A 114,934-nucleotide genomic window follows, 5' to 3' on the forward strand; every position below is an offset into this window, starting at 1 on the left:
CTGAAAGCAAGTTCACCAAATATCCTTTATAGCAGTGCAAATCTGCCAGTCATGGGTGAAATTGGATGGCTTAAATATATCTTTTGTACAATCCTAAGAACTCAGAGCAGTTTCTCATGGGCAGGAATGGTTGCTGGATGTTCCAGGGTTTAGAATATTTAAAAAGAATAGGGAGGGGGGAAAAAGAGGAGGGGGTGTAGCACTACTAATCAGAGAGGGTATCACAGCTACAGAAGCTTCCATTGTTGAGGAAGATCTGCCTACTGAGTCAGTATGGGTGGAAATTAGGAACAGCAAGGGAGTAGTCACCTCTTTAGGGGTTTACTACAGGCCCCCCAATAGCAGCAGGGAGATTGAAGAAAGCATAGGTCGACAGATTTTGGAAAAGTGTGGACGTAGTAGGGTTGTTGTAATGGGTGACTTTAACTTTCCTAATATTGATTGGAACCTCCTTCGAGCAGAAGATTTGAATGGAGCTGTTTTTGTAAGGTGTGTTCAGGAGGGTTTCCTAACGCAGTACGTTGACAGGCCGACGAGGGGAGAGGCCATTCTAGACTTGGTGCTCGGAAACGAGCCGGGGCAGGTATCAGATCTTGTGGTGGGAGAGCATTTTGGTGATAGTGACCATAACTGCCTCACATTCTACATAGCTATGGAGAAGGAGAGGATTAGGCAAAATGGGAGGATATTTAATTGGGGAAGAGGAAACTATGACGCGATTAGACATGAGTTAGTAAGCATGGACTGGGAGCAATTGTTCCATGGTAAAGGCACTATAGACATGTGGAGACTGTTTAAGGAACAGTTGTTGCGAGTGATGAGTAAATATGTCCCTCTGAGACAGGCAAGAAGGGGTAAGATAAAGGAACCTTGGATGACAGAAGCGGTGGCGCTTCTTGTGAAAAGGAAGAAGGCAGCTTACATAAGGTGGAGGAAGCTAGGGTCAAGTTCAGCTAGAGAGGATTACACGCAGGCAAGGAACGAGCTCAAAAATGGTCTGAGGAAGGGCAGGAGGGGGCACGAGAAAGGCTTGGCAGAATGAATTAGGGAAAACACAAAGGCATTTTACACTTACGTGAGGAATAAGAGAATGGTCAAAGAAAGAGTAGGGCCGATCAGGGATAGCATAGGGAACTTGTGTGTGGAGTCTGAGGAGGTAGGGGAAGCCCTAAATGAGTTTTTTGCTTCTGTCTTTACGAAAGAAACGACCTTTGTAGTGAATGAAACCTTTGAAGAGCGGGTGTGCCTGCTGGAATGGATAGAGATAGAGGAAGCTGATGTGCTGAAAATTTTGTCAAACATTAAGATTGACTAGTCGCCATGCCCGGACCAGATTTGTCCTCGGCTGCTTTGGGAAGCGAGAAATGCAATTGCTTCGCCACTTGCGAGGATCTTTGCATCCTTGCTCTCCACTGGAGTCGTACCTGAGGACTGGAGAGAGGCAAATGTAATTCCTCTCTTCAAGAAAGGAAATAGGGAAATCCCCGGCAATTACAGACCAGTAAGTCTCACGTCTGTCATCTGCAAGGTGTTAGAAAGGATTCTGAGGGATAGGATTTATGACCATTTGGAAGAGCATGGCTTGATTAAATGCAGGTAACACGGCTTTGTGAGGGGCAGGTCATGCCTCACAAACCTTATCGAGTTCTTTGAGGATGTGACTAGAAAAGTTGATGAGGGTCGAGCTGTGGATGTGGTGTATATGGACTTCAGTAAGGCATTTGATAAAGTTCCCCATGGTAGGCTCATTCAGAAGGTCAGGAGGAATAGGATACAGGGGAACTTAGCTGTCAGGATACAGAATTGGCTGGCCAACAGAAGGCAGCGAGTGGTAGTAGAAGGAAAATATTCTGCCTGGAAGTCAGTGGTGAGTGGTGTTCCACAGGGCTCTGTCCTTGGGCCTCTACTGTTTGTAATTTTTATTAATGACTTGGATGAGGGGATTGAAGGATGGGTCAGTAAGTTTGCAGACGACACAAAGGTTGGAGGTGTCGTTGACAGTATAGAGGGCTGTTGTAGGCTGCAGCGGGACATTGACAGGATGCAGAGATGGGCTGAGAGGTGGCAGATGGAGTTCAACCTGGATAAATGCGAGGTGATGCATTTTGGAAGGTCGAATTTGAAAGCTGAGTACAGGGTTAAGGATAGGATTCTTGGCAGTGTGGAGGAACAGAGGGATCTTGGTGTGCAGATACATAGATCCCTTAAAATGGCCACCCAAGTGGACAGGGTTGTTAAGAAAGCTTATGGTGTTTTGGCTTTCATTCACAGGGGGATTGAGTTTAGAGTCGTGAGATCTTGTTGCAGCTGTATAAAACTTTGGTTAGACCGCACTTGGAATACTGTGTCCAGTTCTGGTCGCCCTATTATAGGAAAGATGTGGATGCTTTGGAGAGGGTTCAGAGGAGCTTTACCAGGATGCTGCCTGGACTGGAGGGCTTATCTTATGAAGAGAGGTTGACTGAGCTTGGACTTTTTTCATTGGAGAAAAGGAGGAGGAGAGGGGACCTAATTGAGGTATACAAGATAATGAGAGGCATAGATAGAGTTGATAGCCAGAGACTATTTCCCAGGGCAGAAATGGCTAACACGAGGGGTCATAGTTTTAAGCTGGTTGGAGGAAAGTATAGAGGGGATGTCAGAGGCGGGTTCTTTACACAGAGAGTTGTGAGAGCATGGAATGCGTTGCCAGCAGCAGTTGTGGAAGCAAGGTCATTTAAGAGACTGCTGGACATGCATATGGTCACAGAAATTTGAGGGTGCATACATGAGGATCAATGGTCGGCACAACATCGTGGGCTGAAGGGCCTGTTCTGTGCTGTACTGTTCTATGTTCTTGTTTCTAAGTAGATCATTCCAGACCTTGCTTAACCCTGATCTGCCATTTAATACCATTTGATGTTCAGCTTCAAGTCCACTTCCCCTCTAACTCTGAAAGTCCTTTGATTCCACTTGAGATTACAAATTTACCTGTAGTATTTTCCCTTTCTCCAGCACTGCATCCATCTGTCTGCCTGTCAATTGTTTATGGATGAACGTGACTGTAACATCTGTTCACATTTCTGCACAATTATTGACATTTTATTTCCGCTTCTTTAGCAGCATTGTGGGAGAAACTGCATAGGTTTTCAGACAGACAGCTCAGGACCATCTTTTCAAGGTTTTTTTTTATAAATGACCTGGATGAGGGCGTAGGTATCAAGGAAAATCAATATTTATTGGACTGTACTGTTGTACTTTGATTATTCCCACCCAGACTCACCCCACACCTGTATTTTTCATGACTAATTCACCTAACTTACACATTGCTGGACATCATGGGCAAGTGAACACAGCCAGTCAACCTAAACTGTACCTCTTTGGACTGTGGAAGGAAACGCAAGCAGACACAGTGAAAATGCGCAAACCACACACAGACAGTCACTGAAGGCTAGTTTCTAGTGCTGAGAGGCAGCAGTGCTCTGGGCCACTGTGCCACAGCAGTAAATTATCTGAAATGTCTAAGTAAACCATCTCAAAGTTATATGAGCTAACTAGTTCTGACTTTCGCTTCCAAGGATTTGCTATACCCTCTCCACAGATCCTTACTGCTGTATTTGAACTGTTTGTTTGAAAGGACTGCAATACCCATTGAATAAGGCTGGGATCTGCAATAATCGATCCTGGTCTTCAGTTTGTCTCACAGACGTAGTGTCTCTGCGTCTGGTCCGCTTGCCATAAGGTACAAGGAGCTGGAGATGCTGTGCATCTTGGCTGTGAGTTGAAAGTACTCTCTGGTGATGCCATTGAAGAAGGTGCAAAAATCAGAATGAGCAGGGGCTCTGGGTTCCCCTTTTATCCCCCTCAATGCACCCTTCTCAAAGCTTCTGGGCCTATGTCCAATACCAGCATTTGGTAGGGCAGGAAGTTCCAATGAGGTGACTACTTTCCATAGTTGGAGGTTACAGAACATGGTGTTGAACCTTGAACTGTCAAGTGCTGTCCTTGTCACACTCTGCCTTTGGCCCCCTAGTGAGCGCCAATTCTGTGTAACATTCTTCTAACAAGGCAAGTTCACTGGAGGTGTAAACAGTGGTTCATTTTGAAACAATGTGGCTGTTGGCACCTGGCCAGGCAGTTCCAGACCTCTTTCATCTGGAATTGGAAAGGTTTATTGAGTTCGCTTCCCATTTCCACCCCAATCTCACTTTCATCTCTGTTTCTATTTCTATGGATAGGCTGGCCACCAATATCCACTCTAAACCTACTGACTCCGACAGTCACCTTGACTATTCATCCTCCCACCCTGATTCCTGTAAAGATTTTATTCAATTCTCCAAGTTCCTCCGTTTCCATTGCATCTGTTCCGATACTGAAAATTGACAAGGTGGCCTCTGAAATGTCCACGTTCTTCCTCAACTGAGGGTACCCCAGCACCGTAGTTGACAGGGCCCTCAGCCATGTCCGACCCATCTCCTGCTCTTCGGTCCTTACTCCCTCTCAACCCTCCTGTAACAGCAATAGGGTCCCCCTTGTCCTCACATACCATCCCACCAGCATCCACACCCAGAAGACCATTAGCCACATTTGCGCCACTTCCAGAAAGATGCCACCACTAGATGCATATTCCTCCCCCTTCCCTTGTCAGCTTTCTGCAGGGTCCATTCCCTTTGGGACATCCTTGTCTGCCCTTCCTTCACTCCCACAGCCTCACCACCATCGGAGAGAGCAAGAATTGCACATGCTGGAGTCAGAGTCAATACAGTGTGGAGCTGGAGGAACACAGCATGGCAGGCAGCATCAGAGGAGCAGGAAAGTCAACGTTTCAGGTCCTGCTCAAGGGTGTAAAGCTGAAACATTGACCTTCCTGCTCCTCTGATGCTGCCTGACCAGCTGAGTTCTTCCAGCTCCACATGGTATTGCCTTGCAACAGCAGAAGATGTAACACCTGTCTGTTTACTTCCTCCCTCCTGAATTTCCAAGGGTCCAACTACACCTTCCAGGTGAAGCAGCACTTTACCTGCACATAACACAATCTGGTCCATGGCATTCGCTGCTTACAGTGTGGTCTCCTCTACATTGGGGAAATGAAGCATAGGCTGGGTGACAGCTTCATGGAATACCTACATTCTGTCTGCAAAGATGACTCTGAGCTTCAAGTTTCCTGCCACTTTAACTCACCACCCTGTTCCCTGGCCAACATCTCTGTCTCAGGCTTGCTGCAGTGCTCCAGCAAAGCTCAGCACCTCATTTTCTGCTTAGGGATTCTGACAGCCTTCTGGACTGTAGTCCTATTAGACCATTGGGCTGCTCTCTCACTTTAGAGAGATGACTGGCAGTGGTTTAACCTGAGGATCACCACTCCTCCGATGAGGGGAAAGGTTGAGAAACAGAGATCTTCAGACAGTGTGGAAATTGAACCGAGAATGTTGTCTTTACAATGCAAACTAGCCACTCAGCCAACTGAGCTAACGAACCCTCTGACCCACAACAACAACAAATAAATTGCTGGAAACATTCAACAGATCTGACAACATGTGTGAAAAGAAAGCAGACTTAATGGTTTAGGTCCAACTACCCTTCTACAGAACCCCTTAACCTAGTCAAGAGGAGGAATTGCAGAATGGTTGCCCAAAGCAAGAAAATAAGTAAGCAACATTAAAAACAATTCAGGCATGCGCGAACAAAATAAAACTGGTGGTAGTATTGGGGGAAGCTGAAATTGTTGAATTTGGTGTTGCAACCAGTAGGCTTCATCACGTTTCACGAGACACTTGCCCATGAGAGTACATTGGTAGAACTACAGCTCCCGATGAGCTTTGCGATGAGATTCTGGCTGGTTCTCGCGATATCTTCGGGAGGCCGGCCACCATTTTGTTGTCTGTCAGCGGGTGAGTTTGATTGAAAAGGAAATAAGCGAACAAAAGGAAATGTTCGGGGTGGATGGAAATCGTTGCAGCATTGCATTCTTGTCAGCTTGAAGCGAGAAGATGAGGGAATGTTTTGATTTCAAATTGTCGGGGAATAGAGGGCGGAATTGTTGTCTTTTTTTTCTTGAACGTTGCCCAGGGGGATCAGTCTGGGCCAAGTTGATCCGCAGAAGCTGAGCTCCAGGGAGGAAAGAGCAGGGGACGGATAGGTTGTGGATGAGAAACAAACCCTTCTAGTAATCTGTAGTTTTGCCTTTGGCTCCTTAACGTATCTAATATGAATGCACAACTCACTGCCTCCGAAAATCTGATTTCAAAGCCGTGATTCAAAATGACAGCAACTCCAAATATTCTACCTTTGGGTTCTTGTGACAAGCCACCAGCTTAGAAAACGTAAAACTTCCTCACACGTTGCTAATGCCACCGTGAAAAATGCTTGCTTTGCAAGGAAGCTTTTTATTTTTCGCACTTAGTTTCATTGTTTATGTTAAATTGCCTATATGCGTTCACGTAGACCGAGCAGCTTGCTATGTTTTGTGTTGTGGAACGCGTGTTTTTTTTCTTGAAAGTATGTATTTGGATGTTTACTGTTTAATTTCAGTTTCCATGCTATTTACAACCTTACACACACACCTAATTATCTGAACATCTGCTTGATGTGGAAAGTCATCTTGGTGCCTGGGATGGGGGTGAGGGAGGAGGTGTCGGGGCAAGTGTAGTACTTCCTGCGGTTGCATGGGGAAGGTGCCGGGTGTGGTGGAGTTGGAGGGGAGTGTGGAGCGGACAAGGGAGTCACGGAGAGAGTGGTCTCTCCGGAAGGCAGACAAGGGTGGGGTGGAAAAATGTCTTTAGTGGTGGGGTCGGATTGTAGATGGTGGAAGTGTCGGAGGATGCTGCATTGTATCTGGAGGTTGGTGGGGTGCGCCCCCCCCCCCTTCCCAGGCCCCAAGATGACTTTGCACATCAAGCAGATGTTCACCTGCACATCTGCCAATGTAGTATACTGCATCCGCTGTACTCGTTGTGGCTCCCTCTACATTGGCGAAACCAAGTGGAGGCTTAAGGACCGCTTTGCAGAACACCTATGCTTGGTTTGCAATAAACAATTGCATCCCCAAGTCGCGAACCATTTCAACTCCCCCTCCCATTCCTTAGACAACATGTCCATCCTGGGCCTCCTGCAGTGCCATAATGATAGCACCCGGAGGTTGCAGGAACAGCAACTCATATTCCACTTGGGAACCCTGCAGCCCAATGGTATCAATGTGGATTTCACCAGCTTCAAAATCTCCCCTTTCCCCACTGCATTCCAAAACCAGCCCAGTTCATCCCCGCCTCCCTAACCTGTTGTTTCTCTCACCTATCCCTCAAGCCGCACCTCCATTTCCTACCTACTAACCTCATCCTGCCCCCTTGACCTGCCCTTCCTCCCTGGGCTGACCTATCGCCTCCCTACCTCCCCACCTATACTCTCCACTCAACCTATCTTCTCCTCCATCCATCTCCCGTCCGCCTCCCCCCCCTCTCTATTTATTTCAGAATCCTCTCCCCATCCCCCTTTTCTGATGAAGGGTCAAGGCCCGAAATGTCAGCTTTTGTGCTCCTCAGATGCTCCTTGGCCTGCTGTGTTCATTCAGCTCCACACTTTGTTATCACACACCCAATTATGTTCATTTTGGGGATGCGTTGCTATTTTAACCTTGCATCCTTCGGTCTGAATGCACATTCCCAGTTGAGCATTTATACTTTATCGTGTTGCACAATTTAAGGCCAGTGCTGTAAAGAAATTAAAAACAGTGCTGGATGAACTCAACAGGCCTGGTAACATCTTTGGAGAGAGAAACTGAATTAACATTTCAAGTACTCTTCTCCAGAGCTCCATGTTGGACTCAATGTTATATCTTTTTTTCCCCACAGATGCTGTCAGATTTGCATTTCTCTCATGCTTTCTGTTTTTTTTTTCCAGTCTCCAGGATCTGTAGTATTTTACCTTTAGTGTCATAAGTGGGTTGCTTGTATGACATTTAATAATGTAGCTGAAGTTCTGATCAACTTTTTATTTCGTTTGGACAGGCGGGAATTGGTTGACAGAAGGTGCTGGAAATCATTATATATGTCTACTGTTTAGTATTATTGTCATTCTTAGAATAAAGTTATGGAACCTGAGATTTGGGATAGTGATGGATGTACTACATCTGATTCAAGTGACCTGCCAGATATAGTTTCCTCTGATGAGGTAAGTCTCTGCAAGGAAGTAACTTACTAGTTTTGTCATAAGTGTTTTTGGCATGTGGATTAAATTTATGTTCTGTCACAGCCATTTTAGCATTGTTTTTTAAAGTGTGAGCTGTTTAAATAAGAATTACAAAGGTATCAATGCACAATAATAAGTTTCCTGTTATCCATCAACATCAGAAAAACATAGTTTGTTCTTAATAAATATAGACTGTGTGGTTCAGATGACCAAGACATCAGCTTGTAAAATGCACTTTCCATCATCATCTCCTCCAGTCATTAAAATACTTGACATTTTAAAATATCTTTTTATATGATCAGTGTATGAATGTAAGTTTATATTCTTATAGCAACAACAATGGGAAGTTTATAAAAGATTCTTGATTCAGTCAGACATTCTTGAAAATGTTAATAAAGGCCAAACGAAGAATATTGATTAAGACTTACATGTGAACGAATGAATTAGGTTTATTGTCACATGTACTCAAGCACAGTGAAAACCTCATAAGTTGCTATTTATAGGGCCATCTTAGATACAAAGGTACCTCGGAATAGCTACTGCAATTACTGATTAGTTACAGTGTAATAATGTCACCAACGCAACATCTAAGTTACAGAGTGCCTAGGTACATTCCTTAGTTACAGATTAGAGAAATGAAGGAAACAAAAGTTACGTTACAGCTATACACAGTATGACCATAGGTCAAAAAAACAAGAAGCAAGTTAAAAAGACTAACATCACGGTCTTTCCAAGGGCTCCGTGCAGCAGACCAGTGCAGGGGACCTCCACATGGCCTGACTGTCAGCTGCTGGCTCTGCAGTGGGCCACCATGCTTCATGCCAGGTTGCTGCCTTCCCTGCTTTGGGCTGTTGATGGCTAACCCCACTTTGGGCGCTAGCCCTGCTTCAGAGGCTGGGAGTTGGAGGCTGGGGCCAGGTGTCCGAGGCTGAGAGAAGTGAGAAAAAGAGGTAGAAGTAAAGTAAAAGAATGGGTGGAGTGGACAGTCTCCAGCTGGAGTGTGATCAGAGATAATGGGAACTGCAGATGCTGGAGAATCCAAGATAACAAAGTGTCAAGCTGGATGAACACAGCAGGCCAAGCAGCATCTCAGGAGCACAAAAGCTGACGCTTCGGGCCTAGACCCTTCATCAGAGAGCCTCTCTGATGAAGGATCTAGGCCCGAAACATGAGCTTTTGTGCTCCTGAGATGCTGCTTGGCCTGCTGTGTTCATCCAGCTTGACACTTTGTTATCTAGCTGATGTGTCCTCTCTGTCGCCGTTGTACTGAAAATGTTGTGTTTTGATAGTGACTCATCCAGTGGATGAATGAAATCTCATTGCTATTATTTGGATATATAGATTGTCTATACACTCTGAACTGCCACTGGTTTCAAGCTACTTTCCTGTTTAGTACAGATTTGTAGTTTCTTTGAGCATGATTTTAATGGAAAACTGAAGAATTGAAGTTTAAAAATAAGCTATTACTGTTTTTAAAGAAGATATTAAAACTTGTTAACACAGAACAGTACAGCACAGTACAGGCCCTTTCGCCCACGATGTTGTGCCGAATTTTTACCCTAAACCTAAGCTCTATCTATCCTCCACCCCTATCTTTTACTATCACCCATGTGCCTATCTAATAGCCGCTTAAATGCCCCTAATGAGGCCGACCCTACTAACCTCTCCGGCAATGCATTTCACGCTCCTACTTCTGAAGTCGCCCCTATATCTACCTCCACTCACTTTAAAACTATGCCCCCTCAGAATAGCCACCTCCACCCTAGAAAAAAGTCTCTAGCTGTCCACTCTATCTGTACCCTTGATCATTTTGTACACCTGTATCAAGGCACCTCTCATCCTTCGTTGTTGTAAAGAGAAAAGCCCTGGTGCGCTCAATCTTTCCTCGTAAGACCTTCCCTCCATTTCAGGCAACATCCTGTTAAATCTGCCCAGCATTTTTTCCAAGGCTTCCACATCTTTCCTGTAATGAGGCGACCAGAACTGGACACAATACTCAGATGTGGCCGAATCAGGGTTTTGTACACCTGGAGCATAACTTCACGGCTCTTGAACTCAATTCCTCTATCGATGAAAGCTAACACACCATATGTCTTCTTAACAACTCTCTCCACCTGGGTGGCAGCTTTCAGGGAGCGGTGGACATGAACCCCAAGATCCCTCTCCTCCTCCACTCTGCCAAGAATCTTTCTGTTAACCCTGTATTCTGCTTTCAAGTTTGTCCTTCCAAAATAAATCACCTCTCACTTTGCAGGGTTAAACTCCACCTGCCACTTCTCAGCCCACCTCTGCATTCTATCAATGGCTCTTTGTAACCGAGAACAGCCCACCGCACAACTCGACCCACCTTTGTATCGTCTGCATACTTACTAATTCACCTTCTCTCTCCTACGTCCAAATCATTTATAAAAGTCACAAATCTTAGAGGACCCAGAAAAGATCCTAGTGGCACACCACTCATAACTGAGCACCATGTTGAATATTTTCCATCCACTACCACCCTTTGTCTTCTAAGGGTCATCCAATTCTGAATCCAGTCTGCCACATTTCCCCCTTTCCCATGTCTCCTTACTTTCTGCATGAGCCTGCAGTGGGGAACCTTATCAAACACTTTACTTAAATCCATGTATACCACACCACTGCTGTATTTCATCCATATGTTTGGTCACCTCTGCAAAGAGTTCAGTAAGGTTTGTGAGGCATGATCTACAAATCCGTGCTGACTATCACAAATCAAACTGTGCCTGTCCAAGTGATCATAACCCCTATCTCTCAGAACTCTGCCCACCATTGAAGTGAGACTAACTGGCTTGTAATTTCTGGGGTTATTCCTATTCCCTTTATTAAACAAGGGAATGGCGTTTGCCAGTCTCAAATCTTCTGGCACTATACCCGTGAACAGTGAGAACGAAAAGATCATTGCCAAAACCTTTGTGACCTCTTCCCTCACTTCCCATAGAATCCTTAGAAAACTCCCATCAGGCCCCAGGGAACTTATCTATCTTCAAGTTCCTCAAAATTCCTAGCTCATTTTCCTTACTAACATCCACCTACTCCAGCCTGCTAGCCTGTTTCACACTGTCCTCCACTACAGCTAGGTCCCTCTCAGTTGTGAATACCGAAGAAAAGGACCTCTCCTATCTCTTTAGGTTCCGTGCACAAATTCCCTGTATAATCTTTGATCGGCCCTACCCTTACTCTAGTCATTCTCTGATTCCTCATGTTTGTGTAAAAAGCCTTGGAGTTTTTCTTGATCCTGTCATGCCCCTTAGCTCTCCCAAACCCTTCCTTCAGCCACTTCCTGGCTAACTTGAATCCCTCTGGAGCTTTTTCCAATCCTTGTTTCCTAAACCTCACCTAAGCATCCTTCTTCCCCTTAACCAGTCATTCGACCTCTCTTGAACCAAGACTCCCTCACTCCACCGCATCCTCCCTGCCTGTTAGGGACAAACGTACCGATCACACGCAGTATGCATTCCTTAAACAATCTCCACATTTCTATTGTGCTCTTCCCGGACAGCATCTGTTCCCATTTTATGTTACCCAGTTCTTGCCTAACAGAATTATAATTACCCTTCCCCTAATTATAAACCTTACCCTGCTGAATGTACCTATCCTTTTCCACAACTGTTGTAAAAGTAACAGAATTATGGTTACTGCCACCAAAATACTCTCCCTGTATAATCCCTGTATAATCTTTGATCGGCCCTACCCTTACTCTAGTCATTCTCTGATTCCTCATGTTTGTATAAAAAGCCTTGGAGTTTTTCTTGATCCTGTCATGCCCCTTATAGCTCTCCCAAACCCTTCCTTCAGCCACTTCCTGGCTAACTTGAATCCCTCTGGAGCTTTTGGGCATGACAGCAACGCTGTTGTGAGATTTCATGACATTGAAAAAAGATAGCCTTGAATGGACGAATGTCCTCACCCTTTTACATTAGATGTCCATAGAGTCATACAATGCAGAGTTTCTGACTTACTGGACTTTGAGGGAAGTAATGTGACATAGACACAGTTCAGCAGATCTCAATGCATGTTTGTAGATTAAAGTATGCAAATCATTGAACTGAAATTAAATTAAAATAATCAGATGGGTAGAATAAAACCATGCTGCAAAAGTTGTTTTGCATTAATTGTTGCATGTAAGTTTTTCTCATGCTTTGAAATTGGGCACATGTTGGGGTATTTTATTTTCCTTCTTATTAAAAACCATGCATATGTTTAGAATGGCGTAAGTTATATGTAAAACATTTATCCACAAATACAGAACATGGGATTTATTTGCCTCTTCACTTGATGACTTAAAGGTATATCAGATGGGAGCTGCAAGTTACAAAAAAAAATTTCATTAAACAGACAGAATTGTGGCAGATGGAATTCAGTTGGAAAGGGTAATTCAGTTTGTATCCAAGAAAGATGCCAGAATATTTTAACAGCAAGGGACTAGGAACTATATAGGAACAAGTGTTTGCTGCCCAAGTGTACACATCTGTAAAAGCTATTGCACAAGTAGACTAAGTATTCAAAAAGGCAAACGGCATGTTGCCTTTAACGGGACTGAAATACAAAGAGGCAAAAACAGTGTTTGATTGCGAGTTGAGTTTTGGGTATTGCCCCATGAATGATTTTATAAACTCAGAAAGGGAGTACAGTGTTGATTGTTTCCTGCCGATACTGTCCTGGATGCGCACATTGACAGTAGGCAGGTTGTTGAGGATGTTTCTTCCTCTTGTCTGTCTCCTCACTACTTGTTGCAGACCCAGTCTAGTCCTTTAGGACTGGACCGACTTAGCTAGTAGTCATACTGCTGAGTCACTCTTGGTGACGGATATTAAAGTCCCTCATGCCACATGTATGTGCCTTTGCCCCCCTCAATATTTCCTGTAAGTGGTGCTCAAATCAGTTGAGAGAGGACCTATCCTAATTCTACCTGCAGCAGTTTAAGAAGGCAGCTCAATGCCACCTTCTCAAGGACAGCTAGTTACAGCCAATAAATGATAATCCAAACAGCAGTCTCATAAGTGAATTAAGAAAAAAAAATCAGTAAGGCGGTACCTTGGATATAGTTGATGGTTAAGTTTTCTCATTGTTTCTGGTGCTTAGGTCAGTGCCAGGTGGTCTGTCTGGGTTTCATTCAAAATTTATTATAACCCTATACTGCTTGCATGCAGCTCTTTTTAAGGAAAATATAATAAAACTGTGACCACTGTTCATTTTTGATAATTCTGAACAGAATATCATCGAAAATTGGATTCTATTGTTTGGATTTTTACTTAAGCATAAAGCTGATGTATAATCAATAAAGCTGCATCAATAAAGTTTGCCAATTTAGAATGCAGGCTGCCTCTAAAACTTGTACATGGTTCGTAATCAGTATAAAAACATTACATTTGGAAGGTTAAATACAGATGCTTTTTTTAGAAGTCTACAGATCTTTGGGATCCTTCTATTTTTAGCCTCCATAATGTTCTGTGCACCTTTGTAAGTTCAAGCCGATCTTGTCATCCATTATTTTAAATTATTGTAAGTAAACAAGTAAGCAGAGAAAAGCATTCTTCCATTTGATGCAATGGTATCAGCAGACAATATTGCAACCTGTGTAAAAATGTATGAAATAGCAGAATCAGGCAATCCAACTTCTTGACTGTGCTTGAACATTCAATGAGGTAATCTGTCTTATCTACATTTTACTTATCTTTTGCCATTTCCTTGATTCCTTTGGTGTCCAAATATCTATTACCTGCAGTTTTATGTATGTTGAATGAGTGTGCATCCACAGTTCTAGGACAATGATTTCCAAAGATTCTCAACACCCTGAATGAAGACTGTTTTCCTCATTTCCTTTACTAATGATGAGCCTTTATCCCAAGACTGTGACCTCTCATTCCAGACTCTCTCGCCAGGGAAACAGTATCAATTTACTGCAAATAAAATGTAAAGGGTATCTTATATTTCTGTCAACTTAATTCATTTTGATAGTGTGAACATCAACTTTTGCTTAATCATAATTGCAGGATTTTAAATCGTGGTTTCCTCCAATCGAACCACCACAGCTAAGCTATGAAGGTAAGAAACCTGTGTAATATACAGCCAAGTTCAACATAAAAGTTAAGTTCTAATTTTTAAGAGATAGCAAGAAATGCAGAAGCTGGAGTCAGAGACAACAAGCTATGGAGCTGGAGGAACACAGCAGGCCAGGTAGCATCAGAGGAGCAGGAAAGTTGACGTTTTCGGTTGGGACCCCTCTTCAGAAATGGTGAGGGCGAAGGGAGCTGGGAAATAAATAGAGGGAGGAGGGGTTGGGGAAAGGTAGGTGAACGCAGGTAGGGAGTGGTGGGGATTGGTCAGTGGGATGGGTGGGGTGGATAGTTGGGAGAGAAGATGGACAGGTTATGTCGGGTCATGGAGGTGGGAGGGAGGATGGTAGGTTCTATCCTCCTGGGCTGCCTCCAGTGTCACAGTGACACCACTTGCAAACTGGAGGAACAACACCTCATATTCTGTCTCAGGAGCCTACAGCTTGATGGCCTAAACATGGAATTCACCAGTGTTAAAATCCACCCCCCTCCTCGGCCTCGTCCCATGTCCAAGCCCCCCCCGTCATCCTTGCCTTCTTGACCTGACACAACCCGTCCATCTTCTCTCCCACGTATCTTCCCCACCAGCCCACTTAGCAATCCCCAGTACCTGCACTCACCTATAACCGTCTGCTTCTCTGATGCTGCATTCCTCCAGCTCTATACTGTGTTGTCTCTAATTTTTAAGGTGGATTTTGGTAAGTGATTTAATTAAGGATTGCAGAAGAAGCAGGTAGTGCATTGAAGTAACTGTGGCATTTTAGATTGTGAATCGGTGCTTTTAATACTCCAGTGGTGAAATTGCAGATAGTTGTCTTGTTGGAAGTTCTAATTTTTTTCTACTCATTTTTGTGGGATGTGGGCAATGCTGGCTGGCCAGCATTTCTAGCCCAATCCTATTTGCCCTTGAGAAGGTGGTGATGAGCTGCCTTCTTGAATTGCTGCAACCCATCTACTGTAGGTTGATCCACAATGCTATTAGGGAGGGAATTCCAGGATTTTGATCCAGCAACAGAAAAAGAACAGAGAGATATTTTCAAGCCAGCATGGTGAGTGGCTTGGAGGAGAGCTTGGAGGTGGTAGTGTTACCTTATGTCTGCTGCCTTTGTCCTTCTAGATGGAAGTGGCTGTGAGTTTGAAAGGTGCTGTCTGAGGATCTTTGAATTTCTGCAGTGCATGTTGTAAATAGTACACGCTGCTGCTACTGAGCATTGGTGGTGTAGGGAGTGAATGCTTGTGGATGTAGTGCCAGTCAAATGGAGTGCTTTGCCCTGGATGGTGGCAAGCTTCTTGAGTGTTGTTGGGGCTGCACTCATCCAGGCAAGTGGGGAATATTCCATGACACTTCTGACTTGTGCCTTGTAGATGGTGGACAGATTTTGAAGAGTCAGGAGGTGAGTTACTCGCTGCAGTATTCCTAGCTTCTAGCCTGCCCCTGTAGCCAATATGTTAATGTGGTGAGTCCAGCTGAGTACCTGGTCAGTAATAACTCCCAGGGATGTTGGTAGTGGGCGATTCAGTGATGGTAACACCACTGAATGTCAAGGGATGGTAGTTAGATTGTCTCTTAAGGAATCCCTACAGTGCGGAAACAGGCCCGTCGGCCCATCAAGTCCACATTGATCCTTGGAGCATTCCACCTAATCGATGCATCCTGAACACTATGGGTAACTTAGCATGGCTGATCAATCTAGTCTGCACGTCTAGGACTGTGGGAGGAAACTGGAGCGCCCGGAGGAAACCTACACAGACATTGTGTGAATCGTGATGGTCATTGCCTGGCAATTGTGTGGCACGAATGTCACTTGCCAGTTGTCAGCCCAAGTTTGGATATTGTCCAGATTTTGTTGCATTTAAACACTTACTGCTTCAGTATATGATGAGTCATTGGTGTTGAACATTGTGCAGTCATCAGCGAACATCCCCACTTCTGACCTTATGGTGGAAGGAAGGTCATTGATGAAGCAGCTGAAGATGGTTGGACTGAGGACACTACCCTGAGGAACTCCTGCAAAAACGTCCTGGAGCTGAGATGATTGACTTCCAACAACCACGACTACCTTTCTATGTGTCAGGTATGACTGTAATCTCTGGAGAGTTTGCTCCTTGCTACTCATTGATTCCAGGTTTGCTAGGGCTCCTTGATGCTCCACAGAGTTGAATGCAGCCTTGATGTCAAGGGCTGTCACTCTCTCCTCACCTCTGGAATTTAGCTGTTTTGCCCATGTTTGAACTAAGGCTCAATGTCAGGAGCTGAGTGGCCCTGGCAGAACCCAAACTGGGCATCGTTGAGCAGCTTATTGCTGAGCAGGTGCTGCTTGTTGGTACTGTTGATGATACTTTCCATCACATTACTGATGATTGAGAGTAGGCTGATGGAGCAGTAAATGGCTGGGTTGGCTTTGTCCCGCTTTTTGTGTACAGGACCTACTTGGGCAATTTTCCACGTTGCCTGGTAGATACCAGTATTGTAACTGTGCTGAAACAGCTTGACTACGGGAGTGGGAAGTTCTGGAACAGAAGTCTTGTATATTATTGACGGGATGTTGTCAGGGCCCATAGTCTTGGCAGTATCCAGTGTCTCCAACCTTTTCTTGATATCACGTGGAGTGAATCAAATTGGCTGAAGACAGCTATCTTTAATGCTGGGGACCACTGGAGGAAGCTGAGATGAATCATCTTGGCACTTCTGTTTGGAGATTACTGTGAATGCTTCGGCCTTGTCTTTTGCACAGATGTACTGGCTGTTCCATCATTGAAGATTGGGATATTTGTGCAGCCTGTCCAGTGAGTTGTTTCATTGTCCACCATCATTCACGACTGGAAGTGGCAGGACTGCAGAGCTTAGATCTGATCTATTGCTAATGAGATTGCTTGGTTCTGTCAGTCACCTGCTTTCGCTGGCGCGCACGTCATCGTGTTTGGTGGCTTCAGCAGGTGGATACCTCATCTTCGGGTATGCCTAGTGCTTCTCCTGGCATGCTCTCCTGCACTCTCCATTTGAACCAGGGTTGATCCCCTGGCTTTATGGTAATGGTTGACTGTGGGATATGCCAGGCCGTGAGATTACAGATTGTGCTGGAGTACAGTTTTGCTGCTGTTGATTGCCCACAGTGCCTCATGAATGCCCAGTCTTGAGTTGTTAGATCTGTGCGAAGTCTATCTTATTTAGCATGGTGATGGTGACACACAACACGGTGCAAGTTATTCTCAATGTGAAGGCAGGATTTTGTCACCATAGGACTGTGCTATAATCACTGTTACTGATACTGTCATGGACTGATGCAATTGCAGCCAGCAGATTGGTAAAGATGAGGTCAAGTATGTTTTATTCTCTTGATTCTCTCATCACCTGCTTCAGACCCAGTCTAGCAACTCTGTCTTTTAGAAATCAACCAGCCCAGTCAGTAGTACTGCTGCTAAGCTGCTCTTGGTGGTGGATATTGTAATCCCTCACCAGAATACATTTTGTGCCATTGTCAACTCCAGTGCTTCCTCCAAGTGTTGTTCAACATGGAGGACTACCGATTCATCAGCTGAGGCAGGATGGTTTTCGGTAATATCAAGAGGTTTCCTTTTCCATGTTTAACCTGAAGTCAGGAGACTTCTTGGGGCACAGAGTCAATGTTGAGTAGCACCACTACTTTTTTTAAATAGTTTGTTGTGAAACCTGACAGCATGGTTTCTAGGATAATAAAGTGTGAAGCTGGATGTACACAGCAGGCCAAGCAGCATCTCAGGAGCACAAAAGCTGACGTTTCGGGCCTAGACCCTTCATGGTTTCTAGGCTTTTTTAAGTTGCTGCTATCTAATGTGCAAATACTTTTCCGCCTATGTGATTTCTCCCTATTTTCCATTCAGTTAATGGAAGCAACTGAGCTGTGCTTGTCATTTTTCTGATAGATTGAGTTCAAAATGTACTTACATGAAGTAATGCTATTGTAATTTTATAGCACAAAATGCCGTCCACCAGAAATTGTACCAAGGAAGCATTCTGAGCCCATAAGGAGGGATGGCATTCAGAAAGACGTAATGGACGTGGGCTAAATACATGATTTTACATTTAGTTCTATTAATTTTGAATAATTCTCTACATTTTTCCAATTGTGCTTTAACATTATTTTTCATGCACAGTAATTTATTAGAAGAAGAACGGGTGTGATTTGATAGCTACAATTAGCATTAAGACCTTAAAATGTTATCTGAATAGTAATGGGGGGGGCGGCGATTGACTGTTCAGATTTGAATTGTATTATTTCTGTTTTTGCTTAGCCTGAATCTTTTTTCCTTGCTCAAAGATTTCCATTTGTTTATTGAATCTAATCAATTTATTTTCCCAAAATAATGCATGTTTTCATTTTTAGTGTTGATTCCCAGGAGATGGTGTTATCTGAGGATGTCTGTATTGAAGCGGTACTGTCACATTGTGAAAGTTCAGCTCCTGGGCCCAATTCTTTTTGGCAGACCTCACCTGGATGAACGCTATAGGAACTGGGCAACTGAAGCAGAGCTTGTCCAATACGAATGGTAAGTTTTTGCAGTGATAGCTTCAGATGATGAGAAAGAAATGCATATTATCAAGCCATAATAAAATGAAATTCTGAACTAGAAATAAGGCACTTGTTTTGCAAGCGAATTTTAATTAAAGATTTTCACTTACGAAATACCATGTGAAGATATATATACATGCCATATGCTTCACTGATTAACATTTACTGATTTTTAAACCTGAACCGTTGTGTTTTACCATTCCCTCCAATGTATTGTAAGTTTCCACTTTATTTTTGGCTTGTTTACAAATTTTCACCGCAACTGTTTGAGCTACATGTAGAAGTGGTGGTTTTGTTGTCCCCAACATTTTCTCATCTCTTTCCATTACTTTATCAAAAGATTGTGATTGAGGCAAAATTGGGAAAAAATGCAGAATATAAAACTGTATGTGCTAGAGGTGCTTGAAGACGTTGAAACAAACTGTTATTTTTGGCTTGACAGTGTGTGTGAACAATTCACATTATGGGATGCTGTTTCCCATTATAATCACTGTACCACACTCGACCAACTAACACCCCTTATGGGGAATATTTTGTCAAGTTGGTCTAGCTTTATTTTCTGCATTTTTTCCAACTTTCCTCAATTATGTAATTTTCATTTGATAAAGTAGTAAAGAGATGAGAAAAAGTTAGTAACAGCAGCAACCACTTTTCTGCAAACATCTAAAGCAGAAGAAAAATCAAAATTTGCAATGCTAACAAACCAGAAATAAACTTGAATTTTGCAAGAAGTTGGACAGAATGGCATTTGAGGTTTAAAAGATGGATGCAGATTGCGAAGTGGTTTCCAATTTCAGGCCACTTTACAAGAGCTGTTGTGATTTTTACAAGTTTAGTTTTAGAAACACATACGTTAGCAAATTGCCTGCAACTGAGCCAATTAGGAAGTACATTTTTTATAAACTGCACCTGAAGTTCAACTGGCTCTATAAGTAGTAAAAGCTAGCCGTTTCTGTAACATCACATTCTTCCAGAACCGCAATTTCCAAAGACAGGATCAGGTTCAAAATAATAACCTACCAGAACTGACTAAATAACTGCAATATTCCCATCCTCCATCATTTTAATTCCTGAGGTTTTAAGAAGCTGTCAACTACTTGGTCCATAAATAGGTCCAGTAACTGTTATGTTAGAAGACGTAATAGCAGTTTCGTGGCAGCAGCATACCAAAGTGTTGCTGCGGGGAGAAAAGTCCTTAATTGTCTTTAAGTAGTGCAGTAAAATTGATATGTGGTTAAAATGAATTATTAGAAATAGGGTGCATTCAAAAGAATGGTATCAGTATCTGCATACAGTGCTTGAGCTATGACATAGGAATGTGTCACTACTTAACTTGGGAAAATATGCCAGTAACCATGCCTCACTATTCAACAAATCATCACAAAATGTATAATGTGTATGTAAACCATCAAAGATACAAATTTGTCTGGCTACTATTCAGGACAAAAATAGTTTGCACTAGTTTTTCCAGCAAAGGTAAAAATAACTATTTATTGTAACACACAAACTTACCAGAACAGTGAAAAGAGGTCTTCTGACATTTGATTTTTAAGACAAACCCTTTCAAAAGTCCGAAACACAGAATCCGGTCGCAATTAAGACAGACAAAAGACAAACATTTTAACACCGATGCAATGGGAGGAAAAATAATGTAGTCAGAAATTTCAAGATCAAAAATCCAGGCTACAAGGGAGAGAGTTCTATCTTTCCACAATTCTTTTGATTATTGCAATGATGAGATCTGTTGTTTGTACAGTGACCGCTGACCTTTGATTCAGTGGTTGATCACATAAAATTGGGTCCTATCGCATATAAATGTTTTGTTTAAGCTTTCTTCCAATTTTTTCTCCATAGTTGGAGAGAGATGGCGCTGTCTGTCTGCAGTTCTGGTGTTTTCCTCTCTGCCTTTCTTGACATTTAGCTTTTTTAACGCTCTGCAGGGCAATCCATCACAGACCTGTTGTAAGGCAGAGTTTCCTTAACTTAGAAGATTCGTGGTGTCTTTAAGTTTCATTCTCTGTCTTCTTCCAAAAGAAAACATTGCGTTACACAACTCAGTATGCAACTCGCGAATTTCAAGTTGCAAAACTCCTGGTTTTTCAGTTGTAGCACTGTAATTTCTATTTTGAAAAGGAAGAAACGTATGGTCTGTTACAGAATATCACTTTACACCAGATGTGCAAATCAGCCAATTTTCAGGTGCATTGTAGCCTTTTAAGCCTCAAGTAAGGCAGATAGGAAATTTGTGATAATTACAAACTTTGTGGGTAATGACCAAAAAAATTTGGGCTGCAGTGTTTCGCTTCACTTTCTGTACAGTCCTGCATGTTGAGGCTAGTATTCTCTATGAATAGCACTACATAAAGCAAATGCTTTGTAAAATAAAGTATGAATTAGTCATGGAATGCCTACCTGAATTTTTGGAATCTGATAAAAACAAAAATGGTAAACTTGCATAGGTTGTAAACATGATTCCATCAATCGGATATTGATTTCTTGGCATAAAGCCAGTAAACTTTCCAGATATTTTCACTATTCTTTAAATCAGGTTCCATGACTACATTTTCACACACACTTTTATATCTTTTAGTGTAGCTGCATGACTTTTAGATGAGCTAGAAAAGAGAAGAAACAAACCATTTTGTTTATAGTAACAAGGGAATAGATCTTCTTAGAAAAGTTAGTTTAATTTTCAAATTGTTGAAAATTTATGCTGAAAATTTGCAGATTACTAAATTAGTTGAATACAGCCTTTAGCTGAGAATCTTTACCAATTTAAACAGTGAGTATTAAGTGTGAATGAAGAAACTCGGACCAAAGTGCCTCAGGATCTATAGACTTAATGCAAAGTGCCTTGTTTACTAGGAAGAAAATGAGGCACAAAATTTAATTCTCTTTATTGGCATTTTCTCTTCATTTTGTCCTTGTTCACCTATATTGAAGTCTAACAGTGTTTCTATTCTAAACAGCTACAAAGTGTAATATCCTTTATAGTACTCTTCGATTTAGTGTTTCTTGTTTCTGATAATGATCAAACACTGAGTTCAAATTATGTAGTTAGAAAGATTTGGTTTAAAAAAAACAAGCTGTCATCATTAATTTTCTTGTTGCAAAGCCTGCTTTTTCGTCTGGAAGATAAATGAGCCCTAGTCGTCATCATTGGTATGACCTATCATAGCATGGATTAACCATGCAAAAGGCCAAGTCTTAGTACTAAACTGGTATCTGACTGGTTGGCTGACATTTGGGGTGGGTGGATGAAGATTTAAATTTTGAACTTTTCCTACAATGGAAAACAATTCACGAAGCATTTTTTCCTTGTAGTTGTGATGAACTATGTGACCTTGATCTCAAAGCACTGGAGATAATCGATCTTCTGGAATCTGCGCACAGGGCTCTACTTGTGTATGCTGTAAGTGCTTTAAGCATGTCTAAGTGTCCTGATTCTTTCTCCATGCTCCTGAATGCTAGATTTTTGTCTAATTTTAAATTGTTTTTTAGTTGAAACGACCACTGCTGAAACAGTTTGTTCGTGTTGGTGAAAACCTTGACCAGGTGAGAGCATAATTTTCTTCCATTGGTGCAAAGCTGCCTTTTTAAAAAATACTCAGAACAAAGCATTAGGTGTGAATATTTAAAAGAAATGAATGAAATAATATTAAATGGAAATGTCAAGGACTGTACAGGACCTTTTACTCATCATCAGGCCAGTCTCAAAATCAAGAAAATATAACCCATTATTCTGTCACAAAAAGACTGGTTCATATAAAAGACTAAATTGATCAAGGAATGATTGTGTCTATACTGTGCTTTTGACATGATCTTGCTTTTATTGTTTAAATTTCCTGCTTGTAATAAAAGTTAAAATGATGCATCACCCTCTGAAATGGAGAAAAAAGGGTGTTTTGGAGTAGTTACTCAAAAGATACTTTAGTTCACAGATTAGCATAGCTAAAAATGCTTTCTTGCTGAAGTATTTTTTGCATACTGACAGAACACTATCTCTTGCAGAATGTTGAAACTGTGTAGATTTATTGTGTTTAAATAATAGTTATTTCCCTTTTGTGTTTAATAATATCTTGGAGATGAAATGTGTATTTGAATTCAGACATGAAAGATCAATTTATTTTCAGTGTTCCACTTTGGAAGAGGCAATACAAGTGGTAAAGCAGCAAACAATTTTTCGGGATGCCTGGAAGATGTTGGCCTTTGGGAATAAAATGCAAGCAGCTACAGTCCTTGCTCTTACTGCTCTTCATTGTGAGTACCATGTCATTTTTTATGTTAATCCGTCAAAAGCTCTGTGTCCGTTGTTGCTAGTTTATGCATTACCTAATCTGAGATTGTTGTCTTCAAACTGGTAAGGTTTAACAGCAGTTGACTTTTGTTAAATGATCAATATTTTAAGTTAGTTGTACTTGTAATTAAATGTGTGTTAGCGAAAATAAAGAAGGGAAACATTGGCACAAAGGAAGTTCTTTTGGCAGTATGCTGATGCTAAACTTGTGCTTTGGGAATGCGTCATTTGAAGGCGCATATAGTTTACAAACATGTTTGCCCATGACCTGCTTTTCAAAATGATTTTCTACTTGATGTTATCGTGTTTGGTTTAGTGCGTACGGGAGTTGAGGGCCAATTTTAGAGTGCGTTTATCCTGTTGGAAATTATCCAGTGGTTTAGCTGCATGTAGGAAATCAAGAAGGAAGGGAGGACAGCAGAGTGGAGAATGCTGAAGAGATATACGATAATTTACAGTTTGTAACATCTTGGCAAATATCCTCCAGTACTGTATGTTTAAATGAAATGTTGTTTAACTTACAAAAATGTGTAAGACATTATAATTTGGGTTTCATTGTGGCTAGTTTATAAGACAGAAGGGAAAGTGATCTTGCAACCGCGCAATTATGAAGTCAACATGTATATTTGTGTAAAAAGTTCAGTTCCCTGCTTTTTGGTCCAACTCGTTGTGCTGAGCATGCATCCTAAACTGATCTAGTCCCATTTGCCATCATCTGTCTCATATTCCTCTAAAGACTTCCTATTCATGTGCCCATCCAGATGCCTTTTAAATGTTATAATTGTACCCACCACCTCTGGCAGCTTGTTCTATACATGGACTACCCTCTGCATGAAGTAGTCGCCCATCAGGTCCCTTTCAAATATTTTCCCCTTTCACGTTAAACCTATACCGCCTAATTTTGCACTCTGTCTCCCTGGGGGAAAGACTTTGGTTATTCATCCTAAACATACCCTTCATTATTTTATGAACCTCAATAAGGCCACCCCCTTAGCCTTCGACGCTCCAGGGTGCCTATTCAGCCTCTCCATATAGCTCAAACCCTCTGGTCCGGATGGTAATGAACTTGAATGATAGTGGGTAAATGCTTAAAGCTTTTCAGTGTCTTAGGATTTTTTATTAAAATTATTTTTGTGATCAGATTAAGAATGATAATTCAAATGATTTTTGCTTTCTGCCACGTGATGGCCCTTTTTAGACCCAAATCAGGTGTGCGTATGAACTCTTCAAAAATTATTCATATAAAAATTGGTCCCATGACATTATAAAGGTACTCTAAAGAAATGGCTTTTACATAACTGTATACAGTAATTGCACCCGCTTCAAATTGTGACTTAATATTTTGATTTTCCATTTCAAAATTTGCTGTGTTTCTAACGATTGTCAATTCTTCAACAACTGAACTTTGACTGCAAAATTGAACTGTACAGTGTCAGTCCTGTTGGTGGAACAGGTTCGGTATAGGAATGAAAATAGTTCCCGTAACGTGCACACACACTTTGTTGTGATCTGTACTGAATGTCAACTTGTTGCAGGGACTGAGCGTGTTGATTGTGAAGTTAACCTATGCTGTATGACTCGGTGTGAACTGATTTGACAGCAGGACTCCTAGGTTTGCTCTTGCCACTATATTTTGCACTCTCTTTTTCATCACAATGTAATATGCATTCAGCAGCAGAAAGATTTTCCTCCAACAGGCCAAGATTAAACAGTGCACATTGCAAATTAGAATATTCTGAGGCTTCACTCATTATTTCTGGAAGGGTGCGCCATGCGAAACTTTATTCTACTTTTCAAAACATTGAATTGAGTCATTGAGAAAAAACCGATACTTGTATATTTCTGGCTTTTGATATCGGGGCTTCCATCTGAGCTACAGTTTATCAATTCAAGATTTAACTTCATCCTTGTTCCATACCACAGTTCAGGTGCATCACCATTGTTTATTTCTTTATTGTAGATTTCCGTCAAATAAAGCAATATTCTATTGATCATGATGATCTGTTTGAGCAATTTGAAGATCAGTGCTTTGAGGAAGAGGAGGTAAGAGATCCAGCTGACTCCTTTCTTGAAAGTCAGTAATTAGTAAATTTTGTACAAATAAGGGTAGCAAAATGCAATAAGGTCAGGGTTAGGGTTTCAAAATGTTTTTGTTAATTATTTTAAATGGTATGATTCAGAATTTATAGAAGCATTATTTTGGGACGAGGAATACATTTTTAGAAACATTTCCTTGAAACAGGAAGTACATTGATCAGTGTACTAAGTTTAGAGGGGCATTGCAATTAAATTACTACTTGTTAGTGTCCTCATGTGCAGTCAGTACAATAGCACAGATAACAAGGTGTAGAGCTGGATGAACACAGCAGGCTAGGCAGCATCTTAGGAGCAGAAAAGCTGACATTTTGGGCCTAGACCCTTCAACAGTACAGTAGCACATATCACTGAAACATGTACCAATAGTCCTGTATCATCGTCTGTTTCTTCGCAGTTAATAAAACAACTCCTGCTTGAGTTAAAATAATATAATTTGTAAATGTTTACTGAAGCATTGAAATGAAGGGTTTTGCTGGAGAATGAAGTAATTATTCAGCCTTGGAATCCTTTGTTAATATCTTGTACTGTTTCAATTTTGATGGTACAAAATTGATGTATAGTTAAGCTTCCTCAGTTGTTTGTTTCATCGGTCGCTCCTTGATTTTTTTTTTCTTGCGAATCCAGCATCCTCATCTGTAATATTTAGAAAAATGCTACCAAATAAGAAAGATATTTAGAACCCATTTTCTCTTACTTTCCAATGTGTTAAAAAACAAGGGCTAGTATCTTTAATTTTTTCCCTCTCTCTTTATGATCAGCGAACAAAAGTATTTCAGGAGCATTGGGAATTGGACATGAAGAAGCAACATTATGAAGCAGCAGTAAAGTCTTTGAATGAGGCAATACTAGTATGGTAAGTTTCAATATTAAGGATTCACAAACAAAGTAGAGAATCTTTGAATTTTGGTAAATGACATTGATGGGTTGTTCTAGTATTGTAGGCCTTTTAGTACCCTGGCTTAGTCCACAAATCAATTTCATGTTATCTGTCTGGGAATCCTTCAGTTGTTGCCTTCTGTATGGCAGTTATTGTTACACTGAAGATGAGAAGGCCTAAAGTCATAAAGGTGTCTGTTGATGTTTTTGTTTTTGCTTTTTCTTTTCAAGTGGAGACTTTGTGATCTCATTGAAAGCTTTGAGGCTATGGCAGGCAACCCCAGGCTGCTTTTTCAGCAATATATTGCCTGAATATCTGTTTTTCTTGGACTAATGAAGGAGATGAAAAGCTAGATACCCTTGGAACTTTTTCTCTCTCATTTGCTTTTTCTCCCTTTTTATTTGTAAATTTTGTGACTCAACTTTCAAAGGTGCCTTGATCATCCAATGAAACATTAAGTAGATGTTCAAAATTATGGTTTTTATCTGCAACCTACAATCCACTCAAATGTTCTGTTTGTTTGTTCATGTATGCATAATTTGTGATAGCAATGAGATTATTTTTGTTGCATCTGTAACATGTTACTGTATGGAGAACTGATTTGTGTCAATTTTGTTGTAGTGCATTTAATCATTTGCTGTATGAGAAGAGATCTTATTGCTATTTCCAGTTGTGTCAATACAAGTAAGTTTGCGCCTGTTCACTAAATCTTACTTAATTTAAGATAATCCATCATACTTGAAAAGTTTAAATTTGGATATAACTTTATCATAGAATTGAAATCGTAGAATCCCTACATTGTGGAAACAGACCCTTCGGCCCAACAAGTCCACACTGACACACGGAGCATCCCACTCAAACCCATCCCCCTAATCTACACATCCCTGAACACTATGGGCAATTTAACATGGCCAATCCACTTAGCCTGCACATCTTTGGAATGTAGGAGGAAACCGGAGCACCCGGAGGAAACCCACATAGACATGGGGAGAATGCACAAACTCCACACAGACAGTCGCCCAAGAGTGGAATTGAACCCGAGTCTCTGGCGCTGTGAGGCAGCAGTGCTAACCACTGAGCCACCGCGATGTTATGTGTAAGGATGTAGTGGTCTGAAGTATTTGAGGAATTTTTCCCTGATCTCCATCAGATTTGATTATTAAGCAGCACCAGCCAAGATATCTCTGCAGCACACTTGCTGTCTAGTGTTTTCACATAAACCTGTTGGACGATAACCTGGCATCATGTGATTTCTGACCAAATTAAGTTTTTAGAACCAGTGTTCTAGAATATCAGAAGCTTCTGATTGTTCTTATTTTCGTAAATAATGTTACACAGAAATGCTGTGAATCAGCTTGCACGACGATCACCCAGTAGACATGAATTTGAATGAGAAGTTAGGTTTAAACAATTTTCACTATACTTTCATTGAATTTGCAAACATGGAAATTAAAAACCCTCTTTCATTTAGCCAGTAACTGATCAATAACTCACTGACTGCTGACTGCTCAAAGCCTGTCTGCCATCTACAAGGCACAAGTCAGGAGTGTGATAGAATACTCCCCACTTGCCTTGATGAGTTCAGCCCCAACAACACTCAAGAAGCTTGCCACCATCCAGGACAAAGCAGTCCACTTGATTGGCATTGTATCCACAAGCATTCACTCCCTCCACCACTGATGCTCAGTAGCAGCAATGTGTACTATCTCCAAGATACACCACTGAAATTCTCCTCAGACAGCATCTTCCAAACCCACAAGCGCTTCCATCTTGAAGACGAAGGGCAGCAGACATAAGGGAACACCACCACATCCAAGATCCCTTCCAAGACACTGACCATCCTGACTTGGAAACATATCGCTGATCCTTCACTGTCGGTGGATCAAAATCCTGGAATTCCCTCCCTAACAGCATTGTGGGTCAACCCACAGCAGGAAGACTGCAGCGGTTTAAAAAGGCAGCTCACCACCGCCTTCTCAAGGGCAGTAGGGATGGGCAGCAACTAGGGATGATCAGCCAGCAAAGCCCACAGCCCATAAATGAATAGAAAAAAAAACTATAACATCAATTTTGACTGCTTGGCATAACCCTCAGAGGAATTGCTAATGTTATTGCTCTTCTCCATCTTCATCCTCCAGCAAGCAGACATATTCTGATTCATTTTATGATGGATTGACTCCAGTACAACCCCTAATTTTGCTTAGTGGGAAGATGTTATGACTACATTGCCACTGTGCTAACCACTTCAATCTAAGCACCAATGCGTGAAGTCTTATATCTGCCTGCAATTAAATACTGAATCGTGACTGTGGCATCTTACTACAATGGGTATATCATAAGGGAATGCTTAGATTTAGGACCACAGTTATTACAGTTAAAGGAGGTTGATGAGAGACAAGTAGAAAAGTGAGTTGTGAAGAGGGCATAAGCATGTTGCAGTGGGATATGGACAGGTTGTGAGTGGCAGAGGTCTGGAAACTGGTGTACTGTGTAGGAAAATCTGAAATGATCCATTTTGGCAAGAAGAATAAAAATAGGACATAGTATTTAAATAATGTGAGGTTGCAGAAGGGTCTTAGTGCATGAATTGCAAAAGGTTAATGTACAGATACAGCAAGTAATTAGAATGATATTGTCCATTGAGAGGGGAATTGAATGCAAAAGTAGCAAGGTAATATTTCAGTTACACACAGCACTAATGAGACCGCATCTGGAGAATTGTACATGGTAAAGTTGCACCCAAACCACCAGGCTCGGTGAGCAGGTCTACGACCTCATCCACAACACGAGCTACAAATCTACGAGAAAACTTTAAATTGTATGCAGCAGTGGATATTTTATTTAAAGAAGAATGTAAGTGTGTTGGAAGCAGTTCTGGGAATGTTTACCCAACTAGTATCTGGAATGAGTGGGATTTCTAATGAGGACGATTTAGTTAGACTAGGCTGGCACCTGCTGGCGTCTAGAAGCATAAGAGGAGACTTTATTGGAACATACAAGACCCTGACGGGTTTTGATAGGATAGATATGGAGAATGTGCTTCCTGTTATGGGTGAATCTGGATACAGAGGTCATTGCTTAAAAATTACCAATGCCCATTTAAAACTCAGGTAAGGCAGTATCTTGTATTGAAGGTTTTGAGCATTTAGAACTCTTCCTGAAAAAGTAGTAGATGCAGAGACCTTGAATATCTTTCAGTCAGAGGTAGATGTATTCTTGTTAAGGAATGCCCTGATGTATTATCCCTGAACTGTTAATCCAGAGATTTAGATAATGTTTTAGGGCGACATGTTCGAATCCCGCCATGGCAGATGGTGGAATTTGAGTTCACTAAATATCTGGAGTTGTTCGCTGGGTTGACTGGTTTTCGTGCAAACATTTCGTCTCCCTTCTAGGTGGCGTTGTCGGTCCTGTATAACTTCCGTTGAAGCATTGTTGTTCTGTCCTGCTCTGAATTGCTATGGTCCGGTCTGTTGTGGTAGGCACTCTTATTTCCAGTTTTGTACTGTAGTGGTATGTTGATGGGGTCTATTTCAACGTGTTTGTTAATTGCATCAGTAGTTGAAAACCAGACCTCCAGGAATTCTTGTGCTTGCATTTGTCTTGCTTATCCTAGTACTGTAACTTTGTTCCAGTCAAATTGATGTCCTTCTATGTTGAAGTGTATTGAAACGAGGGAGAATTGGTCATGCCTTTTTAGCTGTGAGTTGGTGTTCACGTGTCCTGGTGGCGGGTTTCCTGACCATTTGTCGTATATAGTGTTTCTCGCAGTTGCTGCATGGTATTTTATATATCACATTTTTCTGCTCAATGTGGGCATGGACTCCTTCATCTTTGAGAGTAACTGGCAAAGTGTGGCTGTTAGTTTGTGTGCTACCCTTACTTTAAGAGGCTGTAGGAGTTTTGTAGTCAGTTCTGATGTGTTTCTGACGTAGGGTAGGATGGCCAGTGTGTTAGGGCTTAGTGTCGTCTTGGCATTGTTTGTTTGCCAGGCATCAGTGGACAAAGCTGTTAGAATAACCATTGTTTTTAAAGATACTATATATGTGTTTGTCTTTGTGCGACACCCTGGAGCTGCGCAAAAACAGAGTTTTCAGAGTCTTTGCAAACAATGAATATTCTTGACAGACTGGACCACACACATTCAGAGCAGGACAGAACAACAGCGCTTCAACGGAGGCTGCATTCTGACTATGTCACCCAGAAGGGAGATGAAACATTTGCGTGAAAACCAGTTGGCTCGGCAAACCAACCAACACCTCGAACGGCAACCGGAGTTAGAGATCTTCTTTAAAACATGAATAATTATCTGGAGATATAAGAATCTAAATCTTTCTGGTTCACTAATGTCCTTTAGGGAAGGAAATTGCTGTCCTTACCTGGTCTGACCTACATGTGACTCCAGAACTACAGCATTGTGGCTCACTCTTAACTGCTCTCTGGGCAATTGGTGATGGGCAGTAAATGCTGCCTGGTCAGCAACGCCCTAAACCCTTGAGTTAATAAAAAGAAACGGTGAAAGGTTGTTGGGGTGGGCTGAAATTGGCTATGAGGTTACAGTCGGTCATCCATGACCTTATTGAATGGCAGAACAGACTGAAAGCCGAATGATCTACTCCTGCTCCTTGATCATATCTTCGTATAATTAACGTATAGATTGTTATGTGTAATGTTACACTTTAATGCTCATTGCTCAACTAAATCCTAATTTGCCATTACCACAAGTTTTGCTTTTAAAAATACAGAATTATATCTAACACCATGACTCATTAGTGAAAGGCCTTGTATTCTTCCTGTTTACTTCTCACGATTTAAATGACAAATATTGCTATCTCTGGATTTTGGAAAATGACCAGACTGGGCCTTTGCCAGTTCCTTGGACAGTTTCTTACCTGGAGAGGTAATGAAAATGTTCAATGTTGAAAGTAGAATTTTTAAGTCAGTTTTGATGAGTGACCATGACAAAAGCCTAGTTTATTTGAATGCATTAATCATTGAACCCAGCATAATAGTTTCAGTCTTTATTAAACTGTTGTATTTTCACATAACATTTTGTTCATATTGTGTCACTTCGTATTTTTGACAGAAAAGCATGGAGTGATGCCAAAAGGTGCATTGTTCTGAGGCCTCATTCCATAGAGGTATGTTTAACTTGGGCATTCAGTTGATAATTAGATATTGTTGGGAGTTCCAATCAATAAAACATCAGCAAAAAAACTTGAGTCAATCTGAACTCTTTTTATGATAATTGCTGAGAAATTGCATCCTATTTTTTTAAGTGATTGGGTTGGGAAGACAGTTTTTGTCTCCTTTGGTAAGACTTAATGGAAAATGTTATGATTCTTTCTGTTGTTGCATGCTAACGTTCTCGCTGAAGCCTGATGATTGCACTTAAGTGATGTTTCAGTTAAGCACAATACGAATTAGTTTGTTAAAGCTCACTTATATGAAAATAAAAAAAACTGTTTAAATTGTACAGATGCCCTCCTTCTCATTACTATGTGTAAGCGCACAAACTCTCAAAGCACGCAAAGAAGAAAAATGGAGAGACCATTCAGCCCGTTATGTCCACAGTTATAAGTATCAGCGCTGTCAGATGCATATCATTATCTCCTGCTAATTTTCTCCATTTTCCCCATATCCATTTTGCTTTATTTTTATGGAGCTAATCATCCAAAAACCTCTGGAATGTTAATTGAACCTGTCCACCATACTTCCAGACAGTGCATCCCAAAACCTAATTAATGGGAAGGTTATGGCTTAGTGGTATTATCACTGGACTGTTAACCCAGAGACCAGGTAAGGTTCTGGGGTCCCGGGTGCAAATCCTGCCATGGCAGACGGTGGAATTTGAATTCAATGAATATCTGCACTTAGAGTCTAATAATAGTAGTGAATACATTACCAATTGTTGGGAAAAACCATCTGGTTCATTAATTTCCTTTAGGGAAGGAAACTGCCATGCTTACCTGGTCTGGCCTGCATGTGACTCCAGACCCACAGCAATGTAAAGGGCGGCATGGTGGCTCAGTGGTTAGCACTGCTGCCGAATAGTGCCAGGGGCCAGGATTTGATTCCAGCCTCGCCTGACGGTCTCTGTGGAGTTTGCACATTCTCCCTGTGTCTGCTTGGGTTCCCTCCGGGTGCTTTGGTTTCCTCCCAGAGTCTAAAGATGTGCAGGAAAGATTGATTGGGCATGCTAAATTCCCCATAGTATTCAGTGATGTGTAGATTAGCTGTGTTAGTTATTGAAAATGCAGGGTTACAGGGAGAAGATGGGGGATGGGTCTGGGTGGGATGCTTTTTGGAGGGTTGGCATGGACTTGTTGAGCCGAACGGCCTGTTTCTGTAATGTGGGGATTCTATGATCTACTTGATGTGTGAAAACATTTTTTATTACATTCACATTTGTTCCTTCCACAGATCACTTTAAATCTAGCTATTGATTCTTCTGCAAGCAGGAGCTTTTTGTCCCTATTTACTTTATCAAGCCCACCTGTGACAATTCAAAGAGTGTCAGATCTCCTCTGAGTCTCTTCAAGGAGTGCTGTCTTAATTTCTGTGTTCTGTCGACATGAACGGAAATGTCCTTATTCTTGGAGCATTCTTGTGAATTGCTTTTAATCTCTCTAATGCATTCACATTCTTCCTGTAATGTGATGCCCAGAAGTGTACGCAGTGCTCCAGATGAGGCCTAACAAGTGTCTGAAATAAGTTTAGCATCGCCACTTTATTCTTGCCCGCTATGTCGTTATTAATAAAACCAAAGGTATTGTAGATATTTTTAATCAGGCTATTCAGACATGTTACATACACCTGGACCAAGTGGAACGCAAATCCAGACCTTCTAGCCCCAAAAAAGGGACACTACCCCGCACCACTAGATCTCAAACAGAGAATACTATACTGCAGTATCAACTTGTCCAGCTATATTCATTGTTCCTGCACCCCCGTTAGAATTGTAACCCCTTGTTCTATATATTGCTTTTGATGTTTCTCCCACCAAATTACACCACTGCACTTCTGTGCATTAAACTCATCTGCCACTTATCTGTCCACTCCTCCAACTTGCTGGTGCCCTTTTGGAGTGTACACTGTCCCCTGTCAATTTGCAGTTCTTCCAGATTTTGTCATCTGAAAACTGAAATCGTTCCCTCCGTACCAAGATCTAGGTCATTAATGTACATCAGGAAAGCATGGATCCCAGTACCAAGCCCTGCTGAACTCCACTGACCACTTCTCTCTGTTTCCTATCACTCAGCCAATTTGCAACAATCACATACCATGATATAAACAGTACTCAGATCGTATGTGTGGCACTGTATTGAATGTCTTCTAGAAATCACTGTTGCTTTCATTGACCCTGTCTGTTATCTCTTCCAAAACCCTTGCAAAGCTGTTACAAATCCATGTTAATTCTCACAAATTGATTCACTTTTTTTTCCTGTGATGATTAATTCTGCCTGATACAATCATTTCTAAAAGCTTCCCCACCACTGAAGTTAAACTGATCTTCAATTGTTAGGCTTAGTTATATGATGTTTCTTTAACAAAGCTGTAGTTATTTATAATTTTCCAGTATTCTAATACTGCTCCTAAGTCTAGAGAAGACTGAGAGATTATGGCCAGTGTGTTTGCAGTCTTCACTCCCCCTTCAAAATCCTTTTCAAACTTTCCAAAGTATCAGGAACACATGAGAGCTTTGGAGTAGCATTTAATTCAATATCATCATTATTTGTAAATTGTAAAACAATTGCTTGTACCTTTGTTGGGAGGGCCACTATTTATTGGCCTATCATCATTCATAAGCATTTTCTTTCCTCTCATTTGACAGTGTTGTCTCATTGTAAACTGCCTGGTTTTGCATTATGTGTACAATGGGCCGTCAGCCATTATCTTATTGAATGGCAGAGCAGACTTAAAGGACTGAGTGGTCTACTATTCTTCCTAGGTCTGTATAATAGTTTGGGATAATGTTTTGTGCCTTTGTTAACTATGTATGACTGAAATAATCTCTCAGAAAATATAAGTAGTATGTTTAGAGCCGATTTTCATGCATTTGTTTAGTAATAGATTTTAAAAGTACTTTTGCTTACCTAAATTCCACTTTTTAATATTTTCTTTCTACCATAGGGTCATTATCTATTTGCAGGAGCACTATGTGGAAAAGGCTGGTATACTCGTGCATTGAAGGCTAATTCTTTGGCAATTCAAGTATGTCAGTGGAAAGGGCTGAATGTGAAGGGCTTGATGGAACAACGAGAATTGATCCAGTTTGAACAATTACTTTCATCAGAAGGTTGGTGCAAACCTTCTTTTTCTTGATGAATCTATTTTGTTAAGACAATTTCATTGAATTGGTAATAATTCATCCAGTGCCAAAATCTTGTTGGAGCTGTTAATAAATCCACGTCAGTATTTTGAAATTTAGTTGACGTAATTTTGTGAGTCAAATTTTTTAATCGGTGTAAAATCTTAGGGATTTACAATTTTCTTTGTTTGAAAACATTTATTACTTGTACTTTTACATAGAATTAATGAAAACTCACTTAATACTCCACATTCATTGTTCCTTTGACAAGATCAAATAGCAGTGGCGCAATTTAGAAAAAATTAATGCATGAAATTATCTCAAATTTTTCACCCAGTAGTGTGAGCCTTGAGGCTGACTTTAATACTGTTGTAATTGCTATAAAGAGCAATAGCAATTTAAAAAAAAGCAATGTTCTCATGTTTTGCACTGGTATAAAAGATTATGACATACAGTCAACAGGACAAAACTAATGTAACCAATTACTGCTTGCATTCACCTTCACACATCTTCAGGAAGATGGACAAGTTCATCATTGTCGCTATAAAATGAACTCAACAATGTGTAACTCACAGGTGTCCTATTTCAGTTCTTCCAGAAATTCTTGGCTCCAGATGCTATGGTCCTGAAATGTATAGTTATTTTAAGAAGAAATTAATAGACAGCAGAAGGTCTGTCTCTCCAGTAAAAATTCTAACCCTGATAGAGGGACTGTTATTTAATTTGCAGTTTATAGGTATTGTCTAATCAGCCTGTTTAGAGATGTTGCTGAACACGTCAGAGCAGTTAGGACTTGAACCCAGGAATCTTGGCTCAGATATAGGAATGCTATCGCTGGATCTAAAGTTGAATATTAAGGAATAAATAAAGCTACTTGTTTATGCCATTAATTTGCTGTGTCTAGAGATTGAAATTTTAAAAGTTAGTACTTAGATCTGTGTTATTTAAAATTATTTGTTTCTTTCATTTATTTTCAGAACAAGCAATTGAAAAGTGGGAGAAAGATGACCCCAGGTAAAACAAATTTTAATTTGCTGAATAAACAAATTTAACAAATTTAATCCTGTTGCCATCCCACCTACCCCAGCCCCACCCCTCCTTTATTTATTTCAGAGCTCCCTTCCCCCATTTCTGAAGAAGTGTCCAGGCCCAAAACGTCAACTTGCCAGCTCTTCTGATGCTGCCTGGCTTGCTGTGTTCCTCCAGCTGCTCACTGTGTTATTTCTGACTCCAGAATAGGCAGTTCTTACTATCTCTGATAAATTTAAACTGTTAGTTTTCCTCTAAGTTAGTGCTGAATAATTTTTCAGAAAAAAATTTTTATATTCTGTATGAATGTTGGACTTAAATTTGAACTGTTGTAAGTCTAATTTGGGGAAAAAAAATGTCTCTGTAAAGTTTGAAAGAGCAAAGCCGTGATTCTGAGAGTTCAACAGCTGAAGATGTGGATGAGGAAGATGACAACGATGTGATTCCTACAGTAGAATCTTTGGATACTTGGGTCAAAATTGCGAAGGATAACATGTACCCTGAAAAGGAACAGAATCAGCAAGCTGTACATTTCGATGTAAGTACGCAACATATTCCTAAATACTGTTTAATTCTTTTTCTGTTTAATTCCTCAAAAATCTATAAAATTCTGTTCTACACAATCCTAAATTAGGCTAAGCAGTAACGCCTGTTGATTAAAATTTTAACTTTTTATTGTAAGGCTGTTATTGTTAAACAAATTGGTCATTTTTCTCATTAAATAAAATATACTGTACTTTGATAAATCAAGATGTTTAAAAGTTGATACACTTGTAATTATTCTGTATTGTGGACGGAAGAGTGAATTAGAATTATTTCTGTGGTAGTCCACTGCCTCCATTTAAAAGTTGACTTTTTATTTGTGGGTTTATGCAAGCCTATGTTCAAGTCCCATCTGGTCCAGAGGTGTGTCACACCATCTCTGAACAGGTTGCTTTGGAAATATGCAGAAAATAGGAAGGGTTTTGAATCTTTTGCAGGGATATAAAAGATAATGCCATACACTTAACAGGATAAGTTTAATGTAACCACTTACTGCTCATAATCACCTTCATCCATCAGGAAGCTGAGAAAAGTTGTTCTTTGTCTATAAGAATGTAGTTTAATTGGAAAAGAATTTTCTATATCCACATCACACATGTTCAGGTTAGTAATTCCCAGGTTATTCCCACAAATCTCCCCATATAACTGTAATAACACTTTCAGGTCATTTTGATTTTCCTGTGGAAGGTAGCTCAATAATTTTTCCGAACCTATGAGAACTTCCCCTTTGTCTAATTTATTTTGAGGAATGTTCAATTCAGAATTGCCTGAACGTGTTTCTTCACTCGTGTTATAACCAGTAACTTTTTGTATCAAAATGCCTTTTGAGTATATTCATATGACATATTCTGAGTATTTTCTTTCTATGTGGTGTTCTTAATAAATAACTTGCATCTATCAACTTCCATTCGATTTGATATGGCCCACCAAACATTACCTGTAAAGGCTCACCTACCACTGGGAATAACTCTTAACACTGTATCTCCCTGAGCAAAGTAAGAAATTTTTCCTTTCTTGTCTGCTTCCTGATTCATCATATTCTGTGTTACTTTCAAATGCTGTCCAGCCAAATCACCTGCTCTGTTTAATCTCTCCCTAAGATTTGACACATTGTCCAAATATGTGGTCTCTGAACTCTGCCTCACCAATTTTTTGTTAATTAATTTCTGTGGTCCTCTCACTTCAGGCTGAAAAACTATTAAATTGGACTGAATTTGGTGGATTCATTGGATGTATTCCTAATTGCAAAAAGCATAAATGGAATTCCTTTATTCCAATCCTCTGGGTAGCCTTGATGATAAACTGTCAACATAGTCTTTAAAGTTTGATGCCACTGTTCTGATGCTGTCTACGATTCTGGATGGTACACAGTGGGTTTGAAATGTGTTACTATCTATAACTTCCTCGACTAACTTTGTAAAAATTTTACCGTTTGTTTGATGTATTTCTGTGGGCTTTCTGTATATAGTGGAAAAAAATGTGTAACTATTCTACAGTCCTTTTAGCCATGATACAGTGTAATGGAATAGCCTCTAGAAATCTAGTAGACAATCTAGTATGGTCAACAAATACTGAAACCCACTTTCTGTTTTACGTAGCTGTCCTACACAAGCAGTTGAGACGCTTGTAAAAGTTTCCGCAAATTTGGGAATGAATATTAAGATTACTGGTTTTATCATTACCTGAGGTTTTCCAATTATCTGTCGTAGTTATGACCAATCTAGCAAAAGTCAACCAAATCCTTGTGCATTACAGGCCAATAATTTTTTTTTGTATTTTAACTTGCGTTTACTTTATTCCCAAATGATAATTGAGTAACTTATGTGCTACCCACAACCCCATCTTTCTGTAGTTCACTGGTAATACAGCTTGATGAACTTCTGCCCGTTTTTCATTTGCCTGAATATGTGATAGTCTCCGTTTTCCTCATCATTACTTCATTTTTAAGATAGAAGCGTTCTGGGATGTGTGGATTCTTCTTCTGTGTATGCTTTTTGATATGACTGCTTTAGTCTTTCATCTTTTTCACCTGTTCTTGCCCCAGTGATGGTCCAAAAATTAGTATTTCTTGATGTTGGAGAACGTGGTGCCATTTTGATCATCTCTGCTTCTTACAGCCTAATTTTAAGGAGAACAAGATGAAAAGCTTCAACTTCGCATCTCCTTTTAGCAATGTTTAGGTTCTGTACAACCAAGCAATTATTAATATTGATAATGAGTAAATCAGATCAAATTTGTTCTGTTTGACAGAAGTTTCAATTTGCATCTTAGCTTAATTTGAAAAGGTTTCTCCGAGTTGATGAGCTAGTATGTCAGCATTGAGACTTTTCCATATAACCAGAAGAATTTGAATAAAGATTCAACTTGTATATTGTTCTTAGCTTTTAAGTGAAGTTCCTAATGATATTGAGGGAGACCTCAGATTGAGACTTAGTTTCAGGTACGCGGGATAAATACTATACTAAGTGCTGTAGCTTAACATTAGAAGCAAATTCAGTTTTCTCCAATTGGGGACCAGGGAAGCTCTGGGATAAAAGTAGGTTATCTGTAGATTGGTCATGCCCTCACTATTTAGGAAGACAAAGCTGAATAAAGCCTCTAGTCCCTTTTTAATTAATCCTTTCAAGGACATATTGAATTCTTCTTTACCTCCTCACCACCCTTTCAGCATTCAAGTATCTCAGAAATGCTTGTTGGGTTTTCACTTTTACTACCTTACCTAGAACTCCTTAAGATGACCTTTTTTTGTGAAGAACTTCCTGACTTCCATTACATATTTGATTTTTTTACTGTTATCTCTGTGTTCTATCGGCAGTTCGGTATGAATCAGTTCATAATGTTAACCAATTGAATAGATTTAGAAGATCATTCACTTGTCATTTTCACCAATACCAGAATAGAGTTTTCCTGAAACTCCAGTCATTTCCCAATAATGAGACAAACACCATTTTAGAGCCAGCTTTGAGCCTCTTGAGGGCAGTAATATTGACAAAATAACAGTTGATAATCCTATTTGTATTTGTGTATTTTGTATACAAGGGAATTATACGAAGGTTCGTTTTTATATTGTAGCGCTGGAGTAGCACAGCAGGCTTGGCAGCCTCTGATGCTGCCTGGCCTGCTGTGTTCCTCCAGCTCCACACTGTGTTATCTCTGACTCCAGCATCAGCAGCTCTTACTATTTCTTAATTTTTATGTTTATTGCTTTTTATTATTTATTAACTCATGGGATGTGGATGTCACTGGTTGGCCAGCATTTATTGCCAGTTCCTAGCTTCCCTTGAGAAGGTTGTGGTGAGCTGCCTTTTTGAACCACTTCTGCCCACAAGCAGAGACGGTGACAGAGAGACTGCCTTGTTAGGACTGCATTACAGTTGTTTTCACAAACATCACGGGTAGAAACACAAGCAGGCCATTTGGCCCCTTGAGCTATCAGTAAAACTGTAGCAGATCTTTTTGTGCTTCAAATTCCACGTTCCCATCTACCCCTGATAATTTCTGAGTCCCTTGCTCAGCAAGAATCTAACTGCTTTAATTGTGTATGTGTGTGCTTCATTTATTCATCATTTAATTCAAATAATTCGAAAAACACGTGCTGCATTACCTAAACTTGCGAAACCTGCTTCGGCCATGTGAATAAAAACTGAAAGAACTGCAGATGCTGTGAATCAGAAGGAAAAACAGAAGTTGCTGGAAAAGCTCAGCAGGCCTGGAAGCATCGGTGAAGAGAAATCAGAGTTTACGTTTCAGGTCCAGTAATCCTTCCTCAGAGAAGTTTGTGAGGAAGGGTCACCAGACCCGAAACGTTAACTCTGACTTGTTTTTCCCACAGATGCTGCCAGATTTGCTGAGCTTTTCCAGTGACTTCTGTTTTTGTTTCAGTCATGTGAAGCTGCCTCCTGGAGTGCAAGGTTAGAAAATTTCTCTATTCCAGTGCAAGGCTACCATTTCTAAGAAATTTAATTTACCTAAGCATGTAATTACTGTGGCTGCAAGACTGTGTCCAAAGCTGGGAGTTCTTTGGCAAATACACTGCCACCTGACTACCCAAAGCCTTTCCACTGTCTACAACATTAGCAATCTGCAGGTTCTCCAGCTAGTTGTACCCCATCCTGATTTGGAACAATATTGCAGTTCCTTCATTTTTCACTGAATAAAATCCTGGAACTCTTCTCAAATTCCCACTGCATGTAGCTACACCACATGAATTGCAGTCGTTCAAGAAGGTTGCTCAACACCACCACCTTGTCGAGGAAAATTGGACATGGACAGTAATTGTTGAGATCGCCAGTAGCGAGATGTACCATGACCAAATAAGAAAAGTAAAAGAAAAATACAAATTTGAAGTAAACTAAACTGCTTCACGGTTGGTGCTTTGCTGTACCATAATGTGTTGCTTTATGTAAGAGACATTTCTGAAATCTGATATCTGGCTCCATCTTCTGTATTTAGTTTGTCATTACAAGAAATTTCGCTGAAGGGCCACTGCATGCAACTGAAGTAGTACTTAGAGTTTTCCTCTTTCTTCCTTCTCATTATTAGATCATTAAGTTAAGTCAAACTATGTATTTCTGAGCGATACTCACTGGAGGGATCACAGATTTGTTCCCAACTCTGTGCTGATTTAGTCTTTGTTAGCCTTTGGCCAATAATACTTATTGTTGTATTACAGTGACCTTTTGCAAATTAACCTTTAATCCATGTTGCGTAAAATACCCTGTAAAGTGTTGCCAAATTTAGATCCATGTGTACAAAAAGGACCCAGAAATGACAGCATTTATTTTCCGAAGATTGACCACTATATTCAACCTATTTTTGTTAGATCTTCACCAATATTATTGCTGATTTTTCACATCGTGGTCCATGCCTGTTATGATAATCACCAATGAGTGCACATGCTGCTGTGATAATAGCAATTTCATTGCATAAAACTCCTATCACTGTAGCATTCACGCCCATGGGCAACGTTTCAAGTAGTTAGCTTTATTCAGCCAGTTGTTGATCTGGAAGGTGCTGTTTGAGATTGTGGTGCAAGCAGATCCAATTCCTGCCTTCAAAAGGGAATGAGATCATTATTTGAAGAGGAAAGGTTTCCAGGGTCTCAGGGTAAAGGGATACAGCAAATTGCTTGGGCATCGTGGGACAAATAGATTCCTTCTGTGTCATAACTGGCAAGATGATAATATCACTGGATGATTAATGCAAAAGTTTAGGTTATTGCTCTGGGGACATGGGTTCAAATTCCATCATGGCAGCTGGTGGAATTTAAAAGCTAGTCTCAGTAATGGTGCCATGGAGTCAGCATCAAGTGTTGTAAAATCTCACTTCATTCATTAATATCCTTCTAGGAAGGAAGTATGCTGTCCTTGCTTTGTGTGACCAACATGTGATTCTGGACCCACAGCAATGTGGGTGGTTCTTTGCTGCCTTGTCAGAGGATCTTGCAAGCCTGACAATTCAAGGGATATTAGAGATGGGCAATAAATGCTGGCCTGATCAGTAGTATCCATATTCCAAGAAAGAATAAAGACAAAACTCAATTCTGTAATTCTCATTGTACTTTCCAATAAAATGCTGACACTGAATACCTCATATTTCCAGTTTGTTTCATAAACTAATCTTTGCAAATGTGGAAAATATAGTTTTTCCAGAAGTAAAATCTGTGCAGTTGGTCCCTCTGGTTGGTATGTACTGCAAAGCCCGAGAGATCTCAACCATCAAATTTGAGCATATTTAGAAGCTACAGCTGTTTTTTCAGTTGCCCAAGGCCAAGAAGTAGATATTTTTCTGTGTATTTCTGCTGAACCCTGTGAAAAGTGCACTGATATCCCTAGGTGTTGGGTTAAGTCATAGAAGTTGACTCCCCAGAAGGACAGGTGCAACTGATACAAAGGAACACTGTTATCTCTTAAGTTTCCTCATTTGGCCATTTTAAAAAAAAAGTTCCACCATTGCCAGTGGTCATTTTCTGGAACTGCCCCTCTCATTTTTGAAGTAGGATAGGACAAAGAGATCCATGAAGACCACCACAGGCAAGCACGAATGGACTATATATATTGGCCTTGTCAGCAATGCCTTTAACTCTGTCATATCAAAAATAAAATTGTGATGTTATTTACAGTGCAGGCTCATTGTTTAAATTGTTTTAAAATGGCATGTTTATGCTATTAAATCTATATAACAGCTTGAATAATTGTCTTTTCGACAGAGCAGTAAAGGAAAATGATGATTTGATTTTGGTAGAAAAAGTATTTTCACTATTTTTGTTCTAGCAAAGAACCACATGGTACGGTAAGCCAAATGGCCTCCCCTTGGAAACCTTCTTTAATTCTATTTCACATGTAGATTAGGTGAAGGTAGTTAACTTGTTACCTTATCTTTGATTTGAATTCATGTGTTAGATTACATAATTAAAAGCAGCTTTCTAAATTGCATTTTCACTTTTTTTTAAAAATTGCTTTTAACTACTTTTTTTAAAAACAGATTCCTTTTTTGTCACTGGACTTCAAAGCTAGCAGTTCTGACTCTGAAGATGATAGTATATACAAGTTACACCAAAAGCATGAGTCAAAGATGTCATCTGAGTGTGATCATTCTGATTCCGAGTCAAACTCCTCCTTGAAACAAAGTCAATGCAATTCTTTGGAATCTGGCAGGCTGGAAAAAGCAGCAGATGTATTTGTAACCAAAACTCTACCCGTTCCTTCTGAGCATCTTGGAGAAGTGACATTCCTACTTCCTGTAAAAGGTGCATGCTGTTCCTGCGTGGATCATGAGACAGTTGTGGCATCACCACCAATGAATTCTAAAAAGGACATGTCCCCACTCTCGTTATCCTCAGTAGCACACCGACCGTCTTATGAAAGGTAAGGTGTTCAGTTTGACTGTTTTGTAAAAATCATGTAAGTTGCCATGTGCTCAGTTGTATGAAGCTCCTTTTCCTTTTCAGAAAACTGCTGCCAAAAGACTTTGAGTGCTTTACTAAATTTTCAACAGTCTTTGTATGGAGTCCTCCATAAAATGCAGAGGTGGTTAAACTAACTTAAGGCCTTAAGGTTCATGTCCCATGCCACACAGCCAAACCCTGAGAGAATATAGAGATTGGAGGGATCAATCTCCTTTGGGCCTTGTCATCAACATCTAGGTTATTTGTGGGCACTAGTTTGGTTTGCTGACGTAGATCCTGCTTGCTTGTCTTGTCAGCTTCAGAGTACATGGAGAGGAGTATTCTGGAAATGGTGGTCAGACAGTGGTTGTACTTATTTCATAGAGCCAGAAGGTGCTGTCTAACTCAGAAGAAAGGAAAACATTTCTGGCATTTTGGAACCTTTCTTGAATGGCAAACAGAACCACCGGTGAGGCAGTTCAAGACCAGCATGTATGAGTTGATGTTTCATATCACACATGACAGCTACATGTAATCAGTGTAGTAGATTGTGTCTGAAGTTGGCACAGGAATGTGCCCCAACTCAACTTAGCAGTGGCTTGTGAAGATGCTGCCACTGCATTATGGATTAACTGTAGCAGCTATTATTAACTTCACATTGCTGTGTACCTAACAGTAATGGAAACAAATATCACTCAACTTCACAAAATGTTTTGGAGATTTTCACTTATTGTGATCATTTCCACAGTCTTCTGATTTACTTCTGTAAATGGTGCCATTGGAAACTATGTAGAATAAACCGTGCATCTCTCAATAATCTATATTTTGACGTTGCTTGCCATTCTAAAAGCTTTAATTACTATTAGATAGTTACTGCGAACTTCTTTTGACCAGCACCTGTGGGACCAAGATTGCACTGGTTGATCAAATATTCTGCTTGATCAAGAAGTCCACATATCAATGTAAAAACATGCAGCAATACAAATGGAATGCATGAGATATACTCATCACTGTTTTAGTTTATTTGCAGCATAAATCACTTAAATAATAATGGAACTTTGCCTTATATAAATCTTACTGGCAGATAGCCTTCTCATTCACAGCCTGAACTGACTAATCAGACATCGCGGAAATCATGATAATACAGTGAACTTCTGGTATTTGGGATATTAATTTTTACTGGTTTATGGAGTGTGCTGTTTTATAAGGAGCCAGTTAAAACAAAGTTTTCAGTATTTAAATGCTTTATTATTATTACTTGTAACTGCAAGTTTTCCTGCACATATTTGTTTGGTGATAAGTAATTTTTTGACCTCATCTTCATTGTGTTTTAATTGAAACAAATTAGTTTTTCTATCCTCCTTTCTATGCAAAGCATAGTTTCAAGAATTGTATTTAAATTCACATGCTCACAAATTTAACGTCTGGCATTTGGTAGAGTAGAAGTTGAGTATTGCCGGAGAATGACAAAATTGTCAGTGTATTTTATTTTCTAATCAGGGCAGTTCACAAGAATGTGAATGTTAAGTTATGATACCATTTGTATTATGAGAAAAGAGTGTGTTTAGTAATTGATAAATGGACTCTGATTAATAGACATGCTGCCATGGGGCATGCACCAGTTAGTTATTGATTGACTGCTCAGCTTCATTTAAATTTTATATCCAGCAGGTTGACTTACTGTTCAAGATATTGCCCTGAGAAATGAACCAAAGAATGGCTGTCACCTATTTCATTGAGCAGGAAAATGCATAGTGTGTGTACTTGCTTTAGGATAAATTACTTCTCTTAAGGGGCCTTGAATCTGTGGAATTCATGACCTCTGACTGTAAGACCCATGAGTGTGGTGGATGCTGGGAAATTGAGTAAATTTGAGGAGATAGATTTTCAATTTGTAAAAGGTTGAAGGGGGCAGGCGAAAGTGGAGTTAAGATAGAGATGAGATCAGCCATGATTGTACCAGATGGTGGATTAGGTTCAATGGGCTGAAATGTCTACTGCTGCTCCTAGTTCTAATGTTTTTGTATAAAACAAAGAACTGTGGATGCTGGAAATCTGAACTGAAAACAGAAATTATAGGAGAAACTCAGCAGGTCTGGTAGCATCTGTGGAGAGGAAGCAAAGTTCATGTTAAAAAAACTTTGCTTTCTTTCCACAGATGCTGTGTTTCTTCAGCGGCTTTCATTCTTTGTTCTTTCTTTGAGAAGAATAAGGCCATGTACGTGACATTTAAAATGGTTGCAATTTAAAAAATGAATGCTAGAAATTTATGTACTTAAGTTCAGTAATTTTGATTTTTCCATGGCAGACAAAGACCATATGTTCATTTCATTTCCATATATATATTTAAAATTAACATTTGGAAACAAGATCACGTTGCTGTGATGTTTTGAAAATGTTTCTTTCTGACAAGTTGTAAGTCTGTCATTCGTAATGTAAGAATAATTTATTTTGGCTTGAAACAGAAATGCTTGTTACATTCTTTGTTTTGCAGTGATTTAGTGTCAGAAGAAATGGAAGAAACTAGCAGCGAGAACAAGCAGCATATGTTGTGTGTTCCGAAGGAAGTGCAGCAGGAACAGCAGAGCAAATTGGAAATGAGCTCTGAGGTAAGAACAGTTTTTTAAAAAAAATGTTGTTGCACAAGAGTGAGAGAAATCCTGCTGTCTGTGTCCTGTCTTAATCATCATGCCTGTCCTCAATAGCATTAGCTCTTCGCCCCCCAGCACTTTGCATAAAACCTTCATCCTCATGTTTAAAGCACTTAATGTTTTATTCTCATGTCTGTTTCAACTTTCTTGTCTAAATGTATGAATTGAGCTAAAATGCTAAAAAGAAACAAAGTATTTGATAGGTTGTAAACTGGAGAATGTCATGATGATAAGGGAAAAATAAAGCAATCAAAAGGATTTAAAGATGAAGATGATAACTTAAAATGTGAGGTGTTGTGGGGACTGATAGCTGATGTGGGACTGTGGGAACAGGCAGGTGAGTAAGCAGGGTATAATACTTGTGACAAGTTCTTAACTGGAGAACCAGATTCACCAAAACTAACCAGGGAATGTGTAGAATGCAAGGCTGTGCAATCCATCTGATCCTGTTTTTCTGTCTCTCCCCTTTGGATTTTTAAACCCAAGCTTGATCACAAGAGCCATTCAGCCAGCAATCAGTAACCAAACTTTCCTGCTTGTAGCTGCGGCACTGGCCTCCATTTACTGTCCATGTCTCTCACTCAATTTCATGTTGAAGAAAACTATATATATTTAATTGCATAAATAATTATTGTACAGAGCAGAAGCTTAATTTGAATTATAATGGATTGAAGTTAATATTGTAACAGGAGAGTGAGTCTCAGAAGCCAAACAAGGTTGAGAATTACTGAATTAGCAGAATTTTTTGCTCCTGGTTTATGGCCCAACAAATCTTACATCGGTCTGAATATAGGGAATGGAATAGAATCCTACTTGGCTTTGAGAATCTCACTGCCAAGTCATTTCCAAGCCTTGGCACTTGGAGTACAGTGCTGGAAGACTGCTAACCATTTAGTAATAGTGCAGAGTAAGTATGTGTCTTTTGCATTGAAAAGTGAATGCAAAAATCACAAATTGAAGAAAAAAATATAACTGCGCAGTCCTGTACAAGTTTTTTTTTCTTGAATGATGGAGCAGGCTCAATGGCCTACTCCTGCTCCTGTTTCTTATGTTCTTAATCCTCTTTGTTACTTGCTAAAAAAAATTCAGTCAAGTTTGTGAGACATATTTCTCTCACACAAAGCCATACGGATTATCCCTAATCATTCCATGCCTTTCTAAATGTATGTAAATCCTACCCACCACTGATGTCAGATTCTCAAACTCACTGAATTTGCCTTTACCGAGAGTGTGGTTATGGAATTTTACTGTCTTGGAACTATTCATAGAGTCCCTTCAGTGAGGAAACAGGGCATTTGGCTCAATAAATCCAGTCCCGCCTCTCTGAACACCTTGCCACCCAGACCCACTCCTTTATCATATCCCAGTAACCCTGCATTTCCCTTGGCTAATCCACCTGGGCAATTTACCAAGCCAAATCCACTTAATCTGCACATTTTTGGACAGTTGGAGGAAACCCACTCAAACGCAGGGAGAATGTGCAAACTCCACAGTCAGTTCACCTGAGGCTGGAATCAAACCCAGGTTTCTGGCGCTGTGAGGAGCAGTGTTAACCATTGCACCATTGTGCTGCATTCATTAGTTAAGTTAATTAGTAGTAGTTAATACATATTTTGTTAAGAACTTTGATAGTTAAGCCTAATCTTTTATTTTTATTTTGTCTGTATTTTAATTAAAGTGTGTGAATAAGTGTGTTTTGTTTTAAGCCTGACAGTTTGACCAATTGAATTGCACCCGGAACACAACTTAAACTTGGCCTCAATCTTAGTTTTTCCTAATTTAAAGCTATCTTCTTAATGTACTTTTGGGGGGGGTTCAGTGTGGTCTGTTACAAATGGTACTAATGCCTTTATATTAGTAGTTTTTAAATTGTATTAGCATGGTCCACTATGAAAACTGATAAAAGGATGCATTCAACTGCTCTACCATTCCCTGGTTCTCCATTATTATTTCTCCACTCTCCATCTGTTGGGAGCCCATGACCACTCTGGCCTCTTTCTTGTCCTTTTTATATGTCTAAAGCTAAAGAATGGTCCTGACCCGAAACATCAGCTGTCCTGCTCCTGTGATGTTGCCTGGCCTGCTGTGTTCTTCCAGCTCCATACTGCGTTGTCTCTAAAGATCTTCCTGACTGTTTTGTTACTTGCTAGTTTATTTTCTTTTGATCATCATTTGTTGGCTTTTAAAACTTTCCCAGTCCTCTAGGTTACTAATGATTTTTGCTGCATTTTTTTCTTTTTATCTGATACTACCCTTGACTTCTTTGCCTAAGCACCATTTGGCTCATCCCTTTCCTAGGATCCTTTGTTCCTTACTGGAATATGTCTTTGTTGTGAGTCATGAACTTTTCTCTTAAACATTTGAAATTGTTCCTGAACCACATTTACTTCGAAACTACTTTCCAGTTCATTCCAACCAACTCTGCACTCATGCCTTTGTAACAACCCTTATTTAAGTTAAGCACAGTTATTTCCAACCCAAGAATCTCACTCTTAAATTGAATGCTGAATTCTACTGTGTTATGGTCATTATTTTCTCATTTCTTAAACCTGCCTCATTGCACATTACCTGATGCAAAATAGTCTGATCCCTGGTTGAATCTGCAGTATGATTTAGGAAACCTGTCCAAATACATTGACTTTTCTTGTGGCTGCTTCTGTGCATATGATTTTCCCAATCAGTGTGAAGATTAAAGTTACCCATGATCAGTGTACTGCCTTTCTTTACATGCTCTCGTTATCTCCTGAGTTATTCTCTGTATTACAAAACTGCTACTTTTGGATGGCCGATACAATATTTCCACTGTTGTCGCCTTCCCTTTGTTATTTCTTACCTCGACCAATGTGGATTCTACATTTTGCAATCCAAGATCATTTTTTGCTATTGTACGTTTTTTCATTCAATTAACAAAGCAATCCACCCCACCAACCACCTTGACTGTGCCTTTCAAAATGTCAACACCTTGAATATTTAGTTCCCAGCTTTGATCTCCTTGTGACCATGTCTCCCTAATCGCTATGAAATTCTTCCCAATCATCTATTTTGGACCATTAGTTTATTTATTTTGTTCCAAATATTTCAGGCACTTAACTAAAGAGCCATTTTTTTCTTTTGCCATTTTTCTTTCCCCTCTTTTACTTGCTGCTTTTTAAAAATATGTTTGCACACTCTGACCCTTGCCCCTCCTCCTCTAGGTGTCCTTACAGAAACAGCTGCCTTTGCAATGCTGCCATGTCCAGCATTCTCTCTGCTCCTTTGAGATCTGTGCATGGCAGCGATTTTGTAACTGAAGTACGTGCCACGATCGCACTAACACTGATTGCCATGTGTGAAACCTTGAAACCGCTGTGCACATGCACAGCTTAGAGGAAACACTGGCCATATATTTGTGCTGTGTTAGCTTGTATGTCCCCCCTCTAGAATCCTGCCAATCCCTGTTGCCCTTGATGAACTAGTTATTCGATTTTGCCAGGACACGAGTCACAGCATGGTACAAGAGAAGCCAGTCACATGGGAGCATTTCCATCCTGACCCCAATACTGATCCCAGTGCCCTGTGACTTGAAATCTTTCCACTTTGAGATATGCATTCAATGAACAGAACTGCTGGGTCTTTTGTAGGAATAATTAACGTGTATGGAAAGTAATTATCCATGGCAAGTATTTGAGATTATTCCAGTAAGAGAATATGTTTAAATTTGTACAAGTATTTAATTGATTTCAAATGCAATAAGAAAGCATAGTTTACTTACCACTGAGAATTTTAATCAGATGTATAAGCTTCACAATTTATCTGTGTAATGTATTCCGTTCCATGAGAATCTTTATTGGGATGGAAGTTACATTTATAAATGGATCTCCACCTGCACACTTGACATTATTCCTTGAAGTAGACACGCAAGTTCTCAAAAATGGTAATTGGAAAGATTTCTAGATGAAGTTTGCAATGTTGCCAGTTATTTTTCCCTTCTTTCTGCAGGGAAATTGATATTCTGACATAGCCATTGAAAAATTTCCAATAACAGCTGTATGCAGTTAGCTTCCCAGAAAATAAGCTTACAGTGAACTTACATCTTTAAGTGCATTTTATGACTGATATACATGTAATTATTTGTTTAAAAATGGGAAAATTGTGAGTTCCTCACAAACTTTGGGGAAAACACTGCTGACCTGATTGACAACTGTTTGAGTCTAATCTGTAAGGAGTTCCTTGATTGCAGATGGAAGCATTGTTGGCAGGCATGCAAGAAACGTGATCTAAAGCTGTAACCCAATCTGTATGCAACTGCAGTCCCTGAGAGAGAGGTGGTTACGCTAGTCATTCCAGTAGTGCGATGAATGGAAAACCTCTAAATACCCCTTATCTGCTTCATCTAGTAGATGTACCTCAGAGTGGGCTTCCTAACTTTAAACACTTAAGAAATTATCTTGGAAAATCACTTCTGTGAAAGCCTCTTAAATTAATCATTATTTTTCCTGTTGTGGATCTAACTTTGATTCTATGAAGTGATTTAAATACAGTATTTTACATCAATTTGGCTTTTTCAGTAAAATCACATTTCACTTTCAATGCAAAAATTATGTGAAAAATTACAAGTTTACTGAAAATGGTCTCTTATAAAAGTCAGACATAACTTTATTTACAGTGTGTAATGCTATGGAGTTAAATGCATTCAAAATTCATCTCTTTCAATGTATTTGTCATTAAAAAAAAATTTTCTTTTGCCTTCACTTATGATCTGATGACAGTATTCGTAAAATAAAATAACTTACATGAAGGCAAAATGAGAAATAATTAGATTCATTATGAGGGCCAATCAGTTTGTTATTGATCAGTTGATTTTTGTGTTGCAGGTGGAAGAAAGATTGCTAAAATGCAAACTTAAAGAAGCTTCTCAGGCACTGATGGCATCTAATTTTAGAAATGCCCAGGAGAACTATTTGAATGCCCTGAAACTCATAAAAGAAAAGAAGGTAAGCTTGAGAACTTAAAATGCTACAAACTTTAATGTTATGAAATATTTCTTGTTTGGTCATTGCAGTCCTGCAGCCTGGAATATTTGCTACATCGCTCTTGTTTGCAGTTTGACTTTTAACTTTCATCAACTGATGAGGGGGGAAAAAAGATCTGGTGAAAAATATTAACTTTATTTAAAGCATTTGTCTTCCATTCTGTCCCATGCAAGTAATGTATGGCCAACACATGGCTGATGCAGTATAAGATAGATAAATGTAAGTTACACATTGCTCTGGGAAAAACAGAAAGACAGTATTATTTAAGTGGTGATGTGTTGGGAATGTGGATGTATAAAGGGATCTGGATGTTGTTGTGCAACAGTCTATGAAAGTAAACAGGCGCAACAAGCAAATGTGCAAAGTTGTAATGGTGCTGAACAGACTAGATGCAGGTAGTTGGTTGAGGAGTCTAGACCTAAGGTTCACAGTCTCAGGAAATGGGGTAAGCCATGTCGGACTGAGATGAGGAAACATTTCTCAAATGAACGTAAAGATGATTAACCACAGGATGTGGAGGCTGGGTCACCACGTGTGTATATATAAGACAGAGATTGATGTTTTTGATGCTAAAGGCATCAAGGGGTATGGAGAGAAAGCAGGAATGAAATGTTGTCATGGAGGATCAGTCATGATGATTGGGCCAAATGCCCTAATCTTGCTCGTAGTTTCTGTGTTTCTATTTTAAAAAAATGCCAGACGCTGTTTTCGTAAGAGAGAAGAAGGTTAAGAGGCGACTTAATAGAGTCATACAAAATGATCAGATAGGGTGGACATTGAGAGCCTTTTCCCTTGGATGGTGATGGCTAGCGCAAGGGGACAAAGCTTTAAATTGAGGGGTGATAGATATGGGACAGATGTCAGAGATAGGTTACTAGTAGTAAGGGTGTGGAATGCCCTGCCTGCAACAGCAGTAGACTCGCCAACTTTAAGGGTATTTAAATGGTCATTGGATAAACATATGGATGATAATGGAATAGTATAGGTTAGATGGGCTTCAGATTGGTTTCACATGACGGCATAACATCGAGGGCGGATGGGCCTGTACTGCACTGTAATGTTCTATGTTTTAACCTATAAAATCGCACATTTCTTGAGAAACAAAACCAAAATTAGTAAATAGATAGCAACTCTTTACATAATCTTGAGATGGTAAACAAACATTTATCACCTTTCAACTGCTAAAACAAAGGTCCTAGACTAAATAGGAAGTCTTCATGTGTATAAAATTTATTAAGAAGTACCGTGTAATTTCTCTGACCAAGTTCACTTCGCTACTGAATGTAAACTTTTCTTGCGTTTATTCAGTTTTTGTTGTTTTAGAGCAACTGTATCCTTGTTATTAAAATATTAAACTCACTTGACCTATCATTTGTTCATTAATTTATGGTTTGAGATTTCAAAAGTTATAACATCCTTTCATGTCGGTGATCTGTTTTCAAACCCAGCTAAAGTTTAATCCCACTATGTATCCAGTTGTTTGACTTGTACTTTAGGTCGGTGTGCATGTTTCTAATATTTATGTTTTTGAAACTGGCCCTAACTTTTGTGGTTTTTAAAAATAATCCATTTACGTGTAAAATCTAGTTTTCAGTCTAGTCTAGCACTTCAACCAGGAAATTGTTTTCATTCAATTATTTTCAAATTCCTCTGTGAATACTTGCTAGGAAGCAGCCTCTGCTAAACATAAGTCTGAAACCTTAACATTTGTAAGAGTTTTTCCCCAGCAGAATCTTAAATTGAAGAGGACTTAATTGTGAAATGTGTCGTAAAATTATATTCAAATATTTTCTAACTTTATTGCACCAGGACTGTGTGTGTCTGTGTGTGTCTGTGTGTGCGCGCGCACGCGTGCGATTATATGCTTGTGTTAATTCCGATAGTTAAAATTTGATCATCAAGGGTTATTGGATGGGAGCAGCAGAGCTTTTGTTGGGAAAATGCAGTGATAAACACCATAGAAATAGGCTATTGAGTGCGGAGCCGAAATATTCATATAGCAGCGTTAAAATCCACACCTCCCCCTGAGCTTCTCGGGGACCAACGGAATCGTAAGCACTGACAATCATTAACATGCTAACTGAATAAGTATGTATTTTCTGAGGATGGTACTCTTTCATACATTGCCAGTCCCATTTCCCATGATGAAAGATTCCAGTCAACACTCCTTTTTAGAAATGTGCAGTGGCACTTTTATTCTGCGACGTCCCTCATGGTGAAAAATTGTCTGGGTAGGGCAAATTATGATTCCTTTCACAGCAGCCAGTCACAGGCAACCACTTTGACACCTGGTTGTGATCAAGATAATATTCTTTGGGAAGTGTTACAATTCAATGTGCTGCACATGTTTAACTGAATAAGTTGTATTTGTCTTTCTCATATTCCATATTTAATTGCAGCTGTTGGTAAATGCCATACTGCATATTGGTTATTTACAGTCAATTTTCTTTTACAGGTGTACAACTTGACTACCATGGAGTACATTCTTATCGAATATGCCTGTGGGCTATCATATCTAGGAAACGGTGTAATTCAGGTATTTTTATTAAGCTCCTTTTTTAAAAAAATAAAAAACTTCTTGATGGCGTACGGCATAATATGGGTTTCTGTCTGACATTGAAGTGTTCAGCTTGGTGAGTCTCAGATTTGATTCCTAGTTTGTTTTATCTCTATCATTTTTGCTGATGTTGGGTGAGAAAGAAATTTGGTGTTGTTGCAATGCTTTCCACAGTTTAAAGGCTGATTGAAAGACATGTCCCAGTTCTCTCATGGAGAATGGTCACTTTGATATGGTAACACAGCGCAGTCCCAAAAGATTTATTAACATTTGACCCTGATGCATTGGCAAACATTAGTTTGTTCAGTGATGACCATTTAAAGGAGAAATTACACAATAGTGCTGTTCTGATGGTTAATGGATTTTAAGCAATTTTTAGCAAGCATACAGACCAGGAGAATTTGCTAATTGATACTAAGTTAAATGGTGTTGACTTGTTTAAACGTCAAAATCCACTGCAGGCCATTCAGCCCAACAGATCCATTCTAGTGTTTATGTTGCACACAAGCTTCCTCGTATCCCTGTTCATCTAACCTTATCAACATCGCCATCTATTCCTTTGTCTCACATGTGTTTTATCTAGTTAGTCTCTGAATGAATCAGTGCTACAGTAACATTCGTGTTATCCAGTGCTCCATTAATGGGAATCCTTGATATTGTTTCCAGATATCACTCTTACCATGTTAAATACTGATGATATTAGTCTGCACAGATAGCAAAAGAAGCATCTGGGGGTTGAATTAATTTTCCCTCTACCTGCAGTAAAAAGAAATAAAGGTGGCGAGGTTCCAAGCCTCTGCACGTTGTCATATATGACAAGGCAAGTTTTTTTTATTGACACATATGAACTGCAATGAGTTAACTGGTACCCTTGATTTGCTGACGCCATCCAGTTCCACCCTGTGCAAGATAGCACAAATTTTCCTGTATTTGCCTCCTTGTGGTAGTGAACTCACTGTTCAATTCAAGATAAACATGAAGTGTGAGGCTTAACTAATTGAAAGATGTCTACAAGATTTTGGAGGCAAGAAAATCCTCATGTGAACATCAACTACCAATTGCAGTTGGAGTTGGATATATTGAGTTAGGATTGGACTGTGTTCTGCTGTGATGTTATGTGATGAAATAGTGTGAGAGAAACCTTGAAATTTACACACAATAAATGTAGGTTAGGTGAGAGACTGTTGATTGCTCACAGTGAGGAAAAGAATCTGAGCTGTACCTTTTTAAATTTACATCTTATATTTATTTCTGAACTCTGAATAACAATGAACTTCTCCGAAGGAAGTAAAATCTCTCACATTTTGTGTTCCATCTGTGCTGTGACTTATTTGAACAAACCAATCCTATTTCAGAAACAAAAAGCGACATATTGTAAATGCTAGAGATCTGAAATAAAATCAGAATTTTCTGAAGAAATTCAGCAAGTTTGGAAGCATCTATGAAGAGAGAAGCAGATGTGCAGGTTAGTTGGGTTGGCAATGCTAAATCACCCGGAAATGTCCAGGGGTGTGCAGGCAGGTGGATTAGCTATTGGAAATACAGAAATAGGGTAGGGGTTTAGTCTGTGCGTGCTAGTGTTGGAAGGGTCAGTGTGGACTCGATGGGCCAAATGGCCTGCTTCCACATTGAGATTCTGCAAAATACCACAAGATGTTTTCAGAAATAATTTGTGAAAATCCTATTATGATATCTGTTGGAGATGAATAATCTATAAACTATCAGTTACCAAACTGGATTATTGATTTAGATTTTTAATTCTTTTTGCCCATCATAGGAGATTATATGGCTTTGTGTAGTGTGCCAGGCCTGATCAATGGACCAGTGTGTCTTTTTACCACCTGTCATCTTCAGAGGTTCTTAGAGGTCTATGCTGAGTTTGCTGCTGTCAGCTGATGCAGTTGTAAGGCATTAACATTGGTTTGAGCTCTCTGATTTATTTGTGGGACGAGTGTTAGTTTGAGTTCTTGCTTCTAGACGTTGACTGTTCTAGACCTCTACCCATGGTTTAATAATCTGTTGATGCTCACTGTCTAAACCTTGCATTAACAATGACTATTTGGCTGTGTACTCACTAGAGTTTAGTAGAATGAGAAATAAGCTCATTGAAGCTTAGAAAATTCTGACAGGATTTGCAGAGTAGATGCAGGAAAGATGTTTCCTCGGTTGAGTGTCAGGAAACAGTCTCACAGTAAGTGGTTTGAAATGAGGAGGAATTTTTCACTTAGTGGCAAATCTTTGCATCTTTCTGCCTCAGACGGCTGTCTGTGGAAGCTCAGTCATTGAGAACATTAAAGATTGATACGTTTCTTGACTGTAAAGATACAAAAGGGATAGGTACAATGAGGCATTAATGTTAAGGTAGGTGATCAATTGCCTTCTAGTTGAAGGTGGAGTAGGCTTGAGTGCCAAGTGGTTGACTGCTCCCATTTCCCATGATTTTATGTGCAGTGTTCCATTGGATGTCTGGGACTGATTTGAACAGCAAGTTCTGGGCAGTGTTGTATTGCTGTTCTTTGGAAGAAAGCACGTTAATTTTTTGTTGAGAAAACTGATAACAAAGACTAAACTAAAATTTCATCTGGACTATCTTAAATTCTGATTGCAGTTGGAGCAGTCCCACAACCTCTGGTGTAAAACTGACTTAGTGTAGCGTTGATAATTTCATGGTAAGTATTACAGATTAAGGCTTCAGTTCTAGATTTTTAAAATTAATTATTTTTTTGTTTCACTTGCTGCAAATGATGGGATTTTAACACCTGTCTTCAGAGCATTAGGCTGGGCCTCTAGGCTACTAGTGCACTGACATTACTAGTATGTCATCATCTCCCATTAACACATTGTAGAGTTTAGAGTTAAAAATGAGATTTCTCATTCTAGGAATTGTATGTTGCATTACTCAGAATTGCAGTCGATCTTCAAGGGTTTAATGTGTTTTCACTCAGTAACAAAATTCACTTGCCGTCACCTAACTTCATAAGTGACTTTTTGAACATTTTTCCCCTTGAGAGAGGTGAATTTCAATATTTTGGTTAAATTTAAGGGATTAATTGCATTGTCTTGTTTTGTAAGAACATTTTGTTTCTTTTTTATTTAAGCTGTAAATCATAAAGAAACTCTTAAAACATTTTTGAAATTGAGGATCTGTAATTGAAGGATTACTGGATTGAATTTTTAGTCAACTAAAAGTCATAGTTCAGACTTTTCTCTGTGAGTGACTCCTACTAAAGGTTCATGTCTCACATCCATTATGAATCACTGGAAGAAAAGAGTTCTACTTGCCAGTTGTGAGAAGATGTGCAGCCTGAACAATTCCATTGTTAGGTGAATGAAATCTATTATTAAAATTAAAATATTGGCTGACAATATACTGTCAATTTTTAAAAGGTTGCAATTGAAGTGTTGCAGATAAACATTTAGTCATTCAGCATTAGAGTATATTATATGAAAACGAAGGGAAGACCTGTGAAGTACCCTGAAATTTATTGTCTTCATAGAATATTCTGAAGGCTGAGCAACACTTTATGAAAATTCTTGAAGAGTTCAAGGAAGAAGATTCACGTCGCCTCAACTGCCTCTCGTATTATGGTCTCAGTCGAGTCTACCTCAAATGGAATAGGTAGTATAGTTGTAAATGCTTACATTATGAAACTTTGTACATTAGTGATGAGCGTAGTATTGGTAGACACCACGTTAATGAGATATTTGTAATATACTGCAGATCTTTCATGACAGATGCATAATTAGTACTTTCGAGACTTAGTCAATCATTTTCCATTGCATTAGTGTGCGTTTATCCTTTCTAAGAACCAAACTGATTACTTTTTGGTGATGAATGCATTTTAAAATTGATTTTAGGGCTGAATGAAATATTTTCAAGAGAGTCAAGATTTGTCATAGGCATGTATTCTCATCTGATATAAGTATAAAAAACCACATTTGGTTTCAGATGCTTGAAGGATCACAACTACAATGTTGTTGTTGAGCATCAGAGAGTGTTAATAGAATAGTATAAGTTAGCATACTTTTATATCACCATAAAGAGCACAAGGAATGAGGGGGGAGCTTGGTGTCAGCAGTACTCATGTTGAACCTGATGTGTTTCAGATAATGTCAGTAAGGGACAGAGTGTTGATGGGAAATGGAAGGGACAAGAATAGATCCCAGAGTAACTGCTGCAGTAGTATTATAACCCTCGCTGATTTCTCGTTATTTTTAGTTTCCTTTTATCAATTTTGCGAGCTGGCAATGACTTGTGGACTTGGTGACAGCTTGTTTGTTGCATGGAAAAGAACATCCTAAACTAGCTTTGATTTATGTGAGATAACAAGGTGTAGAACTGGATGAACACAGCAGGCCAAGCAGCATCAATGGAGCAGGAACCCTGATGTTTCGGGCCTAGACCCTTCAGAATTTTTTTTTTTCTCTGCAAAAGGGTCTAGGCCCGAAACTTTATCCTTCCTGCTTCTCTGATGCTGCTTGGCCTGCTGTGTTCATCCAGCTGTACATCTTGTTATCTCGGATTCTCCAGCATCTGCAGTTCCTATTATCTTTGATTTATGTGAAGCCAGGCCTAGAGGCTAATTGCAAGCTAAGCCTCCATTTTAAAAAAAGAGTTCTGCCAAAGACAGTGTTCCAAGAAGGAAAATTGTATTTAAACAGATGATAGCATTTGGCTTTTAACAAAGTCAGTACCTGGGATAATAAAATGTGAGGCTGGATGAACACAGCAGGCCCAGCAGCATCTCGGGAGCACAAAAGCTGATGTTTCGGGCCTAGACCCTTCATCAGAGAGGGGGATGGGGTGAGGGTTCTGGAATAAATAGGGAGAGAGGGGGAGGCGGACCGAAGATGGAGAGAAAAGAAGATAGGTGGAGAGGAGAGTATAGGTGGGGAGGTAGGGAGGGGATAGGTCAGTCCAGGGAAGACGGACAGGTCAAGGAGGTGGGATGAGGTTAGTAGGTAGATGGAGGTGCGGCTTGGGGTGGGAGGAAGGGATGGGTGAGAGGAAAAACAGGTTAGGGAGGCAGAGGCAGGTTGGACTGGTTTTGGGATGCAGTGGGTGGGGGGCAAGAGCTGGGCTGGTTGTGTGGTGCAGTGGGGGGAGGGGACGAACTGCATCCCAAAACCAGCCCAGTTCGTCCCCTCCCCCCACTGCACCACACAACCAGCCCAGCTCTTCCCCTCCAACCACTGCATCCCAAAACCAGTCCAACCTGCCTCTGCCTCCCTAACCTGTTTTTCCTCTCACCCATCCCTTCCTCCCACCCCAAGCCGCACCTCCATCTCCTACTTACTAACCTCATCCCACCTCCTTGACCTGCCCGTCTTCCCTGGACTGACCTATCCCCTCCCTACCTCCCCACCTATACTCTCCTCTCCATCTATCTTCTTTTCTCTCCATCTTCGGTCCGCTTCCCCCTCTCTCCCTATTTATTCCAGAACCCTCACCCCATCCCCCTCTCTGATGAAGGGTCTAGCCCGAAACATCAGCTTTTGTGCTCCTGAGATGCTGCTTGGCCTGCTGTGTTCATCCAGCCTCACATTTTATTATCTTGGATTCTCCAGCATCTTCAGTTCCCATTATCACTCAGTACCTGGGAACTGGTTCTGGCACGTCGGGAAGGGACTCAAGTTTAAGCATGTGGCAGTTGTTGAATGGAATTGATGCCTTGAGAAGAATCGATCAATCAGTCAGGGCAGAACCACACTTTTTTTTTTACAGTTTTGTTTTGAGCTGTGTTTTATGACAAGTGATTCTGACCTGCTGTGGAGACAACATGAAGATTTAAAAGTTCCCTGTGTAATCTGCTACATCAGCTTCCAGAAGCCAGAAAAGTAGAAAGTTGACTGGAGATGTTGCTTCCTTTGCATGGGTGAACTGAGAATGTAACCCTGATCACCGTTTCAGAGAACAGCAGCCAAGAAGCCTATCTTTATACCTGTGAAACAATGCATCGTGAACATAATGAACTGGCCAGTTTTGTTATTTTCTTTATTCCTTAACTGTGTGTGTTTGTCTTTTATGCAAATAGGGTCTGAAAGTAAACATTTCAGATTTAAAGCATAGATATTAGTCAGCTTAATGTGTTGCCTAATTTTCTCTCTGCTGAGGTTACATATAATATATGGCTAGGTCTTGTGTTTACGATACAAATCCCATGTCTATAAATTAATTATTCACGAAGTCTGGTTAGGAACCATTAGAATCAGAGATAATGGAAACTGCAGATGCTGGAGAATCCAAGATAACAAAGTGTGTAGCTGGTCTAGGCCCGAAACGTCAGCTTTTGTGCTCCTGAGATGCTGCTTGGTCTGCTGTGTTCATCCAGCTACACACTTTGTTATCTAGGAACCATTGGAATGACTGCTTTGGATGGTGGGGTTGGAAGCTTTTGTTTAATTTTACTGCGTTGTAAATGCAGAGGTAGAAAGGTTGATTTGTTTTGGCTATCTGTCTCTGTTTTTGCAACAGAGTTAAGAGAAGCCATAGCATCTGATTGTGACTCTGACATGATAGGTAAGAATGGATTTACGGGAGAGTAACCATGCTGTAGCTTCTTAGAACCTACAGCTTTGATCAAACTTTTGATCATATAATCTAATGTCATTTTAAGGCTTAGTGGCAAAAAATTGTTTTTAATTAATACATTGAAACAATGTACATCTTACAAAAGATATCAACCAATGCTTTACAGCGTGGGGAAACTAATGGACAGAGCAGCATGGAAAGATACAGACTATAAAAATTTTTTAGGAAACAGTGGCATATCTAAAGAGAGTTTCTACTGAGGCTTTTGAAAGTGCAGAAACAAGTGGCTGTTTGAATGGAGAGTGCCAGAGAGCAGGTGCAGTGATTGAAAGGAGAGCCACTGATGTGGAAGGGAGACGGTGGAATCAGTCAAGAAAATGTAGAATATGTGGCTAGAGATTGAGTCTTTGAATATAAAGGAGGATTTCAATGTCAGTTTTCTAGTAATGGGAACTTGGCAAGAATGGAGATGTTTGGAACGTGCAGAGGAAGATGCAAACAGTCTGTAATGTTAGGTAGGTTAGTAGGAAGATTGTTTGGAATTGCCTTTCAAGCTAAAGGCCTCAATTAGATTCTGGCACTGCAATGAGATATATAGATCTGATGTAAATGTAAGAGAAGAGGATAACGTCATGCGCACTAGAAAAATTTTTAGCACTGGTTCACAGGCCATCTGTTCAGTCATATTGATATTCGACTGCATTTAATAACTGTTTAGAGTCAACAAGAAACCCATAATCATCTCAGATAACAAAGTGTGGAGCTGGATGAACACAGCTGGCTGAGTAGCATCTTAGGAGGACAAAAGCTGACGTTTCGGGCCTAGAATCATCTCTGATAGTAGGAACTGCACATGCTGGAGAATCTGAGATAACAAGGTGTAGAGCTGGATGAACACAGCAGGCCAAACAGCATCAGAGCAGGAAGGCTGATGTTTTGGGCCGAGACTCTTCTTCAGTTTTCTGAAGGAGGGTCTAAGCCCAAAACGTCAGCCTTCCTGCTCCTCTGGTGCTGCTTGGCTTGCTGTGTTCATCCAGCTCTACACCCCATAATCATCTATTGGCTTTCATAAATTATGGAATTATTTGTTTCTGAATATTGAGAATGGTTATCTACTACCTATTGTCTTTCAAGCAATGGATTGCCATCTAATATGCATCCATTGTCCAGTTGCAGCTGTTCTGTAAATGAATATTGGAATGTACTGTTCGATTAATTGTTGTACGAAGTCAGTTTGTTTCAGTTTCAAATGTGTTAACGTGTTCCATTTTGTAGTTCTTCTTTTGTACTACTGTGTGAGAAAATGACAAAGGTGAGTGCATTTGTTTTCAAATTTTGAGATTTAAGATATTGGAATTTCTCTTTTTAGTTGCTGAGGTTTGCCAAACAACTGCATCAGTTCATATCTGATTTGAGAAATGGGCAAACCAGATTCCTAGCTGACACTACTATTTCTGTATGGCAGGTTTCTCTGATCGGTATAATTGGAAATTGTCAGAATTATGGTTGACTGATAGCTGCTTGCTAGAAATCTATCCTGTCACTAAACTAATGATTATTCAAAACATGAGGAGGAAAATTTAAAATTGCATTTCTTTCTTCTAGGTATAAAGAAGCGCGATCAACTTTAGAGAAGTCTCTTACACTGGTCGAGAGTAATTTGGTTCCAGGACTTCAAACGTGGCCAGGCACAGATACAGTAATTGAAGAAACCAGGGATGGGGTACTGAAAGTAAGAAATACTGTTGTGCATTTTTCTCTTCAAGTAATTTGGTGCTGGTCATTTGAACAAACTGAACTGTGAGATCTTCTGTCGTTAAACTGTCCTGAAGTGTATAACTTGGATCACGATTATCGTTAAATAAATTTCCAACTTTACTGTATCATTTTGTTGAGCATGGAACCCTATATAGGAGAAATTACAAACTAAGAATTTGGATGATAATGGCTCTGTTTAGTAGGAGACTATCAAATAAAGATCCGCTTTCAAATTTCAAAGCTGGTTAAAAAAGAAAAATTAGAAATTGACTTACCTATGAATTTGAATTGCAGGTGTTGACAGTGTCAAGGGACACTGAGCTAAATGTGGCCTTACAAAATAGGATGCACTGTCATTGATGTTCTGGGAAGATTTACTGATAAACGTGTGGCTGTTTGGCTTGGTGTAGGCTGATGTTTAACTTTACCCAGAATAGGCTCTACCTTATTTTTAGTTACTCATTCAAAAAGGAGATAGGAGTTAAACATTTGCCTTACTGATTTAGAATGCAGAAACAAGAAAAAGTAATGTGAGACATTGACAAGTGGATTCACTCACATTCACTCTGTATTTACAAAAGTTGTGTTCATAGTTTTTATGTGGAGAATTTCCAGCAATCTGCATAAAATAGACATCAACTCAACTCATTAGGATGGAAATTTTGGAAAGAATATCCAAAAAGATTGCTGAAGAGGTCCATTTTTTAGGCAGTTCTGTAATACCAAAAGGCAGAGAGATACAGAAAGGAATTTCCAGTTCAAGGGCCTACATGGATGAGTACTTGGCTGCCAATGTTGGCAAACAAGGTAGAACAAACACTCAACACCAAGAAGGCATTTCAGACACATACAGACTTCAGGTGGTGCAACGACAGAGAATAGCGGACAGTGGGCAGTGAATATACTCAGGGCCAAGTTAAACATCTTCAATTTGCGAAGGAAGTAATAGTTACAGGGGACAGGAAGGAAACTGGATTTGAGACTACAGTCAGATCAACCATGTTTATAATGAACAGTGAATCAGACACCAAGAAAGTGGGAAGTGACAAAGCTGGAAATGAAGTGGATTGTGCACCAAAGGGGACAGCCGCATACCTTCACAAAGAATATAATGGAATATGTTCTTGTATTTTACAGGCAGTTTGAATGCTTTGCCAATCACATTCTTAGTTTGGGTAATCAGAGTACATTGGATTGCAGCAAGGACCCCAGAGAGTTTGAAACCAATCTTAAAAGCCCTGCTATCACCCCAACATAAATTCTGGTTCTAATATTTTATAATGGTAATTCAAAAGAATTTAGGAAAAAATAGTATGGATAGAGATGAAAATCAGTTCAGATGGAGACACCGGATACATTCAGTTATTTTTTAAAAATACTTTTACACATAATATAAGACAGCGTAAAAATGTTTGACTCACGAGTATTGTGTGTGAGCAGCTGGATACTGAACTGGCACACTTGACCAGTACTTGCATTCTTGCAATACCGATGAGTTACTTAATTGCATCCTTTGTGGAAGAAATTTCGCATTCTAGAATTTTTTGAAATTATTTTTGTGCACATCTATTCACAAACACATTTTTGCAAGCTGCATTTGAAATTTTGATCCTTATTAAACCCTCAAGATCAAGATGCATTGGAAGATTGTTTTTCTTTAATTCATATTAATCACATCATATTAATATAAAGATGATGGGTTTAGCATTTCTTTTCTCTTTCTTGAGGAGAGTGCACTCTGAGGTTTGTTTAAGAGACTTGCCAGAATGAGCTAGAAATTGGTATGCATTGTGTCTTTTCCTCATGCAGGTTACAGTGACAGATTTAGAATTGAGGTGGCTGCATCCAGTCTGAGTTTGTGTTCAGCCACTGTTAGGTTTGTTAGGCCAATATTTGTTGTAACCAGCCAGTCAAATGAAGCATTGAGAATCTTGCATATATTAATGAGGACACAGTGTTCCCTCTTTAGGGACAGGTATACAAATTTCCACCATATGGACAGTATCTTAGGAGTTGCTTGATTTCAGTGGAAGTATTTTTGCTTCTGAATCCTGAGTTATCACGAGTAACTTTTTGAACCAGGAATAGAAAATAAAGTACTGCTCAACTCTCACAATAAACCTTGATGGGGCTGTCACTATTTAAGCTAAGTCTCTAGCCTCCTGATTCTGCATGGAAATAATGCCAGACTGATTCATGTCAACTTGGGAGACTTGCATTGCTTGTATTGCAGACATTGGTAACCTTGTGATTTTTTTCGTTTTTGCTGATGGCAGGTTGCCATAAAGCATGATATGGGGATGTGGCAATCATTTTTTCTGCTGCAATGGCCCAGCCAATGGATAAATTTAAGGTATTGAGAAACTGGAAGCCAATGTAAGAGGAGGAGAGGGTAATTGTTAATTGAACATAGAAGGTAACATAGCTTTGAATTTATTAGAACATGAGTAAACTAATGAAAGTAAGAGCAGTGCATACAGAAGTGGAGAAGACAAATGCATGTTGATGCAAAAAATTGGAATAGATTATGAATAGTGATTGCAATTGAAACATGTAGGCATTTACGTTTATAATGATTGGTGGCATATTGCCAATTGTGTTATTAGGGAAGGTGATTGGAGGGCATTGGACAGTGATCAAGACTGCAATGAGACTGAAATCAATTGTAAAGAGTACAATCCGAAATTAGGATGTTTCACATCCTTTGGAACAAAATATTAATGGGAGATGAAAAACAAGTTAAATGGAGACATAGTGGAGGAGACAGTGATGTAATTGCAATGTTACTGGACCAATAAACCAGATCGTGTTCAAATCTGTCATGGTAGCTGTTCAAATTTAAACAAATTCTTTTGTTTAGTAAATCTAGATTTGAAAGATTCTAGAAAGACCTCAGAAGCTCACTAACTATTGGCTACCCTTTTGGGAACAATTAAAGATGTTTCTACTGAAGAACAGTAAATTTTCTGATCTTGTCTGTGTGTAGCTCCAGACCCATAACAAAGAGATTAACTCTTAATTGCCTTCCGATATGGATGAGCAAAGCTCACATTTCAAGAAACGTTAAGGATAATCAACAAACTCAGACCTGAATAGTGATGCCTGTTTCCCATTAAAAAATAAATAACATTTGAAAAACTGGATTACTACTTGTCATAACTGGAATAAATTAAAATGCATTTTCTTGTACAGAGTAGAAGGCAGTGTGAACACATTCGACTTACGACTAGTCTGAATAAGCTGCTGATTTGGCACATTTGAGCTCAAGTTATGGATATCTGCAGTGTTGATGAAATACTCATTCCAACCCTCTTGAGAAGTTCTTTATTCAAGAATTTATTAATTATTTTTGGACATCTAAAATTTACAATGATTTTTGTTGGGTTTAATTTTCTGCTCTGAATTATTGCAATCTATTTTAACCCAGGAACTATTGAAGTCCCTTCTTAAAGTGTGCTTGTGCTACCCACGGCCCGATGCTGTCTGCCGTTATGAGTTCTGTTATACCCATAATAAAAAACGTGACATTTATGCATTCGATCCTGACTTTAAGGTGAGACTATTTGAATGATATGCAGTTTACATGCAATAAACTGTCAAAAAGCTAAGCTGTACAATTAGAATTAAAAACAGAAAATACTGGAAATAAGCAACAGATCTGACAGTATCTGAGGAGAGAAACTGTTGTTGTTTTAAGCCATGACAGCTCGACACAACTTAAAAATAATTGTTATCTGATCTATGCTGTATCAGGGAAGAGTAATTTGAGCAGTTTAACACTGGGATGGTTAGACCTAATGGTAGGTTGACTTCACATGAATTGCTGCATTATGCACTGTTGAGTAGTGTGGGTTTACTGTTTTGTGAGGTATTAATTTGTAGCATTAAAACAGTACCTTTCACATTTTCAGTAGAACAATAAGAAACATTACTTGATAATAAAATGTGAGGCTGGATGAACACAGCAGGCCAAGCAGCATCTCAGGAGCACAAAAGCTGACGTTTCGGGCCTAGACCCTTCATCAGAGAGGGGGATGGGGAGAGGGAACTGGAATAAATAGGGAGAGAGGGGGAGGCGGACCGAAGATGGAGAGTAAAGAAGATAGCTGGGGAGGTAGGGAGGGGATAGGTCAGTCCAGGGAAGACGGACAGGTCAAGGAGGTGGGATGAGGTTAGCAGGTAGATGGGGGTGCGGCTTGGGGTGAGAGGAAGGGATGGGTGAGAGGAAGAACCGGTTAGGGAGGCAGAGACAGGTTGGACTGGTTTTGGGATGCAGTGGGTGGGGGGGGGGAAGAGCTGGGCTGGTTGTGTGGTGCAGTGGGGGGAGGGGACGAACTGGGCTGGTTTAGGGATGCAGTGGGGGAAGGGGAGATTTTGAAACTGGTGAAGTACACATTGATACCATGAGGCTAAAGGGTTCCCAGGCGGAATATGAGTTGCTGTTCCTGCAACCTTCGGGTGGCATCATTGTGGCAGTGCAGGAGGCCCATGATGGACATGTCATCTAGAGAACGAGAGGGGGAGTGGAAATGGTTTGCGACTGGGAGGTTTAGTTGTTTGTTGCGAACTGAGCGGAGGTGTTCTGCAAAGCGGTCTCCAAGCCTCCGCTTGGTTTCCCCAATGTAGAGGAAGCCACACCGGGTACAGTGGATGCAGTAATCCACATTGGCAGATGTGCAGGTGAACCTCTGCTTAATGTGGAATGTCATCTTTGGGGCCTGGGATAAGGGTGAGGGAGGAGGTGTGGGGGCAAGTGTAGCAATTCCTGCGGTTGCAGGGGAAGGTGCCGGGTGTGATGGGGTTGGAGGGCAGTGTGGAGTGAACAAGGGAGTCACGGAGAGAGTGGTCTCTCCGGAAAGCAGACAGGGGTGGGGATGGAAAATTGTCTTGGGTGGTGGGGTCGGATTGTAAATGGCGGAAGTGTCGGAGGATGATGCGTTGTATCCGGAGGTTGGTAGGGTGGTGTGTGAGAACGAGGGGGATCCTCTTTGGGCGGTTGTGGCGGGGGCGGGGTGTGAGGGATGTGTTGCGGGAAATACGGGAGACGCGGTCAAGGGTGTTCTCGATCACTGTGGGAGGCAAGTTGCGGCCCTTGAAGAACCTGGACATCTGGGATGTGCGGGAGTGGAATGTCTTATCGTGGGAGCAGATGCGGCGGAGGCGGAGGAATTGGGAATAGGGGATGGAATTTTTGCAGGAGGGTGGGTGGGAGGAGGTGTATTCTCGGTAGCTGTGGGAGTCGGTGGGCTTGAAATGGACATCAGTTACAAGCTGGTAGCCTGAGATGGAGACTGAGAGGTCCAGGAAGGTGAGGGATGTGCTGGAGATAGCCCAGGTGAACTGAAGGTTGGGGTGGAAGGTGTTAGTGAAGTGGATGACATGTTCGAGCTCCTCTGGGGAGCAAGAGGCGGCGCCGATACAGTCATCAATGTACCGGAGGAAGAGGTGGGGTTTGGGACCTGTGTAGGTGCGGAAGAGGGACTGTTCCACGTAACCTACAAAGAGGCAGGCATAGCTGGGGCCCATGCGGGTGCCCCTGGCCACCCCCTTAGTCCCCAGAGGAGCTCGAACAGTTCATCCACTTCACCAACACCTTCCACCCCAACCTTCAGTTCACCTGGGCCATCTCCAGCACATCCCTCACCTTCCTGGACCTCTCAGTCTCCATCTCAGGCAACCAGCTTGTAACTGATGTCCATTTCAAGCCCACCGACTCCCACAGCTACCTAGAATACACCTCCTCCCACCCACCCTCCTGCAAGAATTCCATCCCCTATTCCCAATTCCTCCGCCTCCGCCGCATCTGCTCCCACGATAAGACATTCCACTCCCGCACATCCCAGATGCCCAAGTTCTTCAAGGACCGCAACTTGCCTCCCACAGTGATCGAGAACACCCTTGACCGCGTCTCCCGTATTTCCCGCAACACATCCCTCACACCCCGCCCCCGCCACAACCGCCCAAAGAGGATCCCCCTCGTTCTCACACACCACCCTACCAACCTCCGGATACAACGCATCATCCTCCGACACTTCCGCCATTTACAATCCGACCGCACCACCCCTGTCTGCTTTCCGGAGAGACCACTCTCTCCGTGACTCCCTTGTTCGCTCCACACTGCCCTCCAACCCCACCACACCCGGCACCTTCCCCTGCAACCGCAGGAAATGCTACACTTGCCCCCACACCTCCTCCCTCACCCCTATCCCAGGCCCCAAGATGACATTCCACATTAAGCAGAGGTTCACCTGCACATCTGCCAATGTGGTATACTGCATCCGCTGTACCCGGTGTGGCTACCTCTACGTTGGGGAAACCAAGCGGAGGCTTGGAGACTGCTTTGCAGAACACATCCGCTCAGTTCGCAACAAACAACTACACCTCCCAGTCGCAAACCATTTCCACTCCCCCTCCCATTCTCTAGATGACATGTCCATCATGGGCCTCCTGCGGTGCCACAATGATGCCACCCGAAGATTGCAGGAACAGCAACTCATATTCCGCCTGGGAACCCTGCAGCGTAATGATATCAATATGTACTTCACCAGTTTCAAAATCTCCCCTTCCCCCACTGCATCCCTAAACCAGCCCAGTTCGTCCCCTCCCCCCACTGCACCATACAACCAGCCCAGGTCTTCCCCCCCACCCACTGCATCCCAAAACCAGTCAACCTGTCTCTGCCTCCCTAACCGGTTCTTCCTCTCACCCATCCCTTCCTCCCACCCCAAGCTGCACCCCCATCTACCTACTAACCTCATCCCACCTCCTTGACCTGTCCGTCTACCCTGGACTGACCTATCCCCTCCCTACCTCCCCACCTATACTCTCTCCACCTATCTTCTTTACTCTCCATTTTCGGTCCGCCTCCCCCTCTCTCCCTATTTATTCCAGAACCCTCACCCCATCCCCCTCTCTGATGAAGGGTCTAGGCCCGAAACATCAGCTTTTGTGCTCCTGAGATGCTGCTTGGCCTGCTGTGTTCATCCAGCCTCACATTTTATTATCTTGGAATTCTCCAGCATCTGCAGTTCCCATTATCTCAGAAACATTACTTGAACTAAATTATGAATTTAGCTTTGTTAATTTTTTTAAATTATAATAATTTGAAGTTTTACTATGCAAAGGCAAATGCTCAACATTGATTTAGATTGAATCTTCAAGAAGGTAGTTTTCAATTCTGGACACAATTTTGACACATTTTGTTTCTTGATGTGAAGAAAAACCTCAGCCAACTTCATGTCCTGTAAAAGGCATCTGGGTGGGTACTTGATTAGGAAGGTTTTAGAGGGATAAGCGCCATATGCTGGCAAATGGGACTAGATTAATTTAGGATAGCTAGTCGGCATGCATGAGTTGGCCCGAAGGGTCTCTTTCCATGCTGTACAGCTCTATGACTATGACTATGTGATTATCTGATAATCTTCACTGAAAATTCAAAATTTGTAGCTTTTCTACTTGTCTTGCAGTTTGAAACAGAAAATAACACATTTGGCAAAATATCAAATTGCATTTTGTATTTTTTTGACATAGTTTCTCTTTCCCCTAATAACAGAGCAACTCCTACACCTTTTCCCTTTCTTTAGATGCTGGCTGTCTTTTGGCACTTTGCCCTTATGACTTTTCTTCATATACAAACAACTCCAGCAGAGAGGGCGTCACAGCTGAGTACTAAATCCTCACTCGATGGCTACACAAACACGCTTGACAGGAAGGATCAATAGTAAATGATCAGTAATTGGGACATTTGGACTATATTTAAGCGCTTCCGCCTGACAAAGCACACATTTGGCATAGTGTAGTTCATTAACATATTGCACAGTGCGTTGACTTTCTTTATTTTTTTTTAATGGGATGTGTTACCAATTATTGATTACCTGCCTGGGGTCATTTAAAGATATCAGTGTTAGAACAAAAGAGTAAATTTTCACTTTTCATACCCAACATTCCTATCATGTACTCTGAGACCAAGATAGACGTTATCTAGAAACTCTGAACATTTACCTCAGCGCCTCAGTAGTTTCTGTATTTGTTTGAATTGTCCATTGTTCATGCCATGTGCCTGGAATCAAGAGGGAATGGGGTCCACATAGATGGACGTGCAGAGTAAGATGTCTTTCCAAATTACTGAGCTAGGAACAGTTCTCCATGAGATGTCATCCTAATATATCAACTGTTATGTTGCTATAATTTATGTACTCTTGTTTTTACATTCTACATTATGCTGATGTTTGGATTGTTTCTGTATTTGACAAATAATCCAGTTCTGTACTCTAGGTTAAACTTTTCATGCTGACAGATTTAGGTTATCTTGGTTTACCGCGGTGTTTTTCTATAGATTGTGGATCTTAACAATTCACCTTACTATATTTGCAGGGGTTTGTTCGAGTGCACTGCAACTACGATTGCCGTACTGAGTACCACTTATACTGCTGGAGATGCTGCAAAATTAAGGAGCTCCAAGATAGAGTAGAAAAGGTTTGTATTGAAATATTTCTTGTATTCTTCTTGTGAACATGAGTGTTTAATACTTAGATGCAGATTTGAGTTATAGGAAGAAGCTGAATAGGCTGCTGCGGCAGAGGCTGAGGAGTGACACTCTGGAACTTTATAAAATCATGAGGGGCCTGGATAAGGTGAATATCCAAGACTAGAGAGTATAAATTTGAGGTTGGAGTGAAAAAATTTAAAAAGAAACCAAAAGGATATCTTTTTCACACAGAGGGTGCATGTAAGGAGCAGACTGCTCGAGGAGATGGTGGAGTTGGGTAGTTACAACATTTGAAGGGAATCTAGACTGGTTTACAGAGATAAGGACCAACTACTGGCAAATTAGGTGTGGGTCAGATTGGAATGCCTGGTAGGCACGGGCAAATTGGATCAAAAGGTCTGTTTCTCTGCTGTGTGACTATGACCATGACTATACGTCCTTATTTCCTGACGTGATTTAATAATTAAATCAAATGCAGGTAACACAGTTTTCCATGTGTGAATTTTTTTTTTCTCTCAACGTTCAGGATATTTTGAGTTTGGACTGTCTTACCCCAGACTGTATAGGGTGCATCTGGAAAGTGGATATTTTTCAGGACTCTCAACAAAAAACAGTAAGTCATATTTTAAGGAGACAGTAGGAACTGCCGATGCTGGAGAATCTGAGATAACGAGGTATAGAGCTGGATGAGCAAAGCAGGCCAAGCAGCATCAGAGAAGCAAGAAAGCTCACGTTTCGTGTCTAAGCCCTTCAGAAATAAATAGGGAGAGACGGAGGCAGACAGAAAATGGATAAAGGAGAAGATAGGTGGAGAGGAGAGAGACAGGTCAAAGAGGTGGGGATGGAGCCAGTAAAGGTGAGTGTAGGTGGCGAGTTAGGGAGGGGATATGAAATGCTGTCCCTGCAACCTTCAGATGGCATCGTTTCGGCACTGCAGGAGGCCCAGGATGGACATGTCATCTGAGGAATGGGAGGGAGAGTTGAAATGGTTCACGACTGGGAGGTGCAGTTGTTTGTTGTGAACCGATCGTAGGTGTTCCACAAAGGGGTCCCCAAGCCTCTGGTTTCCCTGATGTAGAGGAGGCCATGATGGGAACAGTGGATACAGTACACCATGTTAGCAGATGTGCAGGTGAGCATCTGTTTGATGTGGAAGGCCTTAAGGTCTGGGATGGGGGTGAGGAGGGAGGTGTAGCGCCAGGTGTAGCACTTCCTGTGGTTGCAGGGAAAAATGCCGGGGTGGTGGGGCTGGTGGGGAGTGTGGAGCGGACAAAGGAGCCATGGAGACAGTGGTCCCTCTGGAAAGCAGATAACGGTGGGAAGGGAAGTATGTCTTTGGTGGGGTCAGATTGCGGATGATGCATTGGAGCCGGAGGTTGGTGGGGTGGTAAGTGAGGATGAGGGGGTTCTGTTTTGTTTGTTATTGCGGGGAGGGGTTGTGAGGGATGAGTTGCAGGGAAATGCAATAGACACAGTCCAGGGCATTTTTGCCCACTGTGGAGGGGAAGTTGCGGTCCTTGAAAAAGGAGGACTTCTGGGGGGCCCGGGAGTGGAATGCCTTATCTCGGAAGCAGGTGTGGCAGAGCTGAAGGAATTGGGAATAGGTGATGGCCTTTTTGCAGGAAGGTGGGTGAGAGTAGGTGTACTGTAGATAGCTGTGGGAGTCGGAAGGCTTGAAATGAATATCGGTTTCCAGGTGGTTGCCAGAGATGGAAATAGTGGTCCAGGAAGGAGAAAGAGATATCAGAGATGGTCCAGGTGAACTTAAGGTTGGTGTGGAAGGTGTTTGAACTGTTCAAGCTCCTCGTGAGAGCACCAGGCGGTGCCGATACAGTCATCGATGTAACGGACAAAAAGGTGGGGAATAGGGCCAGTGTAGTTTCAGAAGAGGGATTGTTCCACATAACCTACTAAGAAGCAGCCATAACTTGGGCTCATGGGGGTACCCATGGCCACCCCCTTTGTCTGTTGGAAGTGGGAGGAATTGAAGGAGAAGTTGTTAAGGGTGAGGATGAGTTCAACTAAGAAGATGAGGGTGTCAGTGTAGCGTTACTGGTCGGGCCTGTGGTACGGGAAGAAGCCCTTTAGATCATCTGCAAGGGGAATGCAAGTGTATAGGGACTGGATGCCCATGGTAAAAATGAGGTGTTGGGGATCTGGGAATCGGAAGTTTTGGAGGAGGTGGAGAGTGTGGTTGGTGTCACAGATGTAGTTGGGGAGTTGCTGGCCTAAGAGGGAGAAAATGGAGTCGAGATAAATGGAGATGAGTTCGGTGGGGCAGGAGCAGGCGGAGACAATGTGTCGATCAGGGGGCAGGCAGGTTTGTGGATTTTGGGAACGAGATAGAAATGGGTGATGCAGGCCTGGGGAGCGATGAGGTTGGAGGCTGTGGGTGGGAGGTCACCTGAAGTGATGAGGTTGTGGTTGGTTTGGGAGATGATGTTTTGGTGGCCGCAGGTGGGGTCATAATCACGGAGGTGGTAGGATGAGGTGTTGTGGAGTTGGCGCCTGGCCTCAGCGATGTAAAGGTCAGTGTGCCATACTACAACTGTGCCTCTCTTGTCCATGGTTTTTATGGTGAAATTGGGATTGGAGCGGAGGGCTGCAAGTTCTCTGGGAGAGAGGTTGGAGTGGGTGAGAGGAATGGAGAGGTTGAGGCAATCGATGTCGCTATTTTAAGTTGACTTTTCCTTAAATGCTGCAAACTGCCATTTAACATTGACTGCCGTAAAGCAGTTGTAATGATGATAACGATTAGTGGTTTGAACTTGTTCAATTAAAAGAAAAATTCCACGGTCAAACCAGCTGAAAAGATCAGTGATAGTTTGGACACTGATCATGCTGTGCAGAATATATCACACAAACCCTACAGATTATTGTACATTTGTTTGTGGTACAGTCACTGATAAGTGATATAATGCCTGAGAAAAAATGCTCTCATTCTCTCGTCTTGTAAAGATCTGTCTGTAGCTCCACAGCCCCTTGGCTGTAAGCGGAAAATGCACTGGCTCTCAACTGTGACAGTAAGCAGATATGTTTGGATAAAAGATTTGTAATTGTCAGCTATATGAAAACAATGAACAAAAACAAAGTTGCTGAAAAAGCTAAGCACATCTGGCAGCATCTGTGAAGGACAAAAAAGTTAATGTTTTGGATCTGGTGACCCTTCCGCAGAACTATTTTTTCACAGATGCTGCCAGATCTGAGGTTTTCCAGCAACTTTGTTTTTGTTCCTGATTTACAGCATCCGCAGTTCTTTTGGTTTTTATATTAAAACCATGATCTACTCCTGCTTCTGTTTTCAATGTTACTATGTAAGAATAAATTAGCAATCATTTACATAGTTTCACATGTTCTTTCTTCATCTGTTACAGATTGAATGTTTAAAGCCAAAAAGAAATAAAACAAGCTCTAATCAAGAAACTAAGGCAGCATTCAGCAGGCACGTTCAGTTAACTGCTGTCAATTTTACTTATTTTTATTAGTTTTATGCTTTCCTATGTTTGTCTATGTACTCTACGTGGAAGAAAGAAAGAAAAGGAGTTGACTTATCAAATATATTGCTAGATACAATCTACCATATTAAGATAACCCAAAAATTCTTAATTTTTCATATACCTCATTGTAGTTTTGAGAGTGTGGTTGGCAAGAATCGTTTAGCGAATTGTCTTCATGATTTTTTTTTCTTGTTCAAAGTGTCAGAAGCAACTGGGAGTGACAGTTTTGGACTGAGTTCAGTACTAGGACCAGCAACGACTGAGATGTGTCACTATTGGCAGTTCCCATGGATTTGCCCCTACCCCCCGCACGCACGCACACGTTTTACTTGTGTTTGAGCCAACCTCCTACGGTTTGCCTAACACTTTTGATCTCAGAAGCTTGGCTTTCATATTAATTACAATGATATGTAATCATTGTGCGCTCAGAACACAGGCTGAGGGGCACCCTGATAGAGGTTTATAAAATTGTAAGTGGCATTGATGGAATGGATAGTCCAAGTCTTTTTTTCCCTTGGATGGAAATATTGGTTACTAGGGGGCATAGGTTTAAGGTGAAAGGGGGAACATTTAAACGAGATGTGAGGCAAGGCTTTTATACAGTGGGTGTCAAGTGCTTGGAATGTGCTGTCAGAGGAGGTTGTAGAAGCGGATGCATTAGCAATGCTTAAGAGGCATCTTGACAGATATGTAAATAGGCATGGAATAGAAGGATATGGAATACATAAAGGCATAAGGCTTTTACTTTAGAAAATGCAACATGTGTCGTTGCAGGTGGACTGAGGAGGCTGCTCCTGTGCTGTACTAGTCTTTGGATGATTCCACACTCTAGAAAATACTCCATAATTTCATTCAGACTTGAAAGGATAATTGAACAATTCTATGGACTATGCATTTGTCATTTCTCAGCTATCTTCACTTCACAAAATATATCTTCTTGGCACAGTCAAAATGAATCGTGGCATTATCCCTTTCCTGTTGTATTCTATAGAGAGGATATGTGCATTTCTGAAGAAGAAAGTGGATCAGAAACCACATCAGGCTGTGTCTTCAAGATTGCTGCTTTGCATTGCAGTACTTTATTTCAGATTATGCTGAAAATTCCTTTGTCAGACTCTTATTGTATGGGAAATGCATGAATAGTATGTCGTTATTAGTGATTGGCCTGGGTCTCTCTCAGTCTCTTCAGTCGTTTTTAAAGCAGTGAAGTATGGCTATTGGAGATCTGAAACACGCAGAAACAGAAATTGCTTGGATTTGAAACATTAGCTTCTGTCCTCTCTCTACAGATGCTGCTAGATGTGCTGAGTTTCTGCACTCCTTGTGGACTCGTGCTTTTCTTTTCAGTTGCTTGTACATGTCTTCCATTTTCATTTTCAAGTTGTGTAATATTTTTATTCTTTCTTCTTCTCATTCTGCATTCTGTTCAGTAACTACCTTAATCAAGTTCTCGTGCCTTGGAATATGACCCGTCCAAGCTCATTGCCTTTCAATGATAACATTAAGAAAACAATCTTTCCTCATCTACAATTATGAGAACTTATTTGCTGGTATAATGTCTCTACCTGAATCACTTCATCCTGCAGCTCACCACATTACACAATTCCTAGTCTGTCCATAATAAGAGAATCATTAACAGTACACAAATACATCAAAGCTGGATGTCAGTTAGTAAAGATATTGAGATTTGCATGCAACCAAGCCATCATGACTAGTAGAATAGATGGTTTTCAGATATCAGTGCATAGAATGAATGAAGTGCTGAAAGTTCATGATGAAAATTAATGCAAGAAGGAGGAAAGTTATTAAGATTGGAAGAAATAATGAAGAAATAGAGGACGAGAGAAATGCTTAACAGTTGGAACAATTAAGAACCAGGAAGCATCTTCCCAGAAGTTGATTCTTCCTGATATGTAAAGATCAAAGCTGGAGTAGAAATGAACATGAAGAATTGTTCTACATTAGGATGATTGAAAGTAGACAGGTTTTGAGAAAATAATTATCAAGCTTGTGATTTGAGGTGCTATGTTGGAAGAGGCTGAAACATGAATCTTCATAAAATTGGACATCTAAAAATGCGAAATATGTCAACATTTTGTTGAGTACCTGTCAAGCCTAGAGATATTGACCCTACAGAATTCTTGGTAATATCCAGATGCTTGTATCAAAATTAGAAGAGGTATCCTACAGACTAGTCAAGGAACAGGAACAAGATAGGATTCACAGACAACGTCCCCAACATTGTGATCACTATCCCTGCATATGTATTCCACTGGCTGGAGAGATCTCCCAAAGTAATGGCAGCGCAGTGGCACACAGTCAGAAAGGAGATTCCCTGGGAGTCCTCAACCTTGACTCCAAACCTCTCGAAGTCTCGTAGCATCAGTTCATTTATGGTTACGGAACCCTCCTGCTGGTTGCTACCCTCTGCTTAGCTGACAAATCAGTACTCTTTTATTTTGAGTGCACTTGGAAGAAGCATTGAATATGGCCAAAGCATAGAATGTTCTCTACATGGGGACCGCAATGCATATCGCCAAACTGAATTTGTAGCACCGTGACTCACCAGTTTGTTTGAGCCATGAAGAATTTGAATGCTAATGTGGATCTGCGTAGTTAGTAAGGAAATCAGTAAGTAGGAGAAACTTCCTTGACCTTATCCTCACTAATCTTCCTACTGCAGATGCATCTGTCCATGGCAGTATTGGTTGGAGTGACCACTGTTCAGGCCTTGCATGAATGAAGTTGCTTCTTCATATTGAGGATGCCCTCCATTGTTTGACTGGTAATGCTATTGCACTAAAGGGTGTAGGTTTCAAACAGATCTAGCAACTCAAAACTGGGCTTCCATGAAGAGCTGTGGGCCATCAGCAATTGTATTTAACCACAATCTATAACATATGGCTCTAGAACATGTAACATACCTCACATTACTATCAGACCTGGGGATCAATCCTCTTTCAATGAAGTGTGAAGAAGGCATGCCATGAGAGCACCAGACATGCTTAACACTGAGGTGACAACATGCATGACAAACAATTGAAGCAGCATTCAGTTGTCAGAGCAAAGTAATCCCTCAACCAAAGAATTAGATCTGATCTCAGCAGTCTTATCCTCAACCATGGGGAAACCCCAGCACATCAGTATCGAAGGGAAGACTGAACTACATGCACCCTTCACAGCAAGAAGTGCCGTGGATGATCCATCACTGCTTCATACTAAAGTCACACATAGCAGCTTTCAGCAATGCAGTTTATTTCATACATTGTCAAGGAATGGCTGAAAGCATGAGATACAGCAAAGACTATCGTTCCTCACTTTGTTCCAGCATTAGTACTGAGGACTTTTGCTCCAGAACCTGCCAAGTGGTGTAGTAAAGCTATGGTGGATAATATAAACTAAGTGGCACCTATGTGGCAATATGGAAGATTGCCCTGTTAGGTCCTGTTCTCAAAAAAGGACGATCTAAACTGATCAATTCAGTTTACTCTTGATTATCAGCATGGTGATGGAAGTTGGTGTTGAGAATGCTAATTATTAAGCTGTCTACTGACAGTTTAGATACTGTCAGAGTCATTCAGTTCCTGATCTCATTACAGGCTTGGAATAAACATGCACAAAAAACTGAAAACATGAGGCTAGTTGAACATGATAGTTTCAACATCCTTATGTCAAGAACAAAGTGTGGCATCAAGGAGCCCCAGCAAAACTGGAGAATTTAGGTATTTGTTGGGGTAAACTCTTCGGTTGGAGTCTTGTATGGTACAGTGCAAAATGGTTGTGGTCATTGGAAGTCAGTTATCTCAGTCCCAGGACATCATTGCATGAGCGTCTCAGGGTGGCACTCCGTCAATGATCTTCCCTGTGCCATAAGGAGGAATATTTAATGATGGCTGCACAATGTTCAGCACCATTCGTGATTCTGTCATGACTGAAGCAATCAGCATCCATTTTTAACAAATATGTGACAACTTTCAAGCTTGAGCTGATTAGTGACAAGCATGATTCAAGCCACACAAGTCCTAGACAATGATCTTTTCAAACAAAAACAAAAGCAAACTGGCCATCTCCCCATGACATTAAGTTTTAAATTCCTCATTATCAACATCCTAACATTTTCTGAAAAATGAATTGGACCAACAGCTTAAATACAGAGGCTATAAGAGCAGGTCAAAAGCTGACATTTCTGTTGGCGGGGGGGGGGAAACTTCCTAAAGATGTACTCCATCTACACGACAGAAGTTTAGTGTATTCCAAAAATATACATCACTCTCGATTAACTAACAGTATCGAAGGATATGGAACCATGGCAACTGGATGGAGTTGACGTGCAAACCAGCTGTGATATTCTTGAATAGCTGAACAGATTTGAGGGGTTGAATGGCCCATTCCTAGTGCTAATGGAGGTAAGTAATTGGATCGAAAAACAAATGTAGAATTTCTTTCGTCCTTGCATTTATCCCAACCATATTTTCATCCACCACCTTGACTTTTCATAAATCGCCAACAATGGGACCCCGCTCCCCATTCCACTTCCTCCCTTCCCATTGCTGACCCCATCCCAGCTGCAGTCTCCTAAGCCTCCAAAACCGTCACCTTCTCTCCGACTGTCCATGCCCCCTCCTTAAGCACCATTGCTCTTTCCCCTAGCACTGTACTAATATTCTGCAGAAAGATCACTCTTTAGAAAATAAGCTAATATATTTCATACTTATTTCAATATCCCAATATCTTCCATGTATGTTCATTACTCTTAAATTACTTCATGTTTCTGATGTATGGATTTATAATCAGTGATGCCCTCTACTTTTAGACAACCCATATTGTTTTACCAAGCATGATCCAAACAAAAACATTGCTGCATTTTTTTTCCACAGTTGAGGAAAAGTTTTTTTTACTGGCCATCAATGTTCAGTACTGAGTCCAAATGGAAAAAATAGCATCCACAGATCAGTTGTGTAAAACTTCTTAAGAGCCAACATTTTTTTCTGAATTTAGTATTTTTAGAAGCACTTAGTAAATTCTTCAGTATTTAATTTTGTATAATTAAGATGTTTTGAAAGTGAATCAATAGAATATTTCCTTATTTACATTGGAAACATTTTCCTATACTTTGGATACTGTTTTCTAAAATGAGCTTGCCGTGTAACTATATGATGTAATAATATTTTAAAAATTGCTGTTTAAAGTACTAGATTGTCTTCAGTATAGATGCTGCTTAATATTTGAGGATTTTTCTGTGGCATTGATGGATGCGAGTATTTTTCTGTTTTATAATACACAATTTGCTGTTTATCTTTTATGCTTCTCAACATTGGTTGGAGAATTGTTCTAAACAACAAATCAGTATGTGCATTGTTAAGGAAATTTAAGAATTCTGAAGACAACATATGGATTATATTTCATTAGTTTTACCTTGAAGATGATTACCAGGAAAAAAGAAAGGAAGTATCAAAATACAGGAAAACAACTGTCTAATATCCACCAACAACAAACTGGTGAGCATTTTAACTGCTGTTGTGCTTTTTCAATAGTTATCAGTGTGAGATTCTGAGAAAAGGCACTGCCTCAACAAAAGTTCCTTACTACCCTATACAGCATCATTTCAAAAGCAAATGGGTTTGTGTCACACAAATGTGCATTTGAAAAAAAGTTCTCAAGTTAATTTTTTTTTGAAGGAGGGTCCCAACTCGAAACATCAACTTTCCTGCTCCTCTGATGCTGCCTGGCCTGCTGTGTTCTTCCGGGTCCACACTGTTATCTTCAAAATTAGAATAGCCCATTTTGAAATCACAGGAGCAATGTTATTAAATCTGGCTTTCCTAAATATATTCTTTGAAAGCAGGACCTTTCGATTGATTGATCTCCTTCAATTTTAACTTGGGTGTGGTGATTTAGAGCGGTTAGAAGGCAATTAAATCCAGTGTGTGAAATAAGGATTTAACATTGGCATTGGCATTGATATGGCCATTAACCTAAAGTGCATTATTGTCTTATCTTTTGGTATACATTGGATTAAATCGTTCCAGTTTGAAGTAATAAAAGCGGATTTTATTTTTCCCTGAAAACTGGCACAGCCTTGGCCCTGAGGCTGCTGTATTTGAGTGAGTGAATCTGTATAAGGAAAGTATTGCCCAATTATTTCTTTAACAAATCAACTGGAAGAAGAACAATAGCATACCAAATTTATGATTTTTTTTCTACAACAGATATTTTGAACCGAAAACCTGACCAGAATAGTATGAAGGTATAGTGACTATGTTGTCATCGTTTCATTGTGAGAATGTTTCAGATTTCTCTCTTAGCAAGGAATTTTGAGTAATCAGAAATGTTACCAATTATACTTCAATAGTGTGTGCTTTAACTGGTCAGACATAATGCATGAAATGAATTTGCAAGCAAATAACTTATGTCAACTCAGTTGCCATACATATTCTTTAAATTAACTTATTTGATGGTACTTTTAGCTTCATAGAAGTTTGTGTTTTCATGCCCACTCCCATGAACACAATTTAAGCTTTGACAGGATATATTGTACTCTGTGTGTTAGTGAACTTTTAGTTAGAGTATATTTGAGGTCAAATAAAATTCTGATGTCCATATCCAAACCCAACAAGTTCCTTTCATTTTTAATGGGCCTGTCCTAGCTGACTGGCTCCTGATTCCAGTAGAAAATGATATCAGTGGATATCGATCGAGCGCAAGATTGTCGCAATTCAATAACTGTCTTTTTGCACTTGTCCCTTTTGTAGCAGAGGAGATTAGGAAAAATTAGTGCATTTTTTTTGGGTGGCTTCAGTGTGAGTGAAATGTGTATTATTCCTCAGCATTCCTCAGTCTGTGGACTTACATCAAACATAGCCTTCTCTTGATAACTCACAATGAAAACGTATGAAAATGGAAACTTGTCCAAGCCATTTCGGGAATGTTAGCTGTGCTTGACTGTCATTCTGCAAGCTTTAGCAAATTTATTGCCTGTTAGATTGCATAATTTATTATCTTGCTGTTATTATTTTAAGAGAACTTCAACTTGTGATATACCCTTAACGTAGTCACACTTTATTCAAGGATCCTCACAGAACAAAGTCATACCAGAATTGATTTTAAGCCACAGAAGGAAACACTAGGATCATCTGATACTTGATTGACTGTATCGTTGGACTAGGAGGAGAGATTATGTAAATTGAAGTGACTGTAAAGTAGACACTGTCTCATTAGAAAATATGTTTTATATGTACTTTGCAGTTTTTAGGCAACGTTTTCTTTTAGAATTCTATGATCAACATTTTCATGTTGTTTAGAACTATTGAACCAGAGGACTTGGTCTACTATTGAAGCCAGGTTAAATTCAAAACATAATCTGTGAAAACATTTCTGCAAATCAGCAGTCTATGGAAATGTTTCCCTTTGGAGATGCTGAAAGAAAGTTATATTGATTTATTTAAGTGTAAATTATGGGCCTTGCTATGCAATAATGCAGTCAAGATTTTTGTTTTCTTCACGTTCAATCATTTATTTTGAATTGAATCAAAAAAGACTCCCATACACCCCACAAAAACCAATAGCTCACATTCTGTTGGCACATAGCAATAGAGTACTTGCTGATGCAGTTCTAGTTAATTGTACTGTTAGGATCCAAGTTATGTTCTGACGGAATAAATTGGATCTCAGCATGAATTTTGGCTTGATGGGTAATATTTTGTAATTCTTGTTTTAAATGTTTAACAAGATGGTCTTTTGCTGAAAAACAGACAACCACTGCTTTAGATTCAGGTCGTACAGTGAAAGCCTGGAGTTTGTTATGCAAAAGAGGTGAAGATAAAATAGAATAAATTAAGTTATTAATGTATAACAGAAACATAAAAGCACATGGTTGAATACAGTTCCATTAATCTCAACAGCATTCCGGTACAGAAGAATTTACTTCTCTTTCACATCTTAGGGCTGAATTTCAGTGTGGATTCAATTTTCTGGTTGAAAATCTGATGGCCTGTTCCTGGAAACTTCATTTAACTGAGCTTAGATTTTCTGAGCTTCAAATAACCTCTTCGCAGTTTTAACCAAACATTCTGGTCTGAAGGTTCTGAACTAAACTCCTTATCTTTATCCTGAGAACCTCTTTCTTAACAGTTCTAAACTACCTCCCTTTCTCAGAAGTATGTGTTTTAACACCCCCAGCTTCAACCAAGATTTATGCAAGCTGTCCAAACTGAAACTAAAAAACTTATTTTTGAAGCTATGTGTGTTTCCCCCAAAATTCCAAAATCTACTGTCTGAAAGTCAATGCACTAAGCTGTTTGCACTCTCCCAATGTTATCAGACTCCCATTATTTGGCAGGAAGTCTGTCTCCAATGCTATGTTTTAAAAGGAATCACCATGGCTACAGAAATATCTACAGGTTCATCATTAAATCCTTTTTGCAGAAAATCCACAATCTGTAGTTTAAAATCCAAATGTCATAAAGTGATGAAATTTAAAACAAATATAAATCTCATGCCTTGAATCAAAGTACACTTGTACTCACATGCTGTCCAAAATGTATTGTTATTTGAACATTAATCATCATTTTCCTTCTGAGTTTACTAAACTGTATTCTTAAATCTCCAACAGGATGAAACAGTTGGAGCCAGGAAGAACGCAGGGAAAACTAAGGTATTTAGAATATTTCTTTGCAAGTTAAACTAAATAGAATTTGTGTACGCTTAATTTCTAATTGAAGTGAATTTTACATTTAGTCAAGTAATTACTTCACCACTGTATAATCCTCATGATAATGCTTTAAAAAGGAGCCAGTAAAACATTTCATCTATTGTTAGTCATGTCATTGTATGGTCAACAGCGAATGTTGGTGCCAGAACTCCGTGAGTGTTGCACTTGAGCTAAACCTTTGATATTTGTGGATTTGAATGCCTCGTGAGTGATGTCCAGGAGCTGAAACTGACACCACTGCAGCTGATAATAAAATGTGAGGCTGGATGAACACAGCAGGCCAAGCAGCATCTCAGGAGCACAAAAGCTGACGTTTCGGGCCTAGACCCTTCATCAGAGAGGGGGATGGGGAGAGGGAACTGGAATAAATAGGGAGAGAGGGGGAGGCGGACCGAAGATGGAGAGAAAAGAAGATAGGTGGAGAGAGTATCCCCACCTATACTCTCTCCACCTATCTTCTTTTCTCTCCATCTTCGGTCCGCCTCCCCCTCTATCCCTATTTATTCCAGTTCCCTCTCCCCATCCCCCTCTCTGATGAAGGATCTAGGCCTGAAATGTCAGCTTTTGTGCTCCTGAGATGCTGCTTGGCCTGCTGTGTTCATCCAGCCTCACATTTTATTATCTTGGAATTCTCCAGCATCTGCAGTTCCCATTATCACTGCAGCTGATAGCTGAGGAGCTTTGTTTGGAGAGGACAGACCTCCTGGACAGCATCACAGTGGGCGTTGCTGAGTGCATTGTTATGAGGCAGTGTTTCACAGTAAGGGATGTCTCAATGGCAAGATGAGACAATTTAAGGAAGACCTTCTGTGAAATACCTTACAGCTTATTCAAAGGGATATGATGAGAAACCTTAATTTGTACAAAACTGCCTTTTAAACTACTGTCAAAAATAAAACCATCCTCATAAAACAATTATTGTTTGAAATAAAGTTTATTTTCTTGATGCACTACTATGGACAAATAGAAACGGTCAACTTCAAATTTTCTTTGTTGCCTTTTCTGCTACTTTGATATAAATGGTGCTATAGAAATTTGATTCATTTTTTGCGCTTTGTGCTGGTGTGCAAATTAGTCTCAATATTCTTTAAAATTTCACTGACTGCAACAAATTTTGAAAAACAGCATCACTTTCAAGCTGATATTTAAAATAATTTTATGCAATCAAAGTAGCAGCATTGATATTCTACAATTTAAAGTTGCATTAAGTTAATATGTGGTGATACATATCAGCTGAAATTAATGTTTCCATTGCATTGATCAAATTAAGTATACATGTTGCAGCTTCTAAGAAAAAAAAAGTTGCAGGCATAATCATTATAAACAATGTGCTAATAAGGGTTTTCAAAGCATTATAATTTAAAAGCCAGGGATTTTTAAACAGTTTATGAACTTACTTGAGATTCTTATATGTTGACAGATATGTGTTTTTGTGTTTCTAAATAAAAAGCCGAATATTTTGAATTGTGTTGCTTGGTTTAAGTTATTGACCTGAAATTCATCTTGTTTTTGTTCATCCTTGTTTTTTCCATTTCCATTCAGGATATAGCACTTTCGAATGAATGGAGAAAAAATGATAAAAACAGGTAATAATTGTATTAAAGACATGGTAGTCACTCATCAGAAATGAACGTTAAAAAGTGCTGGTGAGCTAGGATCTTCTTGAGCTAACAGTATAGAGGATCCTGTAATGATGCCATTTTGTCACACAAAATATGAATATTCTCTTTGAAACTAAAGCACTTATAGCATGAGCCAAAAATTTCCTCCTTTGAAAGCAAGGGCTTCCACATCTTAGTGCTTGTAATGTTTGTGTAAGTGTCATTGTGTTTAACAATGTTGTAATCAAAACAAATCAAATCAAAGGAGAAGTTAGAAGTGATAGCTAGATGTTTAATTGAAATGGTGGGATTTAAAAAGGATCTTGAAAGAAGACGTGGCATTGGAAATGTCTAAAGGTTTAGGAAAGCGAGCATGAGATTTTGTTGGCTTAAGGTACAGCTGTTCATGGCAAAGAGAAGGGTGTGAGGTTGCATCAGAGACCAGAATTAAGTGAAGAGACTTAAAAAGGTGTGAGCACTGTTTTTTGTTTAGGGCCAAGAGAATGGAGGTGTTCATTATAGGACTAGACAAATTAGGGATAGAAAAGGTCAAAGCCATAATTTGATTTAACACTGAAATTTTAAATTAGTGTTATTGAGGTCCAGAAACTAATTTAGGTTAAAGAGGGTTGGAGACTGGATGAGTAGCTGGTAGGGACCAACCAGTCCTCCCCATATTGAACAGATACTTTGCACTCAAGTGTCTCATTTTACTACCACTGCAGTTTTTTGGTCTGTGGTTGATGATGGGAGCACAGTGAGTAATCTGCGAGTTTTCATGAACTACTGGCAGGGCAGCAAGGAAAGGTACCTCCTTTAGTGTGGGTGGCTGAGGGGCAGCATCACTTTCCCTTCCCCTCCAAGAAAGTGGTGAATGCACATATCTCTCTTTCTAATCCATCTCTTCTAGCGCTATCATTGGCATCTCCCAGCTGTGCTGCTTTCTCTTGCTCCCTCTCCCCTCTGCCTTACACACACACACACAGACATATAAAATCCCTTGACTTACCAGCATCTATTTAAATCCTCCGTTCTGAGGAAGGGTCACCAGACCTGAAACGTTAACTGTTTTTTCCTTCACAGATGCTGCCAGACCCTCTGAGCTTCTCCAGCAACTTTGTTTTTGTAATTTCTCTGGCACTGCATTTAACCTTACCAATGACCATAATTATCTTGTAGCATTACTGGGATGATAGAGAAGCTGCTCAATTAGACTGACTAGCAGCTCTGTCGAACAGGACTTTCTGTTCCTGATGCTAAAGAATAGGCGTTTCCCAGAAGAGGAGAAACAAACTGGTGTTAACTGGTTCACCATTTGAAAAGGAAGACTGCAAAACTGCACCATTAGGACTGTCATGATCTGAGGAAGAGGGGGGTAGATAAGAGTTCTGTTTAAGTAGTTTAACTTCATATCTGAAAGGCCTCCTCCAACTGTGCCCTACTTCCTCAATGTTACAATGCAGTTCCAGCCTTGAATTTTGTGTTGAATTTCTGGAGATGAATTTGATTCTACAACGTGGTTATGGATCCAGTCTATCCAATAACGCTACAGTTTACGGTTTGACCACTTCTGGAAAACCATTAGTTCTTTAGTGTCTTTGATTTATTTGTTCAGCTTTCTAGCTTCGTACTATTTTTCACGAATTTTCACATTGCCACCAAATTGTGTTTCCTCTTAGGCCAAGCATAAAAACTATCTTTTTACAACATCCCAACAATTCCTTACCTTGACCTTTAATGGCCAATGTTAAAACTTGTCAGAAGTTTTCTGAAAATAGCTTTCAGAAGACTTATTGAAATTTGGCTGAGAAATGCAAGAAAGAATTGAGTTAGATTAGTGAACCATGAGTAGAACAGTGACAAAGGTTAGCACAAGAATGTTTTTGTTTGGTAATATTTGTTATGGTTTTCATTCTGGTCTTATTTTACAATGATTTCTACCTTATCTGGTGGGATTCTTAGCATTCTTAACGGCATTGCCTACTTTCCCAGTTAAACTTCGGTAGTTTGGATGGTGCTAATCCTTTCATTGCTTTTAGGATCAAGATATCCCCTTCCTGGTAGGTATAAAAACAGTAAATGAACCTGGACAGATGTAACCCAGTTCAATTTCTGTTGCGTATAGAATTTGAAATTGCTGTAAGGCAGTGTAACTTTGCCACATGCTTACTGTGTTATATCCAGTTCAGCCTGAATCTGGATATCTAAATTGAGCAAAAGCTGTTGAACTCACAAGTATTGGCACCACTTTGGTAAATCCAAATAAATTCAGAATAAGTATGTATCGTAACAGGTCCATTTCGGAAATCCATTATTTGGAAATTGTGCAGACATTTTTTGAATAGACGTAAGCAACTCATAGCATTATAATCGACAGTACTTTGGGAGCACAGATATTGAATATGCAGTATTTGAATACGTAAAACATTTTTAATTATGCTTTGTGATGTTTTATCACTTTGCTGCTTCAGGTAAATATTTATAACTGTTAAAAATACATATTGATGGTTTCCACACAACTGTGGTTTGGTATTGTAGATCATTCTATTATCTGGAAATGTATTGATCCTAAGGATTCTGGACTGGAGAGGTTAGAATATTATGTTCTATTTCCAATCGATTTCTCCTTTCTCAATAGTAAACGCATTTATCTTCAATTGTTATCTTTAACTAGTAGGTCGGATTTGTGTAGATATTTTAAATTGTAATAAAGTTATTTCAAAAATATTACAAGAATGTTGTGTTTTAAAATTCTGTAATTTTAAGTAGATTCCTTTTGTTGTGGTGCCAGAATACTACTACTATGTTGTGTGGTCAAAGACAGATATTTGCAGGTAACTGTTAGTAGATTGCCCTCTGCAAAGCAGCAGTCACTACTTTTTGGGAGTAATTCGTATCTGGAATTGTGTGTAAAGCAAGTTAGTATATCTTATTCTTTGATAAGGTTCCAAGGACACTGAACTAAACTGAAAATTGTTTGTAACTTTTGATTTTTCAGAAATTTGAAAAAGGCAGCAACTGAACAGAATGAGAACAGTTATGCACATTCTGAGATGACAGATTACTACAAGTGTGTGTCCAAAGAAGAAAAGGTTCAAAACTCAAACACCAGTACATACTTGGATATTGATCTTCAAAATATAAATAGCTCAATAAATTTGGAGTTACTTTTCAATAAAAAGAAGAAATGCAAAACTAAAGAATTGGGAGCATCACAAGGCAAAGGTGAAGAACATGTCACAGAGCCTGTAGACTGTAACCTACTTCTATATAAATCTCTCAGCCCAGTAAATTCTCCACATTCCACCTGGTTAGAAAAGGAACAAGCAAGCTTGGATGATTTTTGTTCTAAATTGCAGTCATTAAAAAACAGCAGTGGACCAGCTGAACATAGTATTGTCAATAAGGTAGGAAATTTATTCTGATTCTGCTAAGTTAAATTCTTGTAATGGCCACCAACTTCTCATCTATTTGATTCATAGCAAGTTTTCACAATGGCTAAATAAAAACCGAAAGGACTGCAGGTGCTGTAAATCAGGAACAAAAATAGAAGTTGCTGGAAACTCAGTTCCGAGGAAGGGTCACCGGACCCGAAATGTTAACGCTGATGTTTTTCTTCACAGATGCTGCCAGAACTGCTGAGCTTTTCCAGCAACATCCGTTATTTTCTTGTTTAACAATGGCTAGATTGGTTCTGTAGAAAATATTAGAACCGTTTTATTTTAAAGCATCTTCCATCTCTTAGGTGATTTGAGTAATATTTGCAAAGTTCTTCCTTTGGAACAGTGTTTGATGGCTGGAGGATCATCAATGTAAACTACAGTTTAAGTTAAGAGAGCTATACCCATTAAAGTATGGATCAGACAGCTCATGTTGGGCATTAGGAATAATTATCAGAGGCAAATTAAATTTTCATTTGGGAAGGCATAAAATAATTAAGAAGAACCAGTATGAAGTTGTTAAAGGCAAAAATTGTCTGGCTTACCAAGTTGAGCATAGACTCAGTGATCTATGACACACGTAAAGGCCCATTGGCCCATCGTGTCCATTACGCTCAAAAGCAAGCACCTGACTGTTTTAATCTCATTGTCCAGCACTTGGCCCATTCCCTTGCAAGACTTGGCATAGCAAATGTACATTTATATACCACTTAAATTTTGAGGACTTCTGCCTCTACTATCCATACAGGTAATGAGTTCCAAATTCCCACCACCCTTTGGGTGAAGGTGTTTGAGTAACTGAGCAGATTGTTCAAATAGATGTAAATTTTGACTTGACTTTCGAAGGCACCAAAAAAAGTGTGAGACAAAGCATGTAAAGATGGGAGTCAATGGAATTAAAGTAAAATTAGATAGACATTGAATGCAAAATTGGCTCAGGTTATTGGTAGTGGATAGGTGTTTCTTAGACAGAGATGGTTTGCCTTTGTTACCCCAAGATCGTTTTTGTATCCATTACTGTCTTCATTTTTGAAAAATGACCTAGATGTGAGCGTGGGGAGCAGTATTGTAATGTTTGCGAAACTGGAGTTAAGGTGAGCATTTTTTACTTGGCTATTCAAAATCTGATGTAGATAAGGATAGTGCATTTAACATAGTCTACTTATACTTTTGATAAGATTAAACATTGCTTTCAGTCTCCCATGGGAGATCTTATCAAAGATAAGAATCTATGGGATCCAATGAAATTTGCTTCATTGAATCTGGGATGGGCTGAGTAGCCGTGGGCAGAGGATGATGTTCAACGGATGTTTCTGTGACTGGAAGCCAATGTCCAGTGGGCTTCTCCAGTGATCACTGTTGGGCCCCTTGCTGTTTATGGTAAATATAAACAATTTAGACTTGAACGTAGGAGGCTTGATCAGCAAGTGCGTGGATAATACAAAAATTGGTTCGTTGGTAAATAATGAAGAAGATAGCTTGAGATTACAGGGGGGCGTAGATGGATTGGACAGATGCACTGACCTGTGGCAACTGGTAGTCAGTCTGATAAATGTGAGGTGTGCATTTTGCAGGACAAACAAGGCAAGGAATACATGATGAACAGTAGGATCCTGGCAAGCACCAAGTATCTGAAGAGCTTTGGTGTACGTATTCTCACTGGTCCTTCAAGTTTAGGGAGCCAGGAGATAAAGTATTTAAGAAGGCATTTGGGATATTTGTCTTTATCAGTTGAGGCATTGAATTTAAGGGCAGACAAGTTAAGTTGGAATCAAATAAAACGTTAGTTAGACCACAGCTAAAGTATTATGTGCAGTTCTGGAAGCCACATTCTTAGAGGGATGTGATAACTCTGGAGAGAGTGCAGAGGAGATTAACTCAGGACATTGTCAGTGCTGGAGAATTTAGTGATGAAGAGAGATCGAATAGATTGTGATTGTCTTCTTGAAAGCTGAGGAGACTGAGGAGGTACATTTTTGAGATGTATAAAGTCATCAGGAAGGAACGACTTCCCTTGAATAAAGAGATCACTGACCAGGGACACAGATTTAAGGAAAGGGACAACACAACCGCCCCATTCCCCCCCAAAAAAATCTGGTGCCTGCGTTAAGAGAGAACCTTAATTCCACATCAAAACAGTTCACTCGTTCCTGAGGTGAGGTTTAAAACCAGAAATATCCTGGCTTGCAGTCACCGCCAGGAAATAATGCCTCAAGTATTTCTCACTTTGAGGGTACTGGGATTCTGAAACTCCTTGCCTGTAAGGGTAGTTGAGGCAGAAACCTTCATAATTTCTTAGAAATATTTAGATACACCTTGGCATTGCGCATGTATCATACAAGCCTGTGGGCCAAGTTCTGGAAAATGGGATTAGAATAGTTTCATTAGGAGGTTGTTTTTGACCAGCTTTGACTTGCTTGGCCAAAGGACCCTTTTCCTGTGCTGTAGACCAAATGACACTGCGTCAGAAAGTCTATTGAATGCTGATTCTGTATGTTGTTTCATAGTGAGTTGAATAGATACTTGTAGGGTCTTGGGCAAAAAGCTGGGGCTTCTACAATTGAGGCAACTGCTTCTGTGATGTAAATGAAGAGATCAGATAGGAAGTTTCTCTGTCCAGTTATTATTTTGTAAAATGTCTTTCTGTAAGCAATTTAAATGTTTTAGCTGCTGTATTTCAAGTGTAGAATCATTTTACAGATTGTAGAATTGTATTAGATATTCTCACATTGTCAGAATGCGCAATTACTTAAAGGAGTAAAACAGTGAGCTTTCTGTAGCTTTGGCACATCTTTCCTACTTAAACTTATTGTGCTTCTAGCTTTTTTGGATTTTTACAGATGATTAACAATTAATTAATTTGAAAATATTTAGTTTACTATTTTGCTGCTCATGGTACAGTTTTCTTCTAAAAAGAAGAGGTTAGTTGATGACACTCTGCCAGCAAAACTCATGCTGCACCCAAACTCATTGTTAGTCAGATGTAACAATGTCTTTGTCTTGATATATTGCTTAATTCAGGCCTTAGAAAAAGCTTCTGCCTGATCACTGCAGATCTCTGAATTGAACGTTTGTGTATTATTCATTATCTTCTGACCTATTGCTAGCATGGGGCCTTCCCAGATCAATCATTCGAATCTGTTGTAAAAGTCAACCAGTCATAATGCATTGGACTTAATTGTCTGGATAGTGGTAATTCTCTGAAACGCTAATCGTGAAACTACTATGGTCGTTAAATGAAATGTGAACTGAACTATCATAAAACATGGACCACCTTTTTCATTCTGCCTCTTTATTCAAATGTTATTGCAAGAGCTGTAAAATTGATTAGTTAAACACAAAAGAAAAAAAAATCAGTTTTGATTTAACGATGGGTTGAAGCCAGCATTTGATGACATTTTCAGTGAAAAACTGATCTCACAGATTGTTGTTCTGAGTAGTATGTGCTGAACAGTAAACGTTGTTCCACAAATCATGGAATACTTAATGGAAATTCCCTTAGCCTTCCATTGCAGTTGAGCATGTCTCACTTTTTTTCCAGAGTACCTACTATTTTTACAAAATCAATTCTCATGATGGTAGAGAAATAAAGATGATGTGGTAACTCTTCTTTCCCTTTGCCTTTTAAAGAAAATAACTATGAGTGATGGTGCTGTGCTCACGGACCCTATTAAACCCTTTGAAAGCAAAGAGGTAAGATCTCTTAAACTTCAAAATTCTCTAAGCAGAAATGTAACTTCTAATGCATGCTTTAATTTTAATATGTTGTAAATATTGATAAGAAACTTAAATTGCTCATACCTAACCCTTGTATTGTAAATACATAATAATTTACGTAATAGAATTGATTGGTAAGAACCTTGTGCAAAGTGTAAAACTGCCATAGTATAAGCTATGATCTTGAATGTCTAAAACCTTGGCCTGATGAAGTTACTGCCTTATGCGTTTCCTCATGTTGTTTTGGCCTTTTCTTTAACACCTAGCAGAAAAAAAAATTAAAAGAATATTATAAAGACAGAATGGGACTAAATGTCAAGCTCTTTCAGAAAGCCATTACAGAAACGTTGGCCGAATGGTCCACTGTACAATAAAATGCTGTGACTTGTAGCAGTCTCCTGTTGAATGAAATATCTATGCTTCTAAAGACATGTTACAAGAGCTGTGATCTGAGCTGATATTATTTTTGGACAAGTCAGATTGCGGACTGAAATCTGGTGTGGTAAATCATTTTTAATTCAGCAAGATGGTCTTTTACTGAAACACAAGCTCTGAAGATTTGGTTTTAACAATTAAACAGAAGGTTATCATCCAAACGAAATGAATATAAAATGGAGGAAAACCAAGCTGTTCACATAAATGCAATTTGAAAGCTTTCAAAACACAATAAAAGTATACTTCTGTCTTTTCCAAATGCTGGCACTTTACAGCACTCTCATGTCAGAGACAGTGTGTTCCTTCTCTATCACATTCTCTCCGTTTGATTTGACTGTTTCTGTACATTCTGGAATTTCTGTCTAAAAACAGTGAAGTAACCTATTTCTTAACTTTTCGGAACTAACCCCTTTCTTCAGAATAAGCTGTTTTTATGCCTAGCTTCAGCCAAGGCTTCTCTGAATTGAAAGAAAAATCTCTTCAAACTATTTTGTCCCCTAAACAAAAAGAATCCATTGCTGATTCTTCTAAACTGAAAGCAAGCAAATGTTTCTCTTTTTCTCTTTTCGCTCATTTGTTCACTCTCACACTTGCTGCAAGTCTTACACTTGTTTAGAACAGTCATGGGTCCAGAAAGGCTGACAAGCTAATAATTAAACCTCCTCACGCGCATAGATGGAAATACACATGTTACTAATTTATAATCCAGATACTAAAACAGTAATTTGAGGTAAGTATTCTGGTGAGTTAAAATAAAGGGCTGAACATTTGTACATTTGTTTTGTTGCATGACTTCTCCCGCCAAAAGTTTGCCTAATAGTTCTTTTTGTATAATAGTTTATTTTATTTTTATTTTTGACTTGTAGAGGACCTTCTTGCAACTGTACCATGAGAACATTTATCTCAAGCAGAATTATGAGAAGTCAGAAAAATTATATGCTCGACTTTGTGCTGACACTCAAAGTGAAATTAAAGTACTCAAAGAAAAGCATGAGCAACTTGTTTTCGATGAGAAGGTATGGTTAACATCATTATAAACATCTTTGCTGTTGTCAAAATAGACTATTTTTAGTTTAAAACTTGGTCTTTTCTTGCTATTAATTTGAAACATGTAACTCTACTATTTCATATAATCATAATTAGATTTTGGAATGCTAATTTGAGTGGCACTTAGCTACAAGATTTTGAATGGTGTTTCTGCTTATACCCAGAACGATGAGATACTAGTTTTAGACGTGAAGGCGTAAGCAGTTTGTTTAAATAGTACCTATATAGTGCAAGTGTGAACCTGAAAAGTGATTCACCTGTTGCATGAGTGCAAATTAATAACATACATTTAAAGAAATGGATATGATTAAGGAAGTGTTACAGTAGGATGGCTAGAATTCTTCGTGTTTCAATAGACTAAAAGGGCACCAGTAGTTTAAAGGCATTTATTGGAGAAATAGCAAAGGGTGATCTATAAATCCCATCAACTATTTGAAATCACAAGTAAGTCCTGTTTTACCTTAAGTATATACCCATGTTGCATCTGGCACAATGTATATTAATCTACATCTCTTAATATTTTGAGAACTGAATAGATCTTTCATCAGAGATAATAAAATGAGAGGCTGGATAAACGCAGCAGGCCCAGCAGCATCTCAGGAGCACAAAAGCTGACGTTTCGGGCCTAGACCCTTCATCTTTCTTTCATCTTTCATCAGTCCTTGTTCTCAGCATTCTAAAGTAATGACACTGGGAATTGTTTGAAGTGCGTTTTCTTTACTTGTATCAGAGTCCTGCAGTCTTTAGAGCAACGGTTATACTGTTGATCTTATTTTTAATTCACGGGAGGAGAACATTGCTGGCTAGACCAGCATTCATTGCCTATGCTAATTGCACAAAGTGCAGTTCAGAGTCAACCATATTGCTGTGGGTCTGGACTAAAATGTAGGCCAGATCAGGTAACATTGGTAGTTCCCTTCCCTAAACAACATTAGTGAACCAGATGGGTTTTCTGACAACCAATAATGGATTTATGGTTATCATTAGATTCTTAATTCCAGACATTTATTGAATTAGATTCCACCATTTGCTGTGGCAGGATTCAAACCTGGATCCCTAGAACATTACCTGGATCTCTGAATTAACAGTCCAATGATAATACCACTTGCCTGACCCATGTTTGTCGAGAATGATTTTGTAAGACTGGATGAGTATGGTACAGCTTTCAGTTTTAAAAATCATGTAAGCATGACATAAGTTTTTTTAAAGGTTTTTAGAGGATGCACAGTTAACCTATTAATGGAAAATAGGGGAACTTGGAAATAGGCACAGAAAATAACAAAGTAAGATTGCTCACTTTTAACTCTGTATAATAGAAATTGAGGAATGAACTCAGAACAGTAAAGCTACAGATGAAGGCTCAAAAAGAAAAGAATTTTGACCAAAGGAAGTATCGATTACAAGAACTTAGTACACTACAAGAAGAACTTAAATCTACAAAGAACAATTTAGAAAGGTATGTTGGACTTAAAGGTCTGTAAGCCATGAAGTTACAAACTTAGGCAGTACGTGCCATTCTTGTCAAACTTCCTATCAATTTGTGGATTTTTAAAAAGAATTTATCAGTGAAATGAGAGTTTGTTCAATTTACTTGAATGAAAGGAATTGTATGTTTAATATATGCATATATATTTGAACCCAAAAAAGCGTTGTATTAATATTGTGATTCTGATACAGTGAAACTTCCCAAGATGCTTTAAAGGGGCAATATGAAGGAAAGCTGGACACCCAGGCAGACAAGACACTATATCTTAAGACAGATGGCCAAACACCTGAAAAATGGATGTGGGCTTTATGTAGAGTGAGGAAAATCTCAAATGTGACTGTTCTTTTCAGGTCCAAAAAAGCTATTCGTGAAAATGATTCTGAAGTTCAGAAGATAGTAGAAGAAAGGTATTGGCTGCACTATATTTATTTAAATTTTTTTCTAATATTTGATGTTATAGAAATAATTTATTCTTCAAAGCTGTACTATAGATGACAGTTTTAGTACATGCACAATAAATTATTTAAGAGTATCTTCATTGCTTTCAGGGAAAAAGGGATCAATGACAAGAAAAAATTGCAGACAATTTATGCCACAAGAAAGGAAGATTGTAGACAATCAGCAAGCAGACTACTTTCTGTTGAGGTATGTATTGTTGGGAAATGTTGTGTAAATGACGTTAACGTGTGAATATCACTACGTGAGACTGACAGAAAGCAAACTCTATGTTGAGCAAAATTGATAAAAAGGTTTCTCAGTTTTATTTGCTTCCTTAGTGTGTTTTGGTTTATTTTTGACCATGTGGAATATTTTTGCAGTTACTACTATTAGATATGAAGGATGATTGTGATGATTCATACTGCGGACCACATAAACTGAACAGTTTAATGTCGATGGGGGTTCATTTTGATTTTATGATGATGCACATCCTTCCCTCTTCAAATAACCTTGAATTACAGCCTTTTTCTAAACAAAATTATTTTCCTCCTTGATTTTCCTTAGCTCTGGAATTTTGGATCCAAGCACCACCCTGCAGCTGCTCCCAAACCTTTAGTGCACACTGCTGAGAATAAATCACTGAAATGCATTCAAGAGTGGCTTGTAGCAAATATTAATCTGAAATTCATGAATGCAGTGGGGCATTCTGCAGTATCCCATCCCGTGGCTTGTTTGATGAAAGAGCATTCAGCACTCTTAAATTGTTGTGCTGTTAGGTTATTACAGTTCTGTCTAAATCATTGCATTTCAAAGATGCACAAAAACCTAGGACCTCTTGCTGCCCTTTGCTGCTTTGATCAGTAGCAGCTTAGCTACTACAGTTGTTTGCTTTAAGGCAGTGGAAAGTTCTGAAGACCGTCAATGCAGGTGTAGATTTCTGTAACTAAAAAAGTGACATTTTCAAATGTAATTTCTGAATTTCTGACCTTGTGTTTTGATATTGAATGTAGCATTTGATGATTCAGCAGCTTGTATAATATATTTAATGCAATACATCCACTCCTACCTTATGGTATCATCCATATGCCCATGTAATAGCTGCTTAAATGCCCCTAATGAGGCCAAATCTACTGCCCTCTCTGGCAATGCATTTCCATGCCCTTACCACTCTCTGAGTAAAGAAGCTACCTCTGATGTCTCCCCTATATCCCCTGGATGCCAACTAGATTGGATTGAATCTTAACTATGATAGTGGCAGCCTACCTTCACTGGTGATGGTAGCATTTATTTGAGGTGCCCAGAATCATACAGCATCGAAACAGACCCTTTGGTCCAACTCGTCCATGCCAACTAAGTTTCCCAAATTAAACCATACCCACTTAGAGACATAGAGGCATATAGCACGGATACAGAACCTTCAGGTCTAACCAGTCCAGCTTGTGTTTGGCCCATATCCGTCTAAACCTTTCCTCTTCATTTACCAGCCCAAATGTCTTTTAAATGTTGTAACTGTACCTGGTTGAAGCTAACTTTCAATATTGTCTGGAGGTCTCTTCCTTTGGCTATTTCCAGAATCTCTGAGATGATGTCAGGGAACAGGTGGGGAGTTCAGACACAATAAGGCCTAGTGGCCAAAATAACTGAAACATCCGCCCCCAACACCACCCTCACCTCTCTCCACCCGCCCCCCCCCCCCCCCCCCTTCAACCAAATAGATGGTTGATTTCTTTTCAACTCCAATACTGTTGTGGTCAATAAAAACCTCCAAGCAATGAAGAGTGTTTGGTGTTTTATGGCTGTTACTGACCTGGGTTTCATGTTCACAAAGACAAGGGGCATTCATACTTACTTTACCAATTTAGGCACCAGTTTTAACTTGCTCAGAATTCACATGTGTAGTCATGGCTCTAATGGGAAGTCTGTGCTGGAGGTCAAGCTAATTTTTCTACAAGTTATGAAATATGATTAGTTTAATCTCTCAGTTGGTTGTGGACTATGACCACAATCCAAAAGAAGCACACACTAGGTTTCATCAATGAACAAGAAAACAAAAACATGTTTATTTTAGCAATTATATCCTAAAACATAGGATAAATAGATTATTAATAACTAATATGCAAATTAATATGAAAATTTAGATTGTTCCCACTTAAATCCAACCAATTTCACTTCATTTACAAACAAGATTGACAGGCACATGAGACAAACTTTTTCTGGAACATCTGGGTTAAAGATAGAGACAAAAAGGAACAATTTTTGTGGACCAAGTGACCAACTCAAATCGAGAAGTGAGGTCACTGTCTTAAAAGTTTTTGGTTTGTTGTTTTGGCAGTGATTTGATTTGTCTATGTTGTTGCTGACTGCGGCAATCCTCAGGTTGGCAGCTGGTCTGTTTGACCTAGCTCTTGGCTTTTGTTACAAATTTTTATGTTGCAAATTCTTTGAGTGTCATTCCTTTTCCACTCAGAGGAAGGGAGGTTTCATTTGCTTTCAGGCTTTTGGAAGGATGAGTGCAATTTGCTCAGTTCTTTATCAAAATTAGGCAGTTCCTTTTTTTGACAATACATAGATACCAAGCGTCAGCTAGTCTCATTAAAGGATAAAACCTGGTTTCAGCAAAAAATTATATGTATTTGTGTAACCCATAAATGACTACATAATTCCACTTTTCTTTTGATTTGTGAAAAAATAATTTGTTCTTTCCCTGCAATGCAGCAGCCCAGACTTCCATTTTTCAAGAGTGGACAACAGTTGATGTAATATACATGGGATTTCAAAAAGCCCTCAGGAAGGTTACACTTTATAAATTTATTACTAAAGCCAGAACGTGTATCAAGTAACCAGCTACAGAATGGATAGTGAGCTGGCAGAGAATGGAGATTAGGAATTCAAGGTAGTTATTCAGATTAGGAACTGACATTCCTTAAGAATCTATGGTGAAATAGTTGATACTTTATGTGAACAATTTGGAATTGGGAATCAGAAATAGAATTTCAAAATTTGTGGATGACAACAATTAGGTTTGAGCAGGGTTACAATTCCTACTTGGAATTCCTAGTTAGATAGGGTAGACAGTGAGAGTCTTTTTCCGAGGAATTTGACGTCAGCTTGTACAAGGTGGCATAGCTACAAATTGAGGGCTGATAGATTTAAGATGGATGTCAGAGGCAGGTTCTTTACTCAGAGAGTGGTAAGGGCATGGAATGCCCTGCCTGCCAATGTAGTTAACTCAGCCACATTAGGGGCATTTAAACAGTCCTTGGATAAGCATATGGATGATGATGGGATAGTTTAAGGGGATGGGCTTAGATTAGTTCACATGTTGGTGCAACATCGAGGGCCGAAGGGCCTGTTCTGCAGTGTATGTTCTATGTTCTAAAATATTCTGTGTTCTCTCCCCCATTAAAATAAATGAACCATCAATATACATAGATGGCTTCATTTTTTAAAAGCCTTTAGCCTTATGTCATTAGTACACTACAGTGCGTATGTGTTACATTGACTCTAAGCATGCAAACATTCACTGCTACTGTCCATTTCAGTTGGTTTTCTGTCACCGAACACCTCTATCTTCTTCCTTCAAAGTCATGACAACACCTTGACAGGTACGTTTTTCCATAGAGTCATAGAATCCTTACAATGTGGAAGCAGGCCCTTTGGCCCAACAAGTCCACACCAACCCTTGGAGCACTCCACCCAGACCTATGCCCCTATGACCCACCTAATCTACACATCCCTGAACACTGTGGGCAATCTAGCCAATCCACCTAGCTTGCACATCTTTAGACTGTGGTAGGAAACTGGAGCACCCAGAAGAAACCCATGTAGAAACGGGGAGGATGTGCAAACTCCACACAGTCACCTGAGGGTGGAACTGAACCTGGGTCCCTGGCACTGAGAGGCAGCAGTGCTAACCACTGAGCCACCACGCCACCCTATTGTCCTGCCACATGTGTAATTTTCAAATTAAATTGCTGCAATAATCAACAGTCTGAATTTTTAATCCTTTAAATTTTCCTTTAAACTTTAAGGGTTCTGATCAGTATATACAATTGTCTCAGACACATTACTAGGAATTTAAATGTTGTAATGCCAATACTAAACTCATTGTCTCTTTCTCAGTTGTGGAAAATTTCTGTTGATATTTATCTAGAAAACTGAATAATCATCCAGTAGGTTTTCTGTCTTCTTCTTGTCTTGCAAGAGTAAAGCACCAGCACACACCTCACTTGCATTGATAGGCACTTTGAATGGCTTTGTGTAAATAGGTGTGGTTGACACTGAAGAATAGTTAACACAGCTTTCAGGCTGTCAGATGCCTTCTGACATTTCTCCATTCACTGAAATTTTCTGCACTTCTTCAATAAGTCAGTCAGTGGAGGAACTATATTCTAAAATTCGGTACAAACGTCTGAAAAAGTGACATGACTCTGGAATGAGACTTGGGCTTTTGCGAGCGAACTCCTCGCCAGGTTATCACCGAGTCTGCCTCTTGAAGTCAGTTGAACAATTCCAGTAGATGCTCTAAATCCTGCCATGTGTGACTAAAAAATCACCAGATTGTTGATGTACACCGCACAATCAGGTAATCCTGTTAATTTATTGGTTAGTCTTTGAAATGTGGCTGCTGCATTTTTCATACCAAATGGCATGATTTTAAACTGGCACAGTCCTTTCGGAGTCACAAAAGCTGAAATTTCTTCTGTTCCAAGTAAAAGTGCTTGCTTGTATCATCTGAGTAAGTCTAACTGGGAGTCGAAAGTTGTTTGTCTCACCTTCTCAAACAGTCTTCCAATGATATGAATCATATTTTGTAACTGCATTGACTTTGAAATATTCTTCACGTAGTCGTTGGGTAGCATCTGCTTTTGGCACTGTTACTATCGGTGAGCTCCATTCATTGCAACTCACTTAGGTTATGTTGTCTTTGAACATGCATTAAATCTCTTTTTGAACCCGTGCCAACTTTAAAGGGTTAAGTCTATGAGGATTTTAGTTAATTGGCGTAATGTTTTCTATTTCTATATCTACATCATGCATATTCAGATGAGTACTTCCCAGTTTACTTCCACATATCTCCCCACCTGATTGTAATAACTCTTTCAGGTCATTTCAGTTTTTCTCTGGAAAGTAACTGATTTATCCCAATTTTTGAGAGCTTCCTCATCCAATTTATTTTGAGGAATATCTAATTCAGAATATTTTGAACTTGGTTCTTCTCTCTGTGTTATAAACAGTACCACATTCTCCTTTTGGCTCCCACTTTTTGTTTTGGGTATGGATCCTATGGAATCAATGAAAACGCTTGTAAAAGGTTCCTCAAATGTGGAAAGAAGTATTTAAAGGTGCTGGTTTTCTCACTGCCTGCGATTTTTTTTATTATCTGACATATATGACAAGTCTGGCAAAAGTCAGCCACACCCTTATATAAAAAAAATGTTTTCGTATTTTGGCTTGAGTTTTCCTTACTCCCAAATGACCACCACGTGGTAATTCACGTGCTATCCACAACATATCCTTTCTGTAACCTGCCGGTAATACAGCCTGATGAGCTTCTTCTCATTTCTCATCTGCCTGAATATGTGTGATCTCCATTGCCTCATCATGACTTCATTTTTACGATCGTAGCATTCTGGGATACACTCAGATTCTTCTTCTATGTATGCTTTTTGATACAACTGCTTTAATTTTTCATATATCTGTTGAAATTCAGCGAATTTCTCTGTACTAAAAAATCCACTTTTTCCTTTGCTTGTTCTTGTTTTTTTCTCAATCATTTGATTAAACATTATTTCTAATAATTGAACTTCAACTTTCTTATCTTCACTCCTTGATATCTCCTCCTGCCTCAATCTATGGCTTTGTGACCTTGTTATCTCACAGTCAGGAAAAATCCCAGGATATATTTCCTGTAACACCTTAGTTGCCTGATTTTCCACTGGCTTTTCAACCACAGTCGGCATCACTCAGTGGTCCTGCTGCGTCATTACCAAGGATTAACTGTATTTCTGGTATCGAGAATTTCTGTATTACTCCTTCCACCATTTCACCACTTCATTGGACTGTCCAACCTCACTTGATATAGAACATAGAACAGTACAGCACAGAACAGGCCCTTCAGCCCACAATGTTGTGCCGATGATGGAAAGCACCATGTATTCCGCATATTACCATCTTTACTGGCAATACTCCTTCTGAATTACATATCTCTTGATCTCTGACTGTCAAAGATTGACATGCTCCAGTATCTCTCAAAATCTTAACTTATTTATCTAGTCTTCCTGACATACATGAGTAAACTTTAGCCATGCAAATAAATTGTTTAAAGAGATCTGACATTTTCTTCTCAACTCGCCCCTGACCAAGTTGTACATTCTTTTGCAGCTTTTTAGCTTGCACTTCCTTTACCACTTCAACAAAACTCACTGCCCTTTCCTGTTTTCCCACATCTGTCTTCCCAGTGTTTTTTTCTAAACAACCGTACTGTGACTTTGAGTGGCCTACTTTATTACAGTGAAAACGCCTGAGCTTTTTTTACTTGTTTTCCTCCTCATGGACTTTCTTCTTACCTTGTCGTAAACTGTTTTTACTATCTTCACTGAGGTCTTCCTTTTCCTTACCACCTGAGGATTTCTTTCTCCTGTAATTTCTAACAGATTGAAATTGATGTTGGAAGCCAAAATTTGATTTATGAACCATGACATGATCTTCTGCCATTTCCACTGCTAATCTAGCTTGAATCTCTGCTGTTCCACATGAGTTTTTACAACTTCAGAAATTGCATATTTGAACTCCTCCAAAATAATTGTCTCTGTAGGAAGTCAAATGTTAGGTCTATTTTCAGACCCCTTATCCAGCTATCAAAATTACAATATTTGATCCTTTCAATCTTCATGTACGTTTGACCAGGTTTTCTCCTCAAAATTACAAGATACCGAGAGGCTTCTAATACTTGCTCATGTGCAAGGAGAAGTAGAAGGCGAAGGTTTAAGCCAAGAATTTCAGAGCTCAGGGCCCAAGCAACTGAGTGCCACCAATGGGGATGCAGTTAAAATTGGGAATACTGAGGAGACAAAATTTAGAGGAGCATGGATATCTGAATTACAGAATATTTCCTCATGGAATTTGTAGTATATGTTTCTTGACATTTAAAGGCAGTAAAATTACCGTTTCTATGTGTTGCTTAAATTCCTGCTCCAGACTCAGATTCAAGAATGGAAAAAATACACAAGATTATATTTTCTGAATCAGCTACTTCAAGAGGCAGTTGAAAATGTGAAGTTTTATGCTGCATACAAGAGTCGGTAAGTGTTTATCACAGTTTGTATTATTTGCAGTGAATCAGACGTTTAAAAGAAACAAGCATGTCAAGCAAACGAGTCGATGCTGGAAAAAAAAAGGTTATGTGTTGGATGAAAGTGTTAGCTGAGGTGTAGAATTGTGGAACATCACTCATTTGGGGAGGCGACAGCCTAGTGATATTATCGCTGGACTGTTAATCCAGAGACCCAGATAGCATTCTTGGGACACAGGTTCAAATCCTGCCATGGTGGAATTTGAATTCAGTAAAATATCTGGAATTAAAAATAGTGAAGAACATGAATCCATTGTGGATTGTCAGAGAAACCCATCTGATTTACTAATGTTCTTTTGAGGAGGAAACCACCATCCTTACCAGGTCTGGCCTACATGTGAGTCTAGATCTGTAGCATTGTGGTTAACTCTGATTAGGGATGGGCAATAAATGCTACCTAGCCAGCGACACCCTCATCCCATTAATAAATAAAGAAAAAGAAACTTAATACCGTAACGTTTGATCCAACATTGAACACAAATCAAATTTTCATTCAGCAGAAAGAGACCGGTTTGGGAAAATGTTTATTACTTGTGTTAAGCGATAATGTTTGAAAAACAAGTTCCTGTTGCATGATCCTTCCAATTAATAACAAGACTATAGACTTCCACTCTGACAAAGACCCTAAACTGGAACGCTATTTTTGCAAACGTCTGAAACAATGTTGTCTTTGCTTCAGACACAGATCCTGGAGCTTATTCATGTGGCAGTATGAACTGCATGGCCCTTGGATTGAAGTAGAATTGCTAACTGGCTGTGGTTTAGATCCCCCCCACCAAACTTTATCTCGACATTGAATAGACAGTCTACAGTTTGACATTCCTGACACCTCCCTGGGGATTAACAATCGACTCAGTCATCACAAATGCTCTTGCTGTCATTGGTAGATGCGAGAATTTTGCATTTTCTTCTCATTAAATCAACCCAGACCCACTTAACCTTTACCAGTAAAGCCACTTAAGCTTATTGTCAGGCAAAATCCAGAGTAGTTCATGTGACCTCCTTCATTAAACCATTTTATTTTAAAAAGTCATTCCAAATACAAAGTAATCTTTTAACCTTCATATTTCTAACAATGAACAAAACCTTGAATTACGACTTGATAGTGGGACGAGCTCAACACCTTACAAAGACTTTTGAGTCTAGTGTAACTTGCATCCTTTTACTGATATTGAATTGAACTGGAAAAGTGAAAAATGAAAAAGCATTCAATCTTACAAGTCTGTTCTTTCCACAAGTCATGCACAGTGTGTTCCATTTAATCGTACAAGGGAAATTGCTCTGTCTGAGCCCATCACCTTAATGCTATTTTGTTTCTCATAATTCAGAATCAAGGATATTGTTAGAAGTATGTCATTTATAAAAACAATACATGAAAAATAATAGTGCAGTTGCATATGTGTTTGCAAAAAGCTGTGTCCCTAAACTGTTATTCTTGTGATTTTCCCCTTTCCACACGTAGATGACAACAGCTGTTTAATTGTGTGTAGTGGCTAAAGTTATGTCACTGTAACTTGTATTGCTGATGCTTGAACGAAGACGTTTCCACTTTTATCTTTTTGACTCGTCACTGAACATATGTTGAGATATTACAAAGTGTATTGAAGCAAATATTTGAAATGGCCATGTACCCAGGACAACTTTTATGAAGGCTTCTGCCTTCTCAATTCTCACTTGTACTTCAATAAATTTACAGAGAAATATTTGAATTGTGGCAGGTTTATTGATAAATAGTGTCTCCTGCTTTTCTGTCAAGCACAGCATCATACAGTTTAAAAGTGATGCTTCCTGGTGCTTGAACTATACAGTTTTTAGGCTTTATAATATATTTCACTGCTGCAACAGCATTTAAGTGCTTTTCACTTGGTACCTGATGAGAGAGAGCCTTTGTATTATAGTCATGTCAGAGATTTTAGCCTTGCATACAGTAGGTTAAGTGTAACAATGCCACATTTAAATCACTTTTTCCATGACAGTGTCTTGCAACCAATCAGAACTCTTTTCTCCTGTAGTATTGTGATAATTTGACTTTCTTGCATTTGTCTTGATAAATGCAGGACAAAAAGCTTTGGCAGCATATCTCTCTCTTTTCAGCACTACCCTCCAATCTGTCTACAAGACCCAAAGACATTTTACATTTTCTGCAACCTTGCTGAGAGTAAAATATTCAAAGCAAACTTATTTTCCAGTTATCGTCAACATACACTACAAATTAGTGATTCTCAAGATAATTTAAGTTGCTACCAAATGGACATTAACCATTGTCTGAGCACTGTGTTTAAAGCAAGCAATAATTGTATGTTCAGGCTAAATGGCCTTTCTTTGTGTGGTAACCATTCTGTGATGCTACGGTATACACACATCATTGCAGTCGCATTCTATAGCGCAAGTTGCATAAGTATTTGTTATCCAAGTTATCTCAATATGAATAAACTAGTGCATGTTGAATGTGAAAATAATACTGTTTGTCTTGTTTAAATAAGAAATTATGATCACCTTAAAGTTCAAAAGTAGATAGAACAAGTAAACCTTTCTTACATTTCTGGTTGCATCTCGAAGGTACGTTAATTCTCCAGACATCATTGCTATTTGTGACATGTGGAAAAAAAGAATGAAAGGAATTCAAGAGCAAATTGATCTGGTCAATGTAAGTTTTTTTTTCCACTGTTATCCATTGAGATTCCCACCATTACGTCCCCAACAAGCCCCAACATAACTATCTGATCTTCATCTTTTGCCAAGTTTCATGCCTAGCACCCCTACTAAACTGCGGGATGATGTTGCCATCCACCTATACACCACTATTCCTGTGGACTTGTCACAACAGAATAATCTGTAGTCCTCAGCATAAACTATTCAGTAGTAGAGTAAGCTACTCGGTTCATAAGTTACCCTTCCAAATATATCTAGAATAAAAGCAGACCACAGTATGTCTAACAACCTGGATTTTATGAGCACTTACAGATAATTGTGCTTTTTTTTAGGCTACATCTTGGTCTCAGGAAGATGGAACATATTATGACGGTGCATTTTCTACAAATTATTTTAACTTTATGCCATCGCAATACAAATTTAAACATCAAAAGTATCCTGTAGATCAACAAAGACTTTCACCATCTCCTGTAACAGTTGAAATGAATCAGAATGTTGCAGAAAGTGCCTGGTTTTCACCCAGATCTAAGAATATAGGACTTGATGAGAAAACATTACTGACAGCAGAAAAAAACAACTACAGATCAGCTGCTTGGCCAGCCAGTCACGTAACGGTACCACTTATGCAGCCTAATTCAGCCCTTGATTTGTTGGATCTTAACCAGTCTGATCTTGAACTAGAACTTAGGATGTTGGCTGGTCAAAAAATGCCATTTCCTCTTTATCTTGATAGTGGTGGTTTGGAAATGCATGATGTCTCAAATGAAGAAAAATCATCAACAATCCCAGATAATTCTCTTGGCACATTACAGACTTCACATTTCTCAGAGAATCTTCAACATCATTTATTTGAATCTTCTGACTCCACAGCTGAGCCCTTGAATGAACCCTTCAAACATTTACAGTCTGCACATGCAATTGTTAAGTCCAGGAAAGACTTCCAGGCTTTACACACCAAAAGGCGACTTGATGGAGCATCCACCACCACCAAGTCACCATTTGGCAGGGAGTTATGTGTTCTTGCAGAGCCAAGATCATTGTATCATGCAGTAATGGAACAACTTTTGTTCAAATTCCCTACAATAAGCGCGTAAGTTTTTATTTATCTCAGTGCTTGCAGTAAAAGCATATTTGTTTCATGTTGAATGCTGATGCCAGTGTATGGCACAGATTCTAAATTCTACTGTGGTTTAATCCTGCACATTCTGACTTCATTAGAAAATGCTATCAATAGGTCTTGATGGTGTAGCCTATTGAATTGTCAATGTGCAACGTGATGGACTAGTAACATGCAGGCTCACAGACACATATATACAAGTTTATGACTCTGGAATCAGCTTGAAGTTTTCCTAATAGTTAGCTAGAAAGCAACAATTGTTAATTATGGTGCCTGTCAGTTAAAGATTTTGTTGCTTAAACCATACATAGACAAAAATAGCATGCGAACACTTTTTATTTCTTGGTGTCAGGTTGCCTTTTAAGGTACCACATATTATTTTTAATGAATGTGTTCAGATACATTTACGACGCTCCTCTGGAACAGGAAAATTTAGATCTGAACCTCCTGGCCCAGAGGATAGGACACTTCTGCACTACAAGATCCCTGTGTGGCTCATATATCTTGTTTAACTAGCAACGAGTTCACAAAGTGGAGTGACTTTTGAGATTGCCATTAAATGGGCTAGATTGTAACTCCCTTATTCACAAAGGGTGGGAGAATGAAAACAGGATACTATATGCCAGTTGACTTATTCAATAGAAATTTGTTACAAGCTTCTAACCGGGCACTTGGATAAGTTCAGGGTATTCAGGCAGATTCACCATGATCTTGTGAATGGTCAAACAATATTTACCTATCTATTGAAGTTCTTTGAAGAAGTGGATAAAAAGGAGTTGGCAAATGTAAATTTCCAGAAAGCATTTGTGAAAGTCCTATATCAAAGGTAGTTGCAGAAAATAAAACTCGTGGCGTACTGCTCACGTATGGACATGGATAGATTTTCTGACGAACAGAAAACAAGAGAAGGCATGAGCAGTTTTTTTTCTAGGGTTGGCAAGATGTATTAAGTGGTGTGCCAGAAAGATCAATGTTGGGACTTCAGCTGTTTACCATTTATATAAATTAACTTGGATGAGGCTTTGAAGGTATGGTTTCCAAATTTGCTGATGATGCAAAGATAGTCAGGAAGTAAGTTGTGAAGATGATGTAACGAGGCTACAAAATTATATAACTAGGTTGATTAAATGGATAAAGATTTGGCAAATGGTGTTTAATATGAAGCATTGTGAAATTGTTCTTTGCAGGAAGAATGATTGCAGAATTCTGAGATGCAGAGGGATTTGTGTGCACAGGTGCATAAATCACAATGTTAGAATGCAGTTCCAGTGAGTAATTTGGAAAGCTAACAGAATTCTACTGCTTATTGTGAAAGGAATTGAATGCAATTGTATTGCAGTTACGCTTCAGTTATACAGGGTATTGTTGAGAACATATCTGGAGCACAGTGTGCAGTAAACGGTCATTAAAATTTAGGAGAGGATGTAAATGCATTGGAAGCAATTTGGAGAGGGTTTACCTGCCTGATACCTGGGATGTTTGGGTTGACTTATGAGAAAAGATTGCTAGGCTTCCACCCACTGAAGTTTAGAAGGGTCAGAATGATATGATTGAAACAGTAAAAGATCCTGAGAGGTCTTGATAAGGTAGATGTGGAGAAGATGTTATCTCTGATTGGACAATCTGGAATTAGACATCACTGTTTGGAAATCAGGGGTCATTCATTTAAAATAGATGAGGTGATTTTTAAAAATTTATTGAGTGTCATGAGTCTTTGGAATACTCTTTCTGAAAAGGTGATGGAAGCAAAGTCCTTGAATATTTTTAACACAGAGGTGGATAGGTTCTTGTTAGGCAAGGGGGTAAAAGGTTACCAGATATAAGTGGAAATGTGGGTTGGCATTACCATCAGATCAGATTGAATGGTAGAGCAGGCTTGAGGAACTAAGTAGCCATATCCTTGTTTGCATGCATCGTATGAGCGAAAACAATGTCTAAAACAAATCATGAAAACCTTTCAAGTTTATCCACGGCATGTTTGAAAATGCTTCAGTTAGCCTTGATCAAAGACTGACGCTCATATTGGAAACTATGGACTTAGTGAGCATACTATGGATTAGAAATTTTTTTTGAATTAATTGAGCAATCTGCAATCTTTTAAGCCCAATCACTCATGCCATTAACTTGACTAATTTTATCCTTTTGTTTCATCTTAACAGGGATGTATTTCATTCACTTATTAATAAAGTGAAAGATGAAAATAATGGTACTCTGTTTGGTTTATCTGTCATTGACCTGGTCAGGCAAGTTTCTCACCATGTTGTTCAGCATACCTATCGAGAAATGGTACGTACAGTTTGCCTCTTAAGATGTTTGTGGCATCCTATTCTTTCCCCAGTATTACACTTGTATAAAAATGTAATTACCTGTCACATTGCAAAGTAGAACAGCTTGGTATCAAGTACTGCCAACAAAATAAATGCCGCCAAAACAGCAAAATGCAGTATGTATCTTTAATTTTTATTACCGAATTCCCTTCCTTTCTGTCATTTGATTGCAGCACTACACTTTTTCCTTACGTGAACTTTCATCAATGCATATTGTAGTCAGTGATTCTGTTTGTTGACCTTTTCCACTCCTGTGAAAACAGCTAGGCCTTTCTCACATTGAGCAGAAGCAATATTAAAATCAACATAGTATAGGTTAGATACTTTGGTAGGACTTGATTGTTTGTTAAAATTTATTTTCAAGTCCAATCCACTCCTTATTTAAATATCATGTAGAATTGGAGCTATGAGAGATTCACTTTTAGGATGTAAAGTTAGAACATTATTGATTCAAAAATGCTATATGTGTTACAATGCATGAAATTTAAAGACAAAGCAACTTGTATCAGATTCATATGAAAACATGTCGAGGTTTAAAAAAGGAATGATTGTGAGGTAACAAAGTGTGAAGCTGGATGAACACAGCAGGCCAAGCAGCATCTCAGGAGCACGAAAGCTGATGTTTTGGGCCTAGACCCTTCTTCAGAGAGTGGGATGGGGAGAGGGTTCTGGAATAAATAGGGAGAGAGGGGGAGGTGGACCAAAGATGGAGAGAAAAGAAGATAGGTGGAGGGGAGAGTATAGGTAGGGAGGGGATAGGTCAGTCCAGGGAGGATGGACAGGTCAAGGAGGCGGGATGAGGTTAGTAGGTAGGAAATGGAGGTGCAGCTTGAGCTGGGAGGAGGGAATAGGTGAGAGGAAGAACAGGTTAGGGAGGTGGGAACAAGCTGGGGTGGTTTTGGGATGCAGTGGGGGGAGGGGATGAGCTGGGCTGGTTTTGGGATGCGGTGGGGGAAGGGGAGATTTTGAAGCTTGTGAAGTCCACATTGATACCATTGGGCTGCTGGCTTCCCAAGTGGAATATGAGTTGCTGTTCCTGCAACCTTCGGGTGGCATCATTGTGGTACTGCAGGAGGCCCATGATGGACATGTCGTCTAAGGAATGGGAGGGGGACCTCAAGCCACAGCTCCATTTCCTACCTACTAACCTCATCCCACCTCCTTGACCTGTCCTCCCTGGACTGACCTATCCCCTCCCTACCTATACTCCTCCCCACCTATCTTCTTTTCTCTCCATCTTCGGTCTGCCTCTCCCTCTCTCCCTATTTATTCCAGTTCCCTCTCCCCATCCCCCTCTCTGATGAAGGATCTAGGCCCGAAACGTCGGCTTTTGTGCCCCTGAGATGCTGCTTCAGAAGCTGATCCAGCTTCACACTTTGTTATCTTGGATTCTCCAGCATCTGCAGTTCCCATTATCTCTGAATGATTGTTAGATTTCATTTAATAAATATTCCTGTGTCACTTCAGATATCTCCGATCACTCAATTTGAAGTTCAGTACTATACGTTGTCTTCCATATGGTTTGCCAACTCCATCACCTATTCTGCCAGTTGTAATGATCATTTCACGTCACGTGACTTATTTTTAAAAAAAACTACATTATGCTGAGCAGAATTCATTAGCAGGCAAAGGATAATCTAAGATTTGCATTGTTTTACAGAAATAACTGATATATTGTTGTATTTTTGTTGTGGGGTTGATTACCAGCAAAATTCAAGTTTGAGTTCTGTTTTATTCTAAGTATGCATATTAAGTACCCAAAACATTTTGTCAGCATTTGATTAAAAGCCAACTTTCAATTTGACTTGTAACGTGTTAAATTGATAGCTTACATGGGTGTTACGTTTAAGTCACTGCAAAAATATTTTCCTAATTGTAATTTGTAAAGTTGTTTGCAAATTTAATAAACTTGTGCATTTTCCCTATCTTTCAGAGATTTCCATCTGCATCAGAGCTTTATCCATTTCGTTCCATAGACTATGAAAATACTTTTCTCCCCAGCTATCCTACTGTACAATCTGATCTGTCTTCAGTAAGACCAGATAGATTCAGTGGCCTAATGTCTGGAAGTGCAAACCCTTCATGTTTTGCATCATTACCTCTTGGCGATTTGCTGGAGCTGGAAGGCAGTTTTGATGGCCTGTAGAGTTGAAGAAACATAGTTAAATTTGAACATATAATTCCACTACAAATCTTATGTTTGCTGGCTAACAAATGCTGTTCTTTTGAAATTTCCATACAACTGAAACAATCTGAAATTTTTCTACCATATTTGGCTTCTTCACCTATAGGTACAAATAATAATAAAATGACTGGTTGAAATTTCAATTGATTCATTATAAACTGCAATTGTAACTTCTAATAAATTGATAAAGCTTTCTTTCAAAAGGAACATCACTTTCTGTTTAACTATTGCTATGATGTTGCATCGATCAGAATTAATAAGATTGAAATTTATTCTGTGAAGATCTATGTTTGTGTTTGTAACGTAATGATTTAGTCAGAATATCGTGCTTCCCATTGTTTATGCATTATGACATTTCTCTTGGATAAACTCCATTTCAGAAAATAGAAAATTCAGCATTACAAAGCACTTCAACACTGCAGTGAATCAACACAAGATGAAACTGAACTTTAGCTTTTCAGAAATATATTTTTTGTAACACAGCTTTAAAAAGATAGATCAGGTGAATACACTGCAGTTACTGACAAAACGAGTGAGTGTGCTTTTCTGTTTGACCCAAAGCACAATGAAAATGGCCTGAACAGTAAGGAGATCACATACAGGAGTAGTCAGGGACACAACTTTAGATAAATATTTAAACGAATCAGTGTTCATCCAGCTCCACACCTTGTTATCTCTAAAATTATGTGGAATTTGCTACCATTAGAATGCTACCATCAAGCTAGAAGGATGCCTGCTTGTTACATAAATGGGTAGTATATGAATTTCAGTGCCAGTGTGTTGCTAAATATGGGCAGTTGCATAGCTAGCATCCTGAAGATTGGCAGATTGTATTAAACAGTGTGTCCCTTCAACTTCACAACATTCAAGATACTTAATGTCTAAAAAGCCATATTTGGTCAACCCTAAACAGTGTGTCTAATGTTATTCTGTGTTTGAGCAACATTTGTGAAATAATCCTGAGTATTTCAGAAATATGCTCATAAGCAATTTAATATTCTCAGCCTGGAATGCAGTGTGGAACATTTGTGTGGACTGAAAACTAGATATTAATGCAGAGGTCCCTATTCTTTATAGTCACAACGTATGCACATGGAGTTTGTTTCACCTGAACAATACAAGTCCCAGCCATTGTCTGGTTCATGCCTCAAGGCAATACATTGAGCAACAAGAATCAACTCATTGGTTCAGATTGAATGCTTGACAGTTAATGGTTAGTCATCACCTGACTGGTATTATGCTGCATGGCAATACCTCTAACGATTTAGAACCTACTTGCCAACTAATAAGCATAAACAGTATAAACATGCTCCCCTCAACATTGGTATTCTTCCAGACTGTCCCAATAAGTGCATGGTGAAAACTTTGACAATATTCAAGTTCTGTATTACAACATAATTAATTAATAAAAAGTAATTACCTTTCACCTTAACTATGGAGTGAGAACAGCAATCCCAAAAGTGAATTTGAAGAGCAAAAAATAAATATATGATGGGACAAGAGTAAGTAAAATAATGTTGATATCACTAGGCTAAACAGTGCCTGCGTTGCACCTTTCCAACTGTTTTATGTTTCTGTTTTATGGCTTAGAAGGGGTGGATGCTAGGAAGTTGTTTCCGTTAGGCAGGGAGACTAGGCCCCGTGGGCACAGCCTTAAAATTAGAGGGGGTAAATTTAAAACTGAAATGAGATGACATTTCTTCAGCCAGAGAGTGGTGGGCTTGTGGAATTCGTTGCCATGGAGTGCAGTGGAGGCCGGGACATTAGATGCCTTCAAGGCAGAGATTGACAAATTCTTGATCTCACAAAGAATCAAGGGCTACGGGGGGAGTGCAGGGAAGTGGGAGTTGAAATGCCCATCAGCCATGATTTAAATGGTGGCGTGTACTTGATGGGCTGAATGGCCTTACTTCCACTCCTATGTCTTATGGTCTTATGTAAGAAGTATTCCCTTAACTGTATAACTTATGATTGAAAATCACATAGTCATTTGACAGCTCTTAATGCATAGCAGTAGGTAGATTCTGCCAGTTCAGACTAGGCAAGCTTGTTAGAAAGAGAATTAGTAGGAATTGAAGTTTATGATGAAAAATAGAACTCCCATGTCTCAATCCATTTGATCCAATTCAGAGTTTATGGATTTCCAGAGCAAAATACTGATTTTACAAAAACTCTTATTCTGAAAATTCTCAAAGTTGGTACTGTTGGAAAAAAAATCAAGGAAGAAAAGAGCAAAACTAACATAATACCAGAGTCATACTTATAGACATATATGCTTTGTGAAATCTTTCTGTCATTTCCTGTGTGGCTAATTGAAATAACTCCCAAGTACACACCCACATGCTTTCAAATGAAGTGATAAATGTTAGGTTATTCCAGAATACAAATTACTGGTTATAACTATGTGGCTAATAACTCAAAACGATCCTGATCCCTCTGACCATGTCAGTTTCTTCCTGTTTGAAATGATGCGGAGGTGCTGATGTTGGACTGCAGTGGATGAGGTCAGAAATCTCACAACACCAGGTTATAGTCGTATAGGTTTCGTACACCCTCATCAGTGGTGTAACACTTTGATCTTTTACTTATAAATTCTGTGTCTAATACTAACCCCCTCTCTAACACTTCAAGGAGGAGTGAGGCTCCGAAAGCTTGTGTTTGCAAATAAACCTGTTGTATTATAACCTGATGTCTATGATTCCTGTTTGAAATGTTGACGTACGCATTGAGACTCTTATAAGCCATGTAACCGTGTTCGTCTGCTTACTGTGCTACTTAATTTTATTGCCATTAGTTTACTTTTTGTGAATGTTGATCTTCTGTGGTTATTAATATTGATTCAGTACAATTTATTTTCCATCTAGCTTCTCATGACACTTCTTGAGGCTCATGTCATTCACCTACATGCCACAAAAACTACAAAGGGTTTATAGGGTGACAAACAGGCATATCTGTGTATCATGCTAACCAGTTTGTCATGTGGTTGCCCTTGGTCTTAGTTGTCTTTAATATTAGGACAAGTACTTTCAGGAAAGAATGCTTTTGCTTTTAGTTCCATTTACTTGGTGATATGCATGTGAGTACGTGTCTCTCATTTCAACATTGTCAAAATGTGGGTGGAGGTCAATGCATGGCAGAATTTTCTAAGACTCCTGTCACCAGTGTGCTCAGCACAAAGTTGTCATAGTAATTGGTAGGTTGTATATCAGTTCTAGTGCATTCATGCTAATGGTTAAAGGGGTGGTATGTGAAAGAAAATAAACATTTTAAAAATCTGTACTTTAACATACGTAATGAATCACCGTGCGAGTAACCATGCTGGTTGGCCTTCTGACTGCTTAGAATTAGACAGCATGATTAATGAATAGCTTTTGTTGCCTATGTGCAGAAGGTTCCTTGAGATCCCACATTACAATGATCCAAATGACAGAAAATAGGTTAAACGGTTGGATGTGTATCAACTTGGGGAGGAGATGAAAGAGGGACTGGAATTTGCAGAACTTGCGTGGAACAAGAATATTAAAAAGTCATTTGGTGGTACAGAACCTACTTTGCTGTATAAAGAAAAGTTTGATGAAGATTTTCATTTTGTACTCAGTACAACTGACAAGAATACCAGTTCCAGGGGAAACCAACATTTATAAGGTAGAGAACATTGGAGCAGGAGTAGCCTACAAGGCCTTTGGAGGCTCTTCTGCTGTTTAATATAATCATGACTGAATATCCAACTCAGTACTCTATTCCCACTTTCTCTCCCTACCTTTTATCCCTTTAGACCTAAGAACTACATCTAATTCCTTCTTGAAAGCGTTCACTGCTTGATCTCAGCCACTTCCTGTGATACAGAGTTCAGGAGGCTCACCACTCGCTAGTGAAGAAAGTTTTCCTCCTCTCAGTCCTAAATGGACATCCACAACATTGTGTTTACCTTGTTCCATTCTGTTAGGAATTTTATAGATTTCTATGAGATCCCTCCTTGATCTTCTAAACTCCCAGTGAGTATACCCCAAACCAATCAAGTCTTTCATATGTCAGCCCTGCCATCCCAGGAAAAGCCCTCAAAAAATAAGAGGTATGAAGGGACAATGCTAAATAGATGCTAAGTGGACTCTGATTGCTTGTGGCTTTGCTTTGGAGAATGCACTCATTCATGGTGATTGACAGTTAACAGCCAGGCATTGTTCATATTTTAAACCAGGCAGATTGGCTGTGATTAGACAGGACATTGCCCTGGGAAATGATCCAGTAAATGGCTGCAACCTATATTGTTGAATTGAAATGGGTGCAGTGTATGTACATGTTTGTTCTTTGTTCTAACCAGGGGGTAGCTTCAAAATTAAAGTGTCCAATGAACATCAGTAGTCATGTAGTAAATGTATTTGGAATTGTTTGAACTGGCAAACATCCCAGCTTGTGGAATTGTTCTTGTGGGAGAAAGAAATTCAATTTATAATGGAAGTTGAGTTGTTGAATCTGTTATCCACTGTATGCTTGAGAAGATGCCAGACTTGATCTGAAAATTGGAGGACAACAATATTTTTCCACATTTGTGTCAATTTAATTCTCTACACAAGGCACCTGATATACAACTGATTCTCCTGTACATATCACAGCAGTGGCTGGATTTGTGTAGCTCTGAATTGCATTCTAAGTGTTTGAGTAATATAACTCAAACAAAGAAAAGTGCTTTAGTTAAATAGATGTGACCATAATATTGCTTATATGACACTTGAGATGCTTATTGCAGCTCAGACTGTGACATGATGTCTGTATTCTTCAGCCTAAATAAACTTGTGTTTGTCCATGATTATACGGAAATCAAAGTATTTGGCTATTTGTACAGTCTATATGAAAAACCTAGAGTAAAACAAGATAGTAACCTGGCTTGCTTTCATTTGTATGGTATTCTGCCTAGATGCATATTTTATATGATAATACAATCCAGACTGACACTTCATAGAATCCCTACAGTGTGGAAACATTTTCTTGAAGTTATTTTGAAAGGCTGCGGTAAACTTTATAATTCTCACCATACATTTTCAAATTAAATTTTACAATTGATATATTTAGTACGTACCTGTTTAGAACTGATGAACAATC

General features: G+C 39.6%; 1 protein-coding gene across 1 annotated transcript; it reads left to right on the forward strand.

Moving 5' to 3' along the window:
- Positions 1 to 5,847: 5,847 nt before the first annotated feature.
- On the forward strand, positions 5,848 to 114,667 carry LOC125466871 (uncharacterized). The gene is made up of 39 exons (XM_048561980.2): positions 5,848 to 5,870; positions 8,056 to 8,145; positions 14,178 to 14,229; positions 18,605 to 18,767; positions 22,115 to 22,202; positions 22,292 to 22,345; positions 22,924 to 23,050; positions 25,048 to 25,130; positions 25,943 to 26,037; positions 26,683 to 26,745; positions 31,148 to 31,202; positions 34,195 to 34,360; positions 35,350 to 35,386; positions 35,771 to 35,939; positions 42,428 to 42,810; positions 45,325 to 45,439; positions 50,335 to 50,454; positions 52,949 to 53,029; positions 56,548 to 56,669; positions 61,188 to 61,314; positions 64,768 to 64,893; positions 69,714 to 69,815; positions 70,355 to 70,441; positions 73,203 to 73,270; positions 78,735 to 78,823; positions 79,535 to 79,572; positions 81,937 to 81,978; positions 83,578 to 83,621; positions 86,635 to 87,043; positions 90,707 to 90,769; positions 92,095 to 92,244; positions 93,592 to 93,731; positions 94,112 to 94,168; positions 94,310 to 94,406; positions 101,400 to 101,503; positions 104,113 to 104,200; positions 104,538 to 105,295; positions 107,482 to 107,608; positions 109,583 to 114,667. Exons 2-39 carry the CDS (start codon positions 8,065 to 8,067, stop codon positions 109,793 to 109,795), a joined length of 4,983 nt encoding a protein of 1,660 aa, XP_048417937.1. The 5' UTR covers positions 5,848 to 5,870; positions 8,056 to 8,064; the 3' UTR covers positions 109,796 to 114,667.
- Positions 114,668 to 114,934: the final 267 nt, after the last annotated feature.

The sequence above is a fragment of the Stegostoma tigrinum genome, chromosome 32 (assembly GCF_030684315.1).
Source record: "Stegostoma tigrinum isolate sSteTig4 chromosome 32, sSteTig4.hap1, whole genome shotgun sequence".
NCBI classification, from domain to species: Eukaryota; Metazoa; Chordata; class Chondrichthyes; order Orectolobiformes; family Stegostomatidae; genus Stegostoma; species Stegostoma tigrinum.

What these genes read in the sequence shown, in the direction of transcription:
- LOC125466871 (XM_048561980.2), top strand. Translation starts at nt 8,065, where the DNA reads ATGGAACCTGAGATTTGGGATAGTGATGGATGTACTACATCTGATTCA. An exon ending in TGAGGCCTCATTCCATAGAG is followed by an intron (nt 31,203 to 34,194) that starts GTATGTTTAACT and finishes TTTCTACCATAG; the next exon opens with GGTCATTATCTATTTGCAGG. An exon ending in AAATTCCCTACAATAAGCGC is followed by an intron (nt 105,296 to 107,481) that starts GTAAGTTTTTAT and finishes TCATCTTAACAG; the next exon opens with GGATGTATTTCATTCACTTA.